This window comes from Eubalaena glacialis, chromosome 16, assembly GCF_028564815.1.
Source record: "Eubalaena glacialis isolate mEubGla1 chromosome 16, mEubGla1.1.hap2.+ XY, whole genome shotgun sequence".
In the NCBI taxonomy this organism is placed as follows: Eukaryota; Metazoa; Chordata; class Mammalia; order Artiodactyla; family Balaenidae; genus Eubalaena; species Eubalaena glacialis.
Genome location: NC_083731.1, coordinates 86,245,537 through 86,355,500, shown reverse-complemented (window position 1 = coordinate 86,355,500; position 109,964 = coordinate 86,245,537). Strand labels below are relative to the sequence as shown.

Below are 109,964 nucleotides of genomic sequence, written 5' to 3'. Positions count from 1 at the left end.
CCTGGTGTGTTCAATTCAATCAAATAACAGTTAAGTCTGAACCTGATTCTTTGATCTATAGCAGGGTCCCCAAACTTTTTGGCACCAGAGACCGGTTTCATGGAAGACGAGTTTTCCACGGACGGGGGTGGGGATGGTTTCGGGATGATTCAAGTGCATTCTGGTGAGTTGTGCACTTTATTTCTGTTATTATTATATTGTAATATATAATGAAATAATTCTACAACTCACCATAATGCAGAATCAGTGGGACCCCTGGGCTTGTTTTCCTGCAACTAGATGGTCCCATCTGGGGGTGACGGGAGACAGTGACACCCGAAGTGTGTTGCTTATGTCCAGTCTACTCCGTAAGATGCAGCTTAATTGTCACTTGCCACTCACTGATATGAGTCTGCAAGCAAGTGATTTATTATGGTCTCTGTGCAGTCAAACCTCTCTGCTAATGATAATCTGTATTCATAGCCGCTCCCCAGCACTAGCCTCACTGCCTCAGCTCCGCCTCAGATCATCAAGCGTTCGATTCTCATAAGGAGCGCGCAACCTAGGTCCCTCGCACGCGCAGTTCCCAGTAGGGTTCGCGCTCCTAAGAGAATCTAAAGCCACTGCTGATCTGACAGGAGGCGGAGCTCAGGTGGTAACGCGAGCAATGGGGAGCGGCTGTAAATACAGATGAAGCTTTGCTCACCTGCCCTGGTTCCTAACAGGCCACGGGGTTCCAGTCCATGGCCTGCGGGTTGGGGCCCCCTGATCTACAGGAAACCCTTTCCAAAACCAGGTTCCCTCCCTCAAGTTTTTGGAATACAAGCATGTGCCCCAAGGGCTTCCCAGGTCATTGCTTTGGCTCTGCAGGCTACTTCTTATCTCCCGTAATTGAGTCTCCGGCTGCTGCCCTTTCCTTTCCTCCAAGCCTGGACACAGGCTCCACAGGTAAGACCCAGCTGATATCTCGGGGATAATATAAGGGAATTACCACACAGAAAAGAAAAACCTCAAGCTGGATATTAGATATTACTGCTCCTAACACATTAGCCAAGCTCCCCTTTAAGGGGCCCTAGTGGCTCTCTCTTCTTTTGCTCTCCATCCTGATGCTCCTTTAAGGGGCCAGCTTACCTCACACCATCGTGTGCCCCCGACCTGGAGTCCAGACCCCTACCTCACACCATAGCTGCAGAGAGCAAAGCAAGCCTTTCTCTTCCCTGGTCCAAGGCTGGCGTCCTTTTCTGTCCCGGGATTACTCATAGTAAGAACACTGTTAGTTAGCTTGACTATAGTAATCATTTCACTATATATATGTGTATCAAAACATCACGTCGTACCTCTTAAATCCATACAATTTTTATTTTTAAAAAACACTCAGTTTCTTCATGGGGAGGTCTTATCTTCATCCACAGGGTGGACAGAGTCAAAGCAGTAGTCAAAAGTACAGTTTAAGAAGGCTGAGACCTTCAGGGTTCAGGAATATCGTGTGCAGGGGCTGTGGGAGACAGGTGCAGGGGTAGGGTGAGGCAAGCCCAGTCTCATGCTTCTTCACAACCTTTTCTCTAGTGTGGTGGTTGGGTTTCTCAAATCTATGAGTAAATACTTGGACAAAAAGACACAGCACTGAAGAAATACAAAATATGTATGTTTCAGGAAGAGTCTATTCTAAATCCATATTCAGAAAAAAAAATTCAATTCTGTAACTATGCAAAGGAGCAGTCCTGCTAGAGAATCACCCAATTGACATCACTGAGTGGAAACATATAACGCCCCATTCATGAAAGCTTAATTTTCTGGTGCACTTACTCTAAGCTGAGGTCTTTTATATCTCCATTTTGCAAAGAAAGGAACTGAGGGTCCAGGGACACACTGCTAATAAATGGCACATCAAGATTCAAACCCAAGCCCACCTAACCGGTCAGTGTGCTTAAACACTAAATATTATTTGATGTACTAGGAAAAACAACTTCGTTTAAACCAGCGGTGAAGTCACTATTTTCTCCAGGGAAATCTGTATAAGAGCCCTTCTGAGGAGTTTTCATAAAATGGTATCATGGTCATCATTTGTACATAGATATTTTTGACACAAACATCCTTACTCATTAATTCAACAAATGTCTACTGTGCACCAAAATCAAGCCACGATACTAGGTGTTATGGAAGATGCAAATATTACTTCCTATAGGAATTTATAATCGAGCAAGGGAGAGGAAATAAAAGACAAAACAGAATTTGATGAGTACCACAGGAAAAGTGAAAAAAATGTGTGATGGAGGTTAAAAGTGGGAGATATTATATGTCCTTTGGGAGGTGGGGAACTTTCGTGGAAACGATAGCAATTGGGAAAAGTAAAATAAATATAAATACAAAATTAATATAAAATCAAAAAATGAAAAACAGACGTCTAAATAAGGGGGATAAAATAACATGAGGGATTATTATCAAGATATCAGGACTCCGCCAGCTGACACCTTTCCTACCTTAAAATTATCAACGGTTTCCATAGATTTAGATCCATTGCTGTAATCATGGCTAAAAATTGCTGTTCGTATGGGCAGTGGTGCAGAGGTCATACTCAAAATAAGGTCCCCTCTGAAAGGATGGGACGCATTGGGATGGTCGTCTGTCACAAGAGTGATGATACTCTTCAGGAGCAGCGTGGCCACTCCTCACTGACTCACTTTTACTGATGTTTGTAATGTGTGTCAGCACATAGCTATCATCGTGCTGCCCTTATCAGACTGTGAACAAGAATGCACCAAGTAATAGTCTGTGAGCTGTTGACCAATACTTCGACTTTTTTCGATAACGATAATGCCCTTTAAACTCTGGAGTTCGGAAGCGGCGCAAAATGTGATTCTAATACAAACTAGCCTCCCTCACACTTGAATTTCTTTGGTTAAGTTTCTAGCCCAAATCAGACTCTACCGACATCGCTGTAAAAAGAAAAAAAAATTTTTTTCCCTAGAGATTGAAACGACTCACCGCCCCTTGGACTACGAATCCCATCATGCAACGCTCCCACAACCCCACGGCGGGGGGCGGAGCCGCAGGAGGGCCGGCCACGGCGGCGGCGCGTGCATTCTGGGCGTTGTAGTCTGGGGCCCCAGCCGCTGCCGGGACGCCCCACGTGGTGCGTGTGGCGGCCGCTCTGGGCAGCGGCCACCGCGCTCCGTCCGCGCAGCCCTCGGGGAGCGGGCCCCGGTGGGGGAGGCCGGCCGGCCGGCGCGGCGCGGGCCGCAGGGTGGGCCGAGCAGCCCGAGGCTTCGCGACGTTTTTGCGACAGCGCGGCCGTGTTCCGCGAGTCCCCTCCCTCCGCTCTCTGAGGAGGTACCGGCTGTTGTGCGGCGCTGCCTTTCTGTCTGAGTGGATGGGAGAGCGAGCGAGCGAGCGGGCGAGTGAGTGAGTGTGAGCGTGTGTGAGCGCGGCGAGGCGCGAGCGCCCGAGGGGCAGTCCGCCGCGCCGTCCTGCCGCTGCCCGCCGCGGGGGCCGAGCGCGCGGCCGGAGCGCAGGGTCCGGCGCCCCGGAGCCCGCGGGGACAAGGGCAGCGACCGCGCTCCCCGCCCCCAGCCCTCGTCCCTCGCCCTCCTGCGCCCGGGGACCGCGCCGTCCCCGCCGGCCGGCCCCCGCCCCGCCGTCCCCCTGGATGTCCCCGGCGCCCTCGCGGGGCCTCCTCCTGCTCCTGCCGCCGCGGCCGGGCCGGCGCTGCGGCCGCCGGGCGTAGAGCGGGCGGGTTCCCGGGGGCCGCGGCTGCCGGAGCCTCCCCGGTCCCCACCCCCGCCCCGCGGCGCCGCGACCCCGCTACCCGGCCTCGCAGGCCGTGACAATGGACTATGACTTTAAAGTGAAGCTGAGCAGCGAGCGGGAGCGGGTCGAGGACCTGTTTGAATACGAGGGCTGCAAAGTTGGCCGAGGCACTTATGGTCACGTCTACAAAGCCAAGCGGAAGGATGGGTGAGTGTCGGCGTCGGGCGGGTGGCGGCGTCGGGCAGGTGGGCAGCCTCCCTCCGGCCTGGGTCCGGCCGGCCGGGCTCGGGGAGGAGCTGGGGCCGAGGGGGCCGGGCCCGCACGAGACCCCGCGAGCCGCTGCCTCTGGCTCTCCTGGCGCCGCTCGTCGGGCAAGGGAGCCGTGTACTTTTTTTCAGGGGTTTCGGTACCAGATTTCTTTAAAATTTCGTTAAGAAACGTCAGTTTAAATGGTCTTTAAGGGGGGGTCGATTTATTATGGGAACCTTCTGGGGCTTTCCTCAACCGCCTCTGGACTGACATCCATCAGTCTGGAAGGGAAGCTGGGATCCTTTCCCCCCACCAGTTTGTGATTGATTTACGATCAAATTCGGATTTTATTTGGGGGAAAGAAATCAAGTCAGTGTGGTTCTGAAGAGTTCCTCCTGGTGATCACCTGCCGCAGAAACGTAGTAGTTACTCTTTCGATATCATTAGCTGTGAGTTTTACCTAGAACAATGGGGGTTTGGTGCAGGGTGGGTGGTGAGGAAAAAGGCTGATGACATATAGGGGTGTCTTCTTCAGGCCGTTCCCCCCAGGTGTAGCAGCTGGCAATGAACTTTCAATAATCTCTTTGCTTCAGATATTCTTCCCTAGAAATATTAAGTCTATGACTGGTAATGCTCCCAATTTAGTTTGCGAAACCGACAGGTGAAGTGTTCATTTTTCCTTTGTCACTAGGTGAATAGCTTGTGATGTTGACAAAAGAGAAGGCATTTCTTAGTTGAGAAAATATAATTTATTAACTCCTTGTTTTCCTCTTCTAAAAACGGATGTTGTCTTTATCGCGTTTGACACTGTAGGAAACTGCTGGAAAGAGAACGTCAAAGCTTGTTATATAATCTTTAGATTTTATTATAAACAAAGTAGGTTTACTTGAACATCACTGTTTGGTTAGCTGCTGTTCAACGTTTAAGATAATTGCTTTTTTTCCCCCAAATCACACAGGAGGGTATGTTCAGAACTATATTAGCACTAAAAAAATGAAACCATTCATAAAGCTGAAGTTACCTGGGTTGGGGGGAAGCCATATTTATAAATACTTGAGTATTCTCAATATTGGCAAAGGAAGGATCTACCTATTCAACATTTTTCTTAGATTTACTGAGATGTCTTTCTAAAATAACTTAAAATGGACTCTAAGAGGAAGAAGATAGTAATTCTCATTAATTTGGAATGTGCATTTCAGTGCTTATATGCAACAGTAAAGCAGTACTGGTATATGCAAAAGGTAGGGATTTGAAAACTTGATACTGTGGGTGCTGCATGTCTTTAAAAGTACTCTTTAGCAGAATGGATAGTCTGGTGACATTTGAGAAATCAGCTTCTGGAGATGTTGTTGACTCTGTTGTTTAATTATATTTCTCATTGAAGTATTACTCTGTAATAACGTACGTATTTTAGAAGTTATCCTTGTTAACTTCCCATACAATATTTTTTAAAGGCCTTACACCATCTCCCTGTCCCCCAATATTATGTAATTTGGGGCATATTCATAAAATCCCTGATCCCATGAGATTAGACATTGTAGTGCATTTGACTAGTCTGTCATCTTTTTTATAAAATTCTGGTGATCTTAAATTCTTTCTAATCTCTCTAAGAAAAACCAGTTCTATTTTCATAAATTACCAATTTAAGCTAATAAAACATACAAATTTTATTAACTTTGATTTTACATTTTATGAAAAACTATAATATTGTTTACTAGCAAGAGGTACTTTTGACCACATTTTATATCTCATGGTCAAGTTTTAATTTAGGCTAAGAATAAGTTTAGAAGAATTATACAATTTAAAATTAGCTGAATGTATAATATATGAACATTTCTTTGTCATTCATGATAACCGAAAAGTAGGTAGCATTGCATTTTGGAAAAATTAACTTTTTGTTTATAATTCTTTGGGCTTGTTTTCCAGTAGCCTCTAATGATTTTGTTTATAGGAAGAACTGTTTTTTAAAAAATGGATGAAATGTCAAGAGAGTTTTAAAATTACTTAAAACAGTTTTTGTGCTCCAGAGGGAATGTTTTTCGGCTTCTTATAACCTCACTCTGGTAAAATGCAGCATTGTATTTATGAAGCTCTTTTGATCTTATGTCAGTGAAATGTAATTTAATGCATTTTAGTGCTGGTAAAATAAAATTTGTGGCTGTTTAATCTTTTATAAAAAGATGATGACAAATAATTTGTTACTAGTATTGATTTACTTCCAAATGAAATTATATATTCTGCAACTGAAATTTCAGAGAGCTCTAGGAACCCAGACAATAACACCTTCAAAGAGAATACTGAGATTTACAATAAAATGAAATAAATTTCATTTAGATGTATTTGGCTATTGAAATGAAGGTATCTAAATGTATCCTTTCAGTTGTCCAGTGAGCATCATAGACATGAATAATTAGTAATGGAATTTAGACCAGAGCAGTTAGCTTCTTAAATTATTGTTTTAGGAAATAAAACAGCTTGAAAGGTCATTTCTTTGATTTTAAGTATTAATAATACTCTCCTGCTAGTATACTATACTTTTGGTAAACTCAGCATTTTATGGAATGTGGGGAAGGTGGAATACTTTATTTGAGGCATGATTATATACATGGAAAGGGGGCCATTTATAGTTGTGTTATTTTCAGATTCTAATAGAGTTAAAACATAAATGCACAGTAAATCTTGGGAATAATTCACTCTCACTGTCACCATAAATGAGATAGAGAGTGTCCTTTGTGTCTGAACACCAAAAGGGTACTCAGTGGGAAGCAGGGGGATTCATTTTCTTTCTGAGTCAATTGCATTTCCTCTTTGCAGAATTTAGGCAACCAAACTTATCTTGTTTGAAGGAATGGAAAAGTGTGAGAACCAGAAAACAATTTGTGTTTTTAAATTCTAAATTCTCATTATTGGCACTGAACATTGTAGAATTTAAAAATTAATTTGGGGTAAGAGTTTGATTTCCAAAAAAGAAAAGCAAAAAGACTATTCTTGAATAGGGTTCTTAGGCTGCTGTACTCTATGTTCAAAAGAACAGATACTATATAATTGGGATTGTGTGTGTATGAATGTGTGTGAGAGAGAGAGAGAGAGAGAGAGGGAGGGAAATATACAGAAAACTTTTGTTGGGGCACTTTTGTAGACAGCACAGAGATTAGTAGGCAGTGGTAATGATAATAATAGCTAAATTACTGAGTAAGTCTTAGGACCTGGGCAGAGCCCTTTACAGCCGTCATCTGTTGAATCCTCACAAGTACCATACAAGTCAGTTGTGTTTTTTCAGTTTTATAGTTGAGGAAACTGAAGTTTAAAAAGGTTAAGCAAATTTGTCCATGGTCACATGACTAATTAAATGTCAGAGCCGGAATTGGGGGATTACAGGCAGGTCTCTTACTCCACAGCCCAGGCTCTTAACCATTATGCTTCATATTAAGATAAATATAAACATAGACATGGGGATTTGGTGTTTTAGTGGGTCATTCAGAAAACATGAATGCCTTATCACAGGACTAGTCTTTTCAATTAACTGATACTTTTTTAGTATGTTTCTGAACAGCCCTTGTTTTTCTAGTGCTGCAAAAGTAAGTGTGTAGCTATGTGGTGTATATACACACACACACACACATATACATATATTTCTGTGTGTGTGTGTGTGTGTGTGTGTGTGTGTGTGTATAGGACCAGACTCTAATAGGTCATGTTAGGATGTGAAAATTCTTCACCTAGTGCCAGGAACTCTAAGCTGGGGAGACTGGAGAACTGAGTCTGAGTTCAGACTCTGCCTCTGATCACAAGTATGACCTTGGGCAAATCATTTGCCCTTGTAGACCTTTGTTTCCTTATTTCTAAAATTACGGGGTTTGAGTTGATTGTTTTTAGGGCCTTCCTGGTATTAAAATTTGAGGAAGTAAAAATATAAAATACTTTTGCAAGATCAGGTAAGCAACCACTAAGACAAAAGTTTTACTTTAGACAGTAGTACACATCCATGTTTCTTAGTCTCATGCTTTAATGTGGGTTCTCATCAACTGCCAAAAAGAAAATAAGTAGCTTCCAAAGACTTGTCAGCTCCCTTACCTAACATGTCTTTTACCACTGTAGCATTCCCTCCTGTTTACATCTTAAGGTGTGGGATTTATGTGGCTGCTTCCCCTCCTGTGAACCATTCATTTGGTGGCTAGCACGAGGAACGCTTCTGATTTGATCTGCACTAGAGCTTTTAAGTCAGCTTTAATTCCTTAGCTGTGATCAGAACTTGGTTGGAACCCTTTATTTCCCCTGAAGGATTCGAATAGTTTTTTTCTGAATATTGCTGAACCCTGTATCTAGGTTGATTTAAGTATTTCTTTAGATGTCAGAAATGCCAAATACAACATGTAATAATCCCCATTACTGGGGATTTTGCATGCCCAATAAGGAATATTCCTTATAACATTTAAAAAATATGATGGAAAGGGACAAGCAGAATATTCACTATGCATTTCTTATCTACTTGCAGTTGAATTTATCTGCCTTAGATACTCAGTGCATTCAGATCCACTGGGTAGGCCACTTTTAGGTTTCATGCTTAGATCCCATTTTCTTTTTTTTTCCTTTTTTAAAAAATTAATTTTTGGCTGCACTGGGTCTTCGTTGCTGCGCGTGGGCTTTCTCTAGTTGCGGCGAGCGGGGGCTACTCTTCATTTCGGTGCGCGGGCTTCTCATCGCGGTGGCTTCTCGTTGCGGAGCACGGGATCTAGGCATATGGGCTTCAGTAGTTGTGGCTCGCGGGCTCAGTAGTTGTGGCTCACGGGCTCTAGAGCACGGGCTCTAGAGCACAGGCTCAGTAGTTGTGGCGCACGGGCTTAGTTGCTCTGCGGCATGTGGGATCTTCCCGGACCAGGGATCGAACCCATGGCCCCTGCATTGGCAGGCGGATCCTTAACCACTGCGCCACCAGGAAAGTCCCAGAGCCCATTTTCTTAGTAGCAAGACTGGCAAATTAATTCATTTTGGATTTGCTTATTTGATTATTTTACTGTTTCTTCTAACATTGGAAGAAATCCATTCCCTCATTCACTCAGCAAATATTTACTGGACCCTTCTATCTGCCAAGCACTGTACAAGGTATTGAGAATGCCAAGATGAATAAAACATTCCATTATTTGAGAAGACACCTACTGAGGAAACAAACATAAATAAACTATAGCAATTTTAATAAGCATTATGATAATTAATACAAGGTGCTATTGGAACACAGATATGGAAGCTCCCAACTGCTTAGGGCTTTCAGAATAAACCTCTCAGAGATGGCAGCACTTCGTTGACTCTTGAAGGACAGGGAAGGTCCCATCAGAAAGGGCATTTCTTTTTTTAACTTTCTTTCTTTTTGTCTTTTTTTAATTTTAATTTTAATTTTTTGGCCGCGCCGCAGGGCATGTGGGATCTTAGTTCCCCAACCAGGGATTGAACCCGTGTCCCCTGCATTGGAAGGGTGGTGTCTTAACCACTGTACTGCCAAGGAAGTCCCAGAAAGGGCATTTCAAGAGGAATAGGACAAAGGGTTTTTTTTTATTGTGCTGTTACAGACCCCAACAAATTTTGTGGGTTTGAATTATTTCTTCCCATGCCTTTCCTCGCCGCACCTTTTCTGTTGCCAGCATCTTTGAGCTCCTGCTGTTTGTGTAGTGCTACATGCGTGTGCTACAGGTGTTCCGTTGTACCCATTGGACATGATGAAGTCTCTGTGATTCAGTATGGGGCTACATTTATCAGCATGTACCGAGCACCTTAATTGTGTCCGTGGCAGTTTCCCATCACAAGAACATTGGTGAATCAGGGTACAAGCAGCCTCTGAAATCCAACTGTCTGATTTAGGAATATCTCTCATATGTAAAACTGCCATGGCAGAACAATGGCTCTGGATAGCAGATGACTCTCCTTTGGCCTCACATCCATAAGGAGTAGGGATCCAGAATTTTCTGTGCTGCTGAGATGGTGGTGGCCAACAGGTCGGAGGGGATTTCCTCTTGTTGGGACTCTCAGTTGTGTGAGAAGATGGTAGGGAGGTGGCTTCTGGCAACCGAATTTCAGCTAGGAAAATAGAAATAATGACAAATTATTATAAGTTACTGTAGGTCATTTGCAAGCTTACCTACTTTTTCAAAAATTAGTTCTCTTGGCAATCGTGTTCAGAATTATGATTTACAAACATTTGAAATATGATCCATATGTAAGTTGGGACTGTGTATGCCAAATCAGTGTTGATAAATATATATTCTTCCCTGTGGCTGGTGTCATCTTTTTTGTAGTGCCTTGTATTGTTGAATCCAACCCTCATTGTCTCTTTATGTTTTTATTCTTTTTCTGTTCTTAGCTGCTGCTAGAGAATGAAAATCCTACTGTCCTTACCTCTTTCAGAACAATTTGTAAATCCTTTCCTTCACAGCAGCTTAGGTAGGCCTTGGCCATCTCTTTGTTTCTTAGAAACTACTGTGATATTTTTTGTCTTTAAATATCTCTTGTCACCTCAAGGCAGTTCTTGAAGTTGTCACTAAAAAGTGACTTTCACCTGTTAGTTTGATCTTAATACTTAAAGACCCTTAAGTTATCATTTTCTCAAGATTCTTTAGTATAGTGATTGTCAAAGTCACAAAACCAGTCCCTGCTGTAGTAAGCTGCTTTTACTGATAGAGTTATGTCTTGTCTTTCAGGTGTGTTGTCACAGAAAAGATGCTGAGAATCCCCTTTTTAAAATTGAGATATATCACATACCATAAAATTCACCCTTTTAAAGTGTGCAGTCTACTGGCTTTTAGTGTATCCACAAGGCTATGCAATCATCACCACTACCTAATTCCAGAACATTTTTATCATGTCGGAAGAAACCCCTTATCAATTAGTAGTCACTCCACATTCCCTCTCTTCCCAGCCCCTGGCAACCACTAATCTATTTTCTTTCTCTATGGATTTGCCTATTCTGAACATTTCATGTAAATAGAAATATGTAGTATGTGGCCGTTTGTCTTTTACTTAGCATAGTGTTTTCAGTGTTCATTCATGTTGTGCATGTGTCAGTGTTTCATTCCTTTTTATGGTTGAAAAATATTGCTTTGTATGGATAGACCACATTTTGTTTATCCATTTATCAGTTGGTGGACATCTAGGTTGTTTCTACTTCTTGGCTATTATGAATAATGCTGCTATGAACCTTCATGTGCAAATTGTTGTGTAGATACATGTTTTTGGTTCTCTTAGGCAAATACCCAGAGTCATATGGTAACTCTATGTTTAGTTTTTTGAGAAACTGCCAAATTTTTGAAAGCAGCTGAGAACCACTTTTGAGTGGCTTTACCTTGACTTTGGTTTAGAACCAAGATTTGTCCTTTGTCCACAAGACCTGGACACCTTAATTCCCAGGACACCTTATTAATCAGTAGCCCACCTTATTCCCAGGAAAGTGTTCACACACTAGTCTATTGTAGTGATTCTGAAATACAGATTAATACAACTGCTCCTCCTCCATCAAATCAGACCGCCCTTCTGAACTTGTTCTCAGGCAGCACCTTGTGCTGGGAACATTTTTCCCTCAGCTGAAATCGGTTCTAACATTTAGCTTCAGAAATCTTAACTACTTTATCTTAACATACAACTCCAATAATTCTCTCTTCACTCACCACCTCGCAAAACATAGTTCTTCATAGATATATTATGTAACTACTTTAGTGTATATGTGGTTAATGTTTATACGTCCTTTGGGTCCTTTTTGGTGAAGGTTTATGGGTTAGGTATTATAGATTTCCTCTAGGGCAGTAATTGTGGTCCCCTTACTTCCTGGCATATTGCCAAATGTCGACAGGTATTTAATACTTTTTAATTTTTGGTGTACCTAAAATTCATAGTTGAAAATTTTCCTTTTAAATTTGCTAAACTTAAAAACTTGAGCATATTTTGGAATAGAAAAGCAGCGCCTTGTGAAAATACCCTGAGAAGCAAAGTTTGATGGGCTGGCTAAATTGATACCAGGAACAGAATTGAACAAAACCAAAGGCCAAAGGCAGATGCAAGCTTTGTTAATTGACTGAACCAAATAGAAGGCCCAGGTATTTGAAAAATTGAGCCACTACAAAGAATAAAGTATTTTCTAAAGTATACCTTGTAAATGAATCAGTTTACATGGGGATCAGACCTATATTTCTAACCTTAAGGAAAATATAATTAGTCTCTGAACCAGAGTTGACATTTAGTTTTGTTTAAACTCTGTGGTTGTTTCATATTTGAAGTTTCCTTTTGTTATGTGAATAAAAATTATATAGTTTAACAACTACTCAAGGTAACTCAGTTACTCCTCTCTCTAGACAAGCTCTTTAAAATCCATAACTTTATTATAGCCCATGAATTCTAACAAATAATCATCCTAAGGAGAGGAATTCTTCACATCATGATGCCTACTCTGGGTGTTTCTATACACCTGAATTTTATAGCTTGTCTAGAGAACTAAGGGATTTAAAAAAAAAACAAAACCCAAACTTGTCAAACAGTGGTATTATGGTTTATATTAAGCAAGTCATTATTTTAGGGGAAAGAGGAGGTAGGTATTGAAAAATTATTTTTATGAGGCTTCTGTTTTAAGGAAAGCCAATATATCATGCAAAATTTAAGCTTGTGTAGAATAAATACATTTGTTTGGAGTTTTTTCACTTTATGAAAGAAGCCCTTTAAGTAAGGGAGCTCTCCTAGCATACTTATCCCGTGACTCAGTTGGCCAAAAATTCAGTTTATACACATTTTCCAAGAAAATGTTAAACACAGAGTAAGGAGTACTTGTATTTGTTTTCTAGTGCTGACTTAACATTGAAGGTTCTTTTAAATGTAAAATTAAGTCATTTAAATATTTGATGTTCCATTATAGTTTCTCTTTAGCTGTAATTTTAGGGGGGGCAAATTCATGTATTTACAATTTATTTGGTCGCTGTTCATTGAATGTCTAATGTGCCAGGTTCTGTGCCAGGTATAGGTGATTCAGCAGTGAACAGGCCATAGTTATAAGTCGTTAGGGAACTTAAAGACTTTGAGGGACACAGGCAAGTAAACAGGTAATTACAATATAGTGGGATACAGCTGTGATGGAGAAAATGATTAATGAAATCTACTGTGACCTTATTTTTTTTCATTCAAGAATATTATGCGGGACTTCCCTGGCAGTCCAGTGGTTAAGACTCGTGCTTCCAATGCAGGGGGCGTGGCTTGGATCCCTGGTTGGGAAACTAAGATCCCACATGCTGCGCAGCCAAAAATAAATAAATAAATAAATAAATAAATCCATCGGATGGAGAATATTGATATTTAAAAAAAAAAAAGCATATTATGCATCTTTCCATGTCAGTAAATATAGCTCTAAATCATCAGTTTTAATTATTGCTGGCATCACATTATACACACACACACACACACACACACACACACACACACACACACACAGTAGATATGTATCCAGTTAACCAGTTCTCTAGTGATAGATGAAATTTAAGTAGTCTCTAAATTTTAGCCATTGCAGTTAGGGAAGTACCTCCTAGAAAATATGACTACAGTTCTTCAACATAGTATCAAGTTCTTGCAGTGGAATTTTAGGGTCAAAGATTGTATACTTTCAACAGCTGTATTTCTGTTATAAAATAAGATTGGATTATACAATTAATAAACTCTCAGGATAAAAATTCAAACAGTGTGTAAGAATATGCAGGAAGATCATTGTCAGCCCCTCTTTGTATATATGCATATGGGAGCAGATACGTGTCTGGGTCGACTTTAAAATTTACTTTAATATTCCATTCATTTTGAGCAAATAATACATGCGTATGCAAAAAATGTAAATATACTCAGGAAGTGAAAATTTAAGTCTTCTCACCTCTGTCTTCTCCAGGCACTCATTTCTTCTTTCAGAGCTGTCCACTGATACGTTTCTTGTGTATGCTTTCCAGTTTGTGGACACAAACATCTTTGGACTTTGTTTATGGTATTATTTTTCATGCATAACTCTTTTATTGTTATAAAGTCACATTTATCAATGGCTGCTGGGTTATGTGTAAGAATTAGTTAGAAAGGTCTGTATGTCATCATCTTTAAACACAAAATGTATGATGGCGTATACTTTTCCTTGCTTTTCTCAGTTCATATGTTTTAGAGACTGGTAACAACACATGTAATTCATTTCATCAGCTCTTCATTCTTTTCTATGAACATAATGTAATATACATATCCAGTTGAAGGACTTTTAGGTTGCTTTCATTTTTTTTTTTTATGCCCTTAAGCAGTACTGCAATAAATGTCCTTTATATCAGTTTTTCCACACAACATTCTCTCAGATGGAGATAGAACTTCGCAGGTACCCAGAAAGTTCCCCACAGGGATATTTGCTGTGGATGATACCACTGGCAAGGAGCAAAGTCTTCATGAAGCAAGAGAAGCTCCCTTGCTATATCCACAGGGAGTTTTATCCCTCCTGGCTTCTCTCAAAAGTTCTAGAGACTGATCATCATGCCCAAGCACAAGTTACTGGTAACGACCCAGTACATAACTGCTAGACTGCTGCAGTGCAGGTCAGTTTCCCAGGAATGTCTTTTTAACAGGCCTAGGCTTCAGGCTCTTTGGAGGTCCAATCTTATGCACATTTATACTCCCATCAAAACTCCCAAAACAGAACTTAATCTGGAAGGAAGAAATGGAAATAAATATAATAATGACATGCTTGAGTCCTGGGGGTAAATGCATTGTAAAGTTGGAATTGTTTATTCTTTTGGAAATTTTGCTTTAGGTTTTCTTTCCCCACATGGTCCTATGTATTTTAGATTACTGGTTGGCATAAAAAAATTGAGTCTTGTGGATACTTAAGATTATAGTCATTATTAAGTTTACATGTTATTTTATGTTCACTTTCATCAGATGATCTTTCTCTCTGTTTCCTGTTGCTTGGCCTTGGTCATCCTTTCATTTCCTGACCAGCATTGACCTTCCTATACCCAGTCTTTTCCTTTTCTCCCCTTTTTGGCTTGCTTTTTCTGTTTGGTACTGATTTTGGCTTTGGCCTTGCTCCTTGTCACCAGTCTCAGTAGCATTCCCCTCTGGGCTGGCCTCTTTTTCTGCTGCCAATGGAATTTCTTGACTTTGTGTATTCAGCAGAGGGAATTATTTATGTAGGTAAGCAGGCAGCTGATTATCTACTAGACCGTTCTGATGTATTTTATTAATTTGGAAGAGACTTTTAAAAACAGTTTTAAGTACTGCTAAACATTACACTTTCTTCATAGACATAATTTCTCCTCAACAGAAGTTGGAAAGTACTTACTCCTTATAGATAGATAAGAAGCTGAAAAAGTATGCAAACATTTAATCTTTTTATCTGAAAATCTATTTTAGTACCCAAGAGTCCAGGGCTGCTTGAGAGTTTAAACCAGATACCCTGTAGCCAAAAGTTACTACTGTTCTGTTTTAGCCAAGACTAGCTGACCTGCGGAGCCCCTTTAGGCTTTTGACATGTGCTAGGCTTGGACATGCAGATGTGGAAAACATAAGGAAGTCTGTCAAAGTAGCACACACTTCACATATTTCATCTGTTTCTCTTCCGGATTTTTTTTTTGTGGGGGTGGGATGGGACCGTTCAGTTTCGGAAGGTGATTCAGCCTGATCTTCTTTAAAAACTTGAAGTTTTCAATGCAAGCAAAAAACACTAACCAAGTATACCACTTTTTAACCTTTATTTGACTTGAATCATGTAGCATTTGCTCTGTTTCTGTTGCACTTTGTAAGAACTGGACTCACTGAGTTTAAGTATGCTTGCTCATTTTAAATCAGAATGCAGTACAATTACATTTTTCCTTAGTGAGATTCTGTACTATGATTACCCCTGAAATGTTTTGGAATGTAAGATAACATTTGCCACTAGTTATTCAATATTTATTTTTAAGTGTTTAAAAAGTAGTTTTGATTTAGTTGCAGTATACTAAGTAGGGAAATTAAATACCATTTGTCTTCATGGAGAAAATATTAGTAAAACCTTTCAAGAAGTTATACATTTATACTTCATAAGGTTTTTTAATAGCTTTATTGAGATATAATTCACATACCATACAGTTTACCTGTTTTAAGTGTACAGTTCACCATCTTTTAGTGTATTCAGAGTTGTGTGGCTGTCACCACAGTTTAATTCTAGAATATTTTTATCCCCCCTAAAAGAAATCCGGTAGCCATTAGCAGTCGTTCCCCTTTCCCTCCAACCCTCCAGCCTTAAGCAACCACTAATCTGCTTTATGCTTCTGGATTTGCCTATTCTGGACATTTCATTTAAATGAAATCATATAATATGTGGTCTTTAGTGATCGGCTTCTTTCACTTAATATAATGTTTTCAAGGCTTATCCATGATTTAACATGTATCACATTTTGTTTAGTCATTCATCAGTTGTTGGATATTTGCGTCATTTCCACTTTTTGGTTATTATGAATAATGCTGCTGTGAACATTGGTGTACAAGTATCTGAGTCTCTGCTTTCAGTTCCTTGGATATATACCTAGGAGTGGAATTGCTGGATCATATGGTAACTGAATGCTTAACTTTTGAGTAACCACCAAACTGTTTCCTCAGTGGCTGCACCATTTTACATTCCCACTAGCAATGCACAAGTGTTCCAGTTTCTCCACATCTTTGCCAACACTGATTCCCCCCCCCTTTTTTTTAATATAGCTGTCCTTACGGCTATTAAGTGGTGTTGATTTGCATTTCCCTAATGATGAATGGTACTTATTGTATCATTTAGTATCAGTAAATACTTCTCATGTACTTATTGATCATTTGATGATCTTCTTGGAAAAACATATTTATATCCTTTGCTCATTTAAAAATTGAGTTATTTATCTTTTTTATTATTGAGTTATAGGAGTTCTTTCTGTACTCTGGATACTAGACCCTTATTGGATAGATGATTTGCAAATGGCCAATAAGCACATGAAAAGATGCATCATCAGGGAAATGCAAATCAAAACGATGAGATATCACTTCATACCTGTTAAGATGGCTACTATTTAAAAAAAAAAAAAAGTGTTGGTCACTTGTATATCTTCTTTGGAAAACTGTCTATTCAGGTCCTTTACCCATTTTTTAATCTGGTTGTTTGGTTTTTTGTTGAGTTTTAGTTCTCTGTGTATTCTGGATACTAACCCTTGTAAGATATACAGTTTACGAATATTTTCTCCCATTCTGTAGGTTGCCTTTTACTCTGTGGATATTATCTTTTGACACATCAACTTGAAAAATTTTCATGAAGTCCAGTTTGTCTACTTTTTCTTTTATTTCCTGTGCCTTTGTTGTCATAATCCAAGAAATCATTGCTAAATCAAGGTTGTAAAGCCTGTAGTTTGTAGTTTTAGTTCTTTAGGCCATGGATCCATTTTGAGTTAGTTAGCCAGATTTTCTCCTAGAAAGTTTGAACTAATTCATACTCTCATTCATAATGAACAGGAGTAATGTTTGCCACTCCCTTGATCAGTGTTTTTATTATTTAATCTTTAAAATAATTTTCTTTTAATCTTTGTAAATTTGATAGGAAACCTATGGAGTCATGGTTTTATTTACATTGTTTCATTAATATTTAAATTTACAGTTTCTTGTTTTTTCATTATTTAATTTCTTTGGTGAATTGCCTGATCATAGTTTACCCATTTTCCTATAATATTTTTCTTAAATTTTTTTTTGTGAAGTACTTCGCTTACTGGAATATTAAATTCTTTTATTCATGTTGCAAGTATTTCCAATTTTTTATTTCTCTATTTATGATATTTTAATATGTAATCATCTGTCATTCTTTCTCTGCTTTTTTTTTCCCATAATATTTTAATACTTTTCCACTTTTAAATTCTGGTTTTAATTTTGTGATTGTAACATGGAAGATCCAACTTTATTATTTTTCTTTTAAATTTATTTATTTAATTTATTTATTTTTGGCTGTGTTGGGCCTTCATTGCTGCACCCGGGCTTTCTCTAGTTGCGGCGAGCGGAGGCTACTCTTTATTGTGGTGTGAGGGCTTCTCACTGCGGTGGCTTCTCGTTGCAGAGCACGGGCTCTAGGCATGCGAGCTTCAGTAGTTGTGGCACGTGGGCTCAATAGTTGTGGCTCACGGGCTCTAGAGCGCAGGCTCAGTAGTTGTGGCACACGGGCTCAGTTGCTCTGCGGCATGTGGGATCTTCCCGGACCAGGGACCGAACCCATGTCCCCTGCAATGGCAGGCAGATTCTTAACCACTGCGTCACCAGGGAAGCCCCCCAACTTTATTATTTTTAAAAAATATCATCAGGATCATAAAGCTATTTAGAATAGTTACACTCTACACACTCCCAAGATACTTTAAAATGATTATGTTTTGAGTTTGTAGATGAACAATGACAATAATCCAAACACATTGTGTGTACAACTTGGATCAAATACTGGTGAAAGTGTTTAATTGGACAAACAACTGATAAGCTTAAAGATAAGCAGCACAATTTCACAAGAGAACCAGCTCAGCCCAACTAAGATTTTCTTAATAGCAGTTGACACTGATGTTGTATAGGAGTACAAATTAGTTGATGAAACTGAGCAAATGGGGGCCCCTTTCCTCCTTTTCCTCTTTTTGTATTCCTGCATCCCTCCCAGTCATCCTCTTCGTTGGTCTGGCTACCCCTGTGGCGAACCCAAAGCAAGAGCTGCTATGCTCGCCCTCCACCAGAAAATCAGGAGCCCTGAATTCCACGTGAAACCCTGTGCTCTCTTGAACTGTACAGTGGACACTCAGAGACAGAACCCCTCATCACCAATATTTTTCAAGTTTCTATCACAGTACAAAAGAGTAACTGAGTAGAAAAGAGAGTAAGATGATGATTTATTTTTGCTTGGGGAAGAGAAGTGGGAAATAACTGTGGATGAGAAAACATCATGTATACTCGGTATGTAGGAATTAGCCATATGGAAATAATTCGAGAGGGCCTGAATGTTGTCTAAAGGGCTGGTACCTCTTCAAATTTTGATCTCTTTTAAACTCCTTTTATAATCCCCAACTCATTTCTAAATCTGGTTGGGCAGGATTAACCCTAGTGAAGTACTAGTGCAGTTATCTGAAGGTAAAATGTATCTTTTTTTTTCTTCTTTTTTTAATACAGATATTTTTACTGTAATCACTTTATTTACAGAGTAATTTGCAAAAGTATATCATTAACATTTAGTGCAAATGCAGCTAATGTAGATTTAGACACTGCTCTGTAAACTTTCCATACCTTTGTAACATAAAGCTATCCAATTTAGTCATGATAGTTACCAGAAATGGCAAACATAGAAACATTCATAGTGGGTATATAGAATTTTTTTTGAAGATTCCCATCAGTGGCCATGGTGAATTAACCTTCCCTCCCCAACCCTCCGATACTCCCACCCCAATCCCACAACTGATTGTAAAATAAAATACACATTTGAGGTATAAACTTTTCTTTTTTGAACATCACAATATAAAATGTTAACTGGTGATGTAGTAAACTGATAATTTGTCTTATTTGCCTTAACTAGCGTTACCACCATATAGGCACTTTTCCTTGTAGTCAAATTATGAACAGCATTTTTCTGTAATAAGGCATATTCCATGCACATCATTTAGAGAAAGGTAAATTAAAAAATAGAAAAGATTTATGGAGCATGAAATCTGCATGCATGTAACGTAAGCATATATTTTATATGTATTCTCCTCTCTGTATAGAATAATAAATACCACTATATCTGATGCAAGTAATTCACTTCCAGGATTGTGTATATTAAGTGATCAGACTAATCCCATCATTAAATTATCACCTTGCACTTATCATTAAGACTCCATTACCGTGTAGGAAATATATACAGGACATGTTCCACGTGACATGACTTTCTGCTTTACAAAATGGGTCTGGTTTCTGTGTTTCTGTAAAGGTGAACAAGTCAGCAAAGCGTCTACAAAATGCCTCTGATTTATGTAAGCACATTTGTGTATAAATACAATGAAGATTCTGAAGTGGGCAGTCATTTCTACTTCAGTGAGTACCGTTCCCTGCCTCTACTCCATGTTTCAAGGTTTTTCAAAGGGGCCTAAAACTAAAAAAGATTTTACATTTAACTTCTTACAGCAACTAAAGAAAGAATTTCAGTTTGAATCACATGGACTTCTTTACTGCCCTGCTGAAGTTTCTGATCAAGAGGCAAACAGGAGCGGTGCCCACATTTTCTATGCATAATTTGCAACGTATCTTTTTTTTTAAAATTATTTATTTTATTTATTTATTATTTTTGGCTGTGTTGGGTCTTCGTTGCTGTGCGCGGGCTTTCTCTAGTTGCGCGAGCGGGAGCAACTCTTCATCGTGGTGCGCAGGCTTCTCATTGCGGTGGCTTCTCTTGTTGCGGAGCACGGGCTCCAGGCGCGCGGGCTTCAGTAGCTGTGGCTCACAGACTTAGTTGCTCCGTGGCACGTGGGATCTTCCTGGACCAGGGCTCGAACCCGTGTCCCCTGCATTGGCAGGCAGATCCTTAACCACTGCGCCACCAGGGAAGCCCGCAACGTATCTTTTAAACTGACCCAAATTAGAAGAACTAACAAACACACGTTACTGAATACTAGAAATATTGAATCAAATGTCAAACTCAAACAGCGAGATTTGCTGGAACATGTAATTCTGTATATCCTCTCACAAATTTCAGGAAAACATGAGCTCATTTTATTCTGATCGTTTTACCAGAAAGTAGTTTATACCTATAAGGTTATACAGATGTTTCTCTTTGAAGGCAGGCAGAACCAATTTAGGAAATTACCAAATTGTGTTTGTAACAAACTAAAAAAAATCTGTAGCACACAGTACACAACTAAAAATACAATATAAATATAAAGATACCTGGAGAAAAAAACTAAAGCTCTTCACTCTTTCTCCATCAGAACCGAAGTTCTCCATGGGAGTAAGACTATAGAAAAGGTGAAATCACAGGTTATTGACAGCCTTCAGTTATTAAGAGACACTTTGCATGACAACGTGAATTATGATAGAAATCAGCAGCAATGAATTCTATGATTATACAAAGCAAAAAAGTCAAATTCTGGACACAGACTTGACTGTATTTATGATATTTGACTCTATGTTATTTTAATATGTAATCATTTGTCATTCTTTCCTTGCTTCTGACTTTTCTTTACTGTAGACATTTTTTCTTACATTTCCTTCTAACATTTTTAAAGTTTAAAAAAATTTTGCAGTTAAATTATTTAATCTTAAATTTATTTAGTATAAGATGTTATTACAGTTCTAACTGTAATTTTTCTAGTCTTGTTAATACTGTTGAATAATTCTTTTACAATTGATTTGAAATGCCACCTTCACCATTACCCTAAGTTCTCTTGAATACTGGACCTTGTCTACTGGTTCATTGATCTATTCCTGTGTTACTCCCCTATTGTTTTAAGTCTTGCAGATTTATAATACCTGGTAAGACCATACCCTTTCATTACTCTTCTTTAAAAAAATGATAGTCTTTCTCTTCCTTTCATTTATTCCATAAACTTCCCTTCCATTTAAACTTTAAAATCAACAATTTAAATTCTAAAAAATATTTTTTTTTACTTGGGTTTAATGTGTTGATTAATTACTCTCCATACTTAGCGGTATGGCTATGTTTTTTTCATTTGTTCAAATTTTATCTTAATGAATTTTGATAAAGCTTTGTAGTTTTCTTCATATACAGCCTACATATTGTTTATTACTGTGTATTTTGTTTTATTTGGTAGTCACGCATAAGTTCATGTGTCAGTTGGTCTCATGCAGTATTTTTGACATACTAAAAAATGCTTCTTTAGCTATTTATTATACAATTTAAAAAATATTACCCAAAAGTAAAGACAGTTCAGTGATTCCCCATTAAGCTACCTTTCTACTGCCCTTACCTAGTTAAAATCTTTAATTGTATTTGTGACTGTTTCATCTTATATTTTTAAAATACTTATTTTCTCATATATTTATATTTAGTTCTGAACACTTTTAGTTCACTGTCTTGGTTTTTCTAGGTAGATATTCATAACAACTGCAAATACTGACAAATATTATTAATTCCTTTCTAGTACTTCAACTTTAGAAAATCTGATGTTATTGCATTGACTGTAACTTTTTAAAAAATTAATTAATTAATTAATTTTTGGCTGCGTTGGGTCTTCGTAGCTGCGCGCAGGCTTTCTCTAGTTGTGGCGAGCGGGGGCTACTCTTCGTTGCGGTGCGCGGGCTTCTCATTGCGGTGGCTTCTCTTGTTGCGGAGCATGGGCTCTAGGCGCGTGGGCTTCAGTAGTTGTGGCACGTGGGCTCAGTAGTTGTGGCTCATGGGCTTAGTTGCTCCGCGGCATGTGGGAGCTTCCTGGACCAGGGCTCAAACCCGTGTCCCCTGAATTGGCAGGCGGATTCTTAACCACTGTGCCACCAGGGAAGTCCCAACTGTAACTTTTTAATAATGGTAATGTTGCGGGTATTTTTGCCTTACTTTCGATTTTAAATGGGAATGTTTCTAGTGTTTCTCTGTTAGGTAAGAACTCTTATTTTTATTCTCATAACATTATTAGGTATGAGATTGATGTATGCAGTATACCAGCTTGAACAATTCATTTAATCTCTTTGAGCACTTTGGATTTCTTGTCTGTAAAATAAATTCATCCCACAGAGATCCTTTGCATCGTATAATAAGATAAAACATGTAAAGAAAGTTTTCAAGCTCTCATAAGAGCTTGAAAAGTTACATGTAAGTTACATGTATTTTAATGTATTTATTAAATTAATCTCATTTGTTCAGTCATTTGTGATTCCCTATTTCTCCAGTACCCAATTATGTTAATTTATATTTTTCAAGAAGAATTTGTGATGTTTATTAGTAGTTAATTTTCCTAAATATGTCTTTTTGCAGATAGTAACTTATAGTGCTTCTGCCTACAATGTCATGGTTGTGTTTCTGAGAAATCTCTTATGAAAAATCCCTTATAAAAACAGCTGTTTCACTGGGATAAGGGGGCTAGAGGGTTTCTGTTGAACTTGCTGTGATATAAGTATTTTTATAGTTGTAATCTAGAAGGAATACGTCTGTTGACTAAAAATGATAGAAATAAACTGAATGTTTCCTCCTTTACCATTTAGTCTACTCAGAAGGTCCTTAGATTCCCCTATCATCTTTGTCCTTGACTGTGCAGTCCTGCTTGTAGTACTGTTACCATTGCCAGTGGTAAAAGAATAAAAGAATGTTTGGCTAAACAAAACAATTCCATTCCAGAAGAGCACCCAGACAGTCAACAGTGCATCTGTATGTGGCTGTTGTTTGCATGCAACTATTATTTTTCCTGTTTACTCTGTGCTGATTCCAGTTTGCATCCTAATAATAACGCCTTTGTGTGGTGATTTTTTTACCCCTAATTAATCAGTGATGTTATAACCACATTATGTTGTAAAAACTCACGCTATAAGAGACTTGCCTATATTTGCCAGTACAGGGTAAATAGTAAGTACTGTAAATATTTGTTGATTGCAAGTGACCAGATGACCCATTTTGTAGATTGAGATACTGTTATTGTTCTAGCTCAGTGCAGGTGTTGATGCTCGGCTCAGTAAACCGTGCTTCTAGATAGGATCTAGTTGTACAAATATGTTTGTTCTTGTTAAAGCACTTGAATGGGTTGAAAATTCCAGGGGGAGGGTGTCTCTAGAAAAACACATGTGTGGAGGTGGGAGTTGTGCAGATGAAACAGTAGTCCCCCCTTATCCACATGGGATATGTTCCAGTACTCCTAGTGGATGTCTGAAACCACGGATAGTAACGTAACCCTATATTTACTATGTTTTTCCGTATACTAACAGAGTGTGGATACACTGGACAAAGGGATGATTCTCATCCCTGGCAACATGCAAGATTTCATAATGATACTCAGGACGGCACACAGTTTAAAACTTATGAATTGTTTATTTCTGGAATTTTCCATTTAATATTTTCGGACTGTGGTTGACCACGAGTAACTGAAACCACAGAAAGTAAAACCACTGGTAAGGGGGGACTACTGTATTCACTGTATCATTTAGATCATGTGTTGAAAACAAAGTAGAAAATGTAATCCTACCATTGTACAAATTCATAGTACCTTCTTACTTTGATGAGTGTCGTCACGTTGTAGGAAGACAAGAACTAGAATAGGTTTAGAGAAAGGCAAATAAAATGATTGGGAGAAGGGTACCATAGTATATAATCTAAAAGGATTTGGTCTTTCAGCTTGGAAGTTACAGGGATGGATTTGAAGTATAGTTGGCCCTTGCTGTGGGGGGGAGGGGGTCAGGGTCGTTTCTAGGACCCCTTGGATGTCGAAAATCGAGGATGCTCATCTCCTTTTTGACTTCCCTGGTGGTCCAGTGGTTAAGACTTCGCACTTCCACTGTAGGGGGTGTGGGTTCGATCCCTGGTCAGGGAACTAAGATTCCACATGCCACGCAGCGTGGCCAAAAATTTTAAATAAACAAATAAATAAAGTGTAGTATTTGCACATAAACTATACATATCCTCCCATATACTTTAAATTACCTGTAGATTACTTATAGTAATGAATACAATGTAAATCTTATGTAAATAGTTGCCAGTGTGCAGCAAATTCAAGTTTTGCTTTTTGGAACTTTCTGGAATTTTTCTTCCTGAGTATTTTTCTATCCACTGTTGGTTGAATCCACAGATGCAGGGCCTGTGGATACTGAGGGCTGACTGTAGAGAAAACTGTGACTATATAGATAGGTTGAATGTGGGCTTGTTTCTAGATCTCAGGCTTACGATGTGTTGTTTCCTTCTGTCCCAATCTTGAAATATGACAGTGAGATAGAAGCTCTGCAGTACTTTACTTTGCTGCTGAAAACATAATGAATTTCTAGAAAAGTTTAGATGTATTCATGAATGATAGACCTATAATTAATTACTAAATGGAATTTAGGGCTCTATCCCCAGTCTTCTGAGGTTTAAGTCAAGGGGCATAAGCCTACTTTCCCATATGGGTGCTGTTTCAAATATGTGGAAGAGCAACAAAACTTTGTGACCCAAGATGTAGAACTGTGACCAGTGGCTGAAAACTAAAGAAGACACACTTTGTCACTGTTAACATGAGGAGCAGTTTTGTAACAAAGTCGTCCAAACGTGGAATGAAAGGTAGGGAATTCTTTCTCTCTACACATGGCTTCAGTATATCCTGAATGACAGATTGATGGAGTTGTAGAGGAAACTCAAGTATAGTCCTGTCAGCTCTGAGTTTTTATAATAAAATATCAAGAACCGTGATCAGTTGGAGAACATTGGACCGAATGGGCTAAATCTAGAAAAAGTACAGTAAGGTATGCTGAAACCTGCAGATGGTTGGTTTACCTTTAAAAGTTAATGAGCCACAAACTTGCTTTACATTTTTTAAACAATACTTAATTTTTAAAAAAAATAATGAAACGGTGATAGGAAAAGTATAAACAGTATATACATAGTACACAGAAGGGCATGAAGTGGAAAGTAGTAGCTCTCCACTCCTCCAAACATCATGTTTCCTTCTCCAGCTATAGTAGTAAGGGAAAGGGAGGGTGGAGAATCATTCCACGGTGTCTGGCCTGAACAACTGAGTCGATGATGGTGGTGCCATTAATGAAGAGATGAGGTAAGACTTGGAAGAACAAGAAGCTGTGTGGGGCAGTCTTATTAAATTGTCTTATATTGTTTGTCTGATTTAATTCTTTATGTTTTGAATTCTGATTGGCCTCTAGTGACATCTTGTTTTCAAAGATGTCAAATTATTTCAAAAGGAATAGGAGCTGACCTGAAGAGGGTTTTTTTGGACAAATTTGGGTTGATTTGAGCATCAAAAAGAATAATAGATTATAATGTGTTATATGAAGAATCCATGAATCCCCATTGGTAGTAAAAAAGGGAGGGAGAGGGAGTTCTTTACACAAGAATGCCAATCGATAAATGTAGAAGGAATGATAGAATCAGAAAAAGCATTTTGTAACTCCCAGTGTAATACTTGATTCAGGCAAGAATCATCTATGGATACTAAAGTCATTTGGTAAAAGTTTGTTGGGAAATAGAATATTCCTTTTGTCTCCAAGTATCACCTCACGAATAATTTACTACTTGTAAAGGAGAAAATGTACCTTTATTTACAGAGAGATCTGACAGTCACCAGCTTAACAAAATTATCAATCTCAGCATCACAGGTAGTGGGAGAGCCCATATCATGTATCTTCCGATGTGAGACAATAAGAAAAAAAAATCACCTATGACATATTCTCACCCAAATGTTTAACTTAAATCCATAGGTATTTATTATACGATTCCTTCAATTCTTCATTAGGTTTAAATTTTTTCAAACAATAAATTTTTTGGAAGTGTTGACCTTAAAACAGCTATTTTGCCAGCAAAAATGGGTTTATTTGGGAATAGTAGAGAAGTGCAATTTGGGACAAGCAAGCCACAGCAAAAATCAGGCAAATCCGACAAACAAAGGAGAGGAACGTTATAGAGAAAAAGGAGGAAGTTGGGAGGGTTTGTTTTGAATGAAAGTCCATTGGAGAAAAGTGAGAGTTCAGGGTGATGACATTTTCTTATTGGCTGAGTTGCTGGGGTAGTTGATTTGATGTAGGAGATGCAATGTACACTTTTCCTGTTGGGGGCCTGTACTTGGTTCTTTCCTGTTGATGAGTGTTCTTTTTTTTTAACTTTTTGGTTGCACCGCATGGCATGTGGAACTTCCCCGACCAGGGATCGAGCCCGTGCCCCCTGCAGTGGAAGCACAGAGTCTTAACCACTGGACCACCAGGGAAGTCTTGATGAGTATTCTTTTGGGGTCTGTAATTGACAGTTCTTCTCTATTTGAAGTCAAGTGGCACTGCTTAAAAGCTTCCCCTTCTGGCTTCTGACTCCATTTTAGTGAGGTTTCCCTTTATTAATTTTCACAAAAGCATGATTTTTAATGACGTCATCATAATCCTATATAGCTGTATATGACAATTTGTTAAATGTAAATCTTTCAGTGAGATTATTTAGGGATGATTTTTATAAGTGGTGGCTTTAAACTTTCAAATATTCCTTTGAAACCTATAATATAACAAAAGTAGCACTAAAAGTAACCTTGAATGACTATGTTACTTTATGAATATTTCACCTATTTCTCCTTGGAGCTCCTGTTCTCATTAGCAGCTGAGCCCTGAGTGCCTCGGAAGACTGCATTGATAAAGCTTTGGGAACAGTAAGATGGGGCACTAGCAACTATACAGGTCCCATGGTTCTATAGGAGTGAGTAGTTCAAAGTGGTTCCCGTAGGAACCTGGTGTTATCTGTCTATAAGTTAAGCCATTAAGCCACTGGTGGCATGTAGTGGTACCTCAGTGTGATTTTTTTTTTTTTAACTGATAACTGGTGAATGTGAGCACCTTTTCATATGCTTAATGGCCACTTGAATATCTTCTTTTGTGAAATCTCATTCAGATCTTTTACCTGTTTTTCTACTGGTTTGTCTACCTTTTCCTTACTGACTTGTAGGAATTCCTGACCTTTGTTGAATATTTATGTATTGCAAAAAATTTTCACAGGTTCCATTTGAGGACCTCTGATGCCACAGACTGTCCTGAGAGCCTCAGAAGTTAACTTGGGTAATTTGCACCCAGGCTTCTCCCAATACCTCTTCCTTTTCCAACTCTGGAGATAACCACTGGCATTCTGTACTAGCCTCTTTGAACCTCTTTAAAGATTTAGTCTTATCCTGTCATGAGGGCTAGGATCCTAGTGAGGGATGCCTGTCTGCCATAATGATCAGCCGGACATTTTCTTCTACCTTTGTGTTATCTCTCTTTGTTTAATGGGCTTCTATCTTTATAATAGTTATCGTTTTAGGAAGCATTAATGTCAAAGTCAAGAATCCTCATTGTTTCCAAGGCATTACAAAATTGTGGACTACCCAAAAGCATATCCACTCTCAATTTATATATATTAATCCTTTTATCTCTAGCTAACCAGCTAGCTAACTGGCAAATTCTGGTGAATGCATTGACTTCTGTCATCTGGGCATATCTTGCCTGGAGCAAGGGGTCACATTCTAGGCGGTGAGATGAGATCTGTCCCAGCATATTCTGCTCATATTTTCTTGTTTCATTCTTAGTATATGACCTGTCAACAATGAAGATTAGGTCTGAATTTTCTAGAGGAGTTTCTGTTAAGTCTGTTTGGGGCACAGTTTGCCAGCAGAGACTAATTTCCCCTTTTGTATGGGATGGAGGAGTAGCAAGGATCAACAGTAAATGTGTCAGGCTTTGTGGGCCACGTAACAGTCTCTGCTTTGTAGGCTTTATTTCTTTAAAGAATCCTTTAACAATATAAAAAACCATTCTTAGCTCATGGGCAGTGTGAAAACAGGCTTTTGGGCTGAATTTGGCCCATGGACCATAGTTTGCTGACCCTTGAAGTATTACAACAATGAATGGAAATGTGTGAGGGATAAAGTAATAGGATTTTATATGAGCTTAGCCTCTTGCTGAGACATACTCTGTCTTTCCAGTGAGCAATAAAGATTGTGCAGCAGGAGGACCTTGGAGTTGAAAGAAGATCCTCAAACGAAGTGGACAGAAGACTTTGACTACTGTGGCTATTCTTAGACAGATTGGGTAGTCTTTTGCCACTGGGTCAAGAGAAATTTTAGTAACCTCCTGATCTCTTATGACTCCCATGAACTTAAGTCAGTACACTGAGGGCTTGTTCAGATCTCTCATGGATGAATAGGTAGAAAAGTTTATGGTGATTAGGTAATCTCAGAGTAGAAAGTTGCTGAAGTGCTCATTTTAAATTGCAAAAGATCTGTTCATGTTTAGGTTTCCAGGGAAGAGCTGTAATCATTGAGGACTTGGTTAAATCATTTAATAATCATAGAATTATAGGAAAATGGGAACCCATTGCCTGCAGTAGTCAGTGAGATCTAGGAGTCTTTGTAATTGTCTCTTAGTTACATGCCTTGGAAAGTTTTGAACAATTTGTAATTTGTCAATAGTAAGGAATCTACCTCCGTAGGATATATCATGTATTAGTATACTTTAATAATTTCATAACTTCTCTTTGGAAATCTTAGTCCTTTCTGAGCTAAAATAGAAAAATGTAATCAATCTTAGATCTTACCTCACCTTTTTTTTTTTTTTTAAATATTTATTTCTTTAGGCTGCACTGGGTCTTAGTTGCGGCACACGGGATCTTTGTTGTGGCATGCGGAATCTTTAGTTGCGGCATGTGAACTCTTAGTTGCGGCATGCATGTGGGATCTAGTTCCCTGACCAGGGATCGAACCCGGGCCCCCTGCATTGGGAGTGCAGAGTCCACCAGGGAAGTCCCTTACCTCACTTTTTGAACACAACAAAAGATCGGTCACATATTAGACTAGAGTAGAAGCCCATGCAAATTTAAGATCCTTTAGGTACTGGTTGAGGACTTGCTGAAAAATTGGAGGGTGCCTCTGTGAACTCTTGGGGCATAACTATCCAGGTGTATTGTTGATTTTCCCAAGGCAAACAAGTGTTGACTATTTGATCTAAAGGAACACTATAGAAAGACACAGATCTACAAGTGTGAAATATACAGCTTCAGGAGGCGGTGAAGATAATATTTTGGTTTGGTTCTGTAGGAAAGTGAGATGGGAGGGGAAATGAATTATCCTATTTGTGGCCCTGAGATCCTGAATAAATTGATATCCCTTTCCCTTGTGTTTTGGTTTTTGTTCTCAATCACGAGGATGGGAGTGTTACAGGGATTAGTGTGAGGCATGAGTTCTTTGTAAGGTTTCAGTTGTTGGTTTTAGTCCTTTTAGCTTCTGCTTTTAGAGAGTAAATTACTCCCCCCATCCCTGACTTAATATGACAGTGTTGTATCTTTTAATTCTGTAAGTTTATACTCTACAAGATATTACCATTGTTGTATACAGTTAATATTCCTTTAGAATTACAACCATTTTTTCCATTTCTTATTTCTTCCTGCATTATTATGCTTCCTTTTTGGATCATTTTCTTTCTACCTGAAGAATACTCCATAGTGTTTTGTTTACTGTGGTACTCTTAACAAATTCTCTCTTTTAGTTTGTCTGAAAATGCCACCATTTTACTGGGTGTAGAATTCTAGATTAGCAATTTTTTACTTTCAGTATTTTAAGATATTGTTACTCTTCTGTTTTGTGTTGATTCTGTCAAGAAATCAGCTGTTAGTCTAATGAACTGTTCCTTTGTAGGTAATGTGTCTGCATTATCATGCTTCCTTTTGGATCATTTTCTCTACCTGAAGATCACCCTTTTTACTTAGGCTGCTATGATTCGTAATGCTTCTTGAATCTGTAATTTGTTGTCATTAGTTTTGAAAAATTCTCAGCCATTGGCTTTTTAAATATTGGTTGTGCCCTCTGTCTCTCTCTCTTTTTTTTTAATTGCTGATACCTGTGCTTTCTCTGTAGTTTTTTTTTTTTTTTAATAATTCTTTATTTTATTTATTTATTTTTCGCAGTGTTGGGTCTTCGTTTCTGTGCGAGAGATTTCTCCAGTTGCGGCAAGCGCGGGCCTCTCACTATCGCGGCCTCTCTTGTTGCGGAGCACAGGCTCCAGACGCGCAGGCTCGGTAGTTGTGGCTCACAGGCCAGGTTGCTCCGCAGCACGTGGGATCTTCCCAGACCAGGGCTCGAACCCGTGTCCCCTGCATTGGCAGGCAGATTCTCAACCACTGCGCCACCAGGGGAGCCCTCTCTTTTGTTTCTTTCTCCTCTCTTGATGGGATCCAATTATATGCATGCTAGCCCTTCTCATCTGTATTATTTATGTCTCTTATTTCCTCCTTCATGGTTTTCATCATTTTGTCATTCTATTCTTTATTTTGAATATTTTCTTATGATATCGCTTCCAGTTCATTAATAATCCCTTCTGCTGTACTTCTTCTGTTTTTAAGTTCATCCATTGTATTATTAAACACAGTGATTTTTTTCAGTTTTAGAATTTTTTTTTTCTCCTCGAAAATCTGTTGTGTCCTTTTCTTGGGCATTTTGAGACTCTGTCAGAATTCTCAGTGTTTTATTATCTTGAATATTGTATGCTTAGTTAGCCCTTACGAGTCTATTTCTATTGTTTGCAGTTTCTGCAAGTTGTTTTGTCTCCTCATGTGCTTGGTTATTTTTAATTGTGTTTTAGACATTGTGTTTGAAACTTTTCTGTCGAAATAACTTTATGCCTAGGAGATAGTATCTTCTAACAATGAGCACCTTTGTCTGGTGCCTGAAGGAGCTAGCAATCTGGGACTACATTAATCTGTTTTCAAGCTTTGATATTTGAAGCTGAGCTGCAGTCCTCATGGGAGTCAGTATACTTCTTGTTTCTTAGAGTACTGCTCTTTAGGGTTTCGATCAAAAGTGCATGGGCACTCCTTGACACCCTTTCCTTCTTTCTCCTTGGCTTTAGTGGTCCTTGGACTGTAAGTTTTATCTGCTTAGTCGTGCAGGGCTATCAGAGGCATCATTCAGCTCCTCAATAGCCTCTTTGTAGAGCTAAACGTATCTCTTTGGCTATCATTAAATCCTGAGTTAGCTTGTTAGTTATCTACTTTTTGTACCATATAAATTGCTTTTATTTTATTATAGTTTTTCTTACAGTCTCAGGCCAGTGATATTCTCTTTTTATTTGTTTGTTTGAATAATTGGAATCCTTTTTTTTTTCTTTTCAAATGAAATGTTTTGTAGAAAAGTAAAAGGCAATAAAAAGAGGATCTGTTTAGGTTGAAGCAGGGCCAAGGCCTTGATTCTTCTGTACTTCCTTCTCTTTTCCCCTTACTGCTCCTGAGTGATCTCATTAAAATTTTAAGGCTCTATGAAAGTTTGAAAAATTTGTCTTGAAAGAAAACCTCACATCAGAAGCCTTTAAACATATTTGAGGCATATAAAGAGACATAATAAAAAACATAATGAACACCTTTATTTTTCTACTTAAGGAATAAAACATTAGGAAATTAAAGCTCCTTGTGCGCCCTTTGTGGGAGGGAGAGTAATGCTTACCCCCACAGAAGATGTCCATGTCCTAAGCCCCAGAGCCTTTGAATATGTTCAGTTAACTGGCAGAGGGAAATTAAATTTGCAGATGGCATTAAGGTTTCTTATCAGTTGACCTTATTTAAAATAGGAAGATTATTCTGGATTAACTGAGTGGGCCCAGTGTAATCACAAGGATCCTTAAAAGTAGAAGAGGGAAATAGAAGTGTTAGAGAGAAGAGATGTGACAGCAGAAGCCAGGTCAGAGTGGCGTGATATGAGAAGGACTTCACCCATTGTTTCTTGCTTTGAAGATGGAGGAAGAAGCCCATGAGCAAAGGAATGTGGTGGTTACCTCTATAAGTTGGAAAGGGCAGGAAACTGATTCTCACCCAGGGCCTCCAAAAAAGAGTGCAGCCTGCTGGCACTCTTCATCTTAGCTCACTGAGACCCGTGTTGGACTTCCAGCCTACTGCTCTGTAATATAATACATTTGTGTTATTTTAAGCCAAGTTTGCAGTAACTTGTTAGAGCAGCAATAAGAAGCTAATACACCCTCCCTGATCAAATTTACATCTCTCACCCTAGAAGTAACCAACATGCTGCTGTTAAAATTGCTATGGATGCCTTTATCCTTCCATACCATATGTATGTTAAGTAATGCTGTGCATGTGTTTAAACTTCATGTAAAGGGTATTGAATGGTACTTACCCTGTATCTGTCCAAAGAATTCTTTTCATCTTGCAAAAGCTGAAACTCTGTCCCCATTAAGCACTAAGGCCCCATTCTCCCTCCCCCAGCCCCTGAAGACCACCGTTTCATTTTTTGTCTCTAGTACCTCATGTAAGTGGACTTACAGTATTTGTGAGCCATAGATTTTTAACCTGTTCTCTCCATCATATTTCCCTCATTTTCAGTTTTCCCCACATAACAGCTGGTGTGATCTTCTTAAAATGTCACTTTGATCATGTCTCTTCATTGGCTTCTCATTGCATTTTGTGATGACTCACAATCTTTCACATGCCCTCCCAGTCCTGGGTGATTGGGCTTCACCTCCAGTGTCACCTCTCATCATTCCCTTCCCTGTTCGTGAGGAGTTTCAGCCCCTCCTAAGCACCCAGCTCCTTCTTGCCTCAGGGAACCTGGTGCCTTGTGGACTGCTGATGTTAACATCTGGAATAAGATCTAGCAAATAATAGATATGCATTAAAACAGTTGAATAAGTGAAAACAGACTTTCTATCTATATTTTATTGGAAAAAAGGGGGCCACCCAGCAGAGATTTTCTCATCCTGCCTTCTTTTCACCTTAGACCTTGTTAAAGAGCTACCTCACATTTTCTTTGTTCTTTACCGTGGCTTTCTGTTCTTGTTCTCCTCTTTGCCCTTTCTTCTATTACAATGCATTTGGCTTCAAATAATAGAAAATTCTATCTCAAAATGATTTTTAAGTAAGGAAGTTTCGATATCTTACAAAACCCTTAAATCAAGATTTAAGGCAGCCTCCAGCCACTGTTCTCCAGACGCAGCACCTCATTGTTGTCACTGAGATGCCAGGCTCCTTCCCTCTCTGTCCTGTCGTCTTCAGCGTTAGCTTCATCCTGAGGCAGATCCTCTCATGCTGGTAAAATAGTTACCACAGGCACGTGGGGCTCTGCTTCCTAAGAGAGAGATTCTCTCTTCCAGAGGCTCTTTGATGATCAAGTCACGCCCCCGCCCCTCCCTCTCAGGGAAGCCACCCAGCAGTCTTCACATGACTCATTGGCCAGAATTGGTTCATAGCCTGTCTCTGAACTAATCATAGGCAAGGGAAGTAAAATTACTTTTGGACCATTCTGGCCCACCTGGGGGCTAGGGAGGGCTCATCTTCTTTTTTTTTTTTTTTTTTTAATATAGTGCACCAAACCTGTCTTCCTCCTTTTTTTAAAAAAAATGTTTTATTTAGTTGTTTTTGGCTGCGTTGGGTCTTCAGTGCTGTGCACGGGCCTTTTTCTAGTTGCGGCGAGCGGGGGCTGCTCTTCTTGGCGGTGCACGGGCTTCTCATTGTGGTGGCTTCTCTTGTTGCGGAGCACGGGATCTAGGTGCGTGGGCTTCAGTAGCTGTGGTGCAAGGGCTCTAGAGCACAGGCTCAGTAGTTGTGGCGCACGGGTTTAGTTGCTCCGCGGCATGTGTAATCTTCCCGGACCAGGGATCAAACCTGTGTCCCCTGCATTGGCAGGTGGATTCTTAACCACTGCGCTAGCAGGGAATCCCCAGGGCCCATCTTCTTTTGAGGCACATAGTTACATTAAGGAAAAGTAAATAAACCTGAACAAAACAGCATTCTGTAAGAAGGAATCAGGAGGAATGGATACTGGGTAAGTAAACAACAGTGTCAACTGCATATATGCTGTGCCAGGCCCTGTGACAGCAAGTATTTGTCACTTTTCCCTGAAGGTGTCCCTTCTCCTTTCTAACCTCTAACCCTCTTTGTATGCTCTGGTGCTTCTGTGCTCATCTTGTTTTGATCCTTCTTACCTTTCATAGATGTGGGCATATTACTTTCAATTTGTATGCAGTTGAAGTTATCAGCATAAAGTAGACAGTTATATCTCTAAGATCTTTGTTATAATCCTCATGTTAACCACAAAGCAAAAACCTACAGTTGATACACAAAAGGTAAAGAGAAGGGGATCAACACATGCCACTGCAGAAAATCATTGATTCATTAAGGAAGTCAGCAAGAGAGGTTGAAAGGAATATGGGAATTACCAAAAAGCCAGAAAACAGTTATTAAGGTGACATTAGTGAGTCCTTATCTATCAATAATTACTCTAAATGTGAATGGGTTAAAATCTCCAATCAAAAGACATAGAATAACTGAATAAATTAAAAAACAAGACCCAACTATATGTTGCCTATAAGAAACTCCCTTTAGTGTCAAGGGACACACATAGGCTCAAAGTGAAAGGATGGAAAAAGATACTCCATGCAAGTGGAAACCAAAAGAGAGCAGGAGTAGCTATACTTATGTCAGATAACACAGACTTTAACTCGAAACCTGTAGCAAGAGATTCTTTAAAAGCCAATGATAAAGGGATTATTTCACCAAGAGAATAATACAACAATCATAAATATATACCCCCCAACATTGGAGCACCCAAATATATTAAGTGTAAACTAACAGATACAAAGGGGGAAATATGATACAATATGGTAAGGGACTTCAGTAACCCACTTTCAGCAATGACTAGATCATCCAGGCAGAAATCAGTAAGGAAGGATTGGACTTGAACCATACTTTAGACCAAATGGACCTAACAGACATATATATATATAACATTCCATCAAACAGCAGCAGAATATACATTCTTCTCAAGCACACATGGGACATTCTCCAGGATAGATCATATGTTAAGCTACAAAACAGGTATTAGCAACTACCACAAGGGCGTGACTCCCTCTCTGAACCTGCCTGTGTGTCTATCCACACGTATTGTACTCTTTTTCCTCCTAATAAACACTTTACTTGCTTCACTACAAAAAAAAAAAAAAAAGGTTTTAGCAAATTTAGGAAGATTGAAATCATATCACCTGACTTTTCTGACCACAGTGGTATGAAACTAGAAATCAGTAACGGGAAGAAACCTGCAGAATTCACAGAATGTGGAAATTAACACACTCTTGAATAACCAATGGGTCAAAGAAGAAACTGAAAAGGAGATAAGAAAATACGTTGAAACAAACAAAAGTGGAAATACAACATATCAAAACTTACGGGATGTATTAAAAACAGCTCTATGAAGGAAGTTTATAGTGACACGTACCTACAGTAAGAAACAAGAAAGATCTGAAATAAACAACTTCACTTTACACCTCAAGGAACTAGAAAAAGAACAAACTAAGCCCAAAGTTAGCATAAAGAAGGAAATACCAAAGATCAATGCAGAAATAAATGAAATAGAGACTAGAAAGACGATAGAAAAGGTCAATGAAACTAAGAGCTGTTTTTTAAAGATAAACAAAACTGACAAACCTTTAGCTAGACTAAGAAAAAAAAGAGACGGGATTATTCAAATAATGTCAGAAATGAAAGAGGAGATATTACAAACGGTACCACGGAAATACAAAGGATCATACGAGACTACTATGAACAATTATAAGCCAACAAACTGGATAACTTAGAAGAATGGACGAATTCTTAGAAACATACAACCTACCAAGACTGAATCATGAAGAAATAGAAAATCTGAAGAGACCGAAACGAGTAAGGAGATTGAATCGGTAGTTGAAAACCTCCCAACAAAGAAAAGCCCAGGACAAGATGGTTTCCTTATGGAATTCTGCTAAACATGTAAAGAAGAATTAACACCAGTTCTTCTCAAACTCTTTCAAAAAATTGAAGAGGAGAGGATCACTGCTAAATTTATTTTTTGAGGCCAACATACCCTGGTACTAAAGCCAGATAAGGGCACTACAAGAAAGGAAAACTACAGTTCAATATTTGATGAATATAGATGCAGAAATTTTCAACAAAATATTTGCAAACCCAAGTCAGCATTACATTAAAAGGTTTATGCATCATGATCAAATGGAATATATCCCTGGCATGCAAAGATGCTTCATCATACGCAAATCAGTAAGTGTGATACACCACGTTAATAGAATGAAAGATAAAAATCATATGATCATCTTAATAGATGCAGAAAAAGCATTAGACAAAATATAGCCTTTTTTTCATGATAAAAACTCTCAACAAAGTGGGTATAGAGGGAAAGTACCTCAAAATAATAGAAGTCATATATAACAAGCCCACAGCTAACATCATACTCAATGGTGAAAAGCTCCAAGCTGGGTTTTTTTTTCCAAGTGGGAAATTAATTTTTCCCACTACCTTTACATTTTGGGATTAGTCTAGTTCCTTTCTTGTAGTCTTATTGTGCCTTTTCTCTTGGCTTCAAACCACTCAGAATGTTAATTTGTTAAATCATAGGTTTTAAACACAATTAAAATTTTTTCACCTCTTTGCTCTCTTTCAGTTTTATACAATTGAAAGATTATAGATATGTGAATGCTACAAATAAAACTTGAACGTTCAGGTGGTCTTTTGTTTTAAGGTATCAGACCTATTTTTTTGTTGTTCATAGAATATATGACAACAGCTTTAAATGAAAAGTTTTTGATAGCTTATATCCGCTCATTGCCAGATAAGTTGTTAGGTAGACACTGACAGGAGCAGAGTTTGAGAGAGAGAGAGAGAGAGTGTGTGTGTGTGTGTGTGTGTGTGTGTGTGTGTGTGTTAATGACAAGCAAAATAGTCTTTCTTAGCTCATGTAGATAGAGGAGGTGTGTTCATTCACATGTAACCCATTTGCACTGTGGTGAAGCTGCCTGAGAGTATTTTAAATGGAAGCAATTTGTAAACGAGTTGGTAGCCACACTTTCAGAACAAACTGATATAGCCTTGTGGGGAGATATTTTCTGGAATGACTGCCTGTGTTTGAGGTCCAGGTTTGCTGCTGTCTAGCCTTGTGACTTTGGATTCTCTGTCCTCGTATGTAAGATAGGATAATGATTGTAAGTTGTTGTGAGTCATTGTTAAACACAACTCTTGCTGTATAAAGGACAATCTGTCATAGCTATGTAAACTATATAATAACCATGGTACATTTTTTCTTCATGAAACACCTGTATAATTATTCTCATGTCTATTTGAGTTAAAATAGTACTATAGCCAGTTAGTAACTTAACTATACTAAAAAATTATTTTCTTCTTCCTCTTCCTCTGTGTATACATATACACACATATATATTTGGCTGTATATCTGTATATATCTCTGTATATATGTGTAAGTATACATGTATATATGTATATATGTATACATGTGCACACATTTACACATGTATTTTAAATATATTTATGTACGTGCATAAATATTTATACAGAAAGCATGTATGCATCCTCTCTATACATAACTGCATACATGCAAAACACATATTTTATGTAAATTGTTCCAGATCATGTGAGGCATGGACTTTAACATGCGTTTATCTTAAGTGCTTAGTATAGTACTTGGTATGTGGAAAGTGCTTGTTACACATTGTCATCATCTCCTGGGAGTCCCACTCCTTGTCTCCCTGTCCGGAAGTCACATTTGTTGAATATCCACTTGTGGAGAAATAGGCTTTCTGGTATTTGGGGAAGTTGGAGGCAGAGGTATGCTTCCCACTCCTGGGAAATGTCTCTGCTTCCTCCCCACAGGTGACCTTGCTGCCAGAATTAGGAGAACACAGGGCTTATAAATCTACTAGTAGAGCGATTTTTTTGCAGAATGGTATGAAAGTGCCAAATATAAAAGATTACTATTGATATTGCTGCAAGACTTAAGCTTCTCCAATCCGACCCGACCCCGGCTGGCGGCCAATGCCCCCCCAACCCTGCCCACTTGGAGATATGCTGCATCTTTTCTTACTCTGTGCGGCCATCTCGTTTCTGGTGAGATGTTACATCCTTAGCTAGTTACAGTGAGTCCCTGGCCAATTTTACCTTATGTGTGATTGAGGTGGGGCGGGGCTGGAAGGAAATGGGAGAAAGAGACAGGTTTCTTCTTGCCTGTGAAGCCCAGCACCTGTATCTGTGATTGTTCTTAGGCAGCCGGCTTGAGTTTATCACTCTTTAATTCCACTCCTGTTTACTTATGTATTGAAAATAGCAAAGTTTATAGTTTGGGTACTTGTTATTTGACTTTTGGATTATTGACAATAGCTTCCTAATTAACATTCTTGCCTCCAATCTTGATCCTGCTAGTGTGTGCTGATGTTGTGTGAATTTTAAGTCTAATCTAATCAGATCTTAATTTTATTGCGTTTAACATTGTCAAATATCTGTGTAATTCTGTTGAAATTTTCATAAATTGTACATATCTTTGGCATTTGCCAAATTTAACTGTCCTCCCACCATAATTTTTTCCCCGTATTTTTAGGAAGTTTTGTTTTTGTACTTGAGTAGTGATAGTTCCATTTAACTGACTGTTTTTGCTGTTTTTTGTACATAGAATTGAGTTGAAAATACTGCTCGATACATGCCATCCTGGCATTGTCAGTCTGTACGAGGCCCTACGTTTTTCTTTATTTTTCATCCTCTCATCTATGTCCCATTCTCTTCTTCCATTATAATAGGCTCCCATTCTTATGAATTTAAAAGGTAGATTAAGGGAAAAACATTTATAGGGTACCTTAATAGCACATCAATCTTGAGTACTTATTCACAATAATACTTGGAGTACAACACGTTAATATTTAAGAAATGTTCAGGTGTATTCACATGCCCGATGTAATGCTACTTTTAAGAAGAAAATGTTTGGGGCCAAGTAGAAATAAATTAGGCAGATATGCGAAATAGCAGGAAAGACCAGTTATTAGGGAGGAAAATATTACACATTAATTTCTGTTTTCAGTGTTGGCTCATTTCTTCTAGCACGAATATTAAGGAGAAAAAGAATGATTATATGACCAGTGTCAAAATATAGTTCTTGAAGTCAGGATACCATGATTATATAACTTTACTCTTTGTAGAGTTATGTTCAGAAAAATGACACTGGGAAGGTGATCTAAGAAAGATAGGTTGGTAGTTGTCTTTGATGGAAACCCCCTACATTTAGTGATATCTGATCATGTTACTGTAATCTTGTAACTAAACAGACAGAAAGGACCAGGAGTTTCTTTCTAGTTTCCAAGGTTAGAAATACTTTTTAAGCTCTGCATAGCTTTTTTTCCAAACAAGGTAAAGATGTGTTTGAAGTATGAGAGCTAACAAATTGAGCTTAAATCCCACAAGATAATGCAGAGGAGAGAGATTCATAGCTAGGTTTACAAGAAGCTTTGTAACTTCTTGGAGCTTGGCCTCTGGAGTTGCCAAGAGACTTGAAAGTACCTCCTGTTGGGTCTGTCTTGCTCACTGGTGTATCTCAGGGGCTATAGCCGTGCCAAGCACAGGAATGCCCCCAAATCAAGAATTAGTAGGTCTAATAATCTTTTAAATAAGCTTATGTCATTAACCAGAAAGTTAACTTGTGGATTTCATTTGTCAGAATGATCAAAAGAGCAAAACATGTTAACTGCGGCAAGGAATTTTAAGCAAAGTATAGCATGGCTAGTTAGAATGTGTTCTCTGAGAGCTGACCCGATGTAAATTAAAGGGACTGTTGTTTCAATTTGCTTTAATGCATTGTGACTTCATGTAAGGTAATTGGGCATCATGAATGTTACAGGCCACCGGAATGCACCTGTAGGAAAGTTTACTTGCCTGCTGCAGCAAGGGCAAGTGCACACCTGGGAACCAGAGCAAGTGGGGCTCCGTAGGTAGGTTTGGGCTGAATGATTCTAAGGAAAGACTGGGAAGTAGACCAGCTCTGCATTGGATACTGTTGTGAGGTGGGGTCAGTTTGGTAATTGGGTACCTGAGTATTCTGTTCAGGAGTAGGAGGAATGAAGCAGAGCTGGGGACTCATTGGTAAGAGAGCAGTAATCACTCAGAAAAGGGCCATTTTAGTCATTTTGCCATTCTGGTGTGGCCTTGGGCAAAACTTTATTTCCTGTTTGCCTTTTCTACTGGCCTTGCCACTAATCTGTTAGGGATATCACAATCTGATTTTCAGTGGGGTTTATTTTCACTTTCTCAGTCCCTCCTTTTGGCCAGATTCAGCCATTAAGGACATTGTTCTGTGAAATCCAGATCTTCTCTGTGCTGGAATTCTGTTGATCAGGAGACTTCAGAGAATCTCATCTACTGTTGGACTGAAGTCAGTTCTTTGTGACTACTTTTTGTTGTTGTGAGGTCAGTTATTGAATCATGCGAAGCAAAAATGGCTGTGCACATATAAGACTCTGGAGATCACATTTGAGCTCTAGAACACTGACAAATGCTGAGAGATTATGGACAGTTTGTAGTCTACTTCTAAGCCAAGAGCCAAGGTCCCAAGTGTGGTTTTGGTGTAGACAGAAACTTTCCTAGGTTTGACATCAGAGGGGCTGTCTGTCTTGTTTACTATTTTAGTTTACCATTTTATGGACTTCCCTGGTGGTGCAGTGGTTAAGAATCTGCCTGCCAATGCAGGGGATGTGGGTTCGAGCCCTGGTCTGGGAAGATCCCACATGCCATGGAGCAACTAAGCCCGTGCACCACAACTACTGAGCCTGTGCTCTAGAGCCTTCAAGCCACACTACCGAAGCCCGCGGGCCACAACTACTGAAGCCCGCACACCTAGAGCCCGCACACCGAAGAGTAGCCCCTGCTCGCCACAACTAGAGAAAGCCTGCGTGCAGCAACAAAGACCCAACGCAGCCAAAAAGAAATAAAAAACAAAACAAAACAAAATAAAGAGTTGCTTAGTAGTTGAGTGTAATTGCCCAAGAACTAGAGTGAGCTGAGTTGCACCCAAAAGAAAGTGGCTACAATCTCAACAGTTGGCTTGTTTGCATATTTTAGTGAAATCCTGAGTAAATTGCAGCCAGATATGAGACTCATACAAGGAGTGACTGGGGATGCAAAGGGCAATATTATAGGTATCATTGTTAGAGATAACAAGTATCTGTTAACAATTCAGAAATTTAAAGCAGCAGAGAGGAAGGGAAGAGCTGGCGGTGGGGGGAGGTGGGGAAAGCATGCAGATTAAAGCCTGACCATCTTTGATTCTGGCCATTTAGATTTTGTTCCATAAGCCCTGGGGGTGGAAGCTCTCTCTCTCATGCTGCTTGATCCAAAGGTCTTGGGTATAAGCTTTCTCATTCTAAGACCATCTTCTGGACGATTCTTAGCAATCCTCAATTTGGGGTCTCTGGCTGGACAGTCTTCCAGTAACTTGAGGAAGTATTGTGTTGTTGTAATTGAGAGCTATGGATCCAAGGAGTTTTACTGTAGAATATGGCAAGGTCATTTCCATGGGGGTTCAAGTACAATCTTTCCCTGATGATGCTTCAAAAATAGCCAAACACCTAATCCGAGAGCATGTAGAGCTGATTAAGTATCTGGCAAGGGAAGATAGTTGTTTACATCAGTGATAAGGTTGAACAGTTCTGGAAAATTATTATGTTAACCAGAATTATTAGGTCACATAATTATCATTTCTTTTCTGTGATGGAAATAATTAGGATATAGTCTTTTAGCAACTTTGAAGTTTATAATACGGTATTATTGTATATAATCACTGTGCTGTGCGTAGATCTCCAGGATTAGAGCTCCAGGATTTTTTATCTTCTGGTTGCAAGTTTTACCCTTAAACAACATCTCCCCAGTCCCCCAGCCCCCAGCCCCTGGTAACCACTATTCTACTTTCTGTATTTACGAGAGGCTGCACATATAAGTGATATGCATGCAGTATTTGTCCTTCTCTGTCTGACTTGTCTCACCTAGCATAATGCCTTCAAGGTCTACGCATGATCCATGTTACCACAAATGGCAGGATTTCCTTCTTTCTCGTGGCTGAATAATATTGATCCTTTTTAAGTGGCCCATTACCCATCTTCACTGGAAGCTTGTAAAATCTACTGCTTGTCTCCACTTTTCTTAAATGCCTAAATACTGTCTTGATGTGCATCTGTTTTAATTCATTTGTGATAGGAACTCACTGAACCCTTCCAGGTTTACAAATCCTGTCCTTCAGTTTGGGGAGTTTCCTTGAATTAGTTTGTAAGTTTTCTTCCTCTCTTTTCTCTGTTCTTTTTTTCTGAAACTCCTAATTATTTGTGTGTTGGATTTCATGGACTGGTTCTCTAATTTCCCTATTTTTATTTCACATTTCTCTAACTTTGTTTTATTGCTCTGTTTTCTAGGCTGTCTCTTCAGTTTATCTTCTGCCCAGCCAGTTCTGCTTCCAGATGGATCTTGTCCTCTCAAGTCTCTGCTTTGGAGGATTTGGCTCTGCAAATCTAATTGGTTCTCAGCTTTCTTCGCTATCAGCTTCTTATTTGATTTTCTTGGATCCTTGTCATCAGCTACTGTTCTACTGTTTGTCCACTTACATTCTAGTTTCCAAATTTTTATGCTATCTTCTCTCTCATTTTTCATCCTTATGGGTTTATGTCTTTAAAATTTTTTCTTTGCCATAGTTTTAGTAGGGTGTTAGGAGGGGAGTGAAGTTTGATATGTGTTCAGTACTCTATTTTACCAAAACACTACTCATTTTTTTTTTAACCACTGCTTTATAGCCATTTTATATTTTTGACTTCCCCTCCCATCTGTTAAAGGCAAGTGTTCATCCTGGCTGCGCCCTCTTCTTTTTGGTCTTCTCACATGACACACTTGCTCTCAGCTTTGTTTATTTATTTTTAAATGTGATGTTTTCTTGTCATACTCATTTGTTTTGTACACTCCTTGAAGTGAAGTATACATACTCTGCACCCTTTGGAGACAGCTGGCCTGAAAGTCCCCCTCCCACCCTACCTCTGTCTGTTTCTAAGGTAGGCAAAGCTCAGGGCTGTCCGTGTGTTTCCATGATTTTAAGCTGCTGCCCGTCTTTGCTATTCTCTGAGCATGCCAGATCCTGTCTGTGCTTCTGTATTTTCGTACATGCTTTTCCCACTTCCTGGGATGCCTCATATAACTACTGATTTCTTTTCCCAGCCCCTCCTTCCTTTCCTGACAAACTTCTTAAGTCTTAAGACTCTCTGCTTAAGTAGACTCTTTCTGAAGCTTTCTTTCATCTTCCTTCAACCCTTCAAGGTATAGTTAGTTGATCATTCCCTCTGTTTATAGTACTATTATATAGAGCACCATACTGCAGTTATTACTGATACAATCTGACTACTACGACTGGATCGTGACTGAACGTAGGGAATGAATCTTTTTCCTCTCCAGGGTGCCTTTTTACAAAAAAGGGTTGTGTGGATGGCTAGATAAATAAGTGTGCTCTGTAAACCACAAAGCACTATTATGTTATGATGGTAATTATTATTAGGTGATTTTTAAGAGGCAGTTGCCTTTTTGATAATCACACATCTTTTCAAAGTTTTTTATGTTCTCCCATTTTACCTTTCTGATAACTTACTTTTGTAAAATATAAAACATGTAACTACTTGGGATGGGGGAGAGAACTGATTGCAGATTAGAATTTTTTAGCTTTTTGAAGAAATTTTCTCATGGCTGTCTTTAACGAAGAGAAAGTCCAGGGGTTGTTGTCAAGGAGGTGAGTGAGTTAGTTTCTGGTTTAATTTATTTCCTTCCCCACCGCTCTCTCTCTCTCTCACCTTAGAAGGCTCAAGTCTAGGAAGTTATCCTCAACAGTAGATATAACAGAACCTGTTACACTCCTGGGTTGACCATCTGGTTAAATCAGTACCATGCACATGAACTGTCTAATCTCTAATAGATTTATTCTGATCCCAATTTCATTTTATTTTTGTGTCACCATCTTTAATGTCTCCTTTAAGTCTTTCAGAAATCATTCAGACTTGGTGAACATTAAGTACAGATATTCTTAGTGTATTTTTAATATAATGTGTGCCCATGGTGCTTTACTAGAAAGTACTTGTAAATCTGATTGTCGTAAAACAAATCTTTTTTCAGAAAAATAGTTGTGATTTGTTTTTACAACTAAGGATATGGTGTAAATATGTTATAAAAGGAAAGATAAAGTTACGTAAGCTTTATTGATAATTTAAAATGATAAAGTGTTAAACTTATTGATTTTATAAGGAGTTACTCATCTGTTCAGTCAAACCTTCACTCTTTTCAGAACTCCGGCTCTATCACTCTGCCCTACCTTTAGTATTAGACCTCATTTCCAACATCAGAAAAATATGAAAGCCATCAAAATGAGAACTCCCCTGGCTTTTTGCCTCTGAACCAACTTCTTTGCAGCTGTATCTATCCTTTCCTCCCTCCTTTGTCTTCCTGTTAACAATGGAAGACACATTTCTCCTTCTCGCTCTGAATCTAATCTCTCCCCAGCATTTCAGTCTTTGCTCTTCTCGTTTTTCCCTCTCATCTCCTTTTCTCTGGGTTCTTCCTTTCAGTACTTAACATAATCAAGTCTCTTACATCTTAAAAAAAATTGTTTAACCTTGTGTATTACTCCAGCTGCTGCCTTATTTTATCACCTTCAAAGAATTACCTGCTTCTATTGTCTCAGTTGACTTATGCCCCATTCATTCCCCGGCCTTCTGCAGTATAGACTGCCAGTACGTCACTGCGACTATTTTTGCCTAGTCCAGTATCCCCTGGTGACTTCATCACTGCTAAATCCAGTGGACACTGCTCACTGCTCACCTTGCTAGACTTCTCAGCAGCTTTGGATACTGTTTACTCTTCTGCCTTTTTTGAAAATCTTTTCCTTACCAGTCCTGCTCTTTGGTCTCCCCTCATGTACTCTCCTGGCTTGGTTGACGGTATGTATATGCTGATATCTTCAGCTTTCTCTTGAGCTTTAGACGTGCTTATTCAGCTTGCCATCCCCACGTAGGTGTCTCACAGGTACCAGACTCAGCCTGCACACAGCGGAGCCATCATCTTCCTGTTCCCTCGGGCCTTTTCCTCCTGCTGTGTTTCCTGTTCCGGGGGATGATGATGTGCTGGCCTGTTCCCTGGGGCAGGAGTCATTATGTCCGACCCCATCTCCTTCCTCATCCGCAGCGTTCTGTCCTTTGTACTGCCAGTCTGCCTTCCGTCACTCCAGTCTGTCCCCTCGGCAGCAGCCAGCATCATCTCCCACCTGAGTAGTTTGGACACTGTGGACTTAGCTGGTTTCTCGGCTTCCTGTCTTTATTTACTGCCCCCCAACATTTAAAAGGCCGCCAAAACAGAGGAGGATTGATATTCTCCTGTTTAAAAATTGTTAACGGAGCGTCTCCTCTTGTTCTTGGAGTATAAAAAGACTTTTATGATCTGGTTCCTAACTATATCCCCAGCCTCATCTCCCGTTGTTTCATGTATGTTCTTCAAGTGCTTTTCCCTCACCTCATGTGCCTTCACACTTTGTTCCCCTCTTAACACACACACACACACACACACACACACAGCACAGTTCTCAAAGTGAGATCTGGGAAGCTCTAGGTGTCCTCAACATCCTTTCAGAGGGTCTGCAAGGTCAACACTGTTTTCATAACAGTGCTGTGTTATACGCCTTTCTTCACACTGATTCTCGCGAGTGTACAGTGGGTTTTTCTCAAAGGTGACGTGGCACGTGATGATGCCGTTGCTCTGGTGGATAATGGATGTGTGCTTTTGTAGGCTCTGTTTTTCAAGAGTTCCCATTTTTCAATTCTAAGAGGGTTAGTATTGATAGAACAAACAGAACCTCTTCAGGGTCCTTGGTGACATCTAAGCGAGTAAAAGGGTCCTGAGCCCAGGAAGTCTGAGGACTGCCATTCGGGCCTTAGTGAGATGGGATTTCCTCTGAGAAGGCTTTGCCTGGGTCCCCAGGCAAAAGAGTGACTTTTGGGTAGCTCTGCGGTTCGTACTTGCTCTGTCACAGCGTTATCATATTGTCTTGTGGTGGGTTAGTTATCTCTCACCACCAGTAGCCACGGAAAGCTCCATAAAGGAAGGAATTCCCTTGTATCCCCAGGACTTAGCACAGTTCTGGAGACACAGTAAGTGCTCAGTAAACATATGTCGAGTGAATCCCTTTGAAGGTATTTGGGGATATGAACTATATAACATGTTTTAAATCATAACCATTTTGTACTTTATGAATGATGCATTCATTTCTTAATTTTTTTGACACCCCGATATCCGAATGGGTTTTAAGAGACCAAGTTTTATATATGCATGCGCGCACACACACACACACACACACACACACACACACACAGGAAGTGTATACATATTAGAGCAGAAAGAACCTATTATTGGAAGTCAGGAGCTTCATTTCTGAATCTTTCTCTTCTGCAAATAACCATAGAGCCTTGGACAAGTCTTTTTATTCCTTGGAATCTAACTTCCCTCATCAAGTAATGGGATTGGAATAGATTACCTAAAGTTTCTCCCATATGAAATTACGTGATTATATGTGAAAGGTGTCAAAGTGTATGTGATTTATATTTATTTTTATTTTATTTTATTAAAAATGCACATACATTTAGATTTATCTGTATATTAAAATAACTTTGTTTTTACAGGAAAGATGATAAAGACTATGCTTTAAAACAAATAGAAGGAACCGGGATCTCTATGTCGGCATGTAGAGAAATAGCAGTAAGTGAAGCTCTTTTTATCATCATTATTATCAACTGACTTATGGGTGTCACCTACATAGGTCTCTGAATTGTATTTGTCACATATACACATTAATTGAAAGTTGAGAAATATTTTTCATATCTACTATCTATAGCAAAATATATTTGTTTTTTAAAGAGAAGTGAAGGTGGCATGTAGTTATAGCAAAAATTTCTATGTAAATTCACTTATTTGGGGTTAAGTAAATCTCAGTTGTTTATATAACTATATATTTTTCCCAAAAATGTCACTAAATAGTTAAGGATCCAGTTATTCTTATTATTTCATCGAGTGCAATAAAATTGTTTATTATGTTACATGTTAATTCATATAAAATTAGTATTTCTATTTTAATAAGATGAGATTAATGTCATTACTTATGAACTTAAAATGAGATTGTTATTTGATTTTCATTGTATCTGTCTGTTCATTTGAATAAGTAAAATTATATACCCCCCCCCCCCCCGTTTTGGAGGCATACCATTGCCATATGGTAATTAGAATCTCATTTTGAGGGCTTCCCTGGTGGCGCAGTGGTTGGGAGTCTGCCTGCCGGTGCGGGGGGGCGCGGGTTCGGGCCCTGGTCTGGGAGGATCCCGCGTGCCGCGGAGCGGCTGGGCCCGTGAGCCACGGCTGCTGAGCCTGCGCGTCTGGAGCCTGTGCTCTGTAATAGTAGAGGCCGCGATAGTGAGAGGCCCGCGCACCGCGATGAGGAGTGGACCCCGCTTGCCGCAGCTGGGGAGAGCCCTTGCACAGAGGTGAAGACCCAACACAGCCAAAAATTAAAAAAAAAAAAAAAAAAAAAAAGAATCTCATTTTGATTCTGAAGGAAAATATTCTTCATGTTAATGAAGAATAATTTAATAATTTAATATTATTAAATAATTATTCTTACATTTAAAGTGAGTATTCTCTGAGACTTTACTTCAGCTTTTACTATTGTGAAACTATGGGTGCAAACTTGTCTTTTCTGTCTTTAATCAGAATATTCTAGAATATATATTGTAATAATCTTTACTTTTTTTTTTTCTTAAATCGCATTTTCTTTTTTTTTAACTAGTTAATTTTATTTTTGGCTGTGTTGGGTCTTTCGGTTTTTTTTTTATTAATTAATTTATGTATTTATTTATTTTTGGCTGTGTTGGGTCTTCGTTTCTGTGCGAGGGCTTTCTCTAGTTGCGGCGAGCGGGGACCACTCTTCATCGCGGTGTGCGGGCCTCTCACTATCGCGGCCTCTCTTGTTGCGGAGCACAGGCTCCAGATGCGCAGGCTCAGTAGTTGTGGCTCACGGGCCCAGTAGCTCCGCGACATGTGGGATCTTCCCAGACCAGGGCTCGAACCCGCGTCCCCTGCATTGGCAGGCAGATTCTCAACCACTGCGCCACCAGGGAAGCCCAGGTCTTTCGTTTCTGTGCGAGGGCTTTCTCTAGTTGTGGCAAGCGGGGGCCACTCTTCATCGCAATGCGCAGGCCTGTCACTGTCGTGGCCTCTCTTATTGCGGGGCACAGGCTCCAGATGCGCAGGCTCAGTAGTTGTGGCTCACGGGCCTAGTCACTCTGCGGCATGTGGGATCCTCCCAGACCAGGGCTCGAACCCGTGTCCCCTGCATTGTCAGGCAGATTCTCAACCACTGCGCCACCAGGGAAGCCCATAATCTTTACTTTTATTGCTTTCAGCCCTCTGTCTACACAGATATAGGCTGTTGTGACCTGGAGGTATTAATTTAAATAATATTACTCGTTTAACAGATTCTATACCACTGGGTTTTCAACTAAGAGTCATTTATTGTGTATCATGTTGACAGGAACTAGACCAAGAAGAAGTAAACATAGAACACATAGAGCAAGTCAGGATCCCTGGCCTTAAGTGTTTGCACACTGATGAGGAAAGGCTTATAATTCTTCTAATAATAGGAATGGTATGCCGAGCACTATGGTAGGAGGGAATAGAGAATGGGAAAAAGGTGTATGTATCTAAACTAGAGAATCAAGGAAGGTTTCAGATTTTGGAGGACATGTAAGAATTACCTCCATGAGGGAAGAATAGGAATGAGATAGAGGGCATTCTAAACCAAAGGTATGCTGTATTGGAAATTATATTTCATTTCATTGATAAAACTCTTATACTCTTGTATCTTGCGGCAAGATATCTGTACATTAACTGTCAGTTCTGCAGCATCTACTATTCTCTATATTCTAGTCGGTTTTAAAGAATTAAAATCTGTTGAACTATGGTCAGTGATGTTGGTCATCATGATAGGGATGACCTTCAGAGGGGCAGGGAGGAACCAGAAGGGGAGACAAGGGGGAGCTTTCAGGATGCTATTCTGTTTCTTGGTTTTGCTCTGGGTCTGGTCATGTGGGTTTCACATGTGAAAACTCACTGAGCTGTGCACTTAACGTTCATGTGCTTTCCTCTGTCTTTATTATTCTTCAACAAAAAGTTTTAAGATCAAACAAAACTCCATTCATTTCAGGGACAGACATTCTTAGCTTTTTATCTATGTTGATAACTGTAAATGCAGTTAAGCACAATAAGGAGTATGAAAGCTTATTTTTAATGTACTTGATTGTGGTTCTTCAACCTAAGGTGAGCATAAATTTTTAATTTTGATGAAGTCTCATTTACTAGTTTTTTCCTTTTATGACTATTGTTTTCTGTGTCTGGTTGAAGAAATCTTTACTCACTAATTGTGAAGATGTTTCCCTTTGTTTTCTTCTAAAGTCTTACAATTTTAGCTTTACTTCTAAGTCTATGATCTGTTCATTTCATTTCTGTTTGTAGTCTGATGTAATGTTTGAGCATCTCCTCCCCTCACCCCATGTGAATGTACAATTGTAGCATCATTTTTTGAAAAGATTCTTTCCCATTGAATTCCTTTGGCATCTTTGTAAAAAATTAAATGACTGTAAGTGTTGGACTATTTCTGGGCTCTATTCTGTTCCATTGATCGCTTTGTCTATCCTCAGCCAATACCAGATAACTCTACTTTACGTACAGCAAGACTTGAAGTGAAGTGGTATAATGCCACCAGCTTTATTTTTTGTTGCAGGATTGTTTGGGCTATTTTAGGTCCTTTGCATTAGCATGTACATTGTTGAATTGGCTAGTAATTTTTATTTCTAAAAAATGCCTGCTAACATTATGGTTTGCATCAATTCAGGGAGAATTGAATCTTAATAATATTGAAACTTCTGAGCCATGAAAGTATGTCTTACTTTCATGGCTTAGAAAGACATACTTTTCCATTTTTTAAGGTTTTTAAAAAATTTCTCCCAACAATGTTTATAGTTTTTTAGTGTGGAGGCTTTACACACTTGTTAAATTCATTCCCAAGGATTTTATGTTTTCTGACATTATTATACATGGGATTATTTTTTAAATTTTGTTTTCCACTTGTTTGCTTCTGTATTTGCTTCTGTATTCAGAATTGATTTTTTAAAAATATTTTATATTATATAAATTATATATCTAAATTCACTGGTAGGTTTGGTGATGTCTTTGGGATTTTCTACATAAATAATTATGTCATCTATGAATAGGAATAGTTTTACTTCTTTCTCTCTTTATGCTTTTGATTTTTTTTCTTTTGCATTGGCTAGAGCCTCTCAGAAGATGTTGAATGGTGGTGAGAGCAGGCATCTTACTTGTTCCCAGTCTTGGGGGAAAGCAGTGTTTCACCATCAAGTTAATGCTAGCTGTAAGTTTTTTATAGATACCATCAGTCAGGCTTAGGAAGTTCCCTTCTATTTTTTTGTAAATGGTAATGAATTTTATCAAATGCTTTTTTTCTACATGTCCTGAAATGACTTTATAGTTCTTCTCTTATTCTGTTATATTGGTAGACTACATTGATTAATTTTCTAACATTTATCCAGTTTTGCAGTTTTGAAATAATCCCTGCTTGGTTATATATCACTCGATTTGATTTACTGATGTGTTGCTGAGGAATTTTGGGTCTTTTGAAGAATGTTAGCCTATGATTATCGTTCTTGTAATGTTTTTGTCTTTGGTATCAAAGTTGTGCTGTCCTCACGGAACAAGTTAGGCAGCCTTTCTTCATCCTCTGCATTGACAGAGTTTCTGTATGGCTGGCAGTTATTCTTCCTTGAATGTTGGACAGAATTCACCGACCAATATTATTTCCTTAATAGATACAGAGCTCTTCACATTTAATATTTGGTCTTGTGTATGATAAGTCCTATTTTTTATGTAATTTGTTCATTTTGTTTGTTATTGAATTTATTGGCACAAAGTTGCTAATAATATTCTCATTATCTTTTCACAAATGTGGCTTCTATAGTGGTGTCCCTATTTCATTGTGGACTTGGTAATTTGTGTTCTCTGTCTGTATCATTGATTTTTGCTCTTATCTTTATTATTTCTTCTACTTACTTTTGGCCTGCATTTCTTTTTTATCTTCTTCTTCTTTTTTTAAATATTTATTTATGTATTTAGACTGCACCAGGTCTTAGTGGCGGCACGTGGGATCTTCGTTGTGGCATGTTTAGCTGTGGCATGCAGACTCTTAGTTGCGGCATGCAGACTCTTAGTTGCGGCATGAATGTGGGATCTAGTTCCCCGACCAGTGATCGAGCCCAGGCCCCCTGCATTGGGAGCGTGGATTCTTACCCGCTGGACCACGAGGGAAGTCCCTCTTTTTTATCTTCTTAAGGTGGACCGTTAGGTCATTGATTTTTTTAAACAGTTCTTTTCTAATATAAGCAATTAAAACTATAAATTTGCCTCCAAGTAGTGTTTTACTTGCATTCCACAAATTTTGTCACATTGTATTATTATTATCATTTAGTACAAAATAATTTCCATTTTCTTTGTGTTTTTTTCCTTTTATTCATGGATTATTTAGAAATATATTGTTTAATTTTTAAATATGTGAGGCTTTCCAGATAATTTATTGTTGTCAAGTACTAATTTTTTTCTGTTGCAGTCGGAGAAAAGAGACTATATTTTAGCAATATATACTGAAATATTTATAGATGAAATCATATGTCTGAGATTTACTTCAAAATAATTCAGGGTGGGGTGGGAGGAGCGGATATGAATATCGATAAAATGAGATAGGCTGTGAGTGGATGATGATACATGGGGGTTGTTCTATTTTACTATTCTATTTACTTTTGAAAATTTTTCTATAATAAAAATTCAAAAGGAAAAAGGATCCCATCTGTCTGGCAAGTCTTCTCAGACCTCTCTCCTCGCATTTATTATGGAAGTCCATTGTCTGAGAAGTCCAGTTTCCCCACCACTCACCTCCATTATTCTCTTACGATCTATACCCAGTTTGTTCCTTTCATAGCATTTATTACAAATTATAATTATAAGGAGTTTCTTTTTATTTGTTTGTTAACTTATTTTCTGTTTATGGTCCCTACCTCTGCCTGACTGGAATGCATTTCTTCACCAGTGTGTGCTAGTTCTCACACATAGTCTTTTGTTTAGTAAATAATTGTAAAAGGGAGGGAAGAAGGAAAGAACTCTGAGAATTTCTACTGAAGTTAAGAGCACTGCATGTCTTCACCCTCACTGTATTCTAAGCGGCTTGCTGTGTATTTCCAGAACTTCCTGTGAGTCATGATCCCTTTAGCTTAGTGGTGTTCAGACTTCTTCAGTGGACTGTCAGTGTACCAAGGGGCCGCCTTGTGGTTCAGCTACTGTTAAAGCTTACACCTGCTTTAGCCTAGGCACCTCAGGTTTTTTATATTTTTCTTTAATTAATTTGCAGAAATTCAATTGAAGAAAAGTTTTCACAGCTTAAAAAAAAACTGAAATAATTTTGGAATAATTTTACTGAAGCTTTTATAGTAATTTCAACTCAACTCTCATACTTAGGGCGTACATTTAGAATTTATTATTTTTGCTATATTGTAAAATTTTAATATTAGAAATCAGTGTTATTTTGAGAATATTAGAGGTTTTCTTGCCTATTTCTCACTCACCATGTAAGTGGTATTTATTGACAAGATAGTTTTAAATGCTATTTATTTTTTATTTATTTCTACTTTTAGAGTTCAGATTAAGTGTGATATTGTATGGCATAGTTAGAATGAATTAAGTTTATGACGAATGATGTTTTAAAACATTTGTATTTTTAGCAGTGAGTTTAGTACTCAGGAAATTATAAGATTTTATTCCCAGTAGAATTAGGAAAACTTAGGTGGTTTCTGTGATGAAAACCATTGTATAAATTTATTTAAACCTTTTTTCCATTAAACATTTTTGGACATAAAATCTTCAAAAAGGCAAAAACACCTTATACAGTGCTAAGAATAGGCATCTGCACGCCATGGGCTCTGTGTGGGGTGGTGAAGTCCATCAGCTAATAGGCATCTGCACACCATGGGCTCTGTGTGGGGTGGTGAAGTCCATCAGATGTGAAAACTGCTTACCACCCCCAGTGTCTGAGCACCCGCCTCACGGGGTTCCATGGAGCACTTAAGACCCTCCCCAGGTTATCTGAGCTCTCATTCTGGCTTTACCACTTAACTGGCTTGTAGGACCCAAAGCAGGTGACGTAATTTCCCCGTGTTGTAGTTTACTCTTTGTAAAATGAGAATAATAGTTATCTCATAGGGTGTTAGTGCGTGAGGAGCGTAGGTCACTTCTGGGACACAGTAAACTCTGGGTGCACGTTAGTTCCTCAGTCAATGCCAGTTATCACTGCTGCAGCCACAGCACGCGAACTGCCTGCTCACTTGAACTTGTCTGCTGCCAGAGGACTTCCGCGGAAGGTCTCGGCACATTTTATATCCCGGGACCTAGTGCAGCATCTGCCTCAGGGCCTGGCATGTGGCAGGCATTAGCTCTGCTAAATGTAGCCCAGCTTCCTGGTCTTTTGGAAGTGCTTCAGTGTAAATATTTACTTAGAGGCATTTCCCCACTGAGACTCTCAGCTCCATCTCCAATCCCGCAGTGACCCATCTCCCAGCATAGCGTGTTGTACTTACTCAGTAGTGATAGCTATTTACTGTACTAGTTTGCCAAGGCTGCCATAACAAAATACTGCAGACTGGGTGGCTTAAACAACAGAAACTTATTTTCTTATTGGTGGAGGCTATTGATCCAAGATCAGGGCGCCTGCAGAGTTGTTTCCTGTGAGGCCTCTCTCCTTGGTTTGCAAGTGGCCACCCTCTTGTGGCCTCTTCATGTGGTCATCTCTCTGTGCGTCTAATCTCCTTTTCTTGTAAGCTCACCATTCAGATTGGATTAGGGCTCATCCTACTGACCTGTTTTTAACTTAATTGCCTCTTTAAAGGCCTTATCTCCAAATAGAATCATTCTGAAGTTCCGGGGGTTAGGGCTTCAACACAAGAATTTGGGGAGGACAGTCCGTAGCACTTACCATTACTTACTACCATAGTAATAGTACTTACTCACTATTAAAATCATTGCCCTCAAAGACTTAATATTTGACTAATCAGATAGATTTTTTAAAAATAGAAGTGGATTGAGTTTTTGATGAAAGCATTGATCTTAGTCCACAGTTTAGAAGCCGAAGGGTGTGTTGTGTGATGCCCTTTAGTTGGTGTATTTTCTTTATTCGTGAACTCAGTTATTCATGTCTTTACCAGGTATTTAATGAGCACGTACCAGGCAGTGTGCTAGAAACTAGCAGTGCAGGGCTGAGCTAGACACAGTGCCTACCGTCGTCCAGTTCATAACCTAGTATATATTTAAAATATCTGTGTCTCTGGATGATGAGGAGAATTACTCCTCCTGGGTGTTAGGTCTTGGGACGTGTTGTTGTTAGACCAAATTACTGGCTTTGTATTTTAGAAATTAATTAATTAATTTTAAAAGCATTTGAATCCTGATTCTAACCACTACCTAGGAATGTGACCTTGAGCAAATTATTTAATCCCCTTACACCACCATTTTCATAGGGTAATTCGTGATTAAGTGAGATAGTGCATGTCATATGCTTAGCCCCATACTTGGCACCTAGGAAGAGTTCAATAAAATGGTTGCTGCTGTTTCCTTTTTAATACAGGAGCTAAACCTCATCTTGGAGGTGACAACTAAGAATAGCTTTATATGTAGGTTTCTAATAATTGGAGAGAGCTTTTGCCAAAGCTTTGGAGTTTGTTTGTTATAATTTCTACCCTGCTGATTTCCAGAAAGGATTTGAAATAGCTGCCCAGCTGAGAAGTGTGTTCCAGTTGTGAGGTAATGGAGAAAACCCTGACCCAGAGCTGACATGCACTTAGGGCTCGGTCCGCTCTTCCAGCCAGCTGGCTGATCTTGGGCGACCCTGAAGTCCAGGCTTTCCCGTATCAGATTCTTTGCCTTGTTTATTAGTTAGCAAATGGTCAGTTTTAGATATTGACCTTAAGTTTCTGAGAATTTGTATATATCTCTGGAGTTTCATAAGTTTGAAATTATATTTGAAAAGCAGAAATATATAACTTGAATTTACTCTTGCTCCTGAATAAAATAATCATCACTTTCCAGAGAATAATCATTAATATAAATGACTTAATATATAGTCCATTCATAGTCTTTCCTTTGCTGAATTCATTTCAGAGCACCTAATATATTGTTAACATTACATTTACCTTGATACTTGTTTTGGTGAAAAGTGTTCTTATAAAAGGTACTGAAGTCCTAAGTTCTAAAACCTTGACTTTCTCACATGTCTGTCATGTATTTGGAACACATTTGCAAGGCACTAAGTCAGTTCTAACTGATAGAGACAATATCAGGCTTCATGAGAAGTTTTCTCTTGTCATTGTTGCTGTTGTATTTGTTTTTGCATGGTGGGGTGGGAATGCTTTTTCTTTTTTTTTTGGAATGCTTTTTAACTTACGGATCATTAGGGCCACTTGGGTTATTAAATGGAGATAAAATAAGGAGATAAAAGATTTTAAATAGAAGAATGTCTTTCTAGGAGATGAGAAAGGTTAATAAACCCATGCAAATGTGTTCTACTTGCAAGTTTCTGTCTGTATAAGCTCTTTATTATTTTGTGAAAAGTTTACAAAATTTTATTCAACTTTCCTTTGTAATTTATAGAAAAAATAGGTACTGTATCTCACAGAGTTACAGATCTTAGTTCTTATCTGATATTTGGTGGTAATGAATGTTGTATTTTCTGTTGTTGCTGTTACAGTTGTCCCTTTGCATCCATGGATTCAACCAACCATGGATAGGAAATATTGGGGGGGGGGATTTCCAGAACATTCCAAAAAGCAAAATTTGAATTTACCATGCTCCAGCAACTATTTACATAGTATTTACATTGTATTAGATATTATAAGTAATCTGAAGATGATTTAAAGTATAAGGGACTTGAGCATTGGGGGATTTTGGTACCCTCCTGGGGCAGGGTGGGGTTGGGGGGTGGTCCTGGAATCAGTCCCCCTCAAATATTGAGGGACGACTATAGATCGTTTTTTTAAAATAATTACAAGCTACAGATTTGTTTTAAGTTTAATTGTTTTGTGATGGCAAAACATAGACAACTAGTAGAATGGGAGAAAATATTTGTAAATCATATATCTGCTAAGGGATTAATATCTAGATTATGTAAAGAATTACAACTCAATAGCAACAACAAAAAACCCAATTCAAAAATAGGCAGAGAGGGCTTCCCTGGTGGTACAGTGGTTAAGAATCCACCTGTCAATGCAGGGGACACGGTCCGAGCCCTGGTCTGGGAAGACCCCACACGCCGCGTGCAACTAAGCCCATGCGCCACAACTACTGAGCCTGCGCTCTAGAGCCCGCATATTAGATATTAGGCAAAAGACTTGAATAGACATTTCTCCGAAGAAGATATACCAGTAAGCACATGAAAAGATGCTTATCATTAGTCATTAGGGAATTGTATATCAGAACCACAGCAAGATACCACATCATACCTATTAGGATGTGACTATTACAAAAAGAAAATTTAAAAAGGTAAATAAAAGTTGGTGAGGGTGTGGAGAAATTGGAATTCTCGTGCATTGCCGATGGGAATGTAAATGGTAGAACTGCTGTGAAAACCAGTTTGGTGGTTCCTTGAAAAGTTAAACATAGAATTATCATATGATCTAGCAATTCCACTCCTAGGTATTTACCCAGAGAATTGAAAGTAGGGACTCGGGTACCTGTACACCAATGTTCATAGCAGCATTATTCACAGTAGCCAAAACGGGGAAACAACCAGTGTCCATTAGCTGATGAATGAATAAACAAAATGTGGTGTATACATGGAATGGAATGTATTGGGTTGGCCTAAAAGTTTGTTCAGTTTTCCCGTAAGACAGCTCTAGTAACACTGAGTTGTCTTTAACTTCATTAGAAACAATTTTGTTAGATTGTATTGTGACCGCTGTCATATCAGTATGCATTTTAAAAAAAGCATCAAAATTGGTGAGTTTTTGTGTAGCCATTTTAATATTGAAGATGGAAGAAAAAAAACATTTTTGGCACATTATGCTTTATCATTTCAAGAAAGGTAAAAATGCAACTGAAACGAAAAGATTTGTGCAGTGTATGGAGAAGGTTCTGTGACTGATCGAACATGTCAAAAGTGGTTTGCGAAGTTTTGTGCTGGAGGTTTCTTGCTGGACGATGCTCCACGGTCAGGTAGACCAGTTAAAGTTGATAGCGGCCAAATCGAGACATTAATTGAGAATAATCAACGTTACATCACTTGGGAGATAGCCGACATACTCAAAATATCCAAATCAAGTGTTGAAAATCATTTGCACCAGCTTGGTTGTGTGAATCACTTTGATGTTTGGGTTCCGCATAAGTTAAAGAGAATAAAACCTTCTTGAAGGTATTTCTGCATGCGATTCTCTACTCACACGTAATGAAAACGTTCCATTTTTAAAACAAATGGTGATGGGTGATTAAAAGTGGATACTGTACAATAATGTGGAATGGAAGAGATCATGGCGCAAGCGAAATGAACCACCACCAACCACACCAAAGGCTGGTCTTCATCCAAAGAGGGTTGTGTATATGGTGGGATTGCAAGGGAGTCCTCTATTATGAGTTCCTTCTGGAAAACCCAACGATTAATTCCAACAAGTACTGCTCCCAGTTAGACCAACTGAAAGCAGCACTTGATGAAAAGCGTCCAGAATTAGTCAACAGAAAATGCATGATCTTCCATCAGGATAGTGCAAGACCACATGTTTCTTTGATGACCAGGCAAAAACTGTTACAGCTTAGCTGGGAAGTTCTGATTCATCCGCTGTATTCACCAGACGTTGCACCTTCGGATTTCCATTTATTTCAGTCTTTACAAAATTCTCTTAATGGAAAAAATTTCCATTCCCTGGAAGACTGTAAAAGGCACCTGGAACAGTTCTTTGCTCAAAAAGATAAAAAGTTTTGGGAAGATGGAATTATGAAGTTGCCTGAAAAATGGCAGAAGTAGTGGAACAAAACGGTGAATACGTTGTTCAGTAAAGTTCTTGGTGAAAATGAAAAATGTGTCTTTAATTTTTACTTAAGAACCAAAGGAACTTTTTGGCCAACCCAATATTCGGCCATTAACAAGCTATGAAATTTTGATGCATGCTACAACATGGATAAACCTGAAAGACGTTATGCTAAGTGAAATAAACCAGACAGAAAAGGACAAATACTGTATGATTCTACTTATATAAGGTACCTAGAATAGGCAAATTCATAGAGACAGAAAGTAGAATAGAGGTTACCAGGGGCTGAGGGGGAGAGGAAAGTGGGGAGTTATTGTTTAATGGGTAGAGTTTCTGTTTAGGATAATGAAACAGTTCTAAAATGGACAGTGGGGATGATTGCACAACACTGTGAGTGTACTTATGCTTCTGAATTGAAAATGGTTAAAATGGTAATTTTTATGTTATGTATATATTTTACCATAATAAAAACATTAAAACAAAACAAAAAAAGAAACCAGCTAAACAATAGCAACCATACAGACAGATTTACAGTTATATCTTTTCAGTATCTTTTCTCCACTGATTTTTACTCATTTGTATGGGCATCTCAAAATTGTATGGGTACTTACTAGAATTTTAGGATTGATTGCCATTAGGTTTGTATTGCCTTTGAATTACAAATGGTATGGGGTTTTTAATGCTGTTTTTATGGCAAAGATTTTTAATGAATCTCCTTTGTTTTGCAGTTACTTCGAGAGCTTAAGCATCCAAATGTCATCTCTCTTCAGAAGGTGTTTCTGTCTCATGCTGATAGGAAAGTATGGCTTCTGTTTGACTACGCTGAACATGACCTCTGGGTAAGGTGAATTGTTGGTGGACATGGAGCCATGGTTTCAGTTGGGGATTAAGAGGGACTGACTGAAAACAATTTTGGGAGCTCATCTTCGTATGAGATTTACATTTTTAAAATAAAAGTAACTTCCTAGAATGTGGTTGAGGAGTTACCAACACTAGAGTATTGCTTTGTATTTTTACTTTTGGTCATATCAGTTTGACCTTTGTAACGTACTACAGAAAACAAACAACTCTTCAATATTGTTTCCTAGCTTCAGATTTTTGATAAAATAGAAAAATTAACAGTAATAACTATTTTCTTATAAAATTTAAAAGCAGCGTATTTCCTTTTTTTCTGTAATGTAAAGAAATGTAAGATGAGAAGGTGATAGGGAAATGAATATGTTATGTTTGAAGGACTAGATTGAGATCTAATGGGCCTGTCTGTCATTTGTCATGTGACCTTAGGCAAATCTCTTAATGGCTCTGAAGCTATAGTTTCCCCCATCTGTAAAATATAATACTTTTACTGCTCTTTTTTACAGGATTTTCCTGGAGAACAATTTTGTATTCAAAAGCCTTATAAACTAAGTGTTCTATGCAAGGACAGTAGAAAACTTGTTAATCATTTATTGGGTATCATTCACAATTGATATTCAGTATTCTAATGTATTTCTTATTTTCATTGGCAGAAATTCAATATTGTACACACTTGAATTTGGCATATTCTTATATAGGAAGAATTCTTTGTAGAAGAGAGGTCTACTACAAAATGAGATTGTCATGGAAATAGAGTCTGTTGTGGCTTTTATTTTGTTGTGGCTTTTATTTTATGATAAGAATATTTTTAGATCACCAGACTTTGATTCTCAAAGTCAAGTAATTATATTTATTAGTTTAGCTAATATAACAAAAAAATGATTCTGTATTGATAAACATTATTATAAGCTAAGAATTTAAATTTATCCTGTCTAAATAGGTAAAATACAAACAGCTGACTCAGTATCTTGCATTTACTCAGCAGATTATTTTTAAAATAGGATTTACAGAAGCCTTAAGTAACTATAAAATTTACTCCTTTATTAAATATAACAGCTACATTTTTTAAAAAAAAACCTGAAAGGCCATCTTGGGGATAAGATTAATAATATGTATAGATGAAAATCTATAATAGGATAGCCCAAATAATTTTGAAACATACAAAACTTATGTCCTGATCAGTCTTGGGTGAAGAACATGTTAACACAGATTTCAGTTTAAAAAACAAAACAAGTAAACAAAACCCAGTATTACGTCAAGTTAATTCATTAGCAACTACTTCAGTACTGTGAGATATATTTTTCTGATATTTACTAAGTAATAAGGTCTTTAAATATTTCACTGTGTTTTGCATCCTGTCTATATTTACTAAATTAGCGTGGCTGTGCATTTATTGAGCTAAATAAAAGAGAAAACATATGCAAGGGATTATACTATCCTGGCTTAATTTCAAAATCTTCAAAATAATTTATTCTTTCATTCCGCTGTAGTTCGTAAATGCAAATACAAAATTTTGAAATAAAACTAGCACAAATCCTAGTAAAACTGTTTAAAAGTAAATTCACCTTCTGAAAATAGTTAAATAGTTTTAAACTCTTTTGCTGATTTCCAGAAGTATCCTCATTTACATAATTTTAACTTTAACAGACTTCAGAAACTGAAACTTATTTTGGTGTCATATGCTTTCAGTTTTATAAAAAAATATTTTCATACTGTTTGTAGATTCCTGTTTTCCATGACTAAATGTGGTTTGATTCAAATTATTTTTATAATTTATCTGGAAAGAACTGTTTTCAAACAGAAAATAGACACATGAAATTTTCTCTCTGTTTTATGAAACTATTGTCCAAGGTTCATGCTAGTTGTAAATATGTTTTTCTTTTTTTGTTGGCGTCTGTTCTTTTAAAAGAGATCTAATCTAATCAAATTAGGATTCTGTTAATAAAAATTCATTAACTCAGGGTGGCCAATATTGAATTGAACATTCATCATACTGAAATCTAACATAAAATCAAATTATATAATCCAAATTTATGAGTAAATTTCCAGGCTGGTTTATAAACGTGATTTGTAATAAAACATAGTTGAGCATAGGAGATAGCATTGTATTCACTATGGTTTCTCACAAACTGGTATGTAATATTTAATTTTATATGTAGGTATAATTATGCTTTCACAAATTATACTGTATGTAATGTTGTGCATATAGTCACCATTGGCTTTATCATCATCTTATTAATACTCATTTAAGCCAAATAAGTACTTTTAATGCTCATTTTAATAAAAACCAAATGATGATTCAGTTTATTAAAACCTATTCTTTATCCATTTTATTTTCTTATTTTAATTTGAATATTGAAATGAATTAGTTGGGGTAAGGCAGCAGAGGGTAAGAAAACAGTTGCAGTAAAAAGAGTCATTTAAAAAAATCACTTAGGTGTTGATGAAATCTTATGGTATACGTATTGCATATTTATTATATTGCCCTGGAATAAAAATGAAGGTAAAAAATTCCCCCACTGTAGTTTTTTGTAGTTATAAAATATTGGTAAAAAAGTAATATGTAATACCCTAATGAAAATATAACTAAAGAAGTGGTATATGGCATCAGTTGATTATCTTACCTCCCCTAAATATTTGTTCCTTTCATTCTTACTCTGGCAGGTTTTAATTTTTTTAAATGTATTTTAATCTTTTTTTTTTTAAGCTCTGAGAGCCACTGGTTCTTCTTAAGGTGAACAGACTTGATTGTCACATCATTTCTTAGGATAGGTGACAAACAGTCTAGATTATTAAGAGTTATTGTAGCTCTGTTTTGTTTGCCTTTTCTTAAATACTTTGAAAAAATTACTGAGAAGAAAGTTAACATAATGTAATGCTGCTACTAAAGTATAGATTAATCATACTACATATGTACTGACTGATACCCCTTACCTTCTGAAATATACCTTTGCTTTTTATTTTTTCTTTGGAAGATAAAACTCCTTCACTCATTAGTTATTTCTTACCCATTTTCTACCTCTATATCATAAGAAAGTAGAAATGAAAAGATTAATGTATAATATTAAATATCTCACTCCTCTTTTAATTATTTTTATTAAGTTCAAGAATACGCCTGATATTCCCTCACAAATACTGGTCAGGAGTCTGGCCTTGTGCATATTAGACGCAGGCATGTGCGCAGTGGTGCATGCAGCAGAGTTGGCTGCAGCTGACTTGTAGATTTTCTTGCAGTTTAAGAGTGCTTTAATTAAAATGAAACCTGTCAAGAGTTTGAAACATTGGATCTTGTTTCTGTTGAGGTACATTTATTTGTAAAATGATTTTTCTGTTTATGAAGTGGTATTGTGTTTACCGGATGTCCACTAACATTATATTGATACCTAGAAAGCTTTGATGGATGTTACAAGGCTGTTTTTTTCCCCTCGTCTGAAGAAGCTTTCATATTTCTAATTATGTCCAGTGTGAATTGGTCATTTACATGTTATTCCTTTGTGCTTGTGTGTACTTAATTGAAATATTTTCCCATTTGCTTTCTTTATAACTCATGTATTGTAAATAGGTACCACATCTATGCTATGTCAACCAGCCAGAACTCTCTCTGTTCTTTTTTTTTTTTTTTTTTTTTCATTTAATCACTACAGAATAAAAAATACTCTTTTCTTGAAAATTTTCACCAGATAAACAGGGGTCAAGTAACTCTGAAAGTAATTTTTAATTATACTTTAAAAATAAAATCACATTACCTTCTACTTCTCTGTTGTCATCATTTATTTTCTGAGACCGTATCATATGCTTAGGAAATGACATTTTAGCTCTAGTTATTTGGAAAGTTTAAGATTATTTATGTTATCCAGCAGAACGTGAAATTATATTTTCAAATCTTTGGAAATCCCTGAGTGTTTCTTTTTCTGTTAGGAAAATATTATATATCAAACTGTCTTTCCTTTTTTAAGCTTCTGGTGATATTTTTCTTTCTTTCAGCATATAATCAAGTTTCACAGAGCTTCTAAAGCAAACAAGAAGCCAGTACAGTTACCTCGGGGAATGGTGAAGTCACTATTGTATCAGATCCTAGATGGGATTCACTACCTGCATGCTAACTGGGTGTTGCACAGGGATTTGGTAAGTTGAAATGTAGTTAGGTTTAAGCCAGAAAGATGCATTTGGAGTTGGATGATTTTCTAGTTGTCTCTAGATATCAGTGCTATACAGGCCTGCAAACCTTATAGAGGAAGTGGGAATGCTACAGTCTCAAAACTAGCCTAGCCTTGTGCTTTTGTGTAATGCATCCTGCTTCTTGACGTACGTTAAGCTGGTGCTTAAGAGGTGAAAGAGGGCACATTTGTTTTGCTAAGCTTTCGGGGGTTTTTTCAAGTCTGTAAATAACGTATCGGCCTGCTTTACATTGAATATTATGTGCCAGACAAACTCTAGAAGTCGGTATATTTATGAGTAACTTGAAAATAACCCTTTGGAGCCTACTGTATCCTAAGTTGTATATTAGAAGAGGAGCGTTCATCTGCTTATTTTTAAACCCACTATGTTAGTAGCAGTCTCTCCGCCAACAGCCTTTAATAATCATGATTGAGTACATTATTGAGTGCCTTGCCATGTTAAGCTGCAATAAATTTTTACGAATTTAGAAACTTCAGAAACTGACTTTCTTATTTTTATTTCACATGGCAGAATAGTTTATGCCCTTTTTAAAAAAAACCCATATAGCATTAAATTGGTGATTAAATTGTGCATTGTTCATTAAATCTTCATAGATTTAAATTATGTAAATCTCAAATTCCCCTTTTCCCCTTTCATATTGAGTAATGTAGTAACTCTAGTAAGGTGTGCCTTCATTTCAAACAATTATAAACACAATGCTGGAAGTGATGACTTGGTCTCTAGTCACATGTGTACATTAGGAAAAAACCCCGTCGCCAGCTTGGAGGTGGAGCTGCTCTGCCCCTCACGCAGATATTCTTTCCAGACTGCTCTGTGTTTAATGCATTCAGTCTCTGGCCTTCAGTCAGGTGTTTTAGTTTCTAGTTCTTTCATCTGTCTTCAGTAAATCTCCTTGAAATAAGTTTAGTGGTAGTTATTTTATCTCCAGTTGTCAAATCTAGAAACCATTTAGAGTAGGACCAATAACACATCAGAAATTTGGTTGAAACAACTTTTTCCCTTATGCAAAAATTTTTCCTTTATTTTTAATAGAATTAGGTTATTTTACTTATAAACAATGAATTTATAGAACATAAATATGAAAAATCCTTTGTCTCTTTATGAAGCTGAAAATAAATTTCAGCTTTTAGGGGCAGAGTCAACTTAGGGAAAAACTATTACTACTTTTGAGTTACTGACCTTTTTTATGATTCTAAAAGAATAGAATCTGGTTTTTCCCCATAGAGTTAATTACGCTACGATAACGCTACATTTTCTTTCTAATGTAAGTATTTTCTCATCACTAAAATATGTATGTTCATTAGATGAATGCAAACTGATTTTTAAACCAGTATTTAATTTTTATGTTAATGTATAATATACCTGAACTACTCACATTAGTATTAACTACAGTGGTGAAAATAATTTCGAAGTCTGATTTCTTTTGTGTCTCTCTTGGGAGAGCTCTTTCTATTGATACGGCCAGAACAAGTTGTCTTTGGCACAGAGACAGTGTAGAGCAGGTCATCTCAGAAGTCTCTGTTTTTGGTGTACCAGGAGACAGAGGCAGTGGAGCAGTGCACTTAGGTGCAGGTGACAGAGGGATGCACTGTCTGTAGCTGATTTAAAAATAATAATGAAACAGATGAAAAGTAGTTACTTTTTAAAAATTTATTTATTTATTATTTATTCTTGGCTGCGTTGGTTCTTTGTTGCTGCCCACGGGCTTCCTCTAGTTGCCGCGAGCGGGGGCTACTCTTCGTTGCTCTGCGCGGGCTTCTCATTGCAGTGGCTTCTCTTGTTGCAGAGCACGGCCTCTAGACGCGCGGGCTTCAGTAGTTGTGGCACGCGGGCTCAGTAGTTGTGGTGCACGGGCTTAGTTGCTCTGCGGCATGTGGGATCTTCCCGGACTAGGGCTCCAACCCGTGTCCCCTGCATTGGCAGGCGATTCTTAACCACTGCGCCACCAGGGAAGCCCGTTACTTTTTATTGTTACCGTATGCTGGCAATTCTGAACAGTATCAGTGATAAAATATTCCTATCCACTGAGACAAACCGCTCCTACTCCTGTACCCTCCTTGATATGCCACTGCTCTCTGTTTAAAAGTGTGTTCATCCAGAATATTTTGTAAACGTAAGCGGTTGTTTTTCTGCTGCTGCCTCCTTTGACTTTCCCATCTGAAGTGTGGTTTCCTGTGCTATCTGTGTGTGACTTCTTAGTGATCTTTCCAAACGTCTGACCCTTCTGTGCATCACAGGCACACTGCACCATCGTCTCCTTAAAATTATAACCTCTGTCCCAGGCTGGATCTTACTGTTTCAGGTACCTGCCTCTTGAATTATTCTTCAGTTCTTGAAGGAAAGATTCATTATCAGAGTTTTTTAAAAAATATGTGCCCACCTTCCTGCCAACTGAAAATTAAATTTTGGAGTTTGATACTATATAGTTTTTCAACTATAGCTACATAAGATATTCATATATGAAGTAATCAAGTATTTACTCTGAAGAACATTCTTTAGAAGCTGTATGATATGCCTTTTTTTAACCCCTTCTCAAATAGTTATGATTTGCAGATGAGATATTTACCCTATGAGAATGAATATAATTACGAGTTAATTATATTCTTTGCTCCTTTCAGTCAGGTTTAGATGAAATGAGGCGATACCAACCTTAATAGATCTACGTAGATATTTATTTATTTGTTTGTTTATTTATTTATTTATTGGCCATGCCACATGGCTTTCACGATCTTAGTTACCCAACCAGGGATCGAACCTGTGCCCCCTGCAGTGGAAATGCGGAGTCCTAACCACTGGGACCACCAGGGAATTCCCTACATAGATTTCTCATGTTAATAATTGAACCAATTGGTTAAGTTGCTGACTTGCCACAAGAAACTTCATATTCAGGTGGATAATTGGCATAGACAGCCTAAAAACACCATTTGAAAATAGCCCAGAATGTTACTGAAGCTTTTGCTTAATAACATTGGCTTTATTATTAATAGAAATACTGACTTGAGATGATAGAGTTATGAAGTTCTTTGATATATATAGTTGTTATTTAATAAATAAAGATTAATTTTGTCACTACTAATCATTATGTAGTAGCAGATCGGTAACTGGGATGTGTCATCCTTGGCAGGAAGTAGAGATCTAATAATGCTGGAACTCTTGTTGGGCTGAAGGTGGTAATGTGTACACACGTGTGGCTGTTTTAAGAAAAATGGGCTAGAAAGGAAGAACATTCAGTATTTATTTGGTGAGATAATTTATGAATCCAAAGTAAACTTTTTAGTTTTAGAGCATTAAAATATGTATGTATAAGTTGGTTTGCTTATACACTTAATCTGTTTGCTATAAGTAGAGAGAAATAAAAACAGAGGTGTGTGTAAGTTAGCTATGTTGTTTCCTTTGACTACACCCTTCTCCTTTCTTCTTTATTCTCCTCTCCTTGGAAGTGAAAATCGTTTGACTAATAGTCTGTAGTCCTGGTTCTGGCATTACCATCTGTATTAATCAGCGTTCTCCAGAGAGACAGAATGTGTATATTTAGAGAGAGTGAGATTTCTTTTAAGCAGTTCCCTCAGGCAGTTGTGGAGGCCTGGTTAGTCAGAATCTGCCGGGTAGGCTGGCAGGTTTGACAGACCCAAGGGAAGAGGTGTAGTTGAGTCCAAAGTCAATCTGCTGGCAGATTTCCTTCTTGTTCAGGGAGGTCAGTTTGTTTTATTAAGGCCTTCACCTGATGGATGAGACCCACCCACGTTATGGAGGGTAATCCCCTTAACTCAAAGTCCACCCATTTAAATGTTAATCTCATCCAAAACCACCTTGACAGAAACATCCAGAATACTGTTTGACCAGATACGTAGGCACTATGGTCCAGCCAAGGTAACAGATAAAATAACCATCCTATACAAGTCGGTTAACCAAGACACAAGTTAAGGTAATGTGAGAAAAGGTATTTCTGGGTCATGTCGTCCACCCACCCCACCCCACCCCCGTTATCTGCTGTTTATATAAAATAGGAGTGTTCTGTTGGCTTAAGGAATATTAAGATTTTTTTGCCAGATACCATAAAGAGAAACTAAGTCTGAAATATGATGAAAGCTTCAAATAAAGATATGTTTTAAGTGACTCAAAATGAGGAAAGGTTTGAAGTCTGTTAGCCTGATTGTATTGAGTTTGGTGATCTTTTTTTTTGAGCCCAGTCTATTAAAAATTTGAAGCACCAAAATCATATTCGATACTTTTTCTGTAGAAGCTAAGTTTGATTTTGCAGTAGTGACTGAACTCTTTCCTGTGAGAGGTAGTCCTCCTGGATTGAGTTAAAGCACACGGACAGAGTGTGAGAAGTTCTCGCTAACAGTGACCCCATTGTGACCTGTTTGAGGACATCCAGCCAGTTTACTCTGTCTGGCCTCTTTCAGTAGAGCTGATTATTTTTTATAAGACTTACTAAATTTAGGAATGGTTTTCTTGTGCAATCGTGAAATTTCAAACTCAGTTAATTTTTCTTTTCCTAGGAAAAATTCTGTGATAGATTAAGAATTTGAAAAACGCTTGTCAAATGTATGCATGCTGGTGTTAGTGAACTGGAGATTAAAAACACCGCTATAGTCTGGCTCCAGTCTCCTTTTTTTCTTTTCTCTCTTTCTTTATAGTTATTTTCCAGCCAACCCAGAGGTTGCCCTGCCTTCCTGAATCCCTGCTCCCTTCATCTCCAGCATCTGAAATTCTATTCATCCTTTAAAGCTCTGCTCCTGCTACCTCATCAGTAAAGTGCACCCCCTCCTCCACCTCCACTCCCCCACTCCCACCCCAGTCACACTAGCTGGGAGTGAGAATGTTTACTTCTACACCCTGTAGCAGTTACTTTGAACTACCCCTGGGGCACTTGCTAGTTTTGGTAATTGTATGTCCTCTGTTTGATGGTAAGTTCCTGAGGGCAAAGACTGTGACTTATGATATGTTTGTATCCTGCCCAGCGCTTAGCAAAATACACATTAATGTATACAGTATTGCTTATATTTGTTGAATGAATGAACTAGCCCATTTGTAACAGAAGCAAAGTGGCCTCCAAGGTTATTCTCCATAGCTTATCTCTGATATTACCTGATGCTGGTCCGTATCTACGGACACACAGAGACTCTGCTGCGTTTCTTCCTTTTACTCCCTCTTATCTCTGCTGTGTTTCAGTGCAGTGGAACAGTGCAGAAAAAGTTCTTTTCTATTCATACTACATTTTAAGTCCTTTCAGCATCCTTCCTCTTTCCACCTAGAAGAGCTCAGCTCTTAGCAGTCAGTTCAGAGACCATTCAGCTAATGATACTGATCTGTTGACCTTTTCCATTGCACTCTTCCTCTACCCCATATTTTTGTTCCGCCCACTGAGACCTATTTCCTGGCCCTTTGTCTGTTTGTTCTGATGTTCTTCTCTTCATGTCATTTATTTTTTCCAATTTTTTTCCTTTAATCTTAAGGGTCGAACATTTCCATCATCGTTCGTTTACATCCCTCACTTTTTTTCAAGAACGTCTTAAAGTACCTTCTGTGTGAATTATTGTTTAATTGTAGGTGAGGGGGCCATACCTCCCTTCTCCTATACATCCCAGCTGCTCTGAACTTGCAGCTCTCATGTTTCACTTTAATAATACATTTAACTGACCAGTTCATTACTAATCACAATGTAAATATTTTAATTTCTAGCTAATAGTTGTTCATTTTAAATTTTCTAGTGAACTCAATGTTGGCTGAATTTTGTGCTTTTTGTTGAAAATATTCATGCAGTGTATCATATATACCATAGAAATGATTTACACTCAAATCAGACTTGTATTTAAGTAAGTATTAAAGACTTGGGCTTTTGACATGTTTCCTAAGGAACTTAATAGAAAGTAGAGAAGTAGTTATGATGGCTGGCCTATTTACCATTAATTTTCGTTAAGTATATATCAGGTTCTCATATGGTCATTAATGTGTTCCACTTTAAAAAAAAATCTAATGTCCAAAATTTCATTTGAATTATTACCTTAATGGTTTCATCATAGTGGTAATTAACTTGGAACTACCAGACACATAAGGTTGTATTTTTGTCCTGTGGCACTAAGTGGATAATATAATATAGCATATTATATTATATACTATAATATAGTATTAAGTGAGATATACTGTAATATAAATTTTCACCATGTTGTTTTCTTTTTTCATTTAAGCTGAATTACAAGGCTGTATACAAAATTTGGAGTGTTTTGGAGTATTACAACTATCTGCTAGTTGGTCACTCGTGCCCTAAACCAATTCAAAATAGTTTTTGGGGGGGGGGGGCGGTGGTATAGCTCAGTGACAGAGCATTTGACCGCAAAATAAACTCTTTGTTTTTTTGTGTGGTTTTTTTGCGATAGTAAAATTTCCTAGAAAATGAATCTTTGTAGAGATTTCCTTTGGAGTATCCCAGTGGGGATGTGCTATCATGTGTAGTATGTGATGTGACATAGCCCAGTGGGCCGTTGCATAAACGTATTTAAAAGATGCTGGAGCTGTTTCAGAGCTTTAATCTGACTTATTAAAAAAAAAATCTGATAGTGCCGCTGCCATGCAGTTTTATTTTAATTATACTGGGTAACTTGGAGTCACTTGGTGGGGTTTTAGCTGTTTGGTGAAAGATGAGTTGGTTTCCTAGCAATACAGTCAAAATCTTGGAGTGAGCCATCGACTCAAACTCAGTTTCACAGGGCCTACTTTATGAAGGCACCTAATTATGTATTGATGATAACATGATGAATTATTGGGGTGTTTTGGATCTGATTCTTCTTGCGTGAAAGATTGCCTGGTTTATTAGTTTTGCTTACTAATACTAAAGTTTGCTCACAATGATATGGTTAGTTGGTTTGTTGGGGTTTTTTAGGTGCATTTTCTTTCTTTCTTTCTTTTTTTTCACATCTTTATTGGAGTATAATTGCTTTACAGTGTTATGTTAGTTTCTGCTGTATAACAAAGTGAATCAGCTCTACGTGTATATATATATATATATATATATATATATCTCCCCATATCCCCTCCCTCTTGCGTCTTCCTCCCACCCTCCCTTATCCCACCCCTCTAGGTCGACACAAAGCACCAAGCTGATCTCCCTAGATGCATTTTCTTATTGACTGTTGAGCTCTGTACAATAAGTGGAAGACTCAGAAGGAAAGCGATTAACTGACCTGATTCTGGTTACTTAGAGAACTGTTTTCAAAGCTAGGTCACTGAATTTAGGGAATTTTTCCTCTAGATCAATGATTTTTATAAATTGCAGGTTGTAAAAGCCATAAGTGAGTTGGGAAATCACACAACACAACCAGCCTTTTTATTTTTTTAATGGAGTAGAGTAGAATAGAGAAAATAGCAGAGTGCATCATATGTCTTGAGGGAAATTATTGTTTCATGAAACTTTTGTTTCAGTTATACGTGTGTATATGTGAATATGGTCATGCAATATTAAGTGATTTTCTTCCTGTGGGTTGTGTTCAAAAAGGTTTGAAAGCCGCTGCACTAGACTGTTTCCCAAAAGGTACTTGATATGGTTAGGAAAAGAGAACATCAAGGAAAAAAAAGTAGTCAAATCTTTAGAAAACACTTTGTCCCAAATTGTAAGTACTTTAATGTTTTATGCAAATTTCTTGACATTGATAATAAAATCATTTTGAATAGCTGTAGCCCTGTAGGAAATATGTTTTTCTAAGTAGGGTTTATTTACGAGTAGGAGAATTTCAGGCAAATTTCACCTTCCTCCTTTACTACCTTTCTAAATTGTCTGAATAGTTTGCAGTTAACATATATTATTGTTATATAGAAGGAAACAGAGGAAGATTCTATTTAGTCTTTATTAAAAGTTCACACATAATATTCAGTGTGGTTTAGTGTATTTATTTTATGGTAGAGGATGATTGCTATTAAGAAAAAAAAAAGCCATGCATACACTTTTTTTTCTGCCTAAAAAAATAGGACAGTACCTTCTTCAGGGTAAAAAAAAGAAAAAAGAAAAAAAAAAAAAGAAAGAAAAAGGCAGAAAGGACCCTGCCACTGTCCAAATGCTGAAAGAGGCAAAGCAACAAAATAATTGACCAGCTGGGAAGAAAGGAGCCTGCGTTCTTGGCCTCTGTTCTAACTGCTGTTGCCCCTTCTCTGTGCTTCGCTTCCTTGAAATGAGTGTTGGGAATATATTAAGCATGTTTCTTTACAGCAGAGCTTTTTTGAAGAAAAATGCTTTGTGACTGTCAGGTTTAATCACTGCTTATTACTTGAGATTTGCTTCATTTACTGGGAGTAAATGAAAATAAATAAATCTCCAAGGATTTACTCTGATTTTCTTATTTGTCTAATTGTATAACTAGTAAAACATATAAAATTGCGGTCATAAAATTTAGGCTTGAAGATAAAACATAGGTTTTATTGATAAGAATGGGTTAAGGCAAACTTAAATGAGGTTTGCATTAATTTTAGTTAACATAATGAATTGTGTTTATTCTATAGTATATTTACTTAAATGACCAATTGGGCAGTTTTCTTTCTTGGAAGTATTTGATTGTTTGTAAACAGTCCGTTTGATTTCTTGATATGTGCCACGTTTGTGTAATTTTGATATTGATGTTGAGCATACACAGTGAACTGTGTTCTGTTGTTTGTAAATAATGAAAAAGTGGTCTACTTAATTTTACTGAATAGCACAGCTGCAGATATTGTACCTGCTTATATGGGCAGATTACAAGTTGATTATAAAAATATTATGTTATTTAGTTTGCATATTGCTTCTAATCTACTTTTCCTTAGAGTCTGAGTCTTTTCAGACACTTTATCAGCACAACGCTAGAATCTTTTAAGTCAGATTTCTCACCAATCAAGAACAGATATTGTAAATAATTTAATTGAGCCTTTTAAAAAAAAATGGAGTGTAAGATAATATCTTTGAGTAATCCTGAAAATTGACTAGAAGTAGAGGATTATCTGAGTTTTAAGTCACATACATTGGTATCTTTTCTCTTTTTTTAACATAAAATGGAGCCAGACCCGTCTTTTCATCTCTTTGATAGAGAGTCATCTGAAGTATTAGGACTGTCTGGCACATAGTAAATGTTCAGTAAGTGCATCTTACTTCAGTCCATCATCACGTTGCCCTAGAACTATGACTAAGTACCTTAGGGGCGGGAACTTTATCCATTTCGTTTACTGCTGTATCATTATTACCCAGAGTAGCACATATTAGCTGCACAATAAATATTTATTGATTGAATAACTGGATTCTTATCAATGCTACCTTCAAAACAGGTCTCAGATTGAACTACAGTAAGACGGTCCTATAACTGAGATTTGAAGGTGGCGCAGCTGGCATTGGTCCCAGTCCTCTGGCCAGTGTCTTTTCTCAAAGAAGAGTGACCTGTAGTGCTTGTTTTCAGGGAGAAACAGCTGTGGGAAGAGAGCCATGAAGGGAAGAGCAAGTTAGCAGGGATTCTGGAGTCCTCCTAGCTCAGTGTCTCTGGGTCAGTCCAGTGAACAGGTGCCGACTAACAGGGAGATTCCAAAACCCCTCGCTGCCAGGATGTGGATTTGGATTTTCCAGGTGGACTTCCAGGTGTGCTCATTCGTGAATTCCTGTTCATTAACCCTACAGTAGCCTGACCCCCCAGTTCACACGGTTCACACGGTTCACACGGTTGAGTGTTTTGCAGTCCACTTACTGCCTCTTGACTTTGCTTCTTATCGTTTCTGTGACTACTGTTCTAATCCATGGTACCTGGATTACTGAAAAAATGTCCAAGTGAATCTTCCCTACTTGCAGTCTTATGTTCCTATGGTCCAGTATCTACATAGCAATCAGAATGATCGCTCTAAAAAGCAAATCACACCATGTCATTCCCCTACCTGAAGTTCCTCGGGAGCCTCCTACTTGTGAGACAGGTATACTCAAAATCTATCCTAAACGTTTATTATGTCTTCTTGCTGCAGAGACTGGAGAGCTGAAAGCTGCAGCATTGTTTTATGTATCAGTAAGATAGAAAACATGCTGGCAACTCGACTGTCATACCATGGAAGTTATAAGACATAACCCAGTTACAGAAATATTAAAATTTTTAAAGGAAAGGAAAAAAATGCATAAAGTGCATTTTTCCCTTGACATTTGGTAGTGGTAAGTAGCTAGGACTTAATTACTAGTGCAGTGGCAAATGACTGAGGTAACTGTTTTTCTGTCTTTAATAAGAATTGTTAAGTTTCATCGTTATGTGTGATGTTTGTTCTAGGGTTTTGGTAGATACCTTTTATCAGGTTAAAAATGTTCCCTTCTATATCTAATTAAGTTGTTTGTTTCTAAATCAAGAATTGATTTTATTAAATGCTTTTCTTGCATCTTTTGAGATGGTCATATGGCTATTTCCTTTAATCTGTTAATATGGTAGCTTACATTTATAAGGTTTTATTTCATTTTTAATGTTGAACCATCCTTGTCTTAGTGGGATCAGCCCTACTTGGGTTTGATTTTTTTTTCTCCAGTTACTGTTGGATTCCCTTTGCCAGTACTTTGTTGTGTCTATATTCTCAAGTGAAGACGGTCAGTAATCTGTTTGTACACTTTTTTTTGTTACCATGATTATACTAGCTTCAGAAAATGATTTTAGTCTCTGGAATAGCTTGTATAATATAGGAATTACTTATTCTTGAAAGGTTGGTAAAAGTCATCTGTAAAACTGATTCCGGTGCATTGAAATTAGGATGGATGATTTTTGGCTACCATTTAAATTTCTTTAATAGTTGTTAAATTATTCTGGTGTTCTACAAAACCCTGGATAGAATAAACATTTTAAAATAAATACAAATTACCGTAATTGACCCTGGAAAAGGTAGAAAAACTAAATAGACTAGCAACTATGGAAGACTTAAAGACATTTGTCACAGGGCTACCTCTAAAAACATGTAACAAATGCACATTTTTTCACAGTTGCTTCAACCATGAAGCAACAGTTAATCCTGCATTATATAAACTGTTCCAGAAAGAAAGTTTCCTTAGTAACTTTGTAGGAAGAAAGCATAACACCGACACAAACCTAATAAAGATAGTAGATCAGTGTCATGTATAAATATTTATGCATATATCCTAAATAAAATATTAGCAAATAGTATCCAGAGGAATGTTAAAAGAATACTACTATGCTCCAAGTAAATGAAGTTCTTTTCAAGAATGTGAAGATGATTCAGTCTTTGGAAACCTATTAACAGAATTCATATTAATAATGCTAAGAGAATAATACTGGTTATCTCAATAGTTATAAATATAAAACTTTTGCAAAATTCAATGTTTGACAAAGTTTAATATTCATTTCTGATTGAAATTCTTTACAAAAATAAGGAAAGAAGGAAACTTCTAAGCACAAAAAGTGTACATACCAAATCAACAGCTGTTATCTTTTCTGTTACCTTTTCTGTTATCTTCTCTGTTCTAACCTTTCTGTTACCACTATTATTTAACAATGTCCTGGAACTTTTCTGGTCTAAAAGTAACCTAAGTAACTGTGCTAGGGGAGGCTAAATAAAATAGGATCAATACAATAGTACTATGCATTTATTTATTATTTGTTCACTGTTGAGTGAACAAATACAGGAATCAAAAGAGCCTTTCTAAGATATTTATATAAATGTAAATAATATAGACAAATCTGGAATTATGTCCACCAAAATACTTGTAATGACCTAACTCTGTGAGGTGAGGTTTCAGGTAAATTTTACTTTCTTTGTACTTTTCTGTATTTTAATTTTCTACAAAAATGTGTATTTTTATTACTTTAATTCTTAAAAAGCTGTTGCTAATAATAAACAGTTTTTTAATCAATAAAAGGCATAAGTAACTAGAAGCTAGAAAGGTGATAAAAAACAATTAAGGGCATCTCATAGGGTGATGTAGAAAAATCATCTTGGGGGTATTATCCAATCATGCATGGGTACCTCGCCCCCCCAGAAGTCTTCAGTTAAGAATCACTTCAGTTGTGAGTCACTATTAACAGATTATAGTGTTAGCTGTCATTATAATATATTTTGGACTTTTAATATATCAAGCATTGTATTAAGTCTTCTATGTGCATTAGTAACATTTATCTTTGCAACACTAACTTGTCATTATTTTTATCCATATTTTATAAATGAGAAAATGGAGGTGAAGGTCCCAGAATTAATAGCTGATAGCATCCTTGATTTTCTTTTAGCCTGTTCTTAACCATTTAACCGTACTTCCTCATCTTCTGAAGAAGTCTGTTATATTCCTCAAATGTTTAGGGGAAGAAAAATGTTGAGAACTATTGGTCTAAAGTCTGTGTCTGTTCAAATATAGAAAAAAATTATAGTATCAGATAAAGTATATTTTACTTCAAAAGACTGAAACATATTTTGTAACAGCAGAATGATTAAAATAATGAATATACACCAAAGAACTTACGGTTTGTTCAATTTGGCAGTTGTACAAAAGGAAATAGAAATATATAATTATGTACTTTGACATTCTTTAAATCAGATTTTGACAAAATTTTTTAAATAAAGAATGAGCAAAAATTATAGAATGAAGCAATGAGATATAATAGAATTGCTTGGCATTTAGGGCTATATAAAAGAACATATTTTAAAATAAACGTTCACTGGGAATTCCTTGGCGGTCCAGTGGTTAGGGCTCCAAGCTTTCACTGCCGAGGGCCCACGTTCAGTCTCTGGTTGGGGAACTAAGAAACCCGCAAGCCATGTGGCACAGCCAAAAAATAAAAAGAATAGAAAAAAAAAGAAAAACCATTAGCTAAAAATGTATGTCTAGAAAAGTTCAGTGTGTACTAGAAGATGAAGATATTCATGGTTAGTATTCACGAAGACACAAATTCTACATTAATCTCTCAGAACACAATAAAAAAAAACTACAAGTAAAAGCAGAATTATATTTTCTTAGCTATTAGATGTCAACTGAAAATGTGCCATTTGAGATACAGATCAGTATGTGTCATAGTACAAAATGATTAACAACCAAACTGAAACAAAGTCATTGAGTGTCCAGAAAGTGTGCCACCAGGTTGTGTTGTTTATAGTGTGTAAGTTTAGTTCTGAAAAAATCTTGGAGAACAGCACCTAACAGTGGTTTCTTAGGGATCCCTGTCTTCTTTTCATAGACAGATCCATTAAAAACCAGCTTTTCTTGTTGACTCAGAGTCTCCATTTTGCCTTGATAACGTTAGTGAATATGAAGACTCTGGTTTTACTCCTAGAATAACAAGTTGTCAACTTGACAGAGATGCCAGTGTCCTGCACTTCCGTACCTGTGTGAGATACCTCTGATTGGTAATGGAAGTTTCCGGACCAGCCCAGTTCCTGTCTTTCTCAAGATGCAGCTCCCTGCAGTCCTTAGTCTTCTACCAGAGCTGGCCCCTCAAATGAAACTACTTTGCCATCCCTGCTGTATGCCAGAATCATCAGTGTGCTGTTTCCCATCGTGACAGAGCCTGGAGAACAGAAAGCCTCTACAGGAATGGTTATCTCTGTAACACAGACATCTTGCTTTAGGAAATGTCAGTGGGTTTTTTTTTTGGAGCACAACAACATAAAACAAGAAGAAAAGCCATGAGACTGTAAAACAAGGGCATGTTCTTTTAATTACAAACACAGTTTTTTTCTGGGAGAAATAAAGCAAGAGAAGGCTATCGTAGTTTCAAACAATCAAATATACTTCAAACAAGTATCTCATTGATCTATTTCATTGTTCAGCAGGCAGTAAAGGGTGTTCTATAATCACTTCTGTGCATAAGATAACTATTCTCGAAGATGTTATCATGATGTTATAATACTTTTAAGTCATGTTGGATCTCTGCTCTCTATAGCAACAATAGTTTAATGGAGTATGTGCCTCATCAAAATGTCACCAGCAAAGTATGTTTTTTTAAGGTGATTATGTCTGATGGCACATGAAAGATCGCAGACTATTTACCAAAGTCATGGTTATTACTGATTGTTTCATGAATTATCACCAGTTACTTGGATGCTTTGGCTCTAGAGCTTAAAACTGCTAACAAATTCTCCCACTGAAAAAAGAAAGAAAAGAAATTAGCTTTTTGGAGAATATAATATTGTTTCAATGTGGCATTAAGTACGAAAACAAAAATTATCCATCAAGTCTTTTGAAGCCTTCCTTAAAACTGATTAAGCAACAAAACAAATACTGACAAGAGTATTCATGATCTCTATGGCTTTTCTGCCAGTTTCTCTTGAGATTTCCATTAGATCACATTCACAAAAGAAATTTAGTGTGAGATTTGTCTACTAAATCAGAGTATCATGCCCTGGGGCATATGGATACCACCATGGGAGACACCATGAGGAGGGACTCATTGTTTATCAACAGTTTTATTAAAACAGCACTTAAAACCATTCTCTTTTGTTTATGACTACATAGCATGCCCAAACTGAACTTAAATCCACTAATTTAAGTGTGCGTGGTGACTCTCGGCCCCAAGATCTACTTCAGATCATGCGATAGGCAGTGAGTTGTCTTGCAAAGCAAGTTTTAATTATTAGCTGGAGCTTTGGCCCCAAACCCTAATACTAGGCAAGACTTTGACAGAGAAACTGTTCCCCACCAATGCTCAAACCCAAGCTTGGGACTTGGCCAGTCCAGTGAGTCTATAATAAAATGAAGACCAAGAGAGGGAGTTTGTCCCCCTTTGCCTAGTAGCAGGCTGACCAGTACCACCCATCCCAGGGCTTCTCAGATCTGGGTCCGGCTGCTGAATGAGTAAGAAAGCAAAAGAGAGAGAGAGAGCTTTTCCACTCCATCTAAAATAGAAGGAGGAAAGTGATGCCCATGTGTGCTTGTGCTTTTGCCAGATATGGAAGTAATCTTTTAGGAGCACTTAAGTGCTAGAAAAATCCATCGCAGCAAGCCAGTTAATCAGCTTGTAACTCTGGAGGAGGGAGTGGGATTTGGTATGTGGTGGAGGAGTGATGGGTGGTGAAAGAGTCTTTAACTCTTAACTGTATGTGGCCTCATAGTTTGAATTGTTTATAATCAGAGTGTATTCATGTATTACTTACATCATTAGAGGGTGGGCGTGGAGAATCAGGTTTTGCCAAGTAATGCAGAGGAAAGTTCTTATGGTAGAAATAACGGGCTAGCGCTGACATAGTTGTGTAAGGTCTAGTCACAGGACGCTGCAAACACACGTGTGGCAGGAGAGTGGTGGAAGGCGGGGCTGGAGAGATAAGTGGGTTAGAGCTTGCAGGTGCCTGGCATTCCATCATAAAGACTTCTACCTTATTCACAGGCGGTGAGGGGCCACGTGAAGGCGAAATACTTTAGTAATAAAGCACAGCAACAGCATTCAGGGAAATTTTGAAAAGGTCGTCCCTACCTCTGTCACTCTAACCTTTGTTTTTCTAGTCCTTAACACTTTTTTTTTTTAACCCAGTTGTAATCACAGTCTATATATAATTTTCTGTTCCACTGTTTTCCTAATAATTTCCTCTGTTACTGTGGAAGATTTTAAACAAGGGAGTGATGATGTGATCAGCTTTGTCTTTTAGGAAGGTAACCCTGGCAATAGTACAGAAGACTGAATTGACGGGAGGAGAATCAAAATGGGGTTCAAGAGATGTCTAGGGAGTCCTGCCCTGATGAACCATGAGAAGAGAGTTCTAGCCCAAATATCAAGTCCCCTCCTGAGCCACACCGTGACTGAGAGCAGGCCTTCCACTCAGCCAGATAGACGGGCTGCCTCTTCTCTTGGAGGGCGCCCCCCTGCTGTGGGCATTTCACGCGAGTCTCTGAGCCCTGATTCCCTCTGAAGCAGGCTGAGCTCTGCAGCGTCCCTGATGAGCAGCTTTGTTTGTGGTTGGCGGCTCCACGTGGCTCCCAGCGAACACTGTTAGTGCTGCACTTCCTTTCGGTGCTTCACCAGCTGTCTCAGCGGGCAGGAGTGTGTGTGTGATGATAGAGATTCTGAAAACATTTTCTTGAACAAAACATTACAGTTATGGTAATACACGTCCATTTAAAGCTTGCTACATAATTACCTTCAGAAGGGTCTGTTAGGAAGGGGCACTGCACCGCTCAGAGACCGGGCACATCCTGCTACTGCCCCCCACCCCCATCTCCTTGATCGTACTTGGGCAAGTCATGCACTCGCTCTGGTGCCTAGTTTCCTCATCTGAAAAATTGTAGGAATTTTCAGCCTTTGAAATGTATGTGCTACCATTTCAGCAGTGTCTTTTCACTGAGGATAAAAAAATAATTTTGATCTTTGGTAGTTGGTAGAATAATATACTGTAAGTTACATTTTATCAGTAATAGCATAGGGGCTGTCATTAAATATGGTCAGGGAAGCCTGTGAATTGGTTACCACTGTAAACAGCCTTCATTAAAATCTTTAATTTGATTCCAAGATTGCTTTGATGGGTATTTGAAAGGCGTCGTGATCTGGTTTCACTTTTATTCAGCAGACTGGTAGAACTGCAGTCAGACCAGGCGGACGGCAGGGTGGCAGCCTGAGAGACGTTTGGGGACTGCCCCTTCCTCCTTTCCCTCTCTCCTCCTCCTTGAAGAGGGACAACCCTTATATGTTAGTATAGTAGATACCACTGTGACAGATTTTAGATGGCAGTTAATCTTGTTATTTTTAGAGACTTAAGAACTGTTTGAAATATTACTTTGGTAAAATCTCCCTTTAAATGTTAGCTTCCTTTTTTATTTAAAAATGAAAACCTCAAAGATGTTCAGGTCATGGAAAATTCCTATTACTCTGCTAATTCATTTAGAAAAGACTTTATTAAATTGATTTCTCTATAATTTATTTGAAACATAGGTACATACTGTGCGGTTTCCAAAAAAGGGCATCAGGTGGTCCCTTCCGTATAATTAACTTGCTGCTTAGTGTTAAATTTTATTTGAAGATACATTTTCCCTTGAAGTTGCAGGACATTTTATGTAACTGAAAGAGTTAGAAGGAAGCACAGCATTTTAACTTTCTGCCAGCTGTTCCGCAGTAGTGAAAGCAGACTGATAACAGGGCCAAGAAAAGCCTTAGCTCTGCCTGGAGAAAAGCACTGCCATATTTGGCCTTCATGAAGTTGCATATTGCTTTGCATATATACACATAAAGTTTCTTTGGTGACTTCCTGTGTTTGATTTTAATTTTTGAGTAAATGTGGTTTTTTTAAAGGTGGATTTATGTTATATTGGCATATTGTCTATTTAAAAGAAACCACTACTGTCTACTGAAAAAAAACACTATTTTGTTTCCACAGAAACCTGCTAATATTTTAGTTATGGGTGAAGGTCCTGAGCGAGGAAGAGTAAAAATTGGTATGTTATATCTTTGATAAGTCACAGTGTAGCACTCTTTTAAAACTTTTTCAGGCAGCTTTATCACTTCTAATTTTTGCTGTAATAATATGCATTTATTCATATAGTTCCATGTGATCGAAGCCATTTCTAAAGAGTATATGTTAAAAGTGAAAAATGTTTCACACTCTTGAAAGGTGTCAGACAATCTTTAGAGACTGAAGTGTTCTAATTATAAAATAAGCCATGCAAGTTTCTTAGAAATTTTGCTTTCATTAAAAATAGCCTATAGAGGTGAGTGGCTTCTATCCATGTTAGAAGCCAGCCTCACCTTTAGTCACAACGGCATACAGTGTACTAGTAATTACACCATCGGTTATGTTTACCTGAGCCACATTAGATCAGGACATATGCCTCTGTTAGCCTCATCTAGATTAGGAATTACAGACTCAGGATACCACTGAGGCTGGGTAGGTTCTAATGAGCCTTTGCCTGAAGGGAAAAAATTAACAAGCGTTCTCTACCTTAGCATGTTTTCTAATAGCTCTGTTTTCTTACATATCAATGCAAAATTTTACCCATTCCTGGTCTGATAACCTATAAGGATAGAACTAGATTTATTTTTCCTAACTGGTTATTTTTTCATTGTCATTTCCGAGTTGTGTTTGTCACATTTATTTAGTTTGTTTTGTGTGTGGATAGAAGAAATGTAGTAACTAAATTATATTAATTTAGAAGCAGCAGGCTTATGGGAGTATATAACAAAGTAAATAGGAATTTCTGATTGTAAGATTTAATATGAATTAGAATTATCAGCTGATTTGTACCACTTCACCAACAAAGAAAATCCCAGGTATTCTTAACCGTTCTTCCCTACCCTCCCCTATAAATTCCCCAAATCTCATTTTCTACTTCTAATTAGACTCTCGAAATACTCTTGATATAAATTTTGCAAGTGTTTTAGTACTGCGAACATTTGACGCACCTCGAAATGCTCCTAGTCATTGACTTGCTTTGAGAACCAGGCCCTGTCAGTGCTTACCATAGTATCAAATGCCTGTTAAGACCTTACATGTGTTTTTAAAGGATTTCATCCAATCCACCTTGGTGGCATCAAAGTCAAATGTAAGTTCAAAGCATGCAAAATCTAAAAGACCCAGCCAAACAGTATTTACAGATGTGTTCTTTACTGTAAGATTTAGGGGAATTTTATATGTTAAAAATAATCTAGTTTGGAATTATACTTCTGTGTAACATGTATGATGTTGGCAGGTTTGGGGGACACTAACGGCTTAAAGTATTCACATTTAAGAAGAAATACTAGTTCTTCTGTAAACCAGTATTTAGTAATCCGACTCATGGTTTTAATTCTTTGCCAAATTTTTGTGGTTTTTTTTTTAACCTCTATAATTAAGTAGATTAGATTGGGGCCTACTTCATTAAAAATGTATATTAGGAGAGCAAAATTAAACAAATGGTGGATGAATCTTGAAATTTTCGAATAGGTGGTATGAATAGTGATTGTTCATTCAGCGTGTGTTTGGCAAAAGCAATGTGTAATGACACTGTACTTGATGCTAAAAGGGGGAGAGAGATGAAAAAGACACAGTTTTTGCCTATAAGAAGGTGGCAGTTTATTAAGATAAATGTCCATGCCCGAATTACCACACTATATATTAAACCGTGTGAAATGCCGTGAACTGTATCTCATTACAGCTCCAGCTCTGAGATACAAGTTTATGACATTTGTCAAATCACTTAATTTCTTCTAACCTCAGTTTCCTCATTTGAAAAAGGAGGTGATTGAATTATATGATCTTTAAAGTCTTTTCCAGCTTAAAAAACAAACATGATTCTTTAAAGAAAAAACTCCACCCAAATAAATGGGGGGGAAATAGTGGTATTATTATACTGTACAGTCAGCTTCTGATTATACCAGTGAACATGCTTATTGATGCAAATAATGGAAAGCCTCACCCTAACTGATCTAGTTTCTTGGTGCTTGTGACCAATAAAAAGAATGGGAATGCAGCTTCACAGCCCTGTCCCAATGGTGGTAAGACAAACGGAAAGAAATCTGCCCGGAGGGGTAGGGTCACCCTTGACCTCTGGCAGCAGAGTGTGTCTGTAACCCAGTGGAAGAGTGAGTGACAATAGTTGGCAATGAATGAAGATCTCAAACTTGTTTTATATTTAGACTTCTGAAAGGGGTGAGATGTTGTGTTGGTTTTGTTGGTTTTCTCCCCCCAGAATTCACATTTTTCGTATCTTACTAAATAATAATAGTAAAATTAGAGTAATCAATAAAATTTGTAAAAATCTGTGTCCTTAACATTGCTGTTATTTTTTTACAGCTGATATGGGCTTTGCCCGATTATTTAATTCACCTTTGAAGCCTTTAGCAGATTTGGATCCAGTAGTCGTAACATTCTGGTACCGAGCCCCAGAATTACTTCTTGGAGCAAGACATTATACCAAAGCTATTGGTGAGTAGACCTAATTAAAATTCCATGACATTTAAAAAGTGGCTTTGTTGTTGTAAAGTACACATATTTCTGTATATTTTTAAATCAAGTAATATAGAAAATTATAAAAGTAAGAGCAAAAATTAACATAAAATTCTCCTCTCTAGAAATACCATCATTAGCATTAGGGGTGTACCATTCCAGACATCCCTTTCTGATAGATAAATAGATGCTAAAAAAGTTTTTAAATATATGGGACTATACTATGAATTCTAAGTAAAAAGTATTTTAATTTTACTTGAAAAGAGAAATAAATACAGTAAAATTTCTTAATCATTGAACGTCAGACAAATGTTTCTTTCACCAAAAGAAATACTAGCTTCTAAAAGATCCCCTTAAAATTAAGGAAAAAAGATTATGAAAATAAGTAGGCGTTTAGAACATCTTAATTCACTTTTCAATTTTTGATAGTATTGATTATCTCCCTATTTTGAAGAATTAGGAAATTAGTGCTCTTCTCCTTCTTCCCCCACCAACCTCTCAGTTTATAGTACCATTGTCATCATTATTATTATTACCACTTTGTTGATGTTCACAGCATTTATTTTCTGTTTGCAAACCATAATGCCCACTGTTGTTTATACTTAGGCTACATATTGTAATGGATTTGATGTTCAACTACCACAATCCTTTTATCACAACTTTTCCATTAATGACATCTTTATTCTGCTTCATTTTATTTGGTAGAATGTTATCATCATGTAGTTTTTTCTTATGTGTTTTGCCTTTCTTTTTTCCTTTTTTTGTGTGCCTTTATTGCTTACTTAACTTGTTCTATGTTCTCCAGGATGGTGTTAAACCCATTTTTATTTTTTTGGATAACTCCACCCACAAGTCTTCTATATTTCGCTCTATTCTGGATTGGTTTTCATGCCAGTTTTTCCTTTTTTTATTCCTCTGGGTGGGATCTATGTCTTTCTGGATTTCATTATTTCATCCCTTACTTTGCTACAGCATATTCTTAAGTAACCTATCTTAGAGGTAAATTTTCTAGTTCTTGTATTTCTGAAAAAAATGCCTTCATGATACTTTCCAGTTTGGTAGGGATTAAAATTATAGGTACAAAATGATTTTCCCTCAGAATTTGGTGATGCTCATCCGTTGTCTTCTAGCATCAGTGTTACTAATGGAAAGTCTCACATTGATCTTGTTCTCATTCAGTGGTGAATTACCTGGGGTTTTGTCCTTTCTGAAAACAAATAGGGTTTCTCACCCTTGTATTTCACAGTGGTGTGCTGGCCACTTGGTAGGCACATTCAGTTAGAAGTTTATGTCCCATGTCTGTGGGAAATCCTCTTGAGCTAGTCTTGATTGCCTCCTCTGTGTTTTTATTTCTCTTTCCTAAACTGAGTATAGGCAGATGTTGGATTTCTTGGATTGATCCTTTATACCACCTTTCTTCTCATGCTTTTCTGCCTTTGTCTTTTTTATTTCTAAGAACCCCTTCTTATTCTCTGATTATTAATTTTTTTTAACATATTGTATTGCTTTATGGAAAAAAAAAGCTTCTTAAATACCTGTGAGGACAGTGATAAAGATGCCTGTTGTTTGTAATTTGCTATATTTCTGGTATAATTATCTGTGTTTTCTTTGTAGTCACTTTTTTTACTGATATGTCTTGGTCTCTCGCTTTCATGTGGCTGGTGTTCTTTGAACTGTTCGTTGACCCTTGATGTCTCTTTGCATTTGAGAATCAGGTTACAGAAAGCTGCTTGGGAACTTAGTGTACATGGACCAGAGGGCGCATAGATTGGCAGGCTTTACTTCGGGGTGATCAGCGGAGAACCAGCATTAACTGGAGAATCCTAAATGCCAGTGTGCACAAGTCTTCGCACTGACGACGCTCAGATTCTTTAAGGGAAGAATCTCCAACTTCTGGCCCAAGCTTTGTGTACCTGGTAGCCCCAGGGCAGTAGGGGGTGGGGAGGGATCAAGTGTTCAAAATACAGACTTTGTAGCTGATTCTGCAAGCACGGAATCTCCCCAGAGCTGTGCCGGGCAAGTCTGCTTCCCACTCAGCAGTAATACTGCGGGCTGGGGCTTTCTCTGAACTGTTTCCAGAAATGTTTTTATTTGTATCTCTGCTAGATCAGGTCTGCATATGTCTAGTCTCTTTTCATCCATATCTTAGTCAAAATACTCCCTCTTCAGAGAGAACTTCCTTGGTCACACCATCAGCCTTACCCATCACACTTCCGTCTTCCTGTCTGAAATCCCCTAAATGGGTAAGCCTTGCCCAGCTGTTCACCACTGGAGGCCATTGCCTGCATGGTGAGAACTGAGTACTCTGCTGAGTGAGTGAATGGGTCTTGTCCCTGATGGTCTCCTCCGGTTCTCTCTATTACTGTGGATTGGACCTTTATTTCTTTGCTGTCATTTCAATATATACTCAAGAAGAGGAAAGGAAAAATACTTGTAATCATTCCCCCATATTAATCTTGAATCCAGCATGTCTTTTTTCACAAAATCTTTTATGTTCACTAATCTTTATACCTGCTTTGAGATCACATTTTATTGTATAGAAAAATAAAGGTAGATTAAGTTAGTCAGATATAAGACTTTTCTGTACTATACCGTTGCAACTTTTCTACAAATCTAAAATTATTCCAAAATAAAATATTTATTTTTTTAAAAGTCAATTAGGAGGAAAAATAAAAATTATTGAAGCTAGCCCTGTTTTTGAATGTATATTACTACCTAAGCACACATTTGGTTATCATTTTTACAGAGGTATTCTAAATGGTTAAGCATGTAAACTAATATGATACATAGGTATTTTTTCCACCTAGAAAATGAATATTTAAAAGCAGTGTTACTTTTGGTAAGACATATTAAGAGGCTATACAAATAAGGAAATAATTACCTAATCTCAGCTGCTGTTAACAGAAAACTCAACACTGAATTGATTTAAATTGAGTAAAAAATAAACTATAACATAGGTTTGTGACTCTGGCTCATCATTTATTACTTTTTTCTTTTTTCTTAAGAAATCTATATTTTATTGTGAGCATTGAGAGTTGTATAAGCTGTTATTCACCAGGACAGTCTGCAGTCTAGCAGTTTTAGGTCAGGGCTGTTTGTCACAAAGCTAGACTACCAGCTGTTAGATAGATTCCTTTGTTCAAATGGCTTTATAATTTAGCAAAGAGAAGGCCTTCCTCCTCCTCATCAACATCAAAATTTATTGGATAACTGTTAGACTTTTTAAAACTTAAGAGAAACCAAAATGAACGCAAATTATGTCGTTTACCCTTAAGGGATCTCCATCCAGTTGAGAAAATAGTATGACTGTGTGCATAAACTATGTTGTCATCTTTGAACAACAGAAGTAACCAAGACTAGCGCTCTGACTTGTAGCCTTAGCTCTGCCACTCGGGGAGGGGGACGGTGTTTAGGCAAGGCGTTTAGTCCTTTATGGCCTCATTTTTTGAAGATGAGAATTTAGCCTAAATCATCTCTGAGATCACCTTCAACTCTGACAGTTCTGTGACGTTGGCTAGAAACCACTGCCTTGTGAGGTGGCGAGAGCACAGAGGGAACTGACTTGAGGGCAGGTGGCCTGAGACCAAGGTCAGTGCCAGTCCCTCCGCATATGCCTGGCCCGGCCCGGAGCAGTCCTGGAAGAGGCTTTCTTCCATCAAAATGTTTGCTCAAAGAAGTGATAATGTAGATATCTTACAAATTGCTTTTTTGTTTGAGAGAGAGACAGAAATCATATATAAGCCATTTTTAATATAAATTAAAAAAAATAGAATCCAGGAGTAGAAAATGAAACTTCTTCCTTGCTTCCGGTCTCTCTCACACCGTTCCGTTCCTCCCGCTCCGCAGGTGGGTGGCCTCAGGGTGCAGCAAAGCACCAGCAGATCCCCACCACCACCCTGAAGGCACTTGCCTAACGTCTTGACTTCCCTGTCTGGTAGTCGTAGTAGGCTCAGCAGATAGAAGAACCTTTGTGGTTGAATTTACCTATTATTTGCTGGATATGTTCGTGCGTTCATTTTAGTGGTCTCATTTAGAAGGGTTAAATCTGCCAGTGGAGTTTGGTGGGTTATGTTAGACTGAAGGTGCTAAGAAGCAGCAAGAGAGCATAGGGGAAATCTGAGCACATCAGCCAGCATGTTCCCACCCTCCTTGCGATTAGATCTTAGTGCTGTGCTCATTCACTCCATTGTATGGAAGTGCAAGCTGAGTCATTAAACCCAAGAGAGAAGAGGATAGCTTAGCCAACACTGTACTCCTGGGGACAAAGTTTAATTCAGTTTTGAGTGTTGGGGGTTTTGTTTGATTGACCTTGTGGAGAAGGCCGAAAGAGGGGTATCAATCTTTAATTAATAGTCAACTAGGGCAGTCTTAAAAGTTTTATTAAAGTCTGAACTTCAGTAAAACCGGGAGGATGTGAATTTACTCTTTCATTGAGATAGGGGCTAACTGTTAGTACACTTGCTGATTAAAACAAATTTCACACATCTTCCCTCCCCCCGTTTGGTTCTGCGTAGCCCCCAGTTGCGGTCCACTCTGCCTGGTTAGCTCAGTAGCTGCACATGAACATCACATATTTTGAGAAGTAGATGGGATTTGTATGCTTTTAATTTGGAAAGTCTTTCTAGAAGGAGTTTGACAGGTAGGTGAGCAGGAAGGGACTTTTTCCCATGGCACAATCTGAAAAAATAGGCAAGATAGGAGAGACTTGTTTACAAAGATTTAGAAATTTATCTGAAGTAATAGCCTGATCAGCTAACTCAAATTCGTGATTAATGTCTGGATTTGAAGAAGGGAAGGATGGTGAAATTGATAGAAGGTGAAAGATAATAGAAAAGATAGGAAGAGAGAGGTTATTTAGGGTAAAGTTAAGCAAGGTTCAGTAAAGTAATTTTCCTACTTTCCTGACTTTTTTTTTAAAGCAACAGAGGATAGCTAAACTATTTACTTACCTCTCATCTTCCTTTACATGTTTTATTTTTTGTTCGAGTTTTCATAACCAGGCTGAGTTGTTACAGTGTCTCTCGGGTGCTATGAGTAGCGTTTTGCAGATGCAGACTGACCCCCCGGCCCTCTTGGTGACCCCACTCAGCTTGCCTGTCTTCCCTTGGATTGAGATGATCAAAGGTCAGCTTCCTATGGGATAACCATGTAAAAAGAATAATCACAAAATAATTAATTTTCCCGTTTACTCTCTGACGGTAAAACGAAAATAGCTTGGCTTTTATTTCTTGATGAGACTTTTCCGTGTGGTGGTGTTGGCCAGACTCGGTTCTCTGATGGGGGAGAAAACTGATGGGCAGACAGTGTCATTTTTAAAATCACTTGCTTGTAGTCTCGTTTGTCATCTTAAAGTAAACAGATGTTTAACTTGTTACTTTGAAATGTAAGTGTGATAATTGTACATTAAATTAAATATCTATATTCCAGTTGTAGATTTTAGGAATTTTCAGTTATTTATAAATTAACATTTTTTTCCCACTTTCTATTTAAGTGACCATTATTAACATACCTGAATAATCGGCCTGAATAAAATAGTGATTTTACTTTGTCCTTCTATAGTTATTTATGTTTACCACAGGTATTGGTTAGGTCAGTGAGAAACCACTTATTGAGTGCCTGCTGTGTGCACAGCATTGCGCTGAGTGTAGGGAAGTTACCATGGTCGGTTTAGGGATTTGTTGAGTAGAAATGGAGTGCTTTCAGCTTCAGATTCCAAGTTGGCATATATATCTTTCCACTGCTAATAGTTCTTTTAGTAAGAATTTAATATGAATGAAAGTTAGCCTGTATCTTAAAGTGAGTGAAGGAAATTTGTTGTATAAAGAGGAATCCATTTGCCTGGCTTTTAAATAATTCTTATGGATTTGTCACCTCTGTGCCTATTTAAAGGTAGTATTTTGCCCCATATTTTCTTGTCTTTATTAAATACAAAGTCTGACTCTGCTATAGCATGGAGAAACACTTGAACAAAAAGCTCTTCCAGTATAAATGCTGTTTCATTAGAATATTTGAGGCTAGGCATTGTCTTTTTCTTGTTGGAACAGTACCTTGCTAACTAGTGCTAATAACATGGCAGGATAATTGTTAAGCTTCACAAATTAATAAGTACATAAACTAGATAGCAATAAAAAATATTTTTTACCTCAAAAAATGGTGCTGATTGTTTTTGGCAAGTATGCACAATTTCACAGGCTGTTTGGGTTTTCTGTTTGTTTATTTTTTTGTTTCGCTTTATTTGTTTATGGGTCCCATGCTCCAGCTGCAGCTTTGTATGTATTTCACAGATAAGGTAATGTTTGAAGCACTTAAACTCACCAAAATTTTTAGGTAATAAATTTGATTAACCTTGGACTGAAACCGCTGGGTGGGATGGAGGTTTAACAGGGAATGAAACACTGGGGTGGGTGGGGTGGGAATATATATGTACAGACAATAGTCCTTGATATTTGTGATTGCTTAGGAATTAATAATGCTTATTAGGGGAGAAAAAGAGCTAAAAAACACTCCCTGCCAACATAAAAATGCATTTTCTTTTGGAAAGAACCACTTTATTTTCCTCCTTTCTTTTTCTTTTTTCCTTTCCTTTTTTTTCTTTTCTTTTCCTTTTTTTTTTTCTTTCTTTTTGTTTTAAAGATATTTGGGCTATAGGGTGTATATTTGCAGAACTACTAACGTCAGAACCAATATTTCACTGTCGACAAGAGGACATCAAAACTAGTAATCCTTATCACCATGACCAGCTGGACAGAATATTCAATGTAATGGGATTTCCTGCAGGTACACATGTTTTTGTTTTTGTTTTTAAATCACTGTTGTTTGAACTTAGATATCTTCATTGGAAAGGTGTATATTTTTAGCTGATGAAAGCTACTCTTACTCAATTCTCTGTGTTGATGACTTGCATTAATCAAAGACCCATAGAAATAGCAAAATTTGTAGAGTTCACATATTAGCATAAAAATATTTAGGGGTTTCTTGAATTTGCAGGGTGTATTTTTGTTTCATTTTGATTTTTGGTTTTGTTTTGTTTCATATTTAAAATGATTGCAATATCTGTATTTAGAAGGTGCCTTTAGTTCTCACCATTGGAGATGAAATAAAATTCAGTAGTATGTATTTTTGTCTGGCAGTATATATAATAATGTCATTACTTGGTATTTGATTACAAATTTTGAACAGTATTTCTGTTTAGGGCACTGTGCAGTACATTGTATTGAATAATAGCGTTTTTTGCTGTATAACTCTTGTCAGTAAGAACATTGTTTGAAGTTAGAACAGTCAGGATGTGCGTGAAGGGCTCACATTGCACAGCGACCGTGCCTGCACTGATTGCAGCAGGGAGGGAGTTGTTGGGTGTCCCGTCACAGGCTTTAGATCTCTAGCTGCATCCCGGTCCCTTGTGCCACAGGACAGCCGCTCATCACTCACCAGAAACTCTGCCCAGAGGTCCAGAATAAAGAAAATTTGTTTAAAACCCCTACATAGTTCTGGCTAGTCAAGTACTTATTAGAAGTTGTTTCTTATTATGAATTTTTCTTGGGTCAGTAACTCAAAACTAATACAGAAATATCTGGGAGTTATAATTCCACATCCCTTGTAAGTGTTAATTATCAGTAAATGCAGAATAACTACCTTTCTCCAAAATTGACTGACATTTCTACAAAGATTGCTTTGTTGTGATGGGAATTTCATTTATTCACTAAATATTTATTTATTGAGCACCTGCCATGTTTCAGGCACTGTGTTAAATATGAAATATTGTCCATATAACAGACATGACTCTTGCCCTCTTGGAGTTGACATTGAACTGCTCTAAGGAGAATGTTGAGAGAATGGGAGTAGTTTGAGTAAGTGGAGAGGAATGGCCTTTTCTTCCCACCTCTGAATGTACCCATCATTTCAGAGGCCCCAGGGGAAAGAGCATGGCTTACAGGGGTGGAGTTGGGGGCAGCCTCCATTGGTGATGGTTCTAAAATGGTTCTTAGTATGTGGTTCCACAGTTAGGGTAGGCTTAGCTTATAAGGAACCTAAAAGGCAGGCAGCAGAATTTAGACTTACGCTAAAGAATGAGACTCTATGATAAGTTCTTGAGAACTAGTGACATGGTTTATGTTCAGTTTTAGACAGATGAGTATGGCAGGGGTATGTAAAAATCAATTTAAAAGAGGTAGCTCAAGTCAGGAAACCAGCTACTTACCTGTAGCAGTACTCCAGGTATAAAGTGATGTGAATGGAGAAGAAAGAATAAAGGTATAATTTTTGACAGGAAGCATGTAATTGAGGAAAGAATAAAAGATTATCTCAGGATTTCTAGCTTGAGAAATTGACAAAAATAGAGAAATTGAACAAGGAAGTAGTTAAGGAGAAAATTCCATTTAGGAATTTGAAGTATGTGTTTAGTTTACAATATGTGATATCTGTGGAGGTTAGGTAGCAAATATTTTTATAAGTCAGTTGAAAGAAAAACAAACCTCTGAAGGTCATTTAAAAGCTGAAGTGCTGTGAAGCTACCTGGTAGAGTGTGGGCACCTGTGGGCTCGCAGTGAAGTGCCCTGAGGGTGACAGCAAGCTTCTAAAAAAGCGTGCGGTGTCTGAGTAGCTCTAATGCCAGCAAGACTGATTGAGGCATTTCCCACCTAATGTATCCAGTAGCTGGAAACTAGCCAAGGCACCAGCTGACTTGTTAATATGCTAGTTACATCCTATGCTGTTCCATTTCAAAGAGCTGCTACTGCTTACCTTGATGACCACATAAACCGGTGTATTTAATGAGGGGAAAGTGAGGAGGGCCATAGGAAAAGAAGTACAGCTTAAAGCTTCTGAGGGGGAAGATAGTACATTTATTGTTGAGGAGATTGGGTGCTGATTTAACCAAGGAATTTGGTGGGACAAAAGTGGTTTTACAAATAGAAATAGGACTATTAAATAACAGAAATATTTATTTATAACTTGTTCCTCTGTTGTTACAGAAATTGAGGTAACTTACAGTAAAACATACAGAAAATAGGCATTCAAAAAATAAAGTTAAAAAGAGATAGATTGAACTCAGTACAAGGTATGGGGAATTGCATTTACATGTTTAAGATGTTTACTATAGCTGACCATTTATTTGAAGTCTGTGCTTTCATGGAAGTTAAAAGTATAGGACAGGTAATGAAAAGTGAAGTAACCTTTATTAAAATTCTTGAGAATAGGAACCTAGACAATATAAAATTGTATCAATGTATTTCACAGATAAAGATTGGGAAGATATAAAAAAGATGCCTGAACATTCAACATTAATGAAAGATTTCAGAAGAAATACGTAAGTTGGAAAGAAAATAGACCTTTCATTGATTTTTGCTTTTCTAGAATTCTCCGTATAAGATTGAATACTCAGCATGGTAGAATACTCAACACAAGATTATTCTATTAAATAATTTTACTTATTTACTCTAATAAATATTTTTGCATTATGATAGTCTTCATTTCTTAAGATGTTTGAATGGTGATAGAAAGAAGGTGAATATCTCATATTAGCAGCTGATTTGGATATGAGAAAAAAAGTCAGTTCATTTCTTTCCATATTTATTACTTTCTGGAAGCTGTGCATCCGTGGAAAGTATCGTAGCTGAAGCAGTAAGAGACTGAAATAAACAAACCTTGCTGATAGCCACCTGCCTATCCACCCAGGTTGTGTTGTAAATTTAAGTAAGTTTTAATGGAGAAGAAGGAATATTTCATTTATTCTCAATGTAAGATCAAGGGGATTGAGAGAGGGAGTTTATAGACCTGTGACAAATTTTTTAAAATTTGTATTTATTTTAAACTTACTAGTAAGGCTGAGTTAAACTCTTGACCTATATGTTATTTAAGATAATTGTTGAGATAGCATTCATGTGAACAAAGCCAAACAGTGTGTATATTATTCATGAAATTATCTTGCATTTAATCCATAGTATCCATTCAGAAGTGACTAGTGTGAATATTGAATGAAATATAAAATTGACTGAATACCATTTTCAATATATGTTCTGTGTTGGTTATCATTAAAATAATTCTGTTTGGAAAAACTTCAGCCAATGTAAAGTTAACCTCATATCTAATATAGCTATTTCATAGTATTTCTCTTTTAGGTATACCAACTGCAGCCTTATCAAGTATATGGAAAAACATAAAGTTAAACCAGATAGTAAAGCATTCCACTTGGTAAGCATTAGAGAAAAGTACTAAACAGTACTAATGCATTTTTTCCCCCTGTTAATAAGCCCAACCTGAGGCTTTTTTGAGTCAATTTCTGTGGTTACACAGCACTCTTAGAGTTCTTTAATAGTAATACTAATGCAGAGATCTCACTGGTGCATATAGTAAAGATATCAAATACTTGTTTTTCTAAACCCATTAATTAGAAAAATTAATTAGAATTTCTAATTAATTAGAAAATTAATACTAATTTTTCTAAACATTAATTCACAGACTTAATGTTTGGTTACATTAGATTTTCTAAAGAGAGTCAGTGTACCAAGTCTGTCAAGTCATTTTTAAAATTCCATTTATTGGTTTTCATCAGTTATTTTAAAATTTCAAAGAAGAATCAAGATGAAAACAATCCCACTGTTCAGAAATAAGTTTTACAGATTACCTCTTTATAAGTTTACCTCTTATAGACTTGGCTATTAAAGGTCCTTCAGGGACCTTTATGTGCTTTTTCTGGAAGAATATGAGAAATGTAGTATATAGATAGTATATAATGGAAAAATGATTTGACCTAGAATCTAAATGAATCTGCACTATCAAGGTAATTTGTGTCATTATATTCAACTATTGTCAATTTAAACTTGTTTACAGTAAACTTTCCGTTTTTACATCATAACAATTTTAAATGTTTTTCAGTTTTATGGTTTTCAAAAAAAGTAATATAAAGGGGGAATTTGGGGAAGCGGGTTATATTTTGCTTGGCTTTAAATTCTTTTAATCCTTTATTCCCAGTATTTTTAAATGAGTTCATTAAATGGGAATTTTTTTACTTTGAAAGGATTAAACTTTCCTTTATTACAGTACCAGGCCCCTTGGCAAATATTTCCTGTATTTCTGCTTTTTCTTCTCCTTCTCCTCTTCTGCTTCTGCATCTTCTTCAGTAATTTTTTATCATGTTGTGTATCATACATTTCATGTCTAATGAGCAATTTAAAAAGCAGTGCTTAACTGACCATATTACCACACAGTGTATTATTATCCAAATCATGGCTTCTTATAATGTACTTAAAATAGTACCCAAATTGGAAGGTAAGTTAGATCCTTCAAAGTTATGGCCTTATTTATTCTAACAAAATAGTGATAATAGTGGTAGAACAAAAGTCACAATTTAGGGGAATTATCTTATGTCCCCCCCAATTCACTGCTACTCAGTCTAGTCTGAGGAGACTCTCGCTACCACCGCCACTAAAACTGTAGAGAGATAGGCTTCCTTTACAGCTTACTTGCTTGTTTTTACTAGGGTGACCTATCTTGGGTGGTTCCATCTGAAAGCTCTAACACAATTCCATTAAAACTGTTGAGTATTTTAAGTTGCAAATGCATGCTTTTCCTTTCAATCTCAAAATAAATTGTGCTTCCACTGAAATATCAGCTCATTAAAATTAAAGTCTCAGCATCCCAGCATTTCATCTGCATTTAAAAATATTTTCTGTCCGTTTGTTCTCTGATTGTGTCATCTCCCACTGTCTCCACATGTCTGCTAGTTGCTTGGTTTTCGGAGTGTGGTCATAGGTTAGCAGTACCAGAGACATCTGGGAGTTGTTAGGAAGTGCTCCAGGGATGACTCTGGTATACTCTAAAGCCTGGAAAACACTGCATTAGATCGGAGATCATAAGCTAAGAGACTACTGTTTAGATCATCTCTTAAATCACATATTAACATCAAATACTTCAGTTCATAGAGCCTTCAGTAAATTATATTTCAGCCGAAAGATACTGAGTTTTCACATTAGTGTGACATTGCTTTATGTAATAATAGTAATAATAATGGCTAACACTTATATAGTGCTTTCTTTGTGCCCGGCACTGTTATAATTGCTTTCCACATATTAACTCATTTAATTCTGAAAATAAACTTATGATAAAAGGTACTCTTTTTAATCTCCACTTGAGAAATGGGGTTACAAAGTGGTTAAGTAACTTGTTCAGAATCTCTCAACTAATAAATTCATAGCCACACCTCTGCACTTTACGAGCTCTGTGCCAGCCACCACATTTATTCAGACCAGCGCAGCGCTGTCAGGAGGACTCGGACGGCCGCGCTGTCTGGTAGGGCAGCTCCAGCCACGTGGGCTTGCTGGCATGACTGAGAAACTGATTTCTTCATTGGTTATTAATTAATTAATTTTTAATTTGGTTTAATTTGCTTATAATTCATTTAGATTTAAATCTAAATAGCCACGTGTGGCTGGTGTATTATTTGTGTTATAATAAGTTTTCCCCTTAACAGAAAATACAAGAATTTTAGGTCCGTTTTAAATTGGATATAGCAATTTAGGGAAAAGGTCATTGGTTTAGAGTAGGAAGACATAAGTTGAGTTACTTCTTGTAGGATAACGAAGTGAGATAATGAGTCTTAGAATGACTAAAATGTGAATTATTACATTAAATGGAACAATTGGGAGTTTTTTTTTGTTAGTGTGGGGGAATAAATACCCTCCAAATTCTGGTGTTATTCATCCAAAAACATATGCCTCCCAAAAATGTGCCAAAGGGTATAAAACTAAGCGAAGTAATGCAGTGATGTGTTTATGATTTGTGGTTTCAGCTTCAGAAGTTGCTTACCATGGACCCAATAAAGCGAATTACCTCAGAGCAGGCTATGCAGGACCCCTATTTCCTAGAAGACCCACTTCCTACATCAGAGTAAGTGATCAGTTTATTAACTCACTAGCACGATAGACTTTTTTGGTGCATGCTTCCTTTTAGTTGTCAGCTCCAAGTTGCCATTGCTCTTACATGGGGACCCAAGGAAATCCTTATGAGAAGTGAAAAATGAGCTCTGATGACTGAAGTGTCGTCAGGGGTTTTACAGCTGTCACTCCCTCAGACTCCCTGGGCTGGCTCACTGCTTGCAATTACAGTATTGTGTTCCAGTTGCAAACTCCAGTCCCAAATACATTTGTGTTTCCATACTCTCATTTTAAATGCAGTTTGGAGAGTAAAATAATGACATTCCAGCTGGAATCTATCTTTTGGTTGTGGTGATAAAAAAGGAGCCTGGGATCAAAGAAGAAAGCTGAGTCCTATCAGATGATTATTGATTATTTTTATACAATGAAAAGCCCTCCCCTGGCCTGCTGTGACATCACTGCTTAGAAGAAGAGATTCATTGTGTCACAGCGGCATGAAAGGTGCTCATATCACAAATAAGCAGGCAGAGAGTCCATCTTAAAAGATGAAAACAAAAACCACTTAAATGAAGCATTTGAAATATTGATTAGTATACCCGAAATCACTTTTCTTTTTTCTTATGATCAGCGTTTTTGCCGGTTGTCAAATCCCTTACCCCAAGCGAGAATTTTTAACAGAAGAGGAACCTGATGACAAAGGAGACAAAGTAAGTATTAAAGTGGGCTTGGCCACTTCTTGTTTAATTCGGTGCTGCTCTGCCATTTCCTGGCCCGGACATGTTTTGTTCCCCTCCTGAGCTGGACTGTATTTTTGTGTTTAACCACTTGAGAAGAACCAGCAGCAGCAGCAGGGCAACAACCACACGAATGGGACCGGCCACCCCGGGAACCAGGACGGCAGCCACACCCAGGGACCCCCGCTGAAGAAAGTGAGAGTCGTCCCTCCTACCACTACCTCAGGTGGACTGATCATGACCTCAGACTATCAGGTACTTCCCGTCGGTTTCGCATTGACCTGCCATGTCGGTATTGCATGTGGGCTTGTGACCACTGGAAAATGCGACGTAGTTAAGAAAGTACCGACCTTTATATGCCGGGGAAACACGTTGACGTGAAGCGTTATTGGCATGGAAAGTACTTGGTGGTACAGTAGAGGGGACTTAGCCAGACTTGACATGATCAGACTTAAATTATGCCATTCGTTAACTCTGTGACCTTGGACAAGGCTTTAGTTTCTCATCTGTAACATGAGACGGGCGAAGCCTAACCTGCCGTTGCCGTGGGAACAGCTGTGGTGAACTTCAGCACCCAGCGTACAGTGGGCGCTCAGGAAGTGATGTCTGTCGTTTCTGAAACCACAGTGATTAAGGACTCGGGCTTCCAAATCCCAGCCCCACCACTGACTTGTGGGCAGCCTTGAGTAGGTGATTCAGATGTTCTCAGTTTCCTCATTTGTCGGATGGATATAGATAATGGTCAGCGTGAGGCTGTGGTCAGGATTACGTGAGCGGACGTGAGCTAAGGACAGCGGCCGGCCCGACTGACAGGCATGTAATAGATGACAGCACTCACCTTGTTCATTCTTATTATCGTCGTCGTCGTTAGAATTCTTAGTCGCGTTCGCAGGGCGCAGGACACACTTCCTGAGTGCTGGTGGGGGTGCTGGGGGTGACTGTGGTCACGGGAAGAGCTTGCCGAGTACTTACCATGTGCCAGCTCTTCTACTAAGTATGAAGCAGACGTCCTCCCCTCCAGGCGTTACAACTCTGTGAGGTCAGCGTTATCGTCGTTTCAGAAAACTGAGGCTCTACTCTAGAGGTTAAACCCCTTTCCCGTGTTCACCCCGCGTTCACCCCGCGAGCTGGAGGTAGACCCAGCACGCAGACTCAGATCTGCTGGGGTGGCTCCGATGCCTCTTGTGGATCCTCTCAAGTGACACGGTCACAGGCCCTTTGCAGACAGGCCCATTTGGAACATTGTGTAGCACCTCCCTGCTGGTTCTAATCCTCTTCTCAACTGATCTGGATTTCAGTGTGGAAGCATACTGAAAACGTGACCAATTAGACTTATTTCCCTACTAAAAGAGAGAAAGAGGTCTTAGTGAACTAGTACGGCTCCCAGAGCCTGCGACTACACCTCAAGAACTAGATATGAACTCTTTGCTATGGTTAACGGGAGGTCCAGCCCACCAAACCCTGGGAATCATTGTCTGCCTGAGTAGTAATTGTCCTCCAGTAAGCTCACAGACACGCGTCTTGCGGGTTGACGTTTGCTCCAGTACCTTTTCCTCCCCGCCTGGAGGCAAAGAACGCACCTCTCGGCACAAGGATTGTTTGCACACTCAGGTGGTGTGTCCTGAGCATGAAAATGAAGCAGCGTGGGGCATGTTGCTGTGCTTCTGTTTGTTGAAGTTATTATTGTGGTGGTTTTTGTGGGTGGTTTCAAAAATAGCATTTCTGACTACAATTTCACATGTCCACTCTTTTTAAAATGTTATTTTTGCTAGGGTTGGCAGAATTTCAAATTACATGATTTATTAAACATGCTTTGAAAGAAGAAGGTATTACATTATGGTTAATCTTTCGTGGTGTTTGTCTTGGGGAACTAACAGTATGAGAGAGAGGTGCAGGAGTGGGAATAGGAATACAAGAGATCAAAACTAGAGGACTCTGAACTCTGCCCCTTGCGCTGTTTCTAGAATTGAGAATACCACTCTTCCTACATTTTAATAATTGTAACTTTACTTTTGTATATCGCTTGTAGCAGAAAGTAAGATTCATTAATGTAAAGGGCATAAAAATATCTAATGCTGAAGAAATGATTCTGCGGTACCCTTTTTTGTCATATTCATTTTTGTTCTTTAGTCATGCGTGTGTTGAGGGTTTTCTATTGAAGAAACAAGCGTGTAGATTAGCTTTGAATTTCTTAATGTACACATCATTAAGTTCAAGAGTAAGCATCGCAGGCAAGTTAGTTATTATTTATCAGGTAGATACAAAACAGCATAAAAGGGAGTTCCTGTTATAGAAAAAAAAAAATGAACTGCACAGCACAGTAGTAAGACTCAGCTTAGTGTTATTTTACCAGCAATACTTCTGACCTTCATAAAGAAAAGCTGATATTAAAAGATTTGGGGGTTTTGTCATATTCATTCTAAAGCCAATACATAGCACAAGACTTTTAAAATTCTTACTGTCGTAAAATAGAAGACATTTCAAACACACATAAGCCTTGCTGGCTCAGGACGCAGCCAGCGCGTAGAACGCCTGAGTCACCTGTGCCCTCCCTCTCCTTTTCCAGCGTTCCAATGCACATGCTGCCTATCCCAACCCTGGACCAAGCACATCACAGCCACAGAGCAGCATGGGATACTCAACTACCTCCCAGCAGCCTCCACAGTACTCTCATCAGACACACCGGTACTGAGCTGCGTCGGATACTGTCCATGCACTGTCGCTGTGCTGCAGGGCTGCCTGCGGCTCTCGGCGGGAACCTGGAATGGGCCATGAGAATGTACTGTGCAGCCACGTAGTCAAACGTCCGGTAGCCGAGTTCCACCACTTTTCACAGATTGGGGTAGTGGCTTCCAAGTTGTACCTTTTTGGAGTTAGACTTGAGAGGAAAGTGCTAGCACAGTTTGTGTTGTGGGTTTGCTACTTCCATAGTTTACTTGACATGGTTCAGACTGACCAATGCATTTTGTTCAGTGACAGTCTGTAGCAGTTGAAGCTGTGAAACGTGCTAGGGGCGAGCATTTGTCGTTGTATGTGGTGAATTCTTCCAGTGTAACAACATTATCTGACCAATAGTACACACACACACAAAAGTTTTAACTGGTACTTGAAACATACAGTATATGTTAACAAAGTAACCAAGACTCAAAATGAGATTATTTCGGTACACCTTTCATTTTAGTGTCTTAACAGTGGGTTGATTCATTTTCTACATTAATCAGTGTTTTTTGACCAAGAATATTGCTTGGAATTTTTTGAAAGTACAAGAAGCCACATAGTTTTTCCAGGAAGGTTTCAAAACTCCCAAAGATTGATTTCCAACTTATGAGTTTGTTTTTACTTTTAATCTATGACTTGACTGGTATTAAAGCTGCTATTGATAGTAATTAAATATGTTGTCATTGATATAAACCTGTTTGGTTCAGCAAACAAACTAAAATGATTGTCATAGACAGTGTTTTATTTTTCCTGTTGGTGTTGCTGATTTGTGAGCATGCTTTAAAGATGAAAAAAGCATGAATGATAACTTCCTTAAAAAGGTGCGGCATCCAATTCAGATATTTTGTCCTGATTTTAAAGCTGGTTGGTGTAGTGCTACTAAAATTTTGTTCAGTTCATTTTCTTTTTTAAAACTTGTTCGCACGTTGTTTAGGGTGCCCTTACTTCAGCAAAGGAGAAGGAGTAGGAGAGCCTTAGAATTTTTGAGGAAAAAGAAAACCTATAACATACAATGTACTGTATCAAACTATTTTACATGAATGACACAAGTATTCTGAATTTAAAAAAATTGAACATTGTTAAAAACAAGGTGTTATGTAATAAATTTATTTTTCATAAATCAAAATATGGAGTCAGTTGTATTTTTATATACACAAAGGTGTTTTATTTTAAAATGTGCCTTAACAGTTGGCCTCTAAATAAATCTCTTCAGTTGTTTTCATTAATAATATTTATATCTTCTGCCTCCATAATGAAGTAATGACTTATGGTTTAGATACGGATTCTTTTCTCTGTTACACTTAGTGCTATAATACAAGATGTGAAATAGACACCTTTCTAATTGAAAGAAATCATAATGAGCCTTCCATTTCTAGAATAATGCCAAATTCTGTGATATGCTGAGCCCACTTTGACTCTTTTATCCCAAATAATTATTTTTACTCCCTCCTTCGGCACAAAATACAGAAGATTAAGAAACTACCATACTCCTTTTCTTAAAAATTCAACTCATTCATATAAAACTATTCTAAAACATTTTAAGAACTGAGGAATTCCGATACTGAGTGGCCTGACCCTAACGGTAACGGTAATCTTTAGGAGCTGAATCCGTGTTTCCATGTTGACTCTTCCCGCCCCAGTTCACGCACACGATGCCCAGATCTGGCTACAGAGTTCCCCCGCTGTGTCACTGCCGTCAGTCTTAGCCGTATTTCCCTTCCGCTCTGATTGTCTTCTGCTTTTTTCTCCCTGCCTTTAATGAAGTGCTTTTAAACTTAGTGTGTATGAGAATCATCTGGAGTTTTCTGTCTTCTCGGGGTCTGGCCCCCGAGGTTGTTTCAGTAGGGTTGGGGTGGAACATGGCGTCCTCGATTTTAACAAGGTCCCCAGTTGGTTCTGATGCAGTAGTTGAGGGACACGCACGAGGAACGCTCCCAGGCTGGTCTAAAGCTTGAGCAAACGGTAGCAGTTAAGTGGCTCAGAGAGACGACTGCTCTGTTGACAACCATCTTCTCCTGCATGAATTTCAAAAAGCAAAACCCACAATAACAAATTCCACCTGAAGTGCTGGAAGCTTCTCGGGCACGGTCCTCAGATTTCTTTATTCCTTTATTAGCCCCCATTCTCTGAGCAGCCCTGCCCAGTCTTGCTGGTGACCATCAAATTCACAAGCCCAGCCTCTTTCCTCCCTGAGCTGCAGACTCATGTATTTAACTGCGTCTGTGACAGACGACAGACACCCACACCTGCCGTGGTTCTCTAGCCTGCTCCCTGGCTCTGCTTCTCCACGTAGCACCTCTGACCCACACCTGACTGCTTTCTGTCCCTTCCCTATTCCATCCCAGGCCTCTCCTCTTCACACTTGCTCCCTGGCTGCCGAGTCCCAGATTCCCAGCCCAGACCTGCCTGGCACATCTGACCCATGACTCAGTTTCTCTCTAGACTGAACATATCCAAACTTGACTCCTGCCTCGACCGTCCAGCCTGCTGTCCTGCAGACTTACCCGCCTTCCCAGTTGTCCGAGCCACAGGGAAACCTTGGCTCCAGACACACGCACGCCCACACCCCCACACCCCCGTCCACCCCACACGCCGCTTTTCCTTCAGTGGCTCCCAGCCGCTGTCTCCTCCCCCTTCCCTGCCCCTGTCTTCTTCGTCACAGCAGCCTGGGCTCCTCCTGCCGTTCCTCCTCTCACCCCCATCCGTGGCAGCCAGACCCCTTACTGTGCCCAGCGAGGCCCTGCGTGTCCTGCCGTGTCTTTCCCATCCCGTCACCTGCTTGCTCCAGCTCCTGCGCTGTCCTCGCTGTTCCTGGAACCTGCCACGCGCTTGTGGTCTCGAGACTTCTGCACTTCCTATTCCATCCGCGTCTGTCTCTCCCCAGCTTCTCGGCTTCCTCCCTCACCTCTTTCAGGTCCGCTCAGATCTTATCTTATTAAAGGCTCCCCCTTGCACTGTGTGTAAGACTGCAGCCTGTCCCCGTCTCCGCACACCAGCCAGCATCCTGCCCCCTTGGCCCGGCTTTATTTCCCTACACGGCGCTGACCATCACTAACATACACCTGCTTCTTGTTTTTCCTCGCCTCCCCCCCAAGAAGATAAACTCCACAAAGGCAGGTTTTTGTTTTTGTTTTTAAAATGGAAATATTATTGACATACAACACTGTGTAAGTTTAAAGTGTACAGTGTGTTGATTTGATACACATGATTCCACCTATATGACATTCTCATCTGGGAAAAGGCAAAAGGAATCTGGGAAAAGGCAAAACCATGAGGTCGGAAAACAGAACAGTGGTTGCCGAGGTGCAAGAGTGAGATAGGCATTGACTGCAAAAGGACGTGTGGGAATTTCTCTGAGTGATGCAGCCGTTCTGTATCTTGATTTTTGCTGCGCAAGTGAATGCAAAAATCCTCAGGACTGTGTAGGTGAATCTTAGTGGTTTTAAATTCAGCCTTAATAAAAAACAAATAGAGGAAAAAAAAAAGCCAACGAAATCTAGTGTTGGCAACTGGAATGCTCATACATTACTGGTGGGAATATAAAAAACAGCCATTTTGGGAAACAATTTGATGGTTCCTTATAAAGTTAAACATATACGTACCATATGACCCTGCAATCACACTCTAGGGTATTTACCCAATGGAAATGAAAGCATGTCCACACATTAGTATGCACATGCATGTTCAAAATACCTTTATATTATAGCCCACAAATGGATGTCTATTAACAGATGAATAGATAAATTGTGAGATATCCATGCAGTGAAATAAATTATTCAGCAATAAAAATGAACGTTTGGTAGAATCTTGATTGTAGTGGTGGTTACACGTACACATATATACGTTTTTCAAAACAAATCAAACTGTACACTTTAAATTGGTGATTTGTATGTAAATTGCGCCTTAAACTTGATTTAAAATCTAGTATTTGTAAAGCTTTTAGCACATGCCTAGCTTTTAAGTGTACATTAAATGTTAGCTATTATTAGTGTTTTCTCCAAATGGAAATATGACTTTTATCTTAAGACTTATAGTATGACCTAGTTCTAGCAGGTAAGTTAAACTTGGAGTCATTTCATGACCAGACGTTTCCTAGCCTCTCATGAATCAGCTTAGAGTGTTTAAATGAGCGAAACGGAGAGCTAGCACGTTGATAATCCCAAGGCTGGAATATTCAAAGGTCCCCCTGAATTCAGTAGTCTTCATTAAGATTTTTTTTTTTAATTCTGCAAGGGTTAGGGGCTCTTGCTTTTCTAAAGTGTTACTAAACAATTAATACAATCTTCATCTCACTTAGGGACGGCTGTGAATTTGCTCATAACCTGAATGTTCTTTGAGCGAGCAAGAGAGTTGAATTCACTAGATATTTACTGAGCATTTGGTTTGTGTTTGATAGTCCGTTAGGACTTGTAGCCAAACAGAGCTGAAACAAACCGCAATAGCTACCCTCAAACACTCAAGGAGCTACGTTTACATTTAATTGAGGAGTCAGGATATACACAGGAAACACAGTAGTGGACGCCATTACGGGATCAAGCACTAAACAAAGGGCTGGGAACCATGACTCTCCTGTCTTGAGAGGAAGCGGCACCGTGGGAAGGGTTTTGGGGTGGGGAGGATTGGTGTGGAGCATCCGAAGAACACGGGGCTTGGGGTCAGAAGACCTAGGTCTTGGCCCTGCCGCTTACTTAATGTCAGCCTTGGTCAAGTCATTCACCTTTTCCAAGCCCCTGTCAATAATAAGAATTGTAATAATAACAATGATGTTTTCACTGTCACAGAAATGCCAAAAGGCATTGTGTAAAGCAAACTAGGCATCACGCTTCAAAGTTGCATAATTAGCTTTATTATCGCAGCTGGCCCCTGAAGTAACAGCGAATGCCTTACCATGTGACAGGCACTACTTGAAGCATTTTACCCATAGGATTACTCCTCACGAAAGCTTTGTGAGTGAAGTATTGTGTTCCCCCATTCTGCAAATGAGAAAAATGAAGTTCGGAGAGCCCGTGCCCTGCTCAAACTCATTCAGCTATGAGACCAAGTCAGAGTTGCTTTACCTCTGCTTCCAGGCCTCAGAGAAAGGAATAAGCCTAGGAGTGTCATACAGGGTGAATTGTCCATCTGTCCAGAGCACAGAACATGTCCTGGGCAGCACTAGCCAGAGATGAAATAAATAAGCTTGTGGGCTGCCAGCGAGGGCTGTTTTATTTTCAAATGAAGTCATTTCTTGGTGTGCTTTTCCATTTAAATTACAAAGTACAAAAAGAATTTGTATTTTGCTAGTTACTGATCATGGCTGTTGAAAGCATACTCAACAATATAAGGAATTTTAAAACCTGACGCTGGTTCAGTAGGCCCTAAAATCAGCTTGATTAATACGCGGTAATTGCTTTTCCAGTTGAATTTCTGCACTGGCGGAAAATATGCTCTACATAGGCAAAAACAGACAACTCACATTTTTCTCTGATGTCGTCAGAGGCTTTCACTGTGCGAAGTCACGTGGGACTCCTGTGCACGTCAGACTCCTCCGGGCCCCTTCTTCCTCCAGCTGCTGTTACGGTGACTGTGTCCACGTGGGCACAGTCACCACATGGGCACAGTCACCATGTTCGGGCAGGTGCTCTGCTGGGGCCCACGGCAGTGGAGCTTCTCTGATGCCTCATCCGTGCAGAATGCTCGTAGGACCCACTCTGAACTCAGGATACGAGGGGCAACTGATGCCCAGGGGGTTACCCTTGACCAATGGATTAAAAGAATCAATTGCGGACTTCCCTGGTGGCGCAGTGGTTAAGAATCCGCCTGCCAATGCAGGGGACATGGGTTCGAGCCCTGGTCCGGGAAGATCTCACATGCCACAGAGCAACTAAGCCCGTGTGCCACAACTACTGAGCCTGCTCTCTAGAGCCCGTGAGCCACAACTACTGAGCCCATGTGCCAGAACTACTGAAGCCCGCACGCCTAGAGCCTGTGCTCCGCAACTAGAGAAGCCACTGCAATGAGAAGCCCGCGCACCGCAACGAAGAGTAGCCCCCGCTCGCCACAGCTAGAGAAAGCCTGCGTGCAGCAACGAAGACCCAACGCAGCCAAAAATAAATAAATGAATGAATTAATTAATTTATAAAATTAAATTGAAAAATAAAATAAAAAGTTAAAAAAATTTTTTAAAAAAAGGAATCAATATGTAGATGCTTCCTCCTTTGATTTCCCAAAGCAGAACAGTTTGGAGAGGCATTTCGTAAGGCATTTTAGAAGGTCTTGACAGAACTGAGCACCAGTCACCCATGGTGGCAGCCAACCGAAAAATGCATCCTTGAATTGGTTTTCCTTCCTTGTTCTCTCCCTCATCTCACACTACTGCTCTCTGAGATCACATTCACACGTAAATCAGCTACGCACAATGCTTTGTCTTGGCTTCTGCACTGGGGTAGCGTGGAATCCAGGCTAAAAAAGTGTGTTCAAAAGATGTCAGCGGTGAAGAAGCCGTTGTTGGTCGAGCAGGTCGCGCTAAGCTGTGCTTCGCAGTAGTACCAGTTTACTAAGATCTTCCCTGTGGTAGTTTGGGATGAGCTACAGGTGGATCATTGGATTGGATTATGAAGAAGTTGGGGCCCTTGAACAGTATGGGAACAATGTGTGTGTGTGTGTGTGTGTGTGTGTGTATGTATATTTTTACATATATATACACACACTCATCTTCTTTATCCATTCATTCATTGATGGACACTTAGGTTCTTTCCATACCTTGGCTATTGTGAACAATGCTGCAATAAACACGAGGATGCAAATATCTCTTTGAGATACTGATTTCATTTCCTTTAAATAGATACCCAGAAGTGGGATTTCTGGAACATACAGTAGTTGTATTTTTAATTTTTTGAGGAACCTCCATACCGTTTTCCATAGTGGCCGTACCAATTATTGGGCTGGCCAGAAAGCTCGGGTTTTTCCATAACATAATGTAACAGAAAAACCCAAACAAACTTTTTGGCCAACCCACTACACTCCCACCGGCAGGTGCACAGGGGCTCCCTTTCTCCACATCCTCACCAACACTTGTTATCTCTTGCCTTTTTTTTTTTTTTTTTGGCTGTGTTGGGTCTTCGTTTCTGTGCGAGGGCTTTCTCTAGTTGTGGCAAGTGGGGGCCACTCTTCATCGCGGTGTGCGGGCCTCTCACTATCGTGGCCTCTCTTGTTGCGGAGCACAGGCTCCAGACGCGCAGGCTCAGTAGTTGTGGCTCACGGGCCTAGTTGCTCCGCGGCATGTGGGATCTTCCCAGACCAGGGCTCGAACCCGTGTCCCCTGCATTAGCAGGCAGATTCTCAACCACTGCACCACCAGGGAAGCCCAATCTCTTGTCTTTTTGATAATAGCCATTCTGACAGGTGTGAGGTGATATCTCAGTGTGGCTCTGACTTGCATTTTCCTGTTGAGCACCGTTTAATATACCTGTTGGCCATTTGTATGCCATCTTTAGAAAAATGTCTCAGTTCTTCTCTCCATTTTAAAGTTGGATTCTTTGGTTTTTTGCTATTGAGTTGTGTGAGTTCTTTAAATATTTTGAATATAAAACCCTTCCCAGAGATACGATTTGCAAATATTTTCTCCTATTCTGTAGGTTGCTTTTTCATTTTATTAATGGCTTTCTTTGCTATGCAGAAGCTTCTTAGTGTGGTGTATTGGGTTGGCCAAAATCTTATGGAGAAACCCAAATGAACTTTTTGGCCAACCCGATACTTCCACTTTTATTTTGCTTCTGTTGCCTTTTCTTTTGGTTAGTGTCAAATCCAAAAAATCATTGCCACGACCAATGTCAAGGAACTTGCCCTCTCTGTTTTCTTCTAGGAGTTTTATGATTTCAGGTCTTAAATTTAAGTCTTTAATCCATTTTGAGTTGATTTTTGTGCATGGTATAAGATAGGGGTCCAGTTTCATTCTTATGCTTGTGGCTGTCCAGTTTTCCTGACACCATTTATTGAGGAGACTATCCTTTCCCCATTCATTCTATATTCTTGGCTCCCATGTGGTAAATTAGTTGACTGTATATGTACAGGTTTATTTCTGGGTTCTCTATTCTGTTCTGTTGATCTGTATGTCTTTTTTCATGCCAGTACCATATCGTTGTGATTGCTATAGCTTTGTAATATATTTTGAAATCAGGGTGTGTGATATCTTTAGCTTTGCTCTTCTATCTCAAGATTGCTTTGGCAATTGGGTCTTCCATGGTTCCATACAAATTTTAGGATTATTTTTTCTGTTTCTGTGAAAAATGCCTTTGGTATTTTGATAGGGATTGCATTGAATCTGTAGATTACTTAGGTAGTATGGACACTTTAACAATATTAATTCTTTCCAAAAAATGAGCAAAGTATCTTTCCATTTATTTGTGTCTCACTATCCTTCATCAAATCATATAGTTTTCAGTGTACAGATCTTTCACTTCCTTGGTTAACTTTATCCCTAGGTATTTTATTCTTTTTGATGCATTGTTATGGGATTATCTTCTTAATTTCTCAACCTAGTAATTTTTTTAATTGGATGCTGGGTATTTTGAATTTTGCTTTGTTGGTTGCTAGACCTCGTTGTATTTGTTTAGTGTTGAATTTTGTTTTGGCACACTGTTAAATTAACTGGATCCTTTTGATACTTGTTTCTAAGCTTATATATCAATTCTGGAACTGCCTTTAAGTCTAGGGCTAATTAGTGCCCACTACTAAAGAAATGTCCTTCTGGGAATTCTGCCAGAAGCCCCAGCTACCACTCTGGCTGGTAGGAACACAGACTGTTCTCAGCCCTGTGTGAACTCCAGGAAGTGGTTCTCAACCTCCGGTAGAGGCCTCTCATGCATCACTTAGACTTGACGGGACCCTTTTGCAGATCTCCAAAGCTCGCTCTCGGTGCAGCTCTCACTCTCCAGAACATTGCCCTTAAATTCCAGCCACCTTAGCTTCCATGCAGCGCAACTTCCGTCTGCCCAAAACACCAAGCGCACTGGACTTTATTCGGATTCTTCTTTCCTGTACTGGGAACTGCTTTCAGGCAGTAAGCTCATGCAACAGTAAAACTCACTTTGTTTCTCGGGGAAACAGTACTTGTGCTGTCCATTGTCTGATGTCTGAAAACCAGTTTTGAAATATATTTTGTCCAATTTTTGAATTGTTTAAGGGGGAAGGGTAAACCTGGTCCCATTACTCCATCTTGGCTGGAAGCAGGGGTCACACCTGGAAACAGTTTGTTAGGTGGGTAAAACGTTAGGCAGATTCACAAGATTTATTAGCGTCATGATATTAAGTGAGTTTGAGCTTGATAAGACAGTCCGTACATTTTCCTAAAATCTGTGTACTCTATGTCATACATGACCAAACATAAGGCAATCTGGTATATAATGTGATCCTCTAGTTTCCCAATGAGAAGATTAAAAAAGGAAAAGCTTATTAGATGGATAGATAGATGATATACAGATGGATGATAGCGATTTAGACATTGATATAGATATCCTTTAAGAGATGGAGATGGAATGCTTAAATATCTACTTTCAGTTATAAGTATGTAAAATTACACATTAGATAAACTAACATGATTTTAGAATATTGCTTTTTCCTGCTCTCACTTAACATGAAATAATTTTATTCAATCTCTTATATGCGTCTTTGACTTTAGTAATTTTGTCGTTGCTATAATCTCTTTTTGAGTTTCCTAAAACATCATTTTATATCATCAAAGTTGTATGAAGCACAGCCCTTTTTGACTTTTAATATATGTTGCTCTCTCTGGAAATTTTACCCAGGCCACAAGGAAATGGCTTGCCTTTCTGTGCTTGTCTTCTTTTTTTTTGTTTTCACTTAGTGATCACCACATGTAAAACACTTACTTTGTGGCTTTTGTAAGTGATTTTTATAAGCCTTGTTAACAATATAAACAATTGTAATCGGGTGTCACAGCCCCAAGAATAATTACTAAATACTAAACCTGTTCAACTTTTTTGTCTGTTTTTAAAAATCCATTCCATCAAATGACCTCTATAATCATCCAAAACTAGTGTTTTAAGGTCATTTTAGACTCAGCTTGCAAGATAAAATATAGGGTGTCCACTTAAACTTGAATTTCAGATAACCAATAAATAAATTTTAGTGTAAAAATGCCCCAAATATTGTT

The 109,964-nt window shown here is 38.3% G+C and overlaps 1 protein-coding gene across 6 annotated transcripts; it reads left to right on the top strand.

Annotated features, from left to right (window-relative positions):
• The first annotated feature begins 3,713 nt into the window (after positions 1 to 3,713).
• Positions 3,714 to 100,519, top strand: CDK8 (cyclin dependent kinase 8). Of its 6 annotated transcripts, none has more exons than XM_061170544.1 (13): positions 3,714 to 3,933; positions 47,143 to 47,218; positions 59,364 to 59,474; positions 63,475 to 63,615; positions 80,947 to 81,004; positions 83,338 to 83,469; positions 90,154 to 90,267; positions 92,725 to 92,794; positions 93,606 to 93,678; positions 96,275 to 96,372; positions 96,988 to 97,066; positions 97,190 to 97,348; positions 99,660 to 100,519. In XM_061170544.1, the coding sequence occupies exons 1-13, from the start codon at positions 3,806 to 3,808 to the stop codon at positions 99,783 to 99,785; spliced, it is 1,365 nt and encodes a 454-aa protein (XP_061026527.1). In that variant the 5' UTR covers positions 3,714 to 3,805; the 3' UTR covers positions 99,786 to 100,519. The 6 variants fall into 6 exon arrangements, with proteins under 6 accessions (XP_061026527.1, XP_061026526.1, XP_061026525.1 ...); XM_061170543.1 differs by having other exon boundaries at positions 90,124 to 90,267; positions 97,193 to 97,348; XM_061170542.1 differs by having other exon boundaries at positions 90,124 to 90,267; positions 99,660 to 100,518.
• The last annotated feature ends 9,445 nt before the right edge of the window (positions 100,520 to 109,964 follow it).

Coding starts and splice junctions, on each gene's coding strand:
- CDK8 (XM_061170542.1), top strand. CDS start 3,806: ATGGACTATGACTTTAAAGTGAAGCTGAGCAGCGAGCGGGAGCGGGTC. Junction 3,934..47,142: donor AAAGCCAAGCGGAAGGATGG/GTGAGTGTCGGC, acceptor TTGTTTTTACAG/GAAAGATGATAAAGACTATG. Junction 92,795..93,605: donor AAAGATTTCAGAAGAAATAC/GTAAGTTGGAAA, acceptor TTTCTCTTTTAG/GTATACCAACTGCAGCCTTA.